At 41.8% G+C, this 144,179-nt stretch overlaps 1 protein-coding gene across 2 annotated transcripts; it reads right to left on the bottom strand.

Annotated features, from left to right (window-relative positions):
- Positions 1-5,627: 5,627 nt before the first annotated feature.
- Positions 5,628-120,356, bottom strand: LOC126478991 (toll-like receptor 2). Of its 2 annotated transcripts, XM_050103746.1 has the most exons (12): positions 120,168-120,356; positions 116,971-117,134; positions 102,513-102,674; positions 85,851-86,194; positions 79,977-80,152; positions 72,031-72,198; positions 67,731-67,961; positions 53,320-53,513; positions 32,794-33,006; positions 26,341-26,448; positions 16,001-16,205; positions 5,628-6,494 (listed from the first exon to the last, which is right to left on the bottom strand). In XM_050103746.1, exons 1-12 carry the CDS (start codon positions 120,336-120,338, stop codon positions 6,183-6,185), a joined length of 2,448 nt encoding a protein of 815 aa, XP_049959703.1. In that variant the 5' UTR covers positions 120,339-120,356; the 3' UTR covers positions 5,628-6,182. The 2 variants fall into 2 exon arrangements, with proteins under 2 accessions (XP_049959703.1, XP_049959704.1); XM_050103747.1 differs by lacking the exon at positions 116,971-117,134 and having other exon boundaries at positions 5,630-6,494; positions 120,168-120,297.
- Between the last annotated feature and the right edge of the window lie 23,823 nt (positions 120,357-144,179).

Consider the following 144,179-nt stretch of genomic DNA (forward strand, 5'->3'; position numbering starts at 1 on the left):
TGGACAGTAGTTGACATTTGTCGAGAAGCCAGCCCTATTGTATAGGGGAACTATTCTATGGGCACCTAACGTGCCAAATTTTACAGAAGGAGCGCCAAACTGATGGCAAAATCCTGGATGTATCGAGAAATTGGTTCTTCTGTCCCAGTAAGTTGTTTGCAGTTATGCTCCTGACTTATATTGTCAAAAACAAGTTTTGAAACGCACTAATCACTTGTACGAGGGATGTCCAAAAACTAACGCAACACTTTTCTTTCTGGAGACATGCTGGTTTTATTCAGAATTCAAATAATCCATGTTATTCCGCATGTTTCCGGCTACAAAACTCAGTTTTCAATAAAATCTCGGTTCATTGCGGCGGTCTTATGCCAACTTACTGGAAGGGCCCGAACACCCGTATGGTTCGATGTCAGAGCCAACGTCTTTCTGCATCAGAAATTTATCCGTCATCCACGCACCGCTTCCCGCGGAGTGCATCGTTCATTGGGCCAAACAGATGAAACTCGGAATGTGCGAGGAAGAAATGTGTTGCATTACTTATTGAGCGCCCATCGTTTTTTGACCACGGAGTAATACAGAGGCTTATTCTGGAGATAGTGATTGTCAATGAAGTGAAATGGGAAGAAGATAAGGATTTACTGTCACCTGAAAATAGAGTCATACCAATAGCAACAGAAATTCGTGAAACGTGAGTAGAATCCGGCATGAATAGGAAGGTAGGTCAAAGACTGAGTTACATACTATAAATACTTGAGTGATAGGAGAGTTCGAGTCAGAATCGATAACAATAGTTCAGGTATTCATGCCATTGCAGATGTCATAAGCATAAGATGAAAGAAAGGAAAGTACGCAACGGCATTGAGTGGATAATGCAGTATGTAATGGGGATGAGAAGCTCATACATATGGGAATTGGAACGTCTTAGTAAGCAAGGGAACTAATGACACTGAATGGATAATACAGTATGTAACGAGGATGAAAAACTCATAAATTTGGGGAATTGGAACGCCTTTGTAAGGGAGGGAACAGGGGAAAGAGTTACGGGACAATATGCCCGGAGATGCAGGAAAATTTGAGCATACGCAGCGGCTAATGTAGACTCAGACCACATTTAGTACTGGTGAACAGTAGACAAGTTTAAGAGAATTTTCCGGAGGAATTAATGTTGAAGAAGAATGATGCGACTCGCTTGAAGTTATCTAAGGTTGTAGATACTACGATAACGATTAAGAACATAGCCAGTTCACCTAAAGAAGAATGGAAAGCTCTAAGAAGGGCAACCATAGAAATTGAACGGCCAAACGTAGGTACTGGAATGTAACTCCGAAGAAAGCTTACATAAAACAAGATGTAATCGAGGAACGATAAAAGCACAAAAATGACGAGAACACCGGAATACAGCAATATAAGACACAGAAATTAAAATATAGGGAAGCTAAAGCGAATTCATTGATGGAAAATTGTTAAGAAATCGAGAAAGAAATAAACCTCGGGGGTAAAGATTCAGCATATAGAAAAATCAACCCCCCTTCGGTGAAATTAAAGCAAATGTCTCCATATTAAAAGAGGAATTTCACTATCAATGACAGAGGGATGAGGGCATACGGATGAAAAGAGTACCCTGAAGACCTCCACGAGGGGCAGAAACTGTCTCACGACGCGATAAAACAAGAAATAAGATTCGATGTGGATGGGGTAATGAATCCAGTATTAGAGTCCGAGTTTGGCAGAAGTTCAGAAGGCTGGCGATCAAATAAAGCTGAACGCATAAAAAACATTCCTTCGGAATTCCTGATATCGTTGGTGGAAGTAGTAAGCATTGACTGTTCAGTTTGGTGCTCAGTACCTATGAAACTGGAGAAACACCACCACGGATTTGTTTCCAAGAAGCGGGAACTACAAAATTTCGCTCGCATTTCTCTTTGACTAGCAACATAGCACTGATTTCCTAATACAGCTCCCCATTGTATCGTATACAAACATGCTTAATGGTTTTTTTTAAGATGTTCGTCTTTTTCACACATTTAATAAGAAAAATGGTTTCAGAACAGGAGAAGTTAATCTCCCTCAGGGATTAGTTACAAGTGTAGCTATGTTTGCTACTTTAAGTAACGGTATTACTAAGCCTTCGAACTACCATCCAATGTTGAAAATTCCTGGCAGATTAAAACTTAGTATTGGAGCCTTACTCGAAACCAGGACGTTTGCCTTTGGCAAACAAATGCTCAACCAAGTGAGAACCTGAGTACGACTCACGACCCATCCTCACATCTTTACTTGATCTCCTGTCATCGAACTTCACAGAAAATCTCATGCTTAACTTGCAGGACTAGCACTCCTAAAAAAAATATTTTTTTCTTAAGTCTAACTTTCGGTTAGGCTCTTTCATTAACGTGACACCTCAAGCACTTAAAGTTTGTATCCTTCAGTTTGTGTCACCCGTTACGGGGAGAGGATGAAAACAGTTATACTGTTTACGTTTTAGCTGGCAATACATTTTGAAATAATTTCTATCGATTGTTGTGAGGGTATCAGGTTAATAATAGGGCTGTGTAATGCTAGTCTGATTCAGAAGCGCTTTGTAGAGCCTGGCAGAGCCGTAACCAACCATCTGAAGACAGCTGCGCGCTTGTCATATTACAGTGAAATATCAACTCTATATGTTATCCATGGCTTACGTTTCCTCGTCTCCCCCCCCCCCCCCCCCTTCGAAGTGCAGGTCATAGAATTATGTTAAGTGACCAAGAGTAAAGAGCCATTTGATATTCATGCTAAGCAACTACTTGAGAAAGTCTTTTGGAGAACAAAATCCAGGATGGAGCCATGCAGAACACTGGCTAATAAGGAGAATCATTTTAGGTTTATCAGGCTACACAAATAGTTGTGACAAAACCAAGTACGCAGGTCCATGTTTTTTATTTGTTGGAATATTTCTCTAATAGATCGAAGCTCGAAAACATTTGGATGGAAAGTAAGAGCAATTAGGGTTTAACGTCCCCTTGACAACGAGTTCATAAGAGACGCGGCAAAAGCTCGATCTGAGAAAGGATGAAGGAAATAGGTCCTATCGTTTCCAGAGCATTCATCGCAGGATTTCGTTAAGCGATTTAGAGGAGCAATCGAAAACCTGAATTGCAATAGCCAGACAGAGATTTCAACTGCCGTGCCCCCGAAACCAACTGATACCACTGAGTCGAGACTCGACTACAAAATATAATCATTGATGCAAGGTTATTTTCGATTCTGGGCTCTTGAAGCAGACGAGACGATATCACACACTTTAATTTTCTTTTTCCTGCAACGGTATGTATCCAGTAGACAGACAATTTCTTTTTAATTAGTAGAATCTGCAGCACAACGTTTCATCCGCTTACATGAAGCCCCCTGGCTCTTGTGCAACAGAACCATCTGACAACAGAAGAAATAGCAGGGCTGAGGGAAAATACCAGTCGATGTAGCCTCCTTGAACTGGGGCAGAAGGGCAGAAGAGGAGGCTATTCTAGCGTGCATCCAGACAGAATGCAATCCAGTGACAAACAGGTTTCTTTTCTGGCAAAAGAAGAAACCAGTGTGTAGAGCATGTGGCATAGAGAGTTAAGTGTTCCATATTTCAATGTAAGGTGATTAACTTGCTCATCCACTGATCAATTTGTATGTCACATGTAGACAGATACTGGGATATATTCTCGTCCTCTGTTTTATTATGATCAACGAAGTACAATCCCATAGGAAGTGTGTTCTTGTAGCATTGACTTCTCAGCTGCGGAAGTGGACCTTATATTTGATTAAAGTTTGCATATTCAGTGGTTGTGTACACATTTCATCCAAATCTCTTATAAATAGTGTAGAGAACCTGCAACAAAGGGTTGCTTAGAGAATGTCTAGTGTCTTCCCATTAAACAAGAAACCAATAAATCGAGGCGTAGTGAAAGCCTACCGCAAATATGCCGCCAATGATGAAGTAGAAACGAGGAAAAAAATGTTTTCCTAAAATGTCTAAATGTTGTGTGAGTCTGAGCAATGGCATAAACATTTTTCAATAACCACATTGTAAACATCGTAACTATTAAAACGCAAGCACCATTACTGTAATTGTGCTGCTTCGTAAGTATAGGTGTAAGATACAACGTCGCAACGTCATATATGAAATAAAAACCTTGTCGATATTGTAACTTAATGTTGTTTTACTCGGTCTGTTCTGGATCTCATTAAGTGGCAATTAGCCACTTTTATAAAACTAATTTAGTATCTGTGACCTATCTGCCTCACCAAACTGTACATTTTTACCTCATGTACCATGTCAACTTGTTCCTATTGTTCTTATACATTTGAGTCTCCAGCGTGCTTGACTTTCGTTTTAGTATTACCCATTAAAATTTTCAGACGAATGAAATCTAATCTACTGTTTAAAGTTCCACTGATTGGAAGCTTCTATGTTTTTCTACTTTCTTTCACATACATACTCTTACGAAACAGCACAATTACAGTAATGGTGCTTGCGTTTTAATAGTTACGATGTTTACAGTGTGGTTATTGAAAAAGTTTTATGCCATTGCACAGACTCACACAACATTTAGGCTTTTTAGGAAAACATTTTTTTCCTCGTTTCTACTTCATCATTCGCGGCATATTTGCATTTATTGCTTTCTTGTTTAATGGGAAGACTCTTTAGTTAAGTACAATAAATTTATGGGTATTATTAACGTGACATGTTACTGTAACGAGACAGCACGGACGAATATATTGTAAATTACTTGATTACTGCTGCTGCCGCAAAGCAAGAAAAGTAAGAAACCCATATCTTAAGTTCATCCGTTCCTTAGCTTAGCAGTGCCGAATACTCGTACTTATTTCTCAATGGACGAGATTTTATTAGCTAATGGCTATTTGTGTAAGTACAATGTTGTAAGAGATGATATAGAACCGTCAGCATTCGATATGTATTATGGATTTTTCTGTGACATGTACCGCGTACCTTTCGGTACATTATATCTTTGGAATAGCTTATTCTTTCTTTGAGTGGTTATCACAGACAGTTTTATGTGGGATTATGATACAAATATACAAATGACATGCGGTACGTGTATTTTACATCCATTACAGTACGATTTACTTGGGGCATGTATTTTGACAGATACGTTACGTGTTAACTGTATGAGGGATGCTGTTGTACAAAATATCGTTTTGCACATGCGGATAGTCCTGTGTATACGATGTTACTGTGTACGCTGTTGCTTTAGTTCTCAGTTTCTCAACGAATGGAAAAAACATCTGTCTGGAGGATTCTAAATAATTAAAGAAGACGTGGCTTTACGCATTTGGCTTTATAGTGCTTACGTTTCCGTGAAGCTACCGAATATTTTGCTGCTTCATATTGCAACAACTGGTAGAAAAATTATTCTCTGGATTGGTTATTGGACAGTATGTCCTAACATGTCCAAATGTTAAGTAAATAAAAACTTTCGTGAAGATACGATGTCTCAGATATTTCAAAAGTGGTTAATTATAATTGAAACCAGTCAATTATGGAAGCTCAAGTATGCCACCCAGTATCGAAGATATACATTATAATCTGTGATAAGCTGTATGAAAATTAATTGTGGTTGAGATGTTGGTATTAAGAAAAAGAGCAATTTCTTTCCCTTCAAAATATCTTTCTTAGCGTTCGCAAGTAATATTTTATTTAGGTTTTCTAGAACACATGTTATATTTCGTTCAATAGAAATAGATATTGAAACATTTTAGACAATAGGTCGCATATGTGCACTTGCTTGCCTGATATTCATGAATTCTATCCTTTCACACCATTCCTCTGAACGCTTATAACATACTTATCATTTAGATTACGTGCATAGGTGTTAATGTTCTTGTTTTGTGCGCCCAAAACAGAAATCATCATCAAACGCAAACACGAGATTTTCATCCATCGTCGCGTCTATACGTGGCAAGGTAATTAAGAGGAGTATTTGTACTAACGTCGTGGAGTCATAAAACTGACTACTACCACAGGCATGTAAATCAGAGGAACGGTCCAGATGTTTCGAATCAGGACCCTTATCGTAATCAGTATCAACCACACTTAATGGAGTGCTATTCGGAAAACACGCAGACCCACTCAATTTCAAAGGTACAGTATGTCTGTTGCAAAGAAGAGTATAGATGCGACTCTTCCTCGGCCGAAGTCACACAGTGAAGGTAGTGGCCTTCACCATCCGCAGCTGCTGCTGCTCGTTGTCAGGAGTGTGGTCGTCGACGTCTGCACCGTCAGTGTCAGTGTCCGCAGCGGGAGACCCCGCCGGCGCGGTGAGGACGGCTCGCAGCCGCCTCCACATGGAGTGCTGGGCGGATGGCTGCGACGGCCACGTCAGGTAGGTGCGCGTGTCCATCAGGAAGCGCAGGTGCCGCTCCAGCTGGTGCCGCTCCAGCCGTTCCAGCTCCAACAGCACCAAGTGGTGCACCTTCTGCGACGCCAGATCCAGCTCCCAGCGGCACCACTGCAACATATCATTCACCTTCAAGAAAATCCAACAGCTCAGATGATGCTTCCGGTCAAAGTAGTACAAGGTAGAAATCGTTTGTCTTTGAAAAATAGGCTAACGAATCTGCCTCTACTTATGAACTTCGGAAGCCACCGTGCGATGTATGGCGGAGTGTACTATACATCCCCACTAATCACTTCCTCTCCTCTACACTCACAAATACTCAAAAACAATTACCTATACGCTTTTTTTCTTGAGTCGTCGATCTTATGATTGGTTTGAGAGGCCCTCCACGAATTCCTAACCTGTACGAACCTCTTCACCTCAGAGTGGCACTTGCAACCTACACTATGTGATCAAAAGTATCCGTACGTACGTTTTTCTTATTATCAGGTTACCCTCCATTCAGAGGCTGTTGCACGCAGCGACCGTTATTTTGATTTGTAAATAACAGATTTTATCTGTCAGTCGTCTTTTGGAATTTTTAGTGGCAGATCTAGATTTCAGATAGAAACTAGCCTTCTCAATGCACTATCATTTTGGTCAATGCATGTAATGCCTGTTGGTCGAGCTTTGTCCACAGTTAATTGATAACGGCTAGTTTCTATCTGAAATCTAGATCTGCCAATAAAAATTCCAAAGGACGACTGATAGCTGAAATCTATTATTTACAATTTTTTCTTATTAGGTGCATTGTACTGCCACCTACTGCCTGGTATTCCGTATCAGTGACCTCAGTAGTCATTAGAGATCGGGAGAGAGCAGAATGGAACACTCCGCGGAACTCACGGACTTCGAACGTGGTCAGGTGATTGGATGTGACTTGTGTCATACGTCTGTACGCGAGATTTCCACACTCCTAAACATCCCTAGGTCCACTGTTTCCGATGTGATAGTGAAGGGGAAACGTGAAGGGGACACGTACAGCACAAAAGCGTACAGGCCGACCTCGTCTGTTGGCTGACAGAGACCGCCGACAGTTGAACAGGGTCGTAATATGTAATAGGCAGCCATATATCCAGACCATCACGTATGAATTCCAAACCCCATCAAGGAGCCACTGCAAGTACTACGACAATTAGGTGCGAGGTCAGAAAACTTGGATTTCTTGGCCCCACACATCGGGCCGGTAAATGTCAAACGCCGCCTGGCTTGGTGCAAGGAGCGTAAACATTGTACGATTGAACGGTGTAAAAACGTTGTGTGCAGTAACGAATCACTGTGCACAATGTGGCGATCCGATGGCAAGGCGTGATTATAGCGAAGGCCCGGTGAACGTCATCCGTCAGCGTGTGTAGTGCCAACAGTAAAATTCGGAGGCGGTGGTTTTATGACGTGCTCGTGTTTTTCATGGAGGGGGCTTCCATCCCTTATTGTTTTCCGTGGCACTATCACAGCACAGGCCTACATTGATGTTTTAAGCACCTTCTTGCTTCCCACTATTGAAGAACAATTCGTGGATGGGGACTGCATCTATCAACACGATCGAGCACGTTTTCATAATGCACGGCCTGTGGCGGAGTGGTTACACGACAACAACATCCCTGTAATGGACTGGCCTCCACAGTGTCCTGACCTGAACCATATAGAACATCTTTGGGATGTTTTGGAACGCCGAGTTCGTGCCACGCCTCACCGACTGACACCGATACCTCTCCTCAGTGCAGCACTCCTTGAAGAAAGGGATGCCATTCCCCTAGAGACCTTCCAGCACCAGATTGAACATATGCCTGCGAGAGTGGAAGCTGTCAACAAGGCTAAGGGTGGGCCAACACCACATTGAATTCTAGCATTATCGATGGAGGGCGCCACGAACTTTTAAGTCATTTTCAGCCAGGTGTCCGGATGCTTTTGATCACATAGTGTACATCATCGTTATTCAAATGGCTCTGATCACTATGGGACTTAACATCTGAGGTCTCAATCTCCTATAACTTAGAACTACTTAAGCCTAACTAACCTAAGGACATCACACACATCCATGCCCGAGGCACGATTCGAACCTGCGACCGTAGCAGTCGCGTAGCTCCAGACTGAAGCGCCTAGTACTGCTCGGCCACAGCGGCCGACCATCATCGTTATTATACCAAATCTACAATCAAACATACCGGAACGGATGTAACCTTATCAGTTACAAGAATAGCCCGTCCAACTTATCAGCAAAACTTCACGTGTTACGCCACAGGGTACGTTTGGTAGAAACCATTACATTAAATGTTTCAGTGACTTTGAAATGAGTTCCAGTTCAAGATGAATTACGTGTAATTCGACATTCAGTTCCTGCTTGTTGGTATCCAGGTATCGAATTTCCTATTTCAGCCAGTTAGTTTTGTCAGGAACAGTACGTGAAGAAGTAAAAACATCCAGAACACACCGCCAGCGACCTAAAAATTATCAAATGCAGCCACAACCCCCAACAGAATCTAATAAGTGAAGAATGCCACCAAATACAGAAAGCCACAGTTGAAAATAAATAAACTGATGCTACAAATTCATCAAGCATGTCTAGGTAAGAATAAGAACCAATTCAAAATTAAACTGCATATTTCAGAACATATGTTGATTAATTATTTTATTTTTGTCTACACATCTGACGATAGTTCAGGTGTACCGAAACCGACCACTGTAATAAAAAATTGAAGCAATCTAGAAAAACAACAAAATTTGTGTAACGACAAGTGATAACGCAATTTCTCCCACGACAGTACGTTAATTTATGCAAATATAGATGGTAACTGACCTAAAATTGTCGATATTATGAACTAATGACCGGTAATGAGTACTTAGTTTCTCACTGACGTAAACTTCTCTATTAACAGCTTAAGCTCACGTGAAACGTTCGAACTGCCTACCGGCCGGTGCATAAATACTACCGCTCTCTTCCAGAAAGAGTTGTACAGTACAGCACGGATCCAGTTCCAACCATTTTGTCTCCATTTTGTACTGGCTTTTCGTACAACAACGACTAGACGTAGCCCCATAGTAAAATGACCATACGAGCTACATCCTTGGATAGCTCCAGCCATGGGATATTCCAAACAGACGATCAGGGTATCTGTCGTTTAGCTGCTCACAGATGTTACTATCAAAGTGGAATCGTGTTCCGTCATATTGAAACACGATAACGAGAACTGTATGCTCCAACGACTGTGGCAGTATATCCAGCCCCGGACCTACGATATTTCCGAACCGGGCAAATACCTGACAGGGGCGCCCTCCCGCCTCCCGCTCGAGCGCTTGGCATAGGACGTCCAAAATTTAAAAAAATGGTTCAAATGGCCCAGAGCACTATGGGACTTTACATCTATGGTCATCAGTCCCCTAGAACTTAGAACTACTTAAACCTAACTAACCTAAGGACATCACACAACACCCAGTCATCACGAGGCAGAGAAAATCCCTGACCCCGCCGGGAATCGAACCTGGGAACCCGGGCGCGGGAAGCGAGAACGCTACCGCACGACCACGAGCTGCGCACAAAAATTAAAAAAAAAGCGATTTTTCAAATATGTGTTCATTTTGTAGTGCACATCTTTCTGATGGGTTTGATATATTAAACGTGTATGTCCGAGAATGTTTAAAATGTGTTATTTGGTCTTAGGTGGGCCAAAGTGCGGTGCCACACCTCATCACACAGCATTCTTCTATCGCACGTTACTTTATTTCGAACTGTGGAATTCAAACTTGTATATTTTGTAATAGAGGCCATCAAGCATATATTCTTGACAATGGAAATTAAAATGTCCTGTGGTGCCTCTCCTGCTTCCAGTCGGCCGGTTTGATATCGTACCTACCTTAAAAAAATTCGCAATTAATACTGCGTATGACTATTCGTAACAGGGAAAATAAGAACTCTTCAGAAAATTTGCCCTCTTCATCAGCTATTAGATAATAACGTTCTCTTCTGTGTGACATACAATTAGATGTGGGAAACAAAAAGCTAGGAAACGCAAGAGACAAGGAAGATAGTACACATTTCTTCAATCCTTAGGTCCAGCATTTTTTTCCTCTCTAATCTTGCTACAGCTGTACATGCAGTGCTTTACTTTCTGCTAAGGAAACTATTACATCATCGAAGTTCATCAAAGGTTTTGCTACGTGAAAAATCAAAATGTCCTTGTCTAATACTGAAAAAGTTGTTAATACGAGTAGTATCCAAGACTGGAGTGGTTTTTCGATTTGATTACGTCTGTTCTTCCACTGTCTGCTACATAAAACGAGAAGGTATTTCTAATATTGCAGCAATTGTAACACACGCCAAATAAGCGAGTCTGTTTTAACACAAATAGTCCTTTTTTCCTACATCGTTTACATAAATAACACAACAGAATATAATTCACGACATACCAACACCAAATGCCAACAGGGCCTACTACAAGCAAAAAGGTGTTCATGCATACGTTCCAGTTTCCCAAACATGAGATTGAAAAGTAGTAGTAACAAACTTTTATGTAAAATTTAGAATCGTCATATTCTTCCATATAATCCGTGTGATGTCCCCATTTCTTCTGTTTCCTAGTTCTAATAAGCTACCTTCTCATTCTGTAACTATTCCTGCTATTGTAAAAATTTATTCTCCGGTTAACTTTATTAACCTTGCCAGAATCAACGGTTTAGTTACCCCGCCTTTATTGTCCGATTAGGCGTTATTACGTGTTCGTACAACGCGTTTTCGGCGCTTTTCCGATAACAGAACTTAAACGCCTGCTAACCGGTGACTTTAAAATTGGGCCTTCGTAGTGTAGCGATCTGCCAAAATTTTTCGGTCAGACTTCAATTTTATTGGATACTCCTAGAAGATAATACGTAATCTTTCTTACCTATTATTTCTGTTAGTCGTTTGCTTCCACACTGGTAGACTGAATCTACGGATTTCGCTAATGATTATAACAACGCCCATCATTCGCACACCCAATCAACCGCATAAACAAACAGCGATTGCTGCCGAGAATTCTTCCGGGTTGTACGTCCGTGCTCCATGGAACTCTTCTATCCCTGACGTTTCGTCCAAAGCCACGTTCGACATTTTCGGAGGTGCTCCTGGTTGTGCTGAATCTTGCCGACTGACGAGTCGGACGTCGAAGACCGTGTTTAGGCCGCCCTTCGACGTCCTACTTGTCAGTCGGCAAGACTGCAAGACTTAGCACAACAGGAGCACCTCAGAAAATGTCCAACGTAGCTTTGGACGAAACGTCAGGGATAGAAGACTTCCATGGACCGCGGCCATACAACCCGGAATAATTCTCGGCAGCTGAAACATGCGGTCGTGAAAGCCTTCATTGCATGATTAGACAGCGATCGGAATTCACCCGATTATTCGGCTTAGCTCGTATAGCCTCACCCCTTTTGTCTGCAGTAAAGTTTTTTTTGTTGTTTTTCTTTTTATTTCCAGACGCGACGGCTATTCCCCTTGCAGAGACAACGCGTACACTATGCACACATTCAAAAACCATCTTATGATTCGATCAGAAATCAACTTAGAATGCTTTCAAAAATGTTCAGAAACCAACAGAGATGGGTTTCAAAATAAAATGAATAATCTATAAACCAACCTTCGCTCGATTCCAGGCGCTTTGTGAAACAAGGTTTTCCTCAAGAATATGAATTAGGTGAACCCTGAAATTACCACCAGTGGCAGATACCCAAACTCATCCTCATCTAACATCCCCAATTTTCTTTTCCATTATCTGTATGTTATTCTCATCAGCAACTTCGATGCATGAGCTGTTAAGCTGATAATGCCATAATTCTCCCACTTTTCAGTTCTTGCAGTCTTAGAAACAGTGTGTATGATATTTTTCCGAAAGTCAGATGGTATATCGCCAGACTCAAATGTTTTACACACTAATGTGAACAGACGTTTTGTCGCCACTTCTTCCAATGATTTTAGAAATTCTGATGGAGTGTTATCTATCCCCATCTGCCTCATTCGATCTTAAGTCCTTCAAAACTCATTTAAATTCTGATTCTAATACTGGAATTCCTATCTCTTCTATATCGACTCATGTTTCTACTTCTATTACGTCATCAGACACGTTTACCCCATCATGCCTTCAATTTACTCTTTCCACGTATGCGCTCTCTCTTCTGCATTTAACAGTGGCAGTCCAGCTGCCCTCTTAGAATTACCTCCCTTGCTTTTAATTTCACCGAAAGTTAATTTGACCTTCATCTACGCTGAATCAGTCCTTCCGACAGTCATTTCTTTTTTGATTTCTTCAGATTTTTCCTGCAGCCATTTCGCCTTAGCTTCCCTGCAGTTTCTATTTATTTCATTTATAAGTGACTTGTATTTATGTATTTACTGAATTTCCCGCAACATCTTTGTACTTCTTTTTTTCATCGATCCACTGAAGTATTTCTTCTATTACCCATCGTTCCTTCGCAGTTACCTTCTTTGTACCTATGTATTTCTGTCCAACTTCAGTTATTGACCTTTTTAAAGAACGTCCTTTCCTCTTCAACTGAACTGCCTATTGAGCTATTCCTTTTCACAGTATCTGCAGCCGTAGAGAAATTCAAGTGCATCTCTTCATTCCTTATTACTTCCCTATCCCACTTCTTTGCGCATTCATTGTTCCTAATTATTGTCTTAAGCTTTTTGCCTACTGTTCATCACTACTGGAATGTGACCTGAGTCGGTATCTGCTCTTGGGTACGCCTTACAATACAGTATCAGACTTCGGAACCTCTGCCGGACCATTCTGTAATCTAACTGAAGTCTTCCTGTATATCCCCGTCTTCCTCAAGCATACCTTCTCTGCTTGCGATTCTTGATCAGGGTATTCGCTATGAAATGTATTGCAGAACTCAATTAGTCTTTCTCCTCTCTCATTCCTAGTACCAAACCCTTTCTTCCCCTCCTTCCCCTACAACCATATTCCATTCCCCCTTGACTATTAAGTTTTAAATTCCTTTACGTACTATTCAGCTTACGACGTCAGCATGTATACCTGAACTATAGTTATCGGTGTTGATTTGCTATCGATTCTGATGAGAACAACCCTGTCACTGAACTGTTCACAGTAACACATTCTGTCCCCTACCTTCCTATCATAACGAATCCTACTCCCGTTAAACCATTTCCTGCTGCTGTTGACGTTACCCTATACCCAAATCCCATTGTGTCACAAAAAGCTTTCAAGCAAGTGCGGTCGATCACATCTGGAGGACGAGATAGCCTAGTTACTGTATATGGTGCTGTTTCTGCTACTGAGAACAGTATTTCGCCGGTCTTCATCTTTCCCCGGGTGCATTTCGAAGAGCATTTTATTCGTGATGGGCCACTAGGTTCCCGTGGAGTGAGTAACCCTTCTGGATGAATGATGGAAGAACATTTCTACGAATGTTTGAAACACGTTGTTTCTAAGGCAAAGTGCTCTAAACGTAGAGCTGGCCGGGGAGGCCGAGCGGTTCTAGGCGCTACAGTCTGGAACCGCGCGACTGCTACGGTCGCAGGTTCGAATCCTGCCTCGGGCATGGATGTGTGTGATGTTCTTAGGTTGGTTGGGTTCAAGTAGTTCTAAGTTCTAGGGGACTGATAACCTCAGATGTTAAGTCCCATAGTCCTCAGAGTCATTTGAACCATTTCTAAACATAGTCTGTCTCGTCTTCTCCTTGATAATCGTACTTCTCTACTGTAGTTAAAGGACTCAACTGTGAGAAAAATAACAGCATTGCTTTGCTGTCACTTCCTCCTTACTGCTCCCCCCGATTTCAACCACTAGATCGGTCACTGTACGGACTATGGAAGAAGTACGCGAATACTGAAAGTGATTCGTGGATGTAAATCACCACGATGACAATATATGACATTCCAGGAATAGTGAGTTCTACATATACTGTTAGGGTTACGCCATTAAATATCCAAGTGGACTTGTGGCATTTAGCCCTTAATAGAGACTTTTCGGCGACCATGAATTTCCTCCTGGTTCGTGACAGATCTACCAAATCCTTATAGGCCTACTGCTCTAAGTGCTGTCACGACAGAAGAACGACGCAAATTCAATCATTGAAGGTCTACACGAAGCAAATTAACGATACAGGAAAACCTCAGTCGCAGCCTTCTTGCGGTGGCTTAGAGAATGTTCAGTCTATGCCTACTGCTGTTTCTCCGAAAGAAAAGTTCAGTGGATGTCAAGAAGCGCTTTTTCCCAGCCGAAAAAAATAAAACTAAGAAAAGTAGAAACAACAAAAGAAAGCTCAATTCAGAGACAGTGATAGCTCTATTTGTACTGCAGGTTTTGATTCATTCACCAATAGCAGATCAAGGGAAGTGTTGGTACAATGTATAGACCGCAAGAAGTGGGCACCTGATAAATGTAAGCAGAAGCTCCCCATTTTGTTTGTCAAAATTTTCAGATTAATTTCGTAAAGTCCTAACGATTTTTATTTCAGGGCTGTTATCAGCTGACAGTTTTCACCGTAGGATATTGTTGAAGGCCTACGATTTCCTTTTTCTTGTATATGTTGAATTTGCCGAACTTCTTGTGTAGAATCATCAGAATTATTTTGCTTGTCTATATATTATTAGTATTAGGTAGGGTAGTTCTATTTTAATCTTGAATGTTCCTTTGGCTTGAATTAATTTACATGAATACAGGAAGTGATTTGTTACTTTAAACACCTACATTTTTCATGTAATATTAACACGTGACAAGGAACTCCATCCGTGTTACTACCTTCCCAGTCTCGGAGACGGCAGTCGCAAACAGCGCATAATAGAAAAGGCAATGCTAATTTTATCATAATAATTATGAAGCCATATATAATTTTACAAACATTCTTAAAAATATAGACTACAAGTTAGTGAAATTAAAGTGAGAAAATTTATGTTGACGATCACCTAAAAAATTTAAAATAAAAGATGAGAATACCATACCCGGCATCCCCTATACATTACAGATGACTGTGTGCTATTTTACAAGACATCGCCTCCAAATTCAGATCAGCACCAGTTGATAATTATGAAACATAATCAGTTTACACACAGGATCAACACCTAATCTCACATGAAGTACTTTTTTTTTTTTGTACTTGTAGATATTAATTTTCCAAAAGCGTAAACATGGCTGCAACTCCAGCAACTATGTTACAGTAAACGTGAAGAGGTTGAAAAATTCAACCAGTCCGTTGCAAATAAAGATTTATTGGTACCCTTGACCTTGGTATCTACAATTTTAAAATTGTCTTCTTCAGAAGGTGTAATTGAGCTTGTTACATCGATGCCGATTAAGTACACTGAATAAAGCCAAACAGCTCTATCCATCTTACGAACACAAATTATCACAAGCCATGACTTAGGATTGCAGCACTACTGTGTTTCAGGCATCCAGACAAAATACCAGGTGCAGTGGCCAATGAACAAAAAGGTTTCGTCGACGTAAAATTCGACTTGTATACAATAGATTACAATGGAGCACAGCACTGCCACCTGGCTTGCAGCAGTATGTGTATAGCAAACAGTCAAATCTTGACGGGCCTTTTAGTCCCTAGATTGTTACGTTCTTCCTACAACTCACCCGGCTGTCGACGAAAGCTTGAGACAGGACAATGACTGTTGAGCGGCTGGTTTTCATGGAGGTGACAATGTTGTCAGCAATGTAGGATCCCAGCGGGAAGTCCCTCTCGTGCAGGCAGAGACGCAGCGCCACTTCATCGGGGGAATCCCCCGCAGTCTCCAGGTGCGGTACTAGTTGGTCCACAACCCACTCCCGGTCCGCACTGCTGCTCTCCCAGAAATGATAATGTCACATGTAATGCAATATTGACACATGAAATAGTCAGATTTTTATTTCTCCTTTTAAACTTGATGGAAATTTGAGCTATTATACTGAAATCCAAACATGTATAAACGGATGTACGAACGAATGTTGCATCGCAGGATAGCACAAAGGAACTGGATGATAGCTACCATGCAGCAGTCCAGAGTCCGACTGTAGCAGAGCCTATCATCTTTCATGTGCAGTGCAGTCAAGAGAACAAACGAATGGATACGATTTCCTTGCGTTACGAGTGAACATGCAAATGGTGTATAGACACATTGGTGACGTTGAAATACCTTCATTCGTGACCACAGGCGTTAACGTAGTGTTCTTGAGGGAAAATATTGTCAATGCACCGAAAATAGCAATATTCCAAGACCCAGATTTTGCACAAGAGTATCGTGCACTTAGATTTGAAGCTATATGACGTATCAAATTCCTGTGTTGGACTGAAATTTACAGAAGTTGATCATAAAGTTTTAACCAACTGAAGTTAAAAAATTATTTTTTTCTTTGTTTGCAGTTACACGACTGTAGGCGTGATACTAAAATTCCTGCATCCATTAACAATTTTGTCTTAGCTTCTCTAGAATTCCTGATTGGCCGCAACAAATCAGACAAAAGACTGAAGACGCAAAGAAAGTAATGCCCAGAATAGAACAGTCATTCATGACTTGTCACCAGTGATCAACACTGAAGTGGGCACATCACAGGCGACGGTGTACTGTTTTAAAGCTTCACCTGCAAATCGCTTAGTGGTTACAAGGCGAAATATCGTAGCAAAATGTTTACGTCATCTGACAAAAATACCGAGACAGTGTGGAACTACCAGTTTTAACTGAAGATATTAATACATGCTGCGTATCTAACGTTTGGGTAAGACATACCGTAACTTTTTGCAATAGTAACGGTATAAATACAGACTGCATACTGCATACACGGTAAGTGAGTAGTGTAACACACTTTACCTGTTCCGATTTACTGTTTCCTTAGGCGATTACATTGCTCGATTTCGGAATTTTGGGGTGGAATTATAAATAAATGAATAATCAATGCTGGTAACATAAGAAACATTAATCCTACGTAAAAATTTGCGTAAATACCTGTTTTCCAATGAGTAGAGGAGATAGTTACACAATAAACTTAGTGCAATCACATCACAATACTGACAAGCTCTGAGCTTATGTTGTCGTGTAGACAACGTACGAATAAGGTGTGGTAGGAATGATAAACGTTGCAGGCTGCGTACCTAACGAAAATTAGATTAAAAGTAAAGCAGTATTTTCTTAAGTTGGTTAATCCGAGGAAACACTGGTAATTTTTAAACAGTTGTTAACATGAGATGGTTGCATTGTATAAGATTTATGGTATTGTATCACACATTATTACCGAAGGGTAAAATGCTGATGGGATCAAATTGATGTAAAAATTTGCACGGTTTGAAAGACACTCTACGTGTGTATGTTAGTGTGTGTGCGTGTGTGTGTGTGTGTGTGTGTGTGTGTGTGTGTGTGTGTGTGTGTTTTGGTAGTTACATATCTTCAGGAGGCGATAGACACATTTCAAAGTACACGACGGAACCATCCTAACTTTAGGAATGAGTAGATCCTTCCTCGGGTAAGAGGAAGAAATAGATTGGGGAAGGTAAAAGGGAGGGGCTGCTCAGTATTAGAGAGACCCAGCTGCTGTGAGGGCGAGGTGAGACAAACAAGAACGGGAAACGCCGGAAATAGTAGCCGAACATAGATGGTTCACGGATAAGCAGTGTGCCAGTATCAGTCCAGAGACGATGAGAACGAAACAAACAAAGATGAATCACGAGGAATAGGAATGAAATGGGTAGTGGAATTAAGAACTAGAGGAAAATGAGATCGGAGAAAACATCAAGAGAAATGGGATGTATGCGAGTGAGAAGAATCAAGATGAAAAAATAAAGAAAAAGAGAATGAAATAAGACATAGCACATAAAAAAACACGTGAAATGCAAATAATAATGAAGAAACAGAGTGGTAGCCAATAAGACAACGAAATCCAGGTGTGTGCTGGAATGCTATGGTATGTTGCAGGGAAAATACTCATCCCTGAGGTTCAAGGTTAGATTTAAAGAGCCCATGTGTAGTAGTAGCCACTCAGCTCCCTTAAGTAATACTGTGGAACAAGATTGGCAACTGATTTCTGTTCCAAAGGTTAGGAGTTCTTCTATGTCTATACGCGCTCATCCAGTTTAGTGCGGAAATTCGTTCATAAAACGTTATGCAGTGGAAACATGTTAGCTGTAAAACAACGTGCGTGGTTTCTCAAGTTGCTCTGTCGCCGATATTGTGTGACTTACTAGTGGTGGGCTGCAATAGATGGCGAAGAATTCGTGCTCTGAGTTCATAATGCTATTTCTTCCTTGCACAGTAACAATAAATAAGTGACTGTAACAAAATTTCGCTCTATGCATATTTTGTAGTAGTAAAGAGATCAACGATTGGCACTTTGATTAGACTGTATTCACAAGTACGCCGCATACATTCATTTTCTCGTATTGGGGTCTGGATTCGAATGTAGTAGATGAAATGTGTAGCGAAATGTTAGTCATAAAATACATTTGTGGTTTCAAAGAGACATCTGCGTGAAACGTACAACACATACAGCAAATTGACACTAATCAGCAGGTGGAACACCTATCCAAGTTCTTAAGTGACGTTACAGGTGCTCAACATACACACCGTTTGTGATGTGGTAAACGTTAACAAGGTAGTCAAATTCTGGCTCCATATGTCCCAACACATCATAGTCGATATCAGCGATTGCGTTTATTATTTTTCCTTTCAATTCTTCCATATTAAGTGGCACTGGAGGTAAAAAACGCAAGATGTGAGACATAACCCCTCACTAAGATCTCACATGGTGCTAGGTGGCAGTGGGGGCCATTGAAGAAGAGTCGCGTTGCGACGCACGTCCAATCCAGTTCTGCGGCAGTTCGAACGTCTGAAAGAAAGTGTGGTGGCACACTTCCCCATTGCATGCTGAAGTTTCCTCTGCCTTGCTGTAATTGTACAGCAGTACGTCCGCGTACACGAAATCAGTCACCGTTTTCTCTGCAAAGAAAAAACATCCATAAACTTTGGAAGAAGATATTAATTCTAGGTGAATTTCGAACGTGTGGACGTTCTGTGCTCAAAAAAGCAATCGTCTTTCTACACACACGAAACTTGGTTCCGTCACTGAAAACCAACTTCTGCGAAACGCCTCCCTCCTCCAGTAGCCGCTGCAAAACTCAGAAGGAAATTCACCGCCCCAAGTATTCAGCGCACGTAACAACTGCAATCAGTATCGTTTCACACCCATGGTACATCCTAAGAAATGAAATAATAAAGTTGATAGTACTTCATTTCTGTGTCACTATTTAGTTATTGCACTGTTTTGTACAAGACCTGCAGTAATTGCTGCATACTGAGTAATCAGCTTAATACTACACCACGCATACTAAAAATTAGAAAATGAAAACAGAAACATTTACTCTTGTAGTCGAAACCTCCACCTCTAGCTATATATTCTACACTCTAGAACTCGCTTGTAGATTGCTAGTGAATAAGTTATGAGCAAAGTGTGCAGCGTTTGCGTAATTATATGAATTGTGGAAAGAGGTAGGAAAAAGACAAGGAAAACGAAGGGGTTGTTGATACCAGTTGCATCAGGACTTCGTGCGGCACAAGCGGCGACGAGTGAAAATATGTGCCACGCCTTCTCTCGTCGCCGCTGATGATGTAATTGACAATGGAGGTATTTATGTTGCAGTTCGTTACGCTGCCAAAGGGGTATTATCAGTCATGCAATTTTTTATGGAGTTATGCAAAAGACGGACTCTTGTTGTAGGCATTTTCGTTGACAGTAGTTTAGTAATCACACTGTGGACTACAAATGCACTGTACAAAGGATAAGCCGGCTGAAGGAGGCTAGCACAATGCCGTTTCATTTTCTTTTTTCTATGAGACTGGAAAGAGCCATCCCAGAGGACCACAATGACATTGGAGCAGAAACAGCCTGCTTTGTATGGCGGCGTTACATTAAGGCAAATAAACGATTTTCAAGCCCCTGATGTGTAGCCTGCCCTGCATCGCATATCTGTTGTAGTAATAATAGTACTGATCTCCTTTATTGAACTCTACTGCAGAGGCTACACGTGTCTATGAGCGTGTCTGGGGCAGCTTGAGATGCGTAGAGGCTTGGATGAAGAGAGCGAGGGGGGAAGGAAATGGACAGAGGCGAGGAGGGGGAAGTGACTGAGGCCGCTGGAAGGTGTAGATGTGGCTTGGGCACGCGGAAAAGGAAGAGGGGGAGTCATAGATTGAAAGAGAGATGGGGGCAGTAACATCTTATGAAGGGAAGAGAAGGAAAGGAAAATATAGTCAGAGAGAGGGATGGAGAAAATGGACAAAGAGAGGGGAGGAGAAGATGAAAATATGGAGAAAGTGGGAGGGAGGCGATAGACAAGAGGTGGGAGGATCAGATGGACAGACAGAGCAAGGAAAATGTGGACACAGAGAGAGCGAGGAAGTGGTGTGTCCAATATATGAGTCGGATGCATAAGTGGTCAGAGCCATGGGGAAAAGGCTAGTGATCCATAAGCAACATTAGTTGTGTATGAAATATATAATAAGACTTGAGTCGTCTTTCCATCCCTTTAAAAGTAAGAATCGCCTTTACTCTCATGCTCACCACAAATAATAATTATTTCTTATCTTGTTGCCTTGAAAACAAGTTTCCTTTTAAACTGAAAGAATACGCTGGAAGAACTAGTATCATGTAAATATTGTAACGCATTGTCGATTATTATTTCCAAGACTGTACGAAAATTTTAGTGGAAGACTGAGTTCCTAGATTTTACCTGGCTATGTTTTTTTCTCTTTTTATTCGAGCTGAAACTACTGGAGAATTTTGCCTCTTCTGAGCCGAGAAAAGCGACTTTTATGTGAAATAAGAGAGACCACGGGTGTGAAAAATATATATGACAGAACTCCAGTTCTATAATTCAAACTAAAGGGAAACAAAGTAGCGGAAGCCTTGACTGATATGAGGTACCAACTGTTGTTCCATTGTCTCAGTGGAAGTATGCCACAACGTAGTAAGAGAGTGTGTAATATTGTATATAAAATGTGGTAAGAATCGATGGCATGCACCTTATATAGTGAGTGTTATAAGTATCTCAAGTACGATCGACCCCTAAAATGATGCGATATCGCATTGCGTGTGTTATTCCGATTTACAAGAATCCTTCGGACATGCATGATTGTTTGCCGGAACAGACCCTGCGGCAACTACAGCCATTATGAAATACATGCAAAACGGAATGACGACAACAAAAAATTTGTGCCGAATTGTGACACGAACATAGATTATCCACTTATCGCTTTACCATTTTTTTCGTAAGGAACCTTCCTGGAGACCAAAGGGAGAGGTGGGCGCAAAGTGGGCAGGGGTCGCAACCCGAGGGCTCGCCACTATGTACAGACCCCTCCTCAGGAACCAAGGAAAGTTTAGGCAATGTGGAGTAGAAGTACATAGAACATTAATGACTTATTTATTTATATACAGCAGTAATTTCCTTTGTTTTTTAACTGATTTTGTGTGTGTGTGAACATTCCGATGAGCAGAGAATAATCACTTCTAAGAGTGGGAATGGTTTCTATCAACTACTCACTGCAGCAACACCCCAAATCAACGGGTGGGGTAAGAAAGACACTACGAAAGAAATTCGAGAAAAATTGTCTGTATTTGGGATTGCGGACAACTGCACGACGGCGTTCATTAAAGAAGTGGCAAAAATCAAGGGTATTTTTCTCGCCTTCAGCAAACAAGAGAAAACTGCGTGTCCACAAATCCGCTTCACGGAGCTGCTCATGGCTTGCGGAAAGGTCCGGAAAGAGGAGCAGGCGATGATTTATCTGGTGAGGAGTCGTACCGGTAATTATGGCCAGCATCTGTCACACCAAGAACACGTATTCGCCAATCGGCACATCAAGGGATGCTCGTCATAACATAACAGGTGGCATACAACGGGGTGTCCATGAAGACGAGACTGGCATTATATCATCCCACTGACCGCAAGGTACCTTGCAGACTATATATCACTGGCAAGGTAAAGAGCGCACACCGATCACCACACCGCACGCCAGTCGACGTGGGGATGCTTCCCCTTAACCACATACAGTGACCTGTGCTGCTGAAGTAAACCGTACATCGCCTCTGTGGATGTCAAGCGCGTTAACAGTACCTCAGGATGGACGTAGATCAGTTCGAAGGGAAATTGACGGAAGTAAAGGACGGGTGTTGCGACGTCTGAAAGCTGGATAGGTGGTGAGAGAGTGTGGTGCAAAGGCCACCAGCAACAGGCTGGTAAGGATCGTAGGACAACGGTTCCACAGCGCCGTGTGAGAGCCGAAGAAAAGGACTATCGCTCCATAAGGGGCATGATAGAGACCTAAACCGACCCTGCGCCGCGGAAGGGTGAGTGTCTCGTATCTTTTCTGGAATAGCAAGCCTTGGCAAACATACAAACTCAATGCCGCTAGCATGCAGCAGGCAACGGACGGAGGAATAGGACGTTTCTGTGCCCTGTGGGGGGATACGTGACGCCAAATATACATTTGCATATTGTGTCCGTTTTAGAAGATGGAGGGGGCGTAAATGATGCTCTAAGAACACAGTTCGAAGTTGGGACAGTATGCGCCGGCAGTTGAGGGCGAACGTGCGCCGCATATCACTTGCGGAATCGAGTCCTAAGCACTGCATAGCTGCAGCTACAGCCAAAGAAGCAGCTCTGTCTGCAGGAAGCACCGCACCTATAGCCATAGCGCTCGGTTTGTGGACCTTAAGCCTCGCCATTAGGTGGTAAACCATGCCAGTGACTCCTTGACCTCAGCACCGCTATGAAGAACGACGACGAAATCGTCTGCATACGCAGTGCAGCTGAATACATGGTCACCGAGAGACATCCCAGAGAGGCGTCTAGGAGGACGCAGAGCAACAGTTCCATGGCGAAAGCCCAGTGCAGAGAGCGGCAGCCTTCATGAACTGATCGACGGATCGAGATGGTAGGAGTGAGGCGGTCATTGTACCTCCACGAAGGAGACGCATTACGACATCGACGGTAGTATCAGGGTATCTCATAATGCGAAGTGATTGACCCGATCACTTTAAACACATAGTTCCATTAGAGCAGTTCAATAATTGGTACTTGTGAACAATAGTTTTAGAACAAACTATTTTCAAGGTGCAGGGTGAGTAACAGAGGTCGTATTATCGTTTCTATGGCTGCGTACGCCATTTTACCCGTGGAAATGTAAAGTTGGTAGTCGCTATACATCGAGTTTTGTAAATACCATACTACATATCGTCGCGAAGTATCACTTATGTCAACTGATGAATTTATTTACGAGCAGAATAGGATTACTTCGTCCTATTGAATGGAATTGTTTTTATATTCGTGACATGTGAATAATCTTGTTAAAAGCAAGGTGAGATTTCTTTTGCTTGTATGTTAGTCTCTGGAATGACCAGTGATTTTATAAAGGATTACAGTATAATTCAAAGAATAAAATTAAATCGCAAACAGACCTCTATGAATTTAACTCTGCGAACAAACGAAACTTCGAAAATATTGAATTCTTTCATCGATTAGTAAAAATTTAAACTAATTACGAACGCAGTTGCAACTATACAGTCAGTATACTAGGGCTATTCGGAAAGTAAGTTCCGATTGATCGCGAAATGGAAACCACTGCGACAAGTAGAAATATTTTACCTGAAACAGTTAGCCACAGCTTCCAGCCACTGCTCTACATAGTCACCACTCCGACTTAGACATTTGTCGTAGCGTTGTACCATCTTTCCAATATCCTCAGCATAGAAAGCAGCCGCCTCTGCTTCCCGCCAATTATGTACGCTCATCTGTAGCTCGTTGTCTGTGCGAAAATGTTGTCTTCACAGCCAGTAATTAATGTGAGCAGAGATGAAACACAGAGGGAGCCAATTACCGGTTGTAGTGCGGGTGATCAAATACTTTCTATCTAAAACGCTGCAGGAGCATTTTCATTGCCCCTGCAAACTGCGACCAAGAACTGCCACGAAGTAGGAACCGTATGACAGTTCTGTAATGTGGGCTGCATAACATCAGGCGAATTCTCTCACCAGGACCTCATACTTGGCGGGAGACACTATTTTCTACGCATCTTTATGTGCTCACCATGCACTCAGAACTAAAAAGAGCGAAGTTATGCAACCGACAGGCATACTAGAGACAATTTCGAACACACATGTGCAAAACTTTATGAGATTTTCACAGTGGTTTCCATTTCTTGACTGATCGGAACTTACTTTCCGAATATCCCTCGTACATACAATTAAATGCGAAAATATTTTTGTATATAACAGTGAAATTTGGAGAGTTGATGTATTGTTTAGGTGTTGTTTGAATGTCTAAATCTGCTGGAGGCAACAAGTGAGTGTCCTTCGCATATGCCTATAGTGTCATTTAAGGTGTTGGTACTGCGAATACAAATTGAAATAACTTTTTATTTAATTAATGTTTAACTAGCCAATAAAACAGCACATGACATTGTTATCATTGACAGAATAATATCAGTCAGTGTAGAAAACGAAGCACATACTGTTGCGAGAAGTACAGCTTGTTATATAGTGATGAGCCAAAACATTATGACCTCCAGCTTAATAGGTTCTATATCCGTGTTGGGGACAAAATACATCACTGGTTCTGCGTATCAGGGATCCGACTGTTTGCTGGTAGGATTGTGGAGGTATGTGGCATTACATGTCTACGAACAGATCATTTTACTCGCATAAATAACGGGTCGCTGATTTGAGTACGCGGTGATGGCGCCCGATAGCGACCCAGATGGGTTCCACAGGATTTACATCAGGCGAATTTGGTCACCTATAAATCAACGTGAATTCGCTATAATACTCCTCAAACCACTTTAGCACGGTTATGGCTCCGAAATACGGAAAACTATACTGCTGAAAGATGACGTCGCCGTCGGGGAAGTCATCAAGCATGAATGGGTGCAGGCGGTTCGCAGCTGTCAGCGTGTTTTCGATTACTACCATAGGTCCCATGCAAGTGCAGGGGAATGTCTCCCATAACATAATACTGCGTCCGTGGCGCGGAGCACGTTTCGAACCGCCCTTCACCTTGATGACGGCGTTCGTGGGGATGACCATCGACCTAGTGTAGCAAACATGTGATTGACCCGAAGAACTGACATGTTTCCATTGATCTCCGGTCGAATCTCGATAGTCCCTTGCCCGCTGAAATCGTAACTGACGGTGTCGTTAGGTCAACGTGTGATCACATAGGGTAGTCTGCTGCGGAGCACCATGTGCAACAATGTCGATGAACGATGTGCTCTAAAACACTCATGTGTGCACCAGCATTGTGGTCTTTCGTAAGAGATGCCTTAGACACCATCTATCCTACGTTACAGAGCAGACAAGCCTCTGAACCCCCTCCTAACTCCACGTTCTGTGAAGAGTTGTGTACGCCCAACCATTCAGCGCCTAGTGGTCGTTTCGCTGTCCTGCTTCTCTCCGTAGCTGCTCGTGACAGTAGCCCGTGAACATTCGACCAGCTTCGCCGAATAGTCTGCCCTTTGCCAAAGTCGCTCATATCAATGTATTTCCCCAGTTGCAGCCCTTATCTTCGCTAGGCTGATACCCGTCCATGTCTGTTCCGCTTACACACTTATGCTATCACGTCACGTGCCCGCAACGCCACCATGCTGCATCCAACGCCACGGTGGGCTGTGGTCATAATGTTTTGGCTGATCAGTGTATTTTATTTGATATTATAATGCCAAGATAAACTTGATCAGATCATCGCTAGATGGAAATACGAGTGTAGCAGTCTATAAAGATAGCTCCGGAAAGTAAAAATCTCACAATAGAGTTTCTTGTACAGCGGAATGTTTGAGAGTGGGACCCAAGCACAGTGCTACAAGTAACTAGAGATCACCATTGTCGACATAACGGGAGAGCAGTACGTCTTCCAGAGCCGTTTCGCGGAATTGGCGAGTGCTGAATGCGTTACTCACCTGTAGCAGACGAAAGCGTCGTATTTGTAGCTGCCTGAATTACGCCTCTCGGCGGCCACTCTCTCACGTCGCATCTCCATCAGGTGCATCATGTAAGTTATCTCATATCTGGACGGACAAATGTTCAAAAATTAAACACTCTTTTGTTATTTAATGGAACTCTTGCTGAACTGTATTAACGACAACTATACAGAAAAGACAGACAAAAGCTGAGAAATTTGTCACGGAAATTCTCATTGCCAGGAATGTCTATTTCCGTTTTGAAAGTCCACGTGGAAGATGCAATTCCAAAATGTGGGAAATACGTCCCTAGACGTATTGTTAATGACTCTGTAAGCAGAGAAATTCGGGCAGATTTGTATATGCATTAGTTACTATTGCACACTACCTGCAATTGTAACAGCGAGAAAAATATATTCTCTCGTCATATCGTACAATTGTTTGCGTAGTATAGCTATAGATGCATGTATGGCATGATGTATACTGAGAACTAGCGGTGCAAGAATTCGCGTCTTTGGCTCGTCTGAAACATAGGCTGCTTAACGTGGTAGTATAATTTCGTACTCTCGTATACTACTGGTAAGAGATTCACATATAAAACGGTTACTGATTCGTTACAAACCAACCATTGGTCAAAATTTTCGATGAATACGTTGCTGCCGTTCTTCGCCTAGGCCAGTACTGAGTTTCACATGGATCGTGTTGATGACAGATATACTGTAGTCGGAGCGGCATTAAGACTGATAGTTTGAAGTATAGAATATTCTACCGCACAGCTGGAGTTGCATTTATTTAAATAATGATGAACATGTAATAGTGCTTTGCGTAAGAGCAATTGATAAACGTTTCTGTAAGATATATGAAGAATTTATGTTCATTTCAAGCGCTCTCAAATAACTTAGACCAAATTGATTCCCCTCCTGTTAATTGTACATACCATTTAGAGACCAGAAAGATTTTCAGCTTACCATACCACTGCGAAATGGCTTCACAAGGTATGTGTTCAGAGGGCGCCTCCTTCGATTTTTTTTATATAGCATTTCAGGGTCCATGATCGGACGTAAATTTCTTTACGAACTATGAAGCATTTCCCGAAAGCACTCCAAAAATCGAATTTGAAAATTTTCGAAAGTTACTAAGTATAAAACATTCAGAGATAAGGTGTGTTAAACTGATTTACCCTAATTATGGATTTAACCAAAGACGATCTCAAATAACATTCCCCATATGTTTTACAGATTAATAATTAATATGAAATATTTGTGTGTAATTTTTAACAAAATAGAACAAGATGAGGTTATGACTTGTTGACTTGTCTTTTATTAGTAAGATACATAAAAAGGGAAACAAGGGGCGTTGTCCAAATTGCATGGAATTTGTGTAGTACATGGAATAACAAAACTTTCCTCTAATATCTTTAAGGAAGAAGATTGAAAAATTTCTCCGAGGTACAAAGTGGCGCTAGAACAGGTAGATTATGTTTAGATATTATCCACTATAAGACTGAAGAATGTAGCTAGTAACAGGAAAAGGCACGTGACTTCTGTTGAACAAGCATGTTAAGCATACGAAGATTGCATGTGGCATGAAGAGACTAAAAGTACGAGATGAACGGATTTATAGAATTACGAGATTCCACAAAGAGACAGAAGCAAAAGTAAAGCTGGGAAACATGATAACAGAAACTGTTAAAGCCATGAAAATCCTTAAGGAAAGTTACAGTCTGTCTACTTCTTAACATAGGGATGAGCCAAGCACTGAAGGTATAGACCAAACACGTTGAAGTATGAGTATGTTAAATGGACGGGGCAGAATGTTGCAAACGATCAAATAACCATCGAAAGTAGCATATACGCTATGGAACACATTCTAGAAAGTTGCAGCTAAGGTCTAAAACTAAATTTTGAAAAGAAAGAGTAGGCGTACACGTATATTGGTAACGAAAGAACGGATTTTCTATTGCGTGATAAGAAAATAAAAAATATAAAATTTTTAAATATTTAGGCATTGTCATAACGTAGTGAAAGTGCCCGCAAAAAAGCCATGGGCGACAAAATAGAGACGAAGTCTCCACATGGACTGATTTGGAACGATAGTAATAGTCGGCAGAACACAGCAAAATATTCCATAGTGATACTGAATATATGTAACTTCTTACGATGCATAAAGGTGACCGCTTACCAACATAAGAAGGGGCAAGATCAGAACAGTGGACTTAGGTTATATGAGGAGATTAAGGGATTCATATACAGAGGGTTGACAAAAATATGGAAAAACCAAAAACACAACACATCACTGTGCCTAAAACGGTGCAGAAAAACCGATGGATTTTATAATAGCTTCCAGTGGTCTTGGAGTGGATAAATACAGGTGCTGTCTCGGTTTCTATCTGCACAATAGTGCCACATTCAGGTAACGATGGTGGAGGTGGATAGCTATCAGGCACCCTTCTCTCCAAAGTAGACTTCAAAGGCTCAATAATATTGTAATGGCCAGGAGAGGTGCGATAATTCATCATCGTGCTCACAAAACGTGTCCTTAACGATGCGAGCTGTGTGAACAGGGGCCCTGACATCTTGAAGCACAACATCACCGTTGAGGAACGAATACTGTACCATGGAATGAAATAGATCAGCCAAATTGGTCACATAAACCGTGGCCATAATGCGACGTTGTAAACAATGGGGCGCATGGAATTCCGCGATATGACCGCCAAAACTATAATCTTGGAAGTAAACTCGGAGTTGGAAGCAATATGGAACAAGACTCATCCGACGAAATGACTTTCTGGTATTGCTCTATAGGCCAGGTTTTACGGCCATGGCACCGGGTTTTCCTTATTACGGGGATTGTATCACGGATGATGTGGTTTGGGAATTCTAGCTCGCCCTGCAATTTCCAGTTTATGGATACCTCTTCGTGTTACTTTTGGTGCTGACAGGGTTCACATGTGCAACATTCGCTTCGACTCTTGTCCTCTTATTTTTTCGTCATAATCCTCTTCAATCATCGTCTGTCACGAGCACTTTGTCCACGTTGTGCCTTTCTCCCTTTTCCCTGTATGCGGTATACAGTGAGGTGACACAAGTTATGTGTATTGTGTCGGTGTGCCTTTGGCCCAGCGTCGTGCAGCATTTCGACGTGGCATCGACTTAACGAGTAGTTGGAATTCCCGTGCAGAAATATTGAGCCGTGCTGCATTTATAGTCATCCACAACTGCGAAAGTGTAGCCGGTGCAGAAGTTTGTGTACGAAATTATCTCTAGATCATGTCCCATAAATGTTCGATGGGATTAATGCTGGGCGATCTGAATGGCCAGTTCTTTCACTAGACCTGTCCAGAATGTTCTTCAAACCAATCGCGAACAATTGCGGCCCAGTGACATGGTGCACTGGTGCACTACCATCCATAAAAATTCTACCGTTCCTTGGTAACATGAAGTCTATGAATTGCTGAAAACGATGTACAAGTAGCCGAATAAAATCATATCCTGTCTACGTTCCGTTCAGTTGGACCAGAGGCTCAGCCCACACCATTATGGAGCCACTACCAGCATGTACATTGACCTGTTGACAACATGGGTCCATGGCTTCCGTGGGGCCTGCACCACACTCGAAGGCTACCATCAGCTCTTACCATCTGAAATGGGGACTCATCTGACCAGGCCACTAGGCCACTGTTTTCCAGTCGTCATGGGTCCAACCGATATGGCCACGAGGCCAGGAGAGACAATGGAGGCAATGTGCTGTTAGCAAAGGCACTCACGTCGGTCATCTGCTGCCATAGCCTATTAACGCCAAATTTTGACATTCTGTGCTAACGGATATGTTCGTCTAAGTCCTAAATTTATTTCTGTGGTTATTTCACGCAGTGTTTCATGTTTGTTAGCAATGACAACTCAGTGCAAACGAAGCTGTTCTCTGTCACTAAGTGAAGGCCGTTGGCCACTGCGATCTCCGTGGTGAGAGCTAGTGCTTGAAATTTGGTATTTGCGGCTCATTCTTGACACTGTGGATCACGTAGCATTGAATTCCAAATGGAATGTTCCATGCGTATAGCTCCAACTACCATTCCATGCTCAAGGTCCATTAATTCCCGTCATGCGGCTGTAATCACATCGGAAACCTTCTCACACAAATCACCTGAGTACAAATTACTGTTCCGCACAAGTACTGCCTTTTTATACCGTGTGTATGCGATGATACTGTCATTTGTATATATGCATATCGCTACCTCATGCCTTCTGCCACCTAAGAGTAAATCTTCAATATGGAGCCTCTAGAATCACCAAACACTTTTGATACCTCGGCTATAGAAGCACCCACCACACGAACACCAACCATTCGCTTAGCTTTGAGAAAATGCAAGGACAACACAAAACTCTACGGCTAACACTTGCAACGTTTTGAGAACATACGTTGCCGTTGGCAGTCACATAAAACAGCGGAACCTGCTGCCTCATATAGCCTCTGAATTTATTTTCAAGCATGCATTTTTCGTGGTGTCTGCATATTTTTGTCCAGTGCCTGTATTAATGAGAATGTAGAAAGAGACTGATGCAGAATGGATGGGCTAGCTTTGGTTTTGTGATTATATATTGGTCGAGTAATGAATGGGAGGGGTTAACATCTTTCGATTACAGTAATCTAGACTACTAGAAGGCGTAAACAACTGAACTCTAGTGGGAAAAATCAAAGAAGGAAGTTACCATGCGCTGACCTTCGAAACTTCTAAGAAATCTTCTAAGGATGAAGAAATTCGAAGACGACAAATGCATAAGGTCATCTCGGTGGATGTGTTCCACCGAACTCAGGTAAATATAGAAGAAGAAAAAAAGCTGCATGCGCAAAGTAATCACCCGAATGGGACGGAAATCCATAAATGTGATGTACATGTACAGACAATCGATATTAATTTCAGAAAACTTGCTTGACTTAATCACGAGAAAAAGTTTCACGAATTGAGCAAGTCAGTAACACCACCTCCGGTCACTATGCTGGCATTGAGTGACAGAGTTGTTGGATGTCCTCCAAAGGGATATCGCGCCAGATTCTATCCAATTGGTGCCTGATATGGTCAAAATCCCTAGCCTGCTGGAGGGCCATGCCAATAATTCTCCAAACATTCTCAATTGGGGCGAGATCAGATGACCTCGCTGGCCAAGGGAGGAGTTGCAAAGCACGAAGAGAATCAGCAGAAATCGTTGCCGTTTGTGCCACCCATGAAGGTGAACAAAACGAGGCATAGAATATTGTCTGTACTGTGCAGGTGCCACGGATAACGACGAAAGATGTCGCGCCATGAAATAAAATGGCATCACAGATCGTCACTCCTGGCTGTCGGGTCTTATGGCGGCCGACATTTAGGTTTTATCCCACAGCAACAGGCGGGTTGGTATCTCACCACTGTTTGGAGTGCCTCAAGACACGTCTTTGCTGGAATTCAGGGCTCAAGAGAAGTGGGACTCCCACCCACTGAAGCAGAATAGTGTTCAGTGATGAATCCCGGTTCGAAGTGGCCCCTATGACCAGCGAAGATGCGTCTGGAGGTGCCCCAGACAGCGGTGGGACACCAGCCTGACCATCACCGGCTCGACAACCAGGATTGACGCTCTGGTGTGCCGCTTCGTTTAATAGCGGGGTGCCTTTGGTTGTCATCTGTAACACGCTTACAACATAGAGTTACGTCGACGATATTCTACACCCCGTTTTGTTGCCCTCCGTGGCAACCCAATCACGGGTTTACTTTTCAGCAAGATATGGACGCCTTCACACAGGGAGAGTTTCTACTGCTTGTCTTCGTGTCCTACCTTGGACAACAAGGTCACCTATCTCTCCCCGGTTGATCACATTTGGAACATTAAGGGCAGGGCTCTCCAACCAGCTCGGAAGTTTGACGATCTCGCGTGTCAGTTGGACAAAATCTCTCACGATGTCCGTTAGTATGATATCCAACAGCTTTGTCAATGAACGCCAAGCCGGAATTGTGTTTGGACAAGGGCCAGAGGTGGACCACCACGTTATTGACTTCCTGAAAAAAAAAAAAAAAAACCCTGTTCAAATGGCTCTGAGCACTACGGGACTTAACATCTGAGGCCATCTGTCCCCTAGCTTTAGAACTACTTAAACCTAACTAACCTAAGGACTTCACGCACATCCATGATGCCCGAGGCAGGATTCAAACCTGCGACCGTAGCAGCAGCAGGGTTCCGGACTGAAGTGCCTAGAACCGCTGGGCCACAGCGGCCGGCTGACTTCCTCAATTTGTGAAAGTCTTCCTCTCAAATAGTTCATCCAAGTATTCTGAAATTTTAATCAACGGTTTATCTGTACATGTACATCACATCTACCGATTTCGGTCCCTTTCGGATAACTGCTTAGAGGTGCAAGTTTTTTGTGCTGGAGTGTACCTGAATCAAATTTTCAAACAATGTTTGAAGAAGTGGACCTGACCTGCGGCAGTAGCAGACAGCACAGACGACGGCGACGACCGCCAGCAGCAAGACGCCGAGCAGTGCGGACTGCGCCACGTGGCGGGCGGAGCCGGGGCAGCGAGGCGAGTCCTCCAGGGAGGGCGCCTCCAGCAGCGGCGTGCCGGCAGCTGGCCACGGGCCGGAGCACACCGGCCGCAGCGGCCGCACCACGCGAGGGCCCGCGGCCGATGCGCTACGGCAGCATCAGCACACTACAGCCACTACGAAATTTCAGCATTTTACTGATGAAGGACCACCAACTCATTTCCTCACGAAGAATTTGTTACAATCATGTTGCAATTCAAGTACATACACAGTAACGGAAAAAAATATCGCAACACAAAAAATTAATAATTTAGAGTAGTGAAATTTCGGGAACACATTTGTCTAGGTAACATACGTAACTGATTATCACTGCAAGATCAAAGATTAAAGTAAGCGCGAGGTAAGTCATTGCAAGTGCGAAATGCAGATACATTAATAATAGGTATTACCTCCATGTGGCCGTCCGGAATCCGGTCTGCTTGCGACCGTGCATTCTCGTGACCGCCGCTGCCAGCAGCCATGTACAGTTGCTACATTCCTCCCAAGTCTTACCTGACTGGCGCGAAATTTTAATAGACATCACCTTTCAGATATGGAAACACTCCTAACAACTTTCTTTTACGTCGCAAAACTTCTTTTTGGTGCCGTAATTTGTTTTTCGCGATCAGTTTATTTTGGCGACTAGTTACCAACCGACTGATTCATTCTCAAACCTGATCTGACGTTTTATAGTGAGAATATGTATATTGTGATGTATATCTATCGTTACTGTGTGATAAATGTATTTAGATGTCATCAAATTCACGCACTTTCAGTGCATCCCCAGTAGCTCGGACTTGCAGCCGTGACGTATTTGTAACAAACGCTTTTCTGTACAAGGCATCAGCAGCGTGAGTCAGTGTGGCGTTCTAGGCAGCGTGGCCACACGAGTGGTTTAATAGTCCGAGAGTGTATCCCATTTTTTATTTTTTACTCGCAAAGCTGTGTGGTTCTTGCCGTGCGCTCAAAGACGGCACAGACGCACCTCGTGTTGGTATAAAAACTTCCAGGCAGATTTAAACCTTGTACCAGTAAGAGATTCGAACTCGGTGCCTTTTGCGGGCAAGTGCTCCACTGACTGAACTACCCAAGCCCAAGTCACGAAGACCCATCCTCATAGCTTTAGCTACGCCAGTACCTCATCTCCTGTCTCCATGTTGGTGTGTCTCTCAGCACACACACTACTGGGAATCAGGACCGTGCCAGTTTGCGTTCGGCCTACCACTGCATGGAGTGGATATTTTTATTCTTACCACACCGTCTGGTACGGTAAGATTCAGTGATGACATCGCTATCCTCAGCGAAACTGAGAGAGAATTACAGAGACCTATCTAATGAGCACAGAATATGAATCCTTTATAAACCAAAGAAAGGGGATATTAATTAGTAGCAGAAAAAAAGAGATTAGCTATAAACTTGACACCGAAATTGGTAACCAATAAATAGCCGAAGTGCAGGAATTCCGCTAATTTGGTATTAAAATAAAGCATGGTGGACGAAGGATGGGGAAAAAGAAGTGAGCTATGTATTTTTGGAGCAAAGCGTTGCAACGTAGTGAATGAAGGACAGTGAGAAAACCAGAACAAAAGAAAATCGAAGTGATTGAGCTGCCGAGTTATCGAAGGATATTGCAAACTAGTTGAACCGAGAAGGTACAAAGTGAGGGCATTGTGCGCAGAGTCGGCGAATGAAGGAATATGTGGAAAACACCGAACAAAAGAAGAGGCAGGATAGTAACAGACGTGTTGAGGCAGCAAGGAATAATTTTCGCGGTAGCAGAGAGAGCTGTGAAGTGTAAAAGTTGTTGGACAAGACGGATATTGGAACATATCAAACAAATAACTGAGGACAGTGGGTAAAGCAAAAGATTGTGATAACCGAAGCTCACAATATTATAATACAAAAAGCAATATGCGTTGGTTTAGATGCAACGTAACGGAACACGTATCACGAGATTTTAATTCATTGACGCAGGCAAGGACACCATAGGAGGAATGGGGAAGTAGGGAAATCGATGATGAAAAGGATGTTGTCAGGCCGTCTAATTCACCATATTGAATCCCTATATATCTAGTAGCCAAGTCCGATGGACAGTATAGACCTAGCCTGCGGTGGACTACCGTGAACTGAATAAAAAGATCATAATTAGGTCAGTGCCTTTATTGGATACACATTCCAGTTTAGTGTGGTTCAAGAGAGAGACACGATTTTCAGAAAGTTAGTTCTTAACCAAGCATATAACCAGATTCCGTTGGCCAATGAGTCGAAGACGGTAACGGCACTTTCTACCGACTGAAATATCTATGGGTACCAACATGTACCGTTTGGGCTAGCCACAGGGGCGGTCGTTCTATTCCAATTAATGAGTCAATTTTTTGGAGCCCTAAAGTTCAGATATCTGTACCACTACCTAGCAGATCCTTGGGGAACATGTACAGTATTTGATGGAAGTTTGTACAAGGTTGAGGAAAGGCGAATTAACTATGAATCCTAAGAAATTGAAGCAGGCATACAGTAGCACGCAATTCTTGGGTCACATTGTGACAGCTGATGGCGTGGCTATTGATACCCAGAGAGCGCAACTCATACTGGAATTTCCGACATCCACTGACGTAAAGGCCATTGCTCGCTTCGTCGGCATGGTGAATTTTTTTTTTGAAAATGTATCTACAACTTCGCTCAAAAGGCCGCTCCGCTAAATAGTGTAAGGTGCAAAGATGGTAAATTTAAGTGGAGGGAACCACAACAACCGGCATTCGAAAGTATTATGCAAACACTAAATACAGCTTTGACTTCGGCAAGAACAGATTTTAATAGCCAATTTATTCTTCAAACTGATACATTCATGCAGGGTGTGGGAGCGGATTTGCTCGAGGAAAGTGCTGAATGGAGGCAACCCATAGGTTATGCATCGAGGGTGCTTAATGAATTGGAAAAAAACATGTTCCGTTTACGAAGTGGGAGCGCTAGCAGCACTGAATGGATTAGAGAAGTTCATATACTACCAAGAACACGCCCGTTTTAAACCGGATACGGACAACCAGGCTCTTAGTTGTGTGCTGCTCAAACAGCGTAAAACAGCGCACATAGAGCGATGGACACCAAGTAGGCTTGAATTTTTCTTTGCTATAGTAAATATAAGAGGAAGTGACAAAAATTATTGTGGATACCTTAAGTAGAATGTGTGATTCACAAAACTCCCATGAAGAGCCGCAGTTAGTTAATTTTATGTTAAATGATACACCACACTTATTTAGGAATATTGTGGAATTTCAGACACAAGATCAGGAATTGGTTGATATCATAAATATGGTTAAGAAGGAAGAAATTCAGAAGCCATACACTATGAAATAGGGAGTCTTATGCTGTTACGCTCAAAATAATAAAAGGCCTATGGTGGTAGTCCCTCAGGCTCTGGTTCCACACATGTTTAAATATTTCGATGAGTCACCAGAGGGGAACATGGGAGTATATAAAACTCGTAGAAAAATTTGGGAAAGGTTATCTGGGAAAATATGGATACCAATATAAGGAACCGTGCTGCAACCTGCCAGATTTGCGTGGAGAGCAAGCCGGCTCAGAATACGAAATAGGGTCATGCCGGAAGACACGATATTCCACGCGATGTTCGTCGACTTTGGCAGACATCTCAAGAAAAAAAAGGAAGGGAATATCTTTGTTCACGATGAGGCATTTTGTAGATTTACCTCCTCTATCCCGACGAATGAGGCAACCTCTCGCGCAGTTCTCTGTGGTTTGAAGGATGATTTTGCAGTGTTTGGTCCAGTCAATATTTGCAGTGGATAATGCGTTGTCATTTACATCATATGATTTTAAATATTTTTGTATGGATATGAAGATCAAGCATCTTACCACTACACCTTATTGTCCAAATCCTTCGTATGTGGAACGTGTAAATCGGAACCTCACAGTTTGCGGCAGTTACGTACTACAGCAAAGGCCAGGACTGCCCGTAGTCTTTGTTCATGTTGGCATTTAATACCGCCAAGCGTGGGAATATTCCCGCAGAATTAATGTTAGATGGACAATGGAAGAACGCCAGATGGAACATCCAGCAAGCGCATGTGGTTGAAACTAAGGGAGATAATGATGTTTGGAAGAATTCCGCTAACAGCTTGTAAAACTGTTGTTTATCAAAACAACCGGTTTCGCTGGCTAAAGCTGCATCAACACGTGCAAAAAAGCAATGTACATTGTTATCACATTTTATGGAATTTTTAAAATATACTCGCAATGTTAAAATATCATAGGCTTACCCATCGATTTCAGTCAAAATTTACTATTCAGTGAATATCGTTAATACTATGGCGAGCGAAAGGTAATGAAGACGTGCTCCATTCTTTAAAATTTGCCTGCATCTAAAAAGAAAATAGAAAATATTTCATTGCGAGTGGAAGCTAAAAGTTTTTAAAACGGAGCCAGATTGGCGATACAAAATTCGTCACTGCTAACATGATTAGTCGCGGCACATGCAAATTACTACGTGGAGTGTATCAGGTGTCGGTGTCTTATGGTTGTGACAGCAGGGCAACGAGGTGTTGGGCAAAGTAAAAGCAGCCCTCACGAAACACAAAGAGAAGCTTGCTGGCTGGCTTAATGAAAGCTCTCCATGTGTGCAGTGTGACGTCCTATACTCATGACTAGGAGCCCTGGGTCCCAACCTTTACAAGCGAGAATAATACAGAATTTTGTTCGTACTAACACCTAATCATACAAACAACCAAAATCAGCTAGAATGCTATGGTGTTGTAAGTCCAGTCGACTATTCAATGTGGACTGTGCTTTTTGGTTCTTACGCCTGAAAATTTTCTGAAGGTTCCCTCTTTCAGTACTGCGTTGTTAATGCTGATCGTGGATTATTTAAGTTAAGGTGTTCCTGAGAACTTATTCGAAATGACGTAACGGCTTGCCCTAAATATTTCTAGGAGCAATCATTACATGTAATCCAGTGTACAACCGCTCCATTATATTTATCTACCATAGCTTTTTCCTTGTATCTGAATTTTCTGCCCAGATTCTAACATGCAAAATACACTGAAAAAATTTTTCTAGGTGTCATAAGTCGGCCAACTGTTTCGGATACTGTATTCTACAAGAAATAATGTATTCGTTTCTCTGCCCGGCTGGTCTGAGCGTTATAAATTCTGCCTCTGATCCGCTATGTGAAGGAACATTATTCCAGCGTATTTCACATTGTTCACAACATTAGGTATTAATGCGTAGTAAAATTCTGTTTTATTCTCGCTTGTAAATCAGTGACCTAGCGCTGCTAGTCATGAGCGAGGCCCACGAGAAAGACAAGCCGCGACTCGTACGTCACGAAGGTAGGCCTCAACTCGCTCGCTCGTTCGCTTAATTCGGCGGACAAACAACGTTTCTACACTTGTTAACACGCAACTGGGCGTGTACGTACTAACAAGAACAGCATCTTCTACTGGAATCTGCTTTTATCAAGTCTTAGAGCTTAACAATACTTCAACAACATTTCATTTAAAATCAACACTCGACATAAATGGTACAACAGCTTGTTTATAGCATTTAGCGCCTTCTGCTTAACAGACCTCATTTCATACAAGAAGTGGTAACTTATGCAACTGAAAATCATTTTGGTATGATTTCAATTTTATTGTACCCCAGTACAGCCGCAACAAATTATTAGTACTCCTATGGACTTCCGATCATCGAAGGGCTAATAACAGTAAGACCCCTAATTGCGGATTCCAGTAGAAGAAGCAATTCTCGTGTGTACGTACACATCCAGTTACGAGTTATCAAGTGTAGAAACGTATTTTTCTGCTGAGGCCTACCTTCGCGCCGTACTATTCGTCGCCGGCGAGGGAAGGGACATGCGTTCTCGGTTTTCCCAGGCGAAGAAAGGAGCCCCTGATAACCCCAAAGCTCTGGCACGGTAATATTATAGTGTGCTCTCTCGGAAGCGTGGAACAGAGAACGTGTTGGAATAGGAGGGAATTTCTGTCGATTCGCACGTCTTTGCCCAATTACAAGTCTATGGCGGTCGATGGGCTCCGTGCCGTACATCGCCTGGAGGGCGGCGCCGAGGGCTGGGACGGTTGTTACATGGGGGACCGCGTAGTGATAACAAGCAAGTGCAGGCTGTGTGTGGGACAGGACGTGACAGAATGGGCGTGTACCAAGTTCAGCTATGGCAGTCGGTGTTCAGTAAATGAAATGGAAGTTTGTATTGGTCACTTTGATTAAGTCTGTGGAGATTTTGAGTCATTTCCTTCAGAGACGAAGAAAGCCTATGTAGCATGGACATTATGATGGGTTGCTTTATGGGATGTGGTAGACTTGAGCAGCTTCCTGTTCTATAATCCGAATGGACCGAGTCGTGGGGGGCTCTTATGTGGCTGACCGTCTGAGTAATTCCGTACTGAAGGTAACTTGCTGCTCTGAACTGACGGCTTGTTGTCACTGTGTTTTGCCACACACTTATTGGCGGTAATAGCTGGCCTTCGCCTTGTGGCCCTGTAACCATTACAGAACTCTTATAACGGAAGATATGGCACGGGCGATTTTTGACAATCGGGTTACAGCGTACACTGTGACGCGGGTAGAGAGTCCACAGCACGGTGATGTGGCGACTGTGTTATAGTGAAATTTTGGTATTAAATGGCATTCACCTGCCGGCCGGTGTGGCCGAGTGGTTCTAGGTGCTACAGTTAGGATCCGCGCGACCGCTCTGGTCGCAGGTTCGAATCCTGCTTCGGGTATGGATGTGTGTGGTGTCCTTAGGTTAGTTAGGTTTAAGTAGTTCTAAGTTCTAGGCGACTGATGACCTCAGATGTGAAGTCCCATAATGCTCAGTGCCATTTGAACCATTTTTGGGCATTCACCTAACTGTGGTGCTAACCGTGTCATCGGACCTCACGAGGATTTTTCTGTATCTTGCTGGCCATCAGGAGCTGTATGTTATAGTGTCTCTGTCTCAGATGAACTTTAGATTTGGTAAGTAGCAGTTACCTGTCTAGACAGTAAACAGAAAAGCCTAACCACGTAATGGCAGTTAGATGAGTGGAAATGTACCACGCTGGTGACAAAAAATGCAAATGCATGGGCCAGTTTGCCGATGTTCACAGGTTATGTAAATGTTTGTTTTGTATCTTTATGCCGGCCGGAGTGGCCGAGTGGTTCTAGGCGCTGCAGTCTGGAACCGCGCGACCGCTACGGTCGCAGGTTAGAATCCTGCCTCGGGCATGGAAGTGTGTGATGTCCTTAGGTTAGTTAGGTTTAAGTAGTTCTAAGTTCTATGGGACTGATGACCTCAGATGTTAAGTCCCATAGTGCTCAGAGCCATTTGAACCATTTGTATCTTTATGTCCTAAAATAATCTGCTTTTAAATTTATTAATGAGCGATTATATCGGAGTTTTGGAATTTAGTAATGTTGTTGTTGGTTGTTGATTGGTTGGATGGTTGGCTGGTTGGTTGATTTTGGGGAGGGGACCAAACAACGGGGTCACCGGTCCCATCAAATTAGGGAAGGATTGGGAAGGAAGTCAGGGTTGTCCTTTCAAAGGAACCATCATGGCATTTTCCTGAAGCGATTTAGAGAATTCACATGCAACCTAAAACAGGATGGCTGCACGTGGGTTTGAACTATCGCCCTCCCAAAGGCGAGTCCTGTGTGCTAACTACTGCGCCACCTCATTGGGTAATGATATTGCTGATTTCAGGTTTAGTAATGCTGTTACTGGTATTAAGTGAAAATTTTCAATTAAGAGTGCAGGTGGCCCTCTGTAAAACTTACAATATACAGACGTGTGAGTTTTGCAGAGGGCCACCTGCATATGGAGATGTCTGAACATAGAACGACTGGGAGTACGTAAAACCTTCTCACTAAAATCTTTGTTGAAATAATTTCGAGATGGGGTCCTTTCAGAGTCATATATGTCCTGGTAGCATTATCATTATGAAATGTGGGATAACTTATATGTTGGGAAATAAGTGTTAGAGAACGCCATGTGGTCTTGCTTTCAGATTTAAGTGGAGTTGAAACATCATCGACTCTAATGTCTTTCTATAATGGCTTGTCGCCCATAAACTGTTCCTGCTCTGGAACCTAATCATATTGTATTTTGTAGATCTGATGTAACTGAAGTTTGCTTGAGACATTTGAGTCTCAACTTTATCTATGATAATGATAGAAACTGAAGAAACGAATTAAAATATTTGCCACTTCTAGGACTCGTACCCTGGTCTCATGCTTACGTGACAGATGTGTTAGGCAATATATCACTGGAGCAATATAGGGGACACAGCTGCTATCGTGGTGTAATGGCTAACATAGAGTTTAGTAAGCCAGCGACTTCGGTTCAAGTCATGACTGTGACACAAATTTTAATTCATTTCTTTATCTTCTGTCCTTATTGTATTATGTTTTCTATGAGGGTTTCATTATGGGGGTAACATACCAGATAAATGGAATATTAATGTCTTAATAAATGTCATTTGTACTTATTTTCCGAGTTTTATTTGAGTAGTTGAAGTTCCATGGCACATGGGGAAAGGTTACTCTGAGATGAAGAGTTTGGCGGAGGAATGGAAGTCGTGGCATGCCACATCAAACCAGCCAGTAGCCTAAAGGCAACAAAACATTGAAGTAACTGTGGTTTTTGGTGAGTCGCTGGTAGAGGCCAGGTGCCATCCAATCCAAATGATTTCTTTGGTGCCACATTCTTGCTATGGTTTCTGTTAAGCAGCTACGTGCTACACCTCGGCAGTTTTGTTGTATGGCTTGGACGGAAAGAGCCATACATGATTTACGTCGGTCGCATGGGCATGTGGCACGCTGAGTATTAGCTGGCATTACCTCTGCCCCTCCCCCTCCTCCTCACTACTGTCTGTTAATCACGACATTAATTCATTCAGCTTCAGTGAGCACTGGAAAATTTCACACCTCAGGTACTAGCCGCCATTATGAAGCGCACCATTATGTATAGTGCAACATTGTCTTCGTGCCGTTGACAGTTGTAGTGGAACAGAGAAACGAAATGCACCGTATTTAGCAAACTGACATGCTCATTCGATGGTCTGACAATGCACTTTAAAAGTAATCTGCGAAATAATTCAAAATTTAATCTAGAACACTGGTGTACGGTTGAGCGTACACGGTACGAGTATTGTCGAAGGGGAAGAGATAGGAAGTGCATTTCAAGAGGGAGCTAATAAAGATGAAATGGCAATTTACAAAGTGTGATGAACTGAGTAATATGGGATCTTTGCAGAGAAAAGACTGCGAATACAAGAAAACTTTATAGCTTCAGTGAAATCTGAACTGGAAACTATGCTTGATATAATTGTCTGCAGCGTGAATTCCAAGAACTCCAAGTTTTCTAGACAAAAGGTGTAGCACGTAGCTGCGGAACAGAAAACATAGCAAGAATGTGGCACCAAAGAAATCATTTGGATTGTTCAAGTAACAATCGAATGGCATACAGACCTATCATACTGTAATTCAACGCTACTTCAACCCTGTGCCAAAATTCATCAGTCGTATCATCAGCAGCTGCCAAGCGGTGGTGTGCAACTCTCTCAGCAAGCCATGACTAGGTGTTGTCAGCGGGTTAGATGTCTGGAGATCGTCCTCGCCATTGCAACCGTCGAACACCCTCTGAATTGCGCATGTGTTCTTGCGTTTCCTTAATGAAATATAAAGTCACGGAGACCACATGCCTTGTCTGGGGAATATTTTAGTTTAATATCGCAGTATAACTTGAACACTTCCGATGAAGCTTCCTGGTAGACGTCCACGTGTGTCCCACCTCGTGACACAAAAGCAAGGCAAACCGAAATGCCGGTGACTACCAGTTATCACATGATTTGCCTTCCAAGGCTACAGCGCTTGGTTAACACTTGTCAAAGATGCCAAAGAGGTGTCAGGATAAGGCCTAACTCAGCAATAACACACTTCCGAATCTTGACCAGTAGATGGAAAATTAAGACCACCACGTGGGAACTCAATTTTCCAGAAGCAAGTCATGTGTAAACAGATCCGAATGAACAAAAGCTCTTGAAAAGAGTATAAAGAGACAACCATGGAAAGTAATCAGTAATGGAGTAACATAGTTACAAGCAGTAGAGGAGAGCAATAGGGCAGCGGAGTGGTGGAATATCGAAGAACAATCCAGAAGGAGCGAACAATAGGAGGTCACGTAGAAGTAGGTGTAATTAAATGAATGACGAGCACTGACTTCACTTGACTAAGGTTTATTCAGCACTTGCACAGACAATACCACGGAGCGAACTGCCACCTGCCAGAACACATACGGTATATATACAGCTACAGAAATTCCAGTACAATAATTCTTGCCATTTTTGGATATTTCTAGAATGTACTCGAAGCGAAAATAGAAATTAAATTTTTTTTTAGTTCAGACGAGTACCGAACTCACGACCATCCACGCAAATATCTAGTATCATAACCATACACTATGTCGACTGTGCTACTTAGCTTCTTCTGCAACATTGTGCCCTTCTTAAGTGCCCATGGTGTCGGTGTTACGTCGTCCTAGACCGGTTAACGAGCCATCGGTGCTGATTACTCCGACTTCCGATGGTTGACGTTCGCCGTGGCGGCTATCTTAGAATTTCGTTTGCCGCTGCGTTCTTCGTCACCTTTCCGCTTATTGCCTGTCGCTGGAGCTACGAATTTACCCTAGGTTGCAGGATCCTTACAGGGCTTCATTCGAAGGACGTGGACCGTATCTCCGATCCTTCGTCGTCTTGTGTCGGGGTCGAAGTCTTCAACTTCATAAGTAACATCAGACGACTGTCTTCCAACCTTATAAGGTAGAAAGTAGCGCCTGAGGAGCTTCTCAGACAGACCAACCTTCCGAACAGGAGTGACGATCAAGACGACGTCAGCAGGCTGGTAAACAACAGGGCGTTGGCTCGCGTCATACCTTCAGCGATCGTTGTCTTGAGCCTGCAGCGCGCGGAGTCGAGCTAACTGCCGAGCTTCCTCAGCTCTGGTTAACACCTGGCCGATGTAGTCGTCGTCCACGTCACCAGGATGTAATGGATACACAGTGTCCATCGTCGTCGTCGCTTCACGCCCTTGTACCAGGAAAAATGGCGTAAATCCTGTGGTATCTTGTTTGGCGGTGTTGTAGACAAACGTCACGAGAGGTAGCACCTCATCCCAGTTGCTCTGCTCAACATTGACGAACACTGATTGCATGTCGGCCAAGGTCTTATTAAGGAGTTCAGTAGGCCCTTTAGTTTGCGGATGGTAGTCAGTCGTCTTGTGATGAGTAGCATTGCACAGACGGTTTATCTCTGTTACAAGATTCGATTGAAAAACTTTCCCTCGATCCGTAATTAACGACCTTGGGGCACCGTGTTTTAATACAATGTCTTCTACGATGAATTTGGCTACCTCGAATGCTTCGGCTGTTTTCACGGCTTTTGTAATGGCATAGCGTGTCACATAATAAGTGCAAACAATAATCCATCTATTACCACTAGCAGACGTTGGAAATCGTCCGAGGAGTTCAATCCCAACACGCTGGAAAGGTGTTTCGGTTGGTGGAATCGATATGAGTCGGCCAGGTGGCTTCTGAGGAACTGCCTTTCTCCTCTGGCACTCTCGACAGTGCGACACGTAGTGACGGACACTCCTAAATAAACCTGGCCGGAAAAATCTCTTGCAGATCCTATCGTATGCCTTAATAAATCCTAACTGTACGGCCTCAGGTGTGTCATGGAATTTCTGTAGAACATCTATGCGCATGTGTTTAGGAATCACTGGTAGCCACCTCTTTCCAAACGGATCAAAATTTATCTTGCAAAGTAATCCATTAACTACCTTAAATTGTCCTTTCACATCCTCTGACCGATTTAAGGCAAGCATAATTTGAGATTTCTTGGCGTCCTTCTTCTGCTCAGCAGAGAGATTCTGGTGTGCAGCGAGAGAGTCACTATCTACTTCAAAGTCTTGATGGTCTTGCACAGGGCTTTGGTGTTTTCTTACACTTCTGCACGCTATGGTAAAGTCATACTCTTCAAGACATAGTGCCCACCTGGGGAGCCGTTCTGTTGGATCCTTAAGACCTGTCAACCAACAAAGTGAATGATGTTCCGTAACAACTGCGAATGGCCTTCTATAGAGATACTGTCAAAATTTGCACATGGCCCAGATCACAGCAAGACATTCTCTTTCTGTAGTTGAGTAGTTTCTCTCGGCTTTTGTAAGTGTCCTAGAAGCATAGGCTATAACCTTCTCTTTTCCATCTGCAAACTGCACCAGAACAGCACCGACTCCATACCCACTGGCATTTGTGTGTAGTTCTGCAGGTGCTCTCTCATCATACACACCAAGTAGAGGATCAGTCCTCAGAGCTTATCGCAGCACATTGAAAGAATCTTGTTGAGCGCCACCCCATATAAATTTAGCATCGGCTTTTAACAAGTCTCGGAGTGGCCTGGTTTTGATACAAAAGTCTTTGATAAAACGACGGTAATAAGAACATAATCCGAGGAAGCTTCTCACATTATAATACTTTTAGGAACAGGAATTTCCGTTATAGACCCCAGCTTTTCTGGGTCTCTCCGTAGACCTTCGTTTGACACAAGGTGTACAAGTACACTCCTGGAAATTTAAATAAGAACACCGTGAATTCATTGTCCCAGGAAGGGGAAACTTTATTGACACATTCCTGGGGTCAGATACATCACATGATCACACTGACAGAACCACAGGCACATAGACACAGGCAACAGAGCATGCACAATGTCGGCACTAGTACAGTGTATATCCACCTTTCGCAGCAATGCAGGATGCTATTCTCCCATGGAGACGATCGTAGAGATGCTGGATGTAGTCCTGTGGAACGGCTTGCCATGCCATTTCCACCTGGCGCCTCAGTTGGACCAGCGTTCGTGCTGGACGTGCAGACCGCGTGAGACGACGCTTCATCCAGTCCCAAACATGCTCAATGGGGGACAGATCCGGAGATCTTGCTGGCCAGGGTAGTTGACTTAACACCTTCTAGAGCACGTTGGTTTGCACGGGATACATGCGGACGTGCATTGTCCTGTTGGAACAGCAAGTTCCCTTGCCGGTCTAGGAATGGTAGAACGATGGGTTCGATGACGGTTTGGATGTACCGTGCACTATTCAGTGTCCCCTCGACGATCACCAGTGGTGTACGGCCAGTGTAGGAGATCGCTCCCCACACCATGATGCCGGGTGTTGGCCCTGTGTGCCTCGGTCGTATGCAGTCCTGATTGTGGCGCTCACCTGCACGGCGCCAAACACGCATACGACCATCATTGGCACCAAGGCAGAAGCGACTCTCATCGCTGAAGACGACACGTCTCCATTCGTCCCTCCATTCACGCCTGTCGCGACACCACTGGAGGCGGGCTGCACGATGTTGGGGCGTGAGCGGAAGACGGCCTAACGGTGTGCGGGACCGTAGCCCAGCTTCATGGAGACGGTTGCGAATGGTCCTCGCCGATACCCCAGGAGCAACAGTGTCCCTAATTTGCTGGGAAGTGGCGGTGCGGTCCCCTACGGCACTGCGTAGGATCCTACGGTCTTGGCGTGCATCCGTGCGTCGCTGCGGTCCGGTCCCAGGTCGACGGGCACGTGCACCTTCCGCCGACCACTGGCGACAACATCGATGTACTGTGGAGACCTCACGCCCCACGTGTTGAGCAATTCGGCGGTACGTCCACCCGGCCTCCCGCATGCCCACTATACGCCCTCGCTCAAAGTCCGTCAACTGCACATACGGTTCACGTCCACGCTGTCGCGGCATGCTACCAGTGTTAAAGACTGCGATGGAGCTCCGTATGCCACGGCAAACTGGCTGACACTGACGGCGGCGGTGCACAAATTCTGCGCAGCTAGCGCCATTCGACGGCCAACACCGCGGTTCCTTGTGTGTCCGCTGTGCCGTGCGTGTGATCATTGCTTGTACAACCCTCTCGCAGTGTCCGGAGCAAGTATGGTGGGTCTGACACACCGGTGTCAATGTGTTCTTTTTTCCATTTCCAGGAGTGTATTTTTGATTTCTTTTGCTCCAAAGAGACACTTTCTTGGATTAAGTTTCTGTCCGGCATGTTGGAGACACTTAAGAACGCCCTCAGTCTTTTTATGTGTTCATGTAATGTCTCTGAGAACATTATAATGTCATCTAAATAACAAAGACGCATCGTCCTCTTTAGGTGACTTAGAAGATTATCCATCACCCGTTCAAAAGTTGCTGGTGCATTACACAAATTAAACGGCATTACCTTAACCTCATACCGACCCTCAAGGGTGATGAACGCAGTTTTCTCACAATCAGTGTCATCCACTTCGATTTGCCAGTATCCTGAGTACATGTCCATGGTTGAGAAAAACTTAGCCCCCTTCAGACAATCTAGTGTATCATGAATTCGTGGAAGAGGGTAAACGTCTTTTTAGTTACCTTATTAAGCTTCCTGTCCACAGTATCTCATCTCGTCTAGCATAATCTTCGAGTGACAACAATCTATAATTCCCAGAGAAGCTTTAAAAAAGTCCCACCCGAGAATGGCGTCATGACTACACCCTTGTAAGGCGATGAATTCTAAGGGCTGTGTATGGCCACTTATACCCACACGAATGACACCTCTTCCTGTAGGTTTTACATATTTCCCATTAGCCACCTTCAGCAGATATGTTTTGTTGTCGACGAATATGGTTTTCTGCAACTGGCGAAGGTACTTCTCCGAAATGACTGAATATGACGCTCCAGAGTCCACAAGAGCTTGGGCTGGTCGGCCATGCATGAAGATATCCACGTAGTTTCCTATCATTTTTGTAGTGATCGACGCCGGAGCATTTTTTTCTTCGGCGGCCTCACCTCCAAGTTTTCCAGATTGCGGCAGCTAGGTGATCGGCTGGAGCTTATAAACAGCGATGGAGACCTTGATCGGCTTGTTGGGGAGCGTCCTCTCCAGAGGCTAGCTTGCGGAGATGGTCACCCTCGTCGTCCTGCACCCACATCTTCTTGTTCATCTTCGTCGTCCCTGAGTTGGCGTCGGCTAAGACTGGTCTGCTGTCTTCTGGATGGGCGTCATCAAATATCCGCCGCCTTTCTCGATAATTGCGCACCACATGTTCCGGTCGTCCGCAGTGGAAACATATTGATCGGTTATCCTGGGTCCTCCAGACATTAGTCTTCCTTTGTGCCCAAACAGGTTCATCATGCGGCATTGTAGGAACGTAACTCCGCCTGGGTCTGGAAGTTTTTACTGTTTTAAAGGGAAATGAAGGACGAGAGATTGGGTTCAATGCCTGTTCCAAATCCTCCCTTATGACCTCTTGAAGCGTCTCTGTTTTGTGCTCGCCGTGCAATCCATGTGCCTTCTGAACTTCCTCTCTCACTATCTGACGAAGAACAATTGTGAAATCAGTTTTGAACTTCCTCTCACACTATCTGACGAAGAACAACTGTGAAATCAGTTTTTTCCTCCATCAAAGACATCGATACGACGTTTAGAAGCCTTTCAAACTTCTTTCGTGTAATTCTTCTTTTATGCATTGTCTCGATATACTGGCAACCTTTAAGAAGTCGTTTGCTGTCGAAATCTTCTTCAGGAGTAAGGCTTGATACATGTCCTCAACAACACCCTTCATGAGATGTGCAACCTTATCTTCCTCCTTCATTCTAGGATCCACTATTTTACACAGCTGCAAGACGTCTTAAATGTAGGATGCTGCCGTTTCTCCTGGGCGCTGTGTCCTGCATTTTAATTTTTATCTTCAGCCTTTTATCTTCGTCGTGTGTCGCTGAAATACTTGCGCAGTTCCGCCTGGAATACTTCCCAGCTTGTGAACTTCTTTTTTTTTGTTCTCATACTATTGCTTAGCAGTGCCCACAAAGTAGAAAAATACGTCAGCCAAACACGCGGTGTCATCCTATTTGTTAAATTTGGCTATATGCTCATATACCTTCATCCACTTGTTTGGATCTTGGCCATCGTCACCAGAGACCCTGGAAGGATGTCTCATGGTGTCACAGTTGCTGTCATCGTAAGTTCTCTTCTTCTTCTGTCTCCGGGAGGTTGCGATCTGTTGAATGTGGCTCGAATTCGGGTTTCTCGCCACGCAAACGATGGCTCTGTCATGGCCTGATGGGAGCCACTGTGTCGTCGTTATGTGCGCTATCACAAGTTCCAATACCCAGCGTCTCCACCAGAATAATGTCACGTAGAAGAAGGTGTAATTAGATGAATAACGAACACTAACTTTACGAAGGGTTATTCAGCACTTGCACAGACAAGAGCGCGGAGCGATCTGCCTCCAGCCAGAACACATACAGAATATTCCAGTACAATGATTCTTGCCATTTGTGTGTACTTCTAGAATGTACTCGAACAGAATAGAGAAATTTTACAGTTCAGGTGAGTTTTGAACTCACTACCCCCCGTGCAACAGTCTAGTATCATAACCACTACACTACGGCGGCTGTGCTACTCAGCTTTTTCTGCGACAATATATATGTAACTTATTGTTTTACTCATATTTATTTTATATTACTCAGAAATCTTTCGTTATTCGACTTTCATTTATCAACGCTGCAGACCCAAATGTCTAGGAAAAATGTAGCTTACAAACGTGACACAGACGTCATCTCATTGAGTAGTTAATTTCTATTTTTTATATTACTGGTTTCGATCTTCTACGAGATATCATCAGATCAACATTCCTTGATGACAGCAGGAATCGCAGGTGTGGAGCAGATCCGACCGTGCAGACGTGAACACTGCAGTACTCGTGCCTTTTGTTTATTAAGTAAGGCATAACATTAATAGATCACTGTGTTTCTTAGAGCTATGTTGCCAAGGATTTCGTTTTTGTTACCGTCGATTTACATGATGCTTTCTTGTTGGTAAATACCACTATTATGAATTATGCTAATTTTGTTAAATTAAATAATCTATTTTTTGCTTTCATTTTCTGGGGAAATCAAATTTGTGCACGTATCTATCATTTCATGGATAAATTATTTCGTCTTTTTTAAATGATCCGCTTTACACACTACGTACCGTATATGGGGTCTACCATTTGGAGTAGGCCTATCAGCGATGAGAAGGATAAACGGAATGATACTCACGTGGTGCTCCTTTTCCCTTAGTAAAGTCGAAGACTAGATGACCTTAGCTTCACTGTGCAAAAAATAACTATGTACGAAACTTATATTAATGTTACCGTTAATTTTAGTTACAGTGCCACTAAAGTGCTGCGTTACGTTTTGGTTTAAGAATGGGTTTCCCGTTGCAGTGACAAAGTACAGTTGTAATTGTTCGTACACAGGAGGGGAAAAAATAATATTTTTCTACTTCTAGTAAAAGACGTAGAACATGATTTGTAACTCAGTTTTAAATGTTGTAGTGAATAATTTACGTTGAATTTCGCAGATTGGTGAATATTACTTCTAACTCAACAAAGTGAATTCCTACCGTGAACATGAGCATTAGTCAAAGAAACAAGTGTTCCACTGTCGGACGCTACGACCTTCACTGAGAATCTGATGAGCGGGAACTGTATGCCCTCACCACACTTCCATTTTCCGGTTGAGTTACATCAGAATTACTTTTTTTCTCTCGCAGAGTCGCAATGTCACAGCTGTAGCTGCCTCGTCTTTGCCACAAAGCACTTTCGCATTTGCAGACGTAACGTTACATAAGGGAGACTCGGTATGGTCCACCACAGTGTGGATCCGGAAAGGGCGTGAGATAAGTCGCTAATTGCTTCCCGTACTATTCATTGGATATGCACTTTAGCTACCATGTCACAGGCACCCATTTGCACATTTACTGTTAGCAAATACAACAGGAGGGCGACGCTGCTACGCATATCCGTGTACTGAATTTGCATATGTTAGACCTTCGCAGATTTCTGTCTGCCAAGCACATACCAAGAAAAAGGAATCCTTCTAAAAGGTTAAACTATCGAACTGTAGTCTGTTGAATACAAAAATATAACATGCTTTTCAGTCGGGAGAGTATCGCCTACACCAGCCTTGAAACGCCTTATTCTTGAGTACTGCTCGAGCGTTTGGGATCCCTATCAGGTCGGATTGAGGAAGGACAAAGAAGCAATTCAGAGGCGGGCTGCTAGATTTGTTACTGGTAGGTTTGATCATCACGCGAGTGTTACGGAAATGCTTCAGGAACTCGGGTGGGAGTCTCTGGAGGAAAGGAGGCGCTCTTTTCGTGAATCGCTACTGAGGAAATTTAGAGAACCAGCATTTGAGGCTGACTGCAGTACAATTTTACTTCCGCCAACTTATATTTCGCTGAAAGACCACAAAGATAAGATAAGAGAGATTAGGGCTCTTACAGAGACATATAGGCAGTCATTTTTCCCTCGTTCTGTTTGGGAGTGGGACAGAGAGAGAAGATCCTAGTTGTGGTACGAGGTACCATCCGTCACGCACCGTATGGGGATTGCGGAGTATGTATGTAGATGTAAATGCAAATGAAACAGTTGGTTACTCAAGAGAGCAGGTGTTGGGGAGGAGTGAAGCAATGCGGGGCACTGCATCATGCGGCATGCCAGCGAGTAGTGTCACACCGGTTGGACAAAAAAACGGATACGCCGCGACAAATGTACGCTTCAACACAAATTCAGATGCTAGCTGAGCCTGCAGGTTGCGCTGTCGTATTTGACCACGAACGGCACATGGGCAATGTCCTAAATGCGTTGGAAATGTCAGTCGTTTTCACAACGTAGTTTTGTGAAGTCGGGAGTCCATTAGGTCGCAGACAAGTGAATAAGAATGCGGTAAAATTGTGGGTGCTTTCGAGAGGCGTCGTGTCGCAGATTTATATCACGTGCGGAGAAACCGGAAAAACATTGTCTGCTAAGTCACAATGTGGTCGAAACAGTGTGTTGAGTGATCGTGACGGTCTCAGAAGAGGATTGTAACGAAGAATAAGAGGACAATAGACGAAGATCCCTGCGAGCCCTTGCAGCACCAAAACAACACGAAGGGAACTCCATAAGCAGGAAATTACAGGGGAAGCTGGAACTCAAAAACACAAAACTGTGAAAGAAAATCATGTTGCCAGTCCTAAAACGTGGGCTCTGGAGCGACGGAAGAAAGTTATTTGGTCGGATGAGTCTTTTTTCACAGTGTTCACATATTTTGGCCAAGTTTACTTCCAAAACATGATAGATGGCGGGGATTCGGTGATGATTTGGACAATTATATCGTGTTATTCCAAGAGGCCCATAGTTACTCTGCAAGGACGCAATTTTGCCAAGGTTTATACGACCATTTAGCTGATCAGGTGCATCCCAGGGTGCAACATCAGTTCCCCAGTACTAACAGTGTGTTCTAAGATGATAGGCCCCTGTCCACATAGCTTTTATCATCCACGACTGTTTTGTGAATACGAGAGTGAATTGTCGTATCCCTTCTGGCCAGCACAATCACATCTCAATATTGTTGAGCCCTAGTTTCTACTTTGGAGAGTAATGATCGCTATCCACCTCCGACATCGCTGACTGAACGTGTCGTTATTTTGCAAGAAGAATGGTGTAAGATTCCCTTGAAAACCAGACAGTAACTGTACTTGTCCTTTCCGAGACAAATGGAAACAGGATTGGAATCCAATCGTTTTCCTACACCGTATTAACCGAGGTAATGTGTTTCGCTGTTAGCAAATACAGAGGTAGGGTGACGCTGCTACGCATATCCATGTACTGAATTTGCCTGTGGTATACCTTCGCAGATATCTGTCTGCCAAGCACATACCAAGAAGAAGGAATCCTTCTCAAAGGTTAAACTATCGAACTGTAGTCTGTTGAATACAAAAATATAACATGCTCTTCAGTCTGGAGACCAAGAAATGACGTATGCCAAAAGTAAAATTTTATCTGAAGTACAAACTGTTATCAAAGGCTTTGTAGTGAAGCCATCGTAACATATAGTCATATATAATATTTTCCTCCACCCGCTGTAGCGCATCTGTCAGTAGTCAGTGCTCAGCAGAGCACTTTCAATAATTATGGTTGAATTTTGGTTTAGTTAGTGTTTCCTACACCTTATTAGTTAAGTAGCGTGCTGTGTTTGTGATGCTACCATATTTTTATCCACCCTCTGTAGCGCATCTGTCTGTAGCCTGCGCTTTGTGAAACCCTCTTGCATAAGTAGTCTTGATTTTTGTTTTGGTGTAGATCTGCAGTGGGACACAGTGTACACACTGAAGCTGCCGGAAAGTACTCTCCGTCTCCATCTCCACCGAATGCATCACGCTCTCGATTTCTAACTTGCACACCACTCCAGTAGTAGCTGTCTTGTAGCTCGGTGCCCGAAAGGAAACACTGCTCGCGGCAGCGTACTACACAAGCCGCACACTGAATGAGGTCCCAAGACTGGGAGGGGCTGACTCACTTGGACATCTGGCGGAGCAGCCAGCAGCGCAGCTGCAGGGCGACGCGGCTGGCCGGGGAGCAGGGGTCGCAGTCCAGCAGCAGGTCCTCCCCCAGGTCCACCAGCAGGGGCGGGCTGGGGTACGAGCCGCCGGACCACTCCAGGCCCAGCGCCGCCCCAGGGTTCCCCACCAGGGCGATCTCGTGGCCTCGAACCTGTTGCAAACCCAGGAATTACTGCTCTCTGCTGCATTGCCAAAGCTAATGGTAGTAAAACTAACAGTGGCACGAAACCCGGCGATCCCAAAGAAACATGTCACTGCTTCAAGAAACTTCAGATCTGCTTTTACACAATAACAAAGAATATTAATAACAATTGAGATCAACTTAAGTACATCCATACCGAAAACTCACAAAGCGAATACAGCTGTCGAACCAGTGATAAAATGTAAATTTGCACCAGAAGAAGCAATTATGTTCAATAAAATACGTACGGGTGTGCATACAGAACGATGCGAAGTGGAACGACCACATATAATTTAGTGAAGGCAGGTAGATGCCAGACAGATTCATTGGAAGGAAATTTAGTTCTTCAGTGAAGAAGCTTGTAAAGCACTCGTTGGACCAACACATGGATATTTCTTGTCAGCCTGGAGTCTGCACCAAATAGATGAAATAGAGATAAATCGAAATAAGAGCAGCACATTTCAGTTAGTTTTATATATATATATATATATATATATATATATATATATATATATATATACCTGGAACAACAACAGCTATTGGAAAACGACTTTCACCGGTATCAATGTAGGGCTGGGGCCCATGAATGTACATATTTGGAAACATTCTAAAACGAAAGCATATGTGTTTTTTAACACAAACTTATGTTTTTTTTAAATGGACCTCCTATATTTTTTCTTCAGCAATCCATAGCATGACAAAGCACATACACAATGGCGTTGATTGCATCGCAATATTCCCATTACATCCCGAGATAATGAGACGCGAAGTTGACGCTTGAAACACCCGACATGTGCTGCTAGCGCACGTCCTGAGGCTCAGGCGTGAACCCCATGCTGCCCGTAATCGCGATGTGATTGACATGTGTAATCACACCTCCATACTTATCAAGAGGTCCGAATCGAATAATACGGTCTGCTGCCATCAACTCTCATAAGCACATAATGGTTTCCCTCTTGCACGTTTTACGTATCTATGTACACAACATGAACCAGTACAGATCGGTGTACACCCGTCAGGTTGTCTTATTTATCCTGCACACCCAAAATAAGTTTTATCTAATGCGTTATATGACCCATTGTGCCAGTCGCGCAGGGCCTGGCTCTACCTAGTCAAGTCTCCAACGTAGTTCCCACTACTGCCACAGTTACCACTTCACCTTGTTTATGATTTGCGACCCATGCAAACTCCTGTACTCCACCACCCTCCGAGCATCCCATTTGTTGTTGCTTTGGCGTGCAGTACACCGCTTGCCAGTGTAGTCGTGTATCAGAGTAATCTAGTGACGGTACGGAGGTAGTACACATTGTGAATAAACGTTGTGTTGTGGAACTTATACTGTACAGTATGATGTACACACATGAAGAAATGGTAGAAATGCTGCTGATCTATGGAGAATGTACGTTGTCGGGAAATACCTTATGAGATTGCTTGTTTGTTGATAGTACTGTTAGCGAACATTATGATTATTAAGTTAATATGTCTGTTTTCTACCCTACTCTACATACCTGTACTGTACCCTGTTGTAGGTGGACGAAATGCTGTTCAGGCAGAACGACTCTACAGAAGACGATTCCCTGACAAGCCATCGCCTTCGCGCCGGATGTTTGGTCGTCTCACATCTCGTCTACGTGAAATGGGAAGCTTAAATCCAAGACCTCGACATCGTCCTAGAACACGCACAGATGAACGTGCTGAAGTTTCTGCGCTCGCTACCATAGCTGTGAATCCTCAAATCAGCACACGTGAAATTGAACGTGAAGTTGATGTGTCGAAATCAAGTGCACAGCGTATTCTTAAACGTCATAAATTTCATCCTTACCATGTTCATTTACACCAGGATCTTCATGGAAATGACTTTCGCAATAGGGTAACATTTTGTCGGTGGGCTCAGCAAAAACTTCTGACTAATCCAAATTTTTTTGCAGATGTTCTCTTTACCGACGAGGCATCATTCTCCAACAAAGGAATTGTCAATATGAGAAATATGCATTATTGGTCCGCAGACAATCCAAAATGGCTCGGTCAGGTAGAGCATCAACGTCCGTGGAAAGTTAATGTTTGGTGTGGGATTATTGGAGATACCATTATCGGACCTTTCTTTATAAGTGGCATCCAAAATGGCAGACAATACTCCAGATTTATACGACACAATCTTCCTGTTCTCTTGGACACCGTACCTCTGAACCGGAGAATGGTCATGTGGTATCAGCATGACGGATGCCCTGCACATAAAGCCTTACGAGCACGACGACTTCTGAACCGTAAGTTCCCTGGTAGGTGGATTGAACGAGGTGGCCGAGTTAGGTGGCCTGCCCGATCTCCGGACCTTACACCGCTGGATTATTTTCTTTGGGGAGAAGTGAAGGATGCTGTTTACCAACATGAACCAACAACACCAGAGGACATGAAGCAACGCATTATTGATGCTTGTACAGCCATCAAAGAGGAAACAGTAGCACGAAGTAGGGCATCCTTCATCCGCAGAGTGATCCTATGTATGAAAGCCAATGGGCATCACTTTGAGCATGAGATGTGAACGCTATGTTTAGTATATAGTGCTGGTATCACAGTGGAATTTTCTACAAAGGGCCATTTTACCCACAGTGATGTTAAGAAACATTTGTTTACACCAACTTGTCATTTAACGCATTAGATAAACATAACATTGATAATTACGTGATAATATATCTAATTGGTTAAACATGTTTACATTCATCATCTATGTCCTACCTGAACTTCCCAAATCAAAACTTTTTGACCTAAACAACGGTAAAACTTTTAGTCCACTTGCTCGTTTCACTAAAACCATCAACATGAATTTTACCATTACGAGTGAATGATTAACTGTCACTTGCGCTAGATCTACAGTAAAGTAAAGTTTTAACGTTGAACGGCATTACCTTTTTAGTAACGGATTAACGATAAGCGAAGTTAACTTTGTGACTAACGTTGCGGTACACAGATATGTTACAGAACCGCATCACCCCTAGCCTATGGGATAACTACCTGCTGGAATGTACGACGTTAATGCAGGATGGCAGCAGACCGTATTATTCGTTTCGGACCTCTTGATAACTGTGGAAGTGTGATTACACATGTCAATCACATCGCAATTACGGGCAGCCTGCGGTTGACGCCTGAGCCTCAGGACGTGCACTAGCAGCGCATGTCGGGTGTTTCAAGCGTCAGCTTCGCGTCTCAATATCTCGGGATGTAATAGGAATATTGCGATGCAATTAACGCCATTCTGTATGTGCTTTGTCATGGTATGGATTGCTGAAGAAAAAATATAGGAGGTCCATTTAAAAAAACATAAGTTTGTGTTAAAAAACACATATGCTTTCGTTTAAGAATGTTTCCAAATATGTACATTCATGGGCCCCAGCCCTACATTGATACCGGTTAAAGTCGTTTTCCAATAGCTGTTATTGTTCCAGAGATATTTTGGGTGGACAAGATAGCTGGGACACCCTATATATATATATATATATATATATATGGTGAAGTTCTATGGGAACAAACCGTTGAGGCCTTCGGTCCCTAGGTTTACACACAAATTAAACTAACTTAAACTAACTTACGCTAATGACATCACACACACCCATGCCCGCGGGAGGACTCGAACCTCCGACGGGGTGAGACGCGTGACCCGTGAGAAGGCGCCCAAGACCGTGCGGCTACTTCGTGCGGCACAGCACATTTCACTACAAGTTCATGCAGTAAGTTCGAAAGTGTCAGATGCTGCAAGAGAGACATTCTGCAGTCTGATATTTAAGTTCCAAGAGCATACATTCTATAAGAGTCAGTCAAGATGTTGTCTCCCCCGACGTATATCTCCCAAGAAGAACATGAAGATAATATCAGAGTTATTGGAGCCCACTCGCAGCAATCATTTTTCCTGCAAACATTACATGACTGGAACAGGAAAATAAAAATGGGGAAGTGACAGTACACAAAGCATACTCTGTTGCTTGCAGAATATAAATGTAGATGCAGATGTAGATGTAGATTTAGGTATAGAAGGTTCCATACGCTTTTGAAATATTGCACGTGGTTCAGCTCCAAGGAGAGCGCTGCTGTTTTCGGTACAAGTTCTTCTAACAATGCACACTTCTATCTGTTAGAGCAACTGGAGATATACCTCCACAAAATCAAAAAACCAGAATATATATGAAATGAAGAAACAGATTTCGCAAGCCTCAGTTATTTCAGTAATTTAAAAGACGTATTCTAAAGTTATTTCTTACATATGTCAATTGTCTAATAATTATATCTTTAGCACTACGAATAAATTCATCTTTGACCACACCATGTACAAAAACATCGGTGAAGTGTTTGCGAACATGTGTATGCAAATATGCCTCTTGAATGAAGTGACATGTACGAAAACGATGCATAAAAGCATGTATGATGGTGCTAAAACGATAAAAACACTTTTCTTGGATTTTGTGTTCATCTTTTCCACTATGTCGCACATATTTTCCGCGTTTGACTTACGAAATTCATAACCTAACATCAAACATTTTCGTGACAGGAATATGCATTTCACCTCATTCAAGAGAAAATATAAAGCATTTATTAAGACAAATTACACCTGATCCCACAGGGTCCGAAATGCATCGTGCACTTAATAAAAAACGAAAAGTTGTGACTGAGGACGTTTTTTAATTCGTACCTCCAGTACACTTCCAAATATCTTTCTTCAAGAGCTGAAGCGTTGTTCCTTGTCAATATACACCTATTGCATAGGGTCCTATACGAGGGCTATTTAGAAAGTAAGGTCCGATAGGTCGCCAAAGGGAAACAGCAGTAAAAATCCGATAACGCTTTGCACAGATGTGTTGTATATAGTATGTTTTATGCCCTTCGATAGCGTCACTTGACTCTTTTCAGATCTGAGCAGACAGTGAGTATGTGCAGATGCCTGGAACAATAGTGCCTCCTGCCAGCTATGGGTGACCACTGCGACATTTCGCCTAATTTCATGCAACAACACATAACGTGCCTGTATTGCATTTTCTTCTTGATGGCAATTCACAGCCCTACCCCGGGGGGACAACGAGCTTGCGCCTGCAGTGTTTTCTATGGAAGTGTTTGATCACCATGTGCAGCCTGGACTTAGCTCCCTCTGAGGTTCATTTCTGTTCACTTGGAGTCTATGTTGGTACAAACAACAAACTGCAGACAAACGTAAAGAAGTGAAGTAAAGCACAGGCGGCTGTCTTCTACAACGAGGATGTTTGGAAGTTGGTACAGTGCTATGACAGTGTCTAAGTCGGAGCGGCGACTGTGTAGAGAAGCAGGTGGACAACTGGCCACAGTAATGTAATGACGGCTATTGCACGCAAACTGCTTCGCAATTTTTCTCAAAGGAATGTATAATACTCTTTTTTTCATAATGGTCATAGCTATTGTGATATCTCGAAATTAAGTAATCCACTGCACAAAATTCACATATTTTGCATAGGAGTAAATGAGTCGTTATGATTTTATATTTCGTGCTCTGTGTAAATTAGATCGTTTATTGCTGCATGCAAAATGTAATTAAGGTACTGAATTTTTTTAAACTGGAGGCATCTATATCCGTCTCCAATCTAGAAAAAATGAATTGTGTGTAGCGCACACACTTCCACCGCCATGCACAAACAGCGTGGTCAGACTACCTGTTCATGACATCCACATATCTCATAAACAGTTTAAGATTTCTAAACGGAATTTCGGGGAATGATTGCACCAAGAATGGAGAGTATTTTGTCGTGTCGTTAATACACAAAATTCTGCATCTACTGTGATACAAAGCAACTTCAAAATATTTTTAATGGGTTACTGTATTATTTTAAAGGTCATCAATAGCTCGTGAAATGAGGGATATTATGGGTTTGCAACAAGTGAAGAAATTATGTTTATTTTTTATTATTTTTTACCACCAATGGGCTTTTCTAGAAGTGACAGGCAATTACATCTGCAGGTGCACTACATTCTACGCGTACTGCTCTACCTGTCTGGCCAGGCAGAGTCCACACAGGATACAGTGGCCTATGTGCAAAAACGAATTCTCGTCCAAAGTGCTTGGTGAGTTGATTTGTTTGTACAGAAGTGGAGGCGGCCATTGTTTGCCAGCTTTCTGCCAGCTGACGACGCACTGCGTTGACGGAATCAAGGCGCACGCCCTGAAATCTTCCGCATGCATTTTTACAGAAAATAAAAAAAAATTGATTTTTCATTAATTATAGCTTTGTATGTCAGCTTCATGATGAAGTTCCCATCATTACGTTAATGGTAATAGTTCTGATATTTGCATTCAAATAAGAAACTGCCGCCGTGCGTGGTAGCCGCACGGTGTAGGGCGTCTTCTTACGGCCCGCGCGGCTCCCCGTGTCGGAGGTTCGAGTCCTCCCTGGGGCATGAGTGTGTGTGTCGTCCTTAGCGTAAGTTAATGACCTCAGCAGTTTGGTCCCATAAAAGCTTACCACAAAATAAAACAAAATAAAAAAAGATACTGCCCAAAATTCGTTAAGGTTTGCAATGAAAACTAGGGGCAACAACGATTTTGCGTTTGGTGCATATTAGATCACATTATGTAACATGCAACAAAAGCAGAATTAGCTAACATATTGAATTTTTTTTCTTTAGATTTCGGTGGAGGTCACCATTCTTGAAAAAATTGATTTTATGTACCATACTCATTTGCAATCATGTACATCGTGACAAAGCCAGAATGAATTATCCATTCCACATATCTCATAAACGGTTTCAGACGTCGAAACAAGATTTTCGCATACAAAGGGGAGATTGTTTTGCCATACTGAAAACATGCAAAATTTCAACTTCTTCCCTAGTATTCCACTAACAGCTGACTTCTTCTGTGAACTAATGTAATCCTTAAGGACCATAGTTAGCTAGTGAATCGAGAAGTGCTGTGGGTTTTGGTAAAACGTAAGTGAAGACCTTACGCTATTATTACGGTACCGAGGATGAGCTTTTTCATGTTACTCACCTCACTTGTTCTCATTTCCTCACTTGATAAACTTGATGAACCACTCTTTCAGGATTCTCACGCATTTGCGCCTGCACCATATGTTAGTCAGGTGACATTGCGTAAACTCCACTGTTGTTTGGCAAAAGAAGAAAATTTTAACAGGGCAGCAGTAGACTTATAGATCACAATCAACGGTCACTCGTGGCACTTTCGTGAAAGTGTTTAACAAGTCGGGTGAAAACAAATCGCTGCTTTTGTTGCATTTTCGGTGGAATTCTTTTTAGATACTAACCACAGCGGAGATGACAACAGGTCTTTTCGGATGGCCACCATGCAATTGTAGGCGGGACTCCACTTAATATTTACAAAAAATGTTAACCGTGGTTTACAACGGCATTTCCTCTGCAGTGCTCGGAATTTCCCTTCCAGCGCGATGACGGCGCTCCTGTAGTCCCTCTCCACTACCCCTTTCCCCATGCTTGGCCACCCAACTGCGCATCTACCGGCCATGTTATTCTGGTACACTCTAACCAAGTTTTCTGTGTGTCTCTGCCGGCCGCTGTGGCCGAGCGGTTCTAGGCGCATCAGTCCGGAACTGCGCTGCTGCTACGGTCGCAGGTTCGAATCCTGCCTCGGGCATGGATGTGTGTGATGTCCTTAGGTTAGTTAGGTTTAAGTAGTTCTAAGTTCTAGGGGACTGATGACCTCAGATGTTAAGTTCCATAGTGCTTAGAGCCATTTGAACCATTTGTGTGCCTTTGCAGGCTTATGTAATTGCGCTAAGGCGCAGGGGAGGGGGCTATTTGTACCTTCCGCCAGCTTCCTTTGTTTCCCTACATTTAGACGACACGTCACACGAGAGGCCACGGCGTTGGACTCCCAGCGTCACCCACCTCCAGCGGAGAAAGCGGAAATCACTGGCTCCGAGTAGGAGACAGCGCAGGGAGAGCCGACACCAGCTCCTTTCAAAAAATTTCCACACATCTTCTCGAAGCAGCCATTGCTAAACATGACGTTTGTGCCTGCATTTTTTCATTACCTTAATGCCAGACTGTACCTTTAACCTCCATCATACCGTCGGGCGACCGCTGTCTGCGCATCGCCACTGTGTTTGCTTTCTTGGGTCGAGTAGACTTCACACTACTTTTTGCAGTCGTGACGCCACTAGTGCGCTTCCAACTATAGACTTTTGCGAGCGTGTGTGAAGCGTGTGCATTTGGATCAACTGAAGATGTGCACAGACAAGCCACCCGTATCCTTAAATATCAGTTAATAAAGCATGGAAGATATAAGGCTTCATCAGATATTACATTAATCGCTACGAGAAACAGAACTCGTACGATTAATCTGTAGCGTAATAAATAACGTCATGGTATTCAGAGGTGATAGGTTCGTGTATTGCTACAAATTGACATTTTTTCCCATATTAGCGTTGTTAACACGTTCTGGGACTTTTTTTATGGATGTAATACCAGTACGTTCAGCAATATCCAATCTTATTTAACATTTTCGTCTGATTATAGAACAAAGAATGACATAAGTATTTAGCTGTCCATTTCCGAATATGTGATGATTTCCGAGTGTGTGGTTAGGTAGGAATTTTAGAGGACAGCTTAGATCGTTGCAAGTGAAACGATTAGCAATAACATTCATATTCATCCTTGTCACAAATATTTCGCACGTTACACAACCACAAAAACATTCCCGTAATGAGTTTCGCTACAACCGGGATTCTTCTGCCATTATCACATCCGTAAACCTCAGCGCTACAGCGATCGACAAATCGATAGCCTCGTTTATGGTCTCCTTCACAGCACCACTGTGTAACGATTACATCAGTTCCTGCAAAAAGTAGTGTGGAACGCACTCGATCCTGCTTACTCTGGCACGTATTCGAAGGGTTCGCTCACAAGTCGCCCCGTGAACAGTGAGCTCCTACCTAAACCAAGGCCACCGTAACACACCAGTGGCTCACCGCGCTTACCCTACTTATACATTCTCGCATTGCCTACTGCGTGGTCTGCTACTTGTATAGCACTTAACGAAACGAACAACGTGCGAGTTCTCTTGTTCAATTCTGCGTAGCAGCTTTTCTCGAGACGGACCTGTCCATCGTTTTAATTGTGAGATCATGCGACCTCGTGCCACGTTGCTGTACCTAAGCTCCAATTGATAATGGGATCGAAGGCTTTGTGACTGGTTTCCGTCTTCTGAGGTTCAATAAACCACTTACCTGCAGTGCTGGTCACTGAGAGATTGTCCTCGATGCGGAATGTAGCCTCAGGCATTAGCGCCTACTTGCCAAACTACACATCGAAATTGCAGTGACGGAAATAAAAGAAAGTTTCAAAAGTGAGAATAAAATTCAAGGTGAAACGATATCAGTCATAAGATTCGCTAATGGCATTGCTATCCATATTGAAAGTGAAGAATTAAAGGACGTGTTCAATTTAATGTACAGTATGCTGAGAATATGCATTGAGAGAAAACCGAAGAAAAACGAAAGTAATAGAGAGGCAGAAATTAAATTATAGGAAAAACTTCAGATCGACATTTGGGATCAAGAAGTTGACGCAGTTAACGCATTTTGCTACCTTGTAAGCAAAATAAATCTGATGGACGAAGCAAGCAGGCCGTAAAAAGCAGATAAGCTTAAGCATAGAGGGCACACTCCGCCAAAAGAAACATAAAAAATCGGCCTTTAAGAGAGTAATAAATTTCTGAGACCGTGCATTAGAAGCATAGCATGGTGTGGTAGTGAGTTACGGACTGCGGGATATCAGGAAAAGAAGAGAACCGAAACGTTTGAGATGTGGCGCTACAGAACGTTGTAGAAAGTTATGCGGGTTGATAAGATGAGGAATGAAGAGGTTCTCCACAGAGTCGACGAGGGTAGAAACATTTCAAAGTGGATCAAACTTGGCCGTTAGATGATTTTACAGGCCCCCTTCGTCAGCAGCAGTCGTGTCGGAATATCTGAGGGGAAACTTGGAGAATGTTTCGAGTAAATTCCCTTGTCATGTTGTTATTTTGTCAGGTATAGACTCACTCTAGGGATTGGGAGGGTAGCAGGGATAGAAAATGAAGTGAAATTGTTCTAAATGCTGTATCCGCAATTTTTTTTTTCAGCAGTTAATCGGAGAACCGGCTCCCAAAGATAATGTTTTAGACCTGCTGGTGACAAACAGACCCGAAGTTTTCGACTCAGTCAACGTGGACCAAAGAACAGTGATCATAAGTCATTATAGCATCACTGAATACGGCTGGAAATAGGAATACAAAGAAAGGGAGGGAGATCTTTCCGTTTATCAAGAGGCGACATGCAATGGATTTCAGAATACCTGACAGGCTTAACACGAAAATCTCCTGCACTGAAAATACTGAGCATCAACGGGCGAAGTTTAAAATCATCGTACAATACGCTTTAGACAGCTATGTGCCGAGCAAATTTGTGAAGGATGGAAAAGACCCATCGTGGCTCGTCAACTGTGTTAGAAATCTGCAAGGAAATCAAAGAGAGCTTCACTGAAAATTTAAATGTAGCCAAAACATCACAGACAGAAAACACTAAGAGCAACCAAAATTAGCGTAAGAAGCGTTACATGTGAAGCGTTCAACGAATTTGAAAGTGAAATTTGACCTACCGACCTCAAAATATGTCCTAATAAGTTTTGGTCATAATATTAAACCAGTAAACGGGTCGAAGCCGTCTACCCAGACCCTTTGCGATCGTAATGGCGTTGAAAAAGAGGACGAAAAAATACCCAATAGTAAACCTCTTCCTACAAAAATGTTTCAAAAAGAAAGATCGCACCGTAGTTCTTGCCTTGAATCGCCGTTCGAACGTCAAAATAAAATATATCGCAATAAGTGACCAAAGGATAGAAAGACAACTGAAATTGCTCTACAGAGGAAAGGCAACTGGACCAAATTGGATATCGATTTCATTCTACACTGAATAGCCTAACGATTGGAGTAAAGCACAGCTCATTCTAGTTTTGAAGAATAGTCGTCGAACTGATTTGTAAAACTATAGATCTATATCTCTGACGTCGCTCTGTTGTAGAATTTTGGAACATGTTTTACATTCGCGTATTATGACATTTCTGGAGACTGAAAACCTCCTCTGTACGTTTCCAAAAATAATGATCATGTAAAACCCAGCTCGCTCTGTTTGTTCACGAGACCCAGTAGATACAGGCTACTACGTAGATTCCGTGACTTTCGGAATGTGTTCGATAGAGTTCCACGTCTCCGCTCAATGACTCAAATAGAAGCGTACGGAATATGAGGACAACTGTGTGGACTGAAGACTTTCTAGCAGACAGAACACAGCATGTCAGTCTGAATGGAGGCAAGTCTTCAGACGAAAAAGTAACCGACGGCGTGCTCAAAGGAGTATTATGGGATCTCTGCTTTCCATAATATAAATAAATGACTTAGTCAGTAACATAGAAAGTTCCATGAAGCTTTCCGCGGATGATGCTATTGTGAACAGAGAGCTCGCAACGCCAGAAAATTGTAGCGAAACAGAAAAACCTGCAGTGGATCGTTGCTTGGTCCAGAGACATGCAATTGGTCCCTAACATAAACAAAAAGAATGTTTTGCGAGTACATAGACAGAAAGATTCTTTACTGCATTACTAAACGACTACAGAACAATCACTGGAAGCAGTCACTTGCATAAAATACCTAGGAGTATGGTTATGGAGCGATCTGAAGTGGATCGACCACACTAAATTAATCGCGGGAAAGACAGATGCCAGACTGAGAGTTATTGGAAGAAACCTCAAGAAATGTAGTCCAACAGCAAAGGGAGTAGCTAATAAAACGCTGGCTTGACCACTGCTTAATACGTACGAGATAGAACTGATAGAAGAAATACAAATTGGAAAGTTTCAAAGAAGAACAGCACGTTTCGTTACAGGTTCATTTAGCTACTGCAAAAGTGTCACAGAGACGCTCAGCTAAATCCATTGGCCGCCAGTGCAAGAGAAGTGTTTCTGTTAAAGTCCAGAGAGCGTACTTTCTAGACAGAGTCAGCCAGTAATTTGCTTTCTCCTACGTACGTCTTGCAAAAACATTGACAGGAAGATATAAGAAAATAACTTCCATGGTCATGAGAGAGAGCTGTAGGTTGCAAAAACTGGTGGGGAAGATTGAGAGTGGAATACATCCAACAAATAATTGAGAATTTAGTGTTCAAATGCTACTCTGAGGTTAACAGTTTATCGCAAGAGACGAATGCGTCGTGGATCGCACCGAACCAGTCAGATGACTCAAAAATAAATATATGTTTGTATCTGAAAATCCTCTGGCCAGGTCAAATGACTGCCTCTTGGGTGTCTGCCAGCTAGCCTCCAATTAGCCCACAATTACCTGCGGTTGTACCGGAGACACCAGGAAGGGTGTCTATGCTTAGAAACTCTGACTTCAGTTAACTGTCTCCTCTGAGCAGGTCTACTGACGAACACTCAATGATCGTATTGCTATTGAGGACTTTTATCGTTTCACAGTCCACCATTTGTAGACAATGACGAATGTTGCACTGCAAGATCTCTCTTGAAATCTCAGAGCTCATAAATGCTTATAGCTCGACGTGGTATCCCTTCGCGTTCTTCTACGAAAGTAAGGCGTCGTAAGTCACGCGAAATCTTCGGCAGAGCCAGCTGCTTGCGCATGCAAATCATTACACAAATAAACAGACATCAGCAGAAAATCCCAAGAGCAATGTACGGTCCTGCCACCCAGGTTAACAGTAAATTATACTTAATTATTTCTGAACAGAACTGCAACAAAATTGAAGTCTACAGTTCCATCTACACGTATATCTCTATCCACACGATGCAAACCACTGTGAAGCGCATGGCAGAAGGCAATTCCCGTTGTACCAGTAATAATACCTGTCTCCCCGTTTCATTCAGGTAAGGAGCGCGGATAGAAATTTAATCCTCACGAACCCTACTGGAACGATATGCACGAGACTGTAGTATATTCCTGCAATCATCATTTAAAGCTTGTTGACAGCAGCATTAGACTGTTTGCCGTTGATGCTGTAGTCTACAGGAAAGTAGTATCACACGAAAGTTGTGAACAAATCAATGAGGATTTGCAGAAAATGAATGCGTGGTGTAATGACTGGCAGTTATCTCACAATATTAGTAAGTGTAACCCACTGCTTATAACAAGGCGAAAATCCCTATTAATGTACGAGTACAAAATAAATGCCCAGTCTTTGGAAGCGGTAACATCCGTCAAGTATCTGGGAGTGACTATTCGAAATGATCTCATATGGATTGATCAGATTAAACAAGTAATGGGCAAGGCGAACTCTAGATTGCGGTTTATTGGTAGAATCCTGAAGCGATGCAGTCCTTCATCAAAGGAAATTGCTTACAATACGTTAGTTCGTCCAGTCTTAGAGTATTGTTCGTCTGTATGGGACCCTTACCAGTTGAGTCTGATTCAAGAGATTGAGAAGGTCCAAATCTCATTGAAAGTTGGAAGTGGGACACACTTGCAGATAGACGACGCGCTGAACGGAAGGGGCTGCTCACTAAATTCCAAAATCCGATCTTCGCCGAGGATGTAGAGCATATATCATTACCATCAACTTTCAAATCGCTCACCGATGACCATTCAAAGATAAGAGTAATTAGGGCTCGATCTGAGGCGTTCAGACAGTCGTTTTTCTCTCGCGCGATCCGCGAGTGGAACAGAGGGGGGGAATTATGGCTTTGGCGCGAATTGTTCCCTCCGCCACACACCGTTTGGTGGCTAGTGGAGTATAAATGTAGATGTAGATGTTCTAGGAACTTTGTAAGTAGGTTTTCTCGGGATAGTTTGCGTCTATCTTCGTCTGCTAGTTTAGTTTCTTCAGCATCTCTGTGACACTCTCCCACAGGTCAAACAAATCTGTGACCATTTGCATTACCATCCTCTGTTTGCACTCAATATCCCCTGTTATTCCTATTCTGTACGGATCGTTCAGACTTGAGCAACATTCTGCACTAGATCGCACATGTCTTTTGTAAGCAATACGCTGGCCCAATGATTACGGTTCTCCAGATATCGAAGTCTGCTGCCTACTTTACCTATGACTTGTTATTCCAATAGAATAGTGAAACTCACGTGACACTGAGAAAAATGCACTGCGATGCTACTGTCACTACTGTGAGATATGCCCCACGCGGCAAGTTTCTCACCTTCCAGGACTGGATGTCGTTGTACGATGCGTCTATGTATGACACATATCCCGGTCCCAAAAGGTTGAGTCGCCGCAGCTGGTTGTGGGAGACGTTGAGCAGCTCCATCTGGTGGGACAGCCACAGGTCCTCCACGGCAGACAGCCCGTTGTGCGACGCGTCCAGCAGCCTCAATGTCTGCAGTGGTACCAGCAACTGAGGGCACAACGTCCGCAGCCTGTTGTGGGACACCTGCACACGGAGGGAAAGTCGGTGAGTGTCAAACGCTGACATCGGTTAATACGTAAATTAAAACGATAGCTGAAGACGTGCTTTGAAAAATCTGTTACTAAACAAGAACAAAATGTGACACTTTACCTGATGGTCAACGGTTTTTAATAATGTTTTACTCTAACTGGAGATACATTAGGAAGTATCTACCAGATGGAGCTATCAAGAAAACTTACCGAACTCTAGCTTAGGTACCAACACTCGCAGAAACCGTCATTGTCTGCGCTGAACATTCTCGATGAAAAGTGCTTTCGCCGAAGCTGCTGCCGTTTTCTTGATGCTAACAACAGCAACGAAACGACGAGCGTTGAAATAGTTTTACAGTTTAGCCAAAATCTGGACACAGCTCAGAAGTGAACAGTAAACAATGAAACGCAATTACCAGTGAGAGCTCCGAAAGATGTCGAAATAGACTTGCGGAAAATAATAAAAGGGTCACTGTTTCTAAATCCTGTAATTTTGCCCCATTGTCGCGATGGCTGAAATGTGGTTACGTCCTCCCTTGTAGTTGTGCAAAAGCGCGGTACTCTTCGACGTCGTTCTTGGGCTTGGAGACGCTTCCAACAGCACCATACCGATACGTGGGAAAAAAAGGCCAGAGCTCAAAAGTTGATGAGGGGTGTAATCACGTCAAACTGGCACTAAATTTCACCACAATTTTGCTCAACGCCACCATGGACCAGTCACATGACGGTGAGCTCGTCACCTCTTGACTGCGATAGAGAACAGAATCGGGAAACCCAATGTTGAAATCTCGTGGTTTCCTTGCGAATGGCAGAGGAAAACATTCCAGACTCACCGACGCGCAGAATAGACACGAAAAGGCATCAGGAGGTGGCATAAAGAGTGTTATTATATCGCATCTTCTCGTGGAGCTAACATTGAACACATTTTGTAGTCTAAAACGACAGTTTTCAGTGCATTTTGCATCAGAACGATATTGTCGGTAACATTTGACTCTGCTTACTCTTCCAAGACGATTCATCCCCTCTGTAACGCCTTCCTGGCGTTTGAGCCATACTGAACACGATATGACCCATTTGAGGCGTAGCACAATCACAAGTTTGCTATAGTGTATACGGTGGAACGACTAGTGACTATTGAAAACCATTCGATTAAATCTGAATGTGATAGAAAGGAGCAAATGGGGTTTAGCTTTTCCAGGCCTCCAGCTTGAAGCCCTCAACTATGGCGTGATTACGGAAGTGGTGGGGTGACATTGACACATTCATGCAAAAGATCACTCTAAGGCCCTCAGTTCCCCAACACCCTTGGTGCCACCAGCATACTTTTGTTGAGCACTTTAAAAAGATACCTGTACAAAGGCAACCCTTGACCAATTCCTAGGCCCCTGCAGCAAGCAACCTTTTCGACAGACAACAACTAAGTGGCGTTAGAGTGCTTCTCTAGTTCAAGGTTGTGCTCATGCTGAACCTAGCTGTGCAGTGGTGTTCTTCAGTCTATGGACGCATCGACTTATCTCATTGCACTTCTTCTTCTTACTAATCGAATTATTTGCTAAAACTTTTGTTGTTTACTTTCATACTATCTTTGCCCTTCCTAAAAGGCACACACGCAGCAAGATGATTCCTCCTGAAACCATTCCAGTCTTACCTTCGCAGCAAACTCCCCGTTCAGGTGTACTGTCCATTTGTCAGCTCCATTCTGTAAGGGCTTTTATTGTTCAGTTATCGCTTTTGCTGCAGTTCAGCAACATGCACTGGGTCCACAACAGGACCTCGTTCGTGGATACCACAGTATAACTGAAGAGTGACTTCCACAGCCTCTGTGGCTGTAGGTAGACAAAGACAGTTCACATATACATGCCGACGTCGACCCAGGAGCAGATACAGACTCATATCACAACGTAGTAGTGATTAAGAGAGGGCTGGAGATTAAGAAATTAATCAGGAAGAATCAATATGCAAAGAAGTGGAATACGGAGGTATTAATGAATGATGAGACACGCTTGATAAGGCAATAAGGAATAGCTTAGTAGGCAGTACAGTTGAAGAGGAATGGGCATCTCTAGAAAGGACAATCACAGAATTCGGAAACAAAAACATAGGTACAAAGAAGCTAACTGCGAAGAAACCGTGATTGAGAGAAGAAATACTTCAGTTGGCCGATGAAGGAACGAAGTACAAAATTTCCAGGTAAATTCAGTTATACAGAAATCAGGTCGCTGAGGAATGAAGTAAACAGGATGTGCTGGGAAACTAAGACGAAATGGTTACATGAAAAATGAGAAGAAATCGACAAAGAAATTATTGTCGTAAGGACTGACTCAGTATACAGGAAAATCGAAACGAACTTCGGTGAAATTAAAAGTAAGGATGGTAACATTAAGAATGCAACGGGAATTCCACTATTAAATGCAGAGCTGATAGCGAACAGGTAGGAAGAGTACATTGAACGGCTCTATGAAGGGGAAGATTTGTCTGATGTGATAGAACAAGAAACAGGAGTAGATTTAGAAGAGATAGAATCGGAATTTAAGAGAACTTTGGAGGACTTACGAACAGATAAGGCAATAAAGTAGAAAAGATAGACAATATTATATCAGATTTCTAAAATGATTGGGGGAAGTAGCAACAAAACGACTATTTACGTTGGTGTGCAGAACGTATGAGTCTGGAGACATGCCATCAGACTTTCGGCAAAACATCATTCATACAATTCCGAAGACTGCAAGAACTGACAAATGTGAGAATTATTGCACAATCAGCTTAACAGCTCGTGCATCCAAATTGCTGACAAGGATAATATGCAGTAAAATGGAAAAGAAAAATTAAGATGTGTTATATGATAATGAGTATGGCTTTAGGAAAAAGCAAGAGACGTTCATAGGATTTGTCGACCTGGAAAAAGCGTTGGAAAATGTAAAATGGTGCAGGATGTTCGAAATTCTGAAATAATAAGGGTAAGATTTAGGAACAGACAAGTAATATACAACATGTGCAAGAGCCAAGAGGGAATAATAAGAGTGGACAACCAAGAACGAAGCGGTCAGACTATATATGGTGTAAGACAGGAATGAAGCTTTTCGTTCCTACTGTTGAATCTGTACACCGAAGAAGCCATGATGGAATTAAAAGAAAGGTTCTGGAGGGGAATTGAAATTCTAGGTGAAAAGATATCAATGATACGATTCGCTGATTACATTGCTATCCTGAGTGAAAATGAAGAAGAATTTCAGGCTGTGCTAAATGGAATGAACAGTCTAATGAGCACAGCATATGGAATGAGAGTAAATCGAAGAAAAGCGAAAATAATGAGAAATAGCAGAAATGAGAACAGAGAGAAACTTAACATTAGGACTGATGGTCACGAAGTAGATGAAGGTAAGGAATTCTACTATAAGCAGTGATACACAGAGCAAGGAGGGCTTCAAAAACAGGCTAGGTTTGGCAAAAAGGGCATTCCTGGTGAAGAGAAGTCTACCATTACCAAACACAAGCCTTAATTAGAGGAAGAAATTACTGAGAATGTATGTTTGGAGCGCAGCCTAGGTAACGAAACATGGAGTGTTGGAACCCGGAACAGAAGATAATCGAAGCATTTGAGCTCTGGTGCTACAGGTGAATGTTGAAAATTAGATGGACTGATAAGGTAAGTAGGAGGTTCTGCCCCGAATCGGAGAGGATAAGAATGTGAGGAAACACTGACAAGGAGAAGGGACAGGATGACAGGACATCTGTTAGGACATTAGGGAAAGACTCGAGCGATCTGTAGAGGGAAAAAACTGTAGAGGAAGACAGAGATTGGAATACATCCAGCAAGTAATTGAACACGTAGGTTACAAGTGCTACTCTGAGATGAAGAGGTTGGCACAGGATAGGAACTCGTGGCGGGTCGCATCAAAGCAGTCAAAATGTAAAAGGCAACAAGTGTTTTGGGTTTCAAGGTTTTAAGCTAAATCAATTTACTTTTTTATATCTTTTAATAACTTCTGATAGCAGTCATTAGATCAGCTGGGCGTCCCATTTACCTACCGCCGCAGCGAACGCGTCCTCCTTTACCGCATTACCTGCAGTACTTGCAGTGCTGGAGGCAGGTGCTGGGGCAGCTCCAGCAGCAGGTTGTGGGAGACGGCGAGCAGCCACAGTCCTGCTGGTAGCCTCTGGGGTAGCCTCCTCAGCCTATTGTTGGACGCATCCAGCTTCTGTAGGCCGCCAGGTAGCGGCTCCGGCAGCGTCTGTAACGACGCCATGTCACCTCACCGTCGGGTAGGTCAGCTGCAGACGAGACTAAAAGCTAAGATTAACTAACATTTTCAAAAGACCAATTTCGATTTAGGGAAGGAAAAGGAACCACGGAACCTATAACAACAAACACTTAAGCATTCCAGAACAGTAGACCCGCCAGTGTTCTACTGAACTAAAAGGCAACCCTGAGATTTTCATTAATGTAATGGATACGTTATTACTTTCCTATTCTAAATGAAGTGATGAAAATGTATAATTTTTCAGAATGGTAACTGAAACGAACTACCTTTGAATGTTATCTGTTCCATATGTACACTACTGGCCATTAAAATTGCTACACAACGAAGATGACGTGCTACAGACCCGAAATTTAACCGACAGAAAGAAGATGCTGTGACATGCAAATGATTAGCGTTTCAGAGCATTCACACAAGGTTGGCGCCGGTGGCGACACCTACAACGTGCTGACATGAGGGAAGTTTCCAACCGATTTCTCATTCACAAACAGCAGTTGACCGGCGTTACCTGGTAACCGGCCTCGTGTAAGGAGGAGAAATGCATACCATCACGTTTTCGACTTTGATAAAGATCGGATTGTAGCCTATCGCGATTGCGGTTTATCGTATGGCGAAATTGCTGCTACCGTTGGTCGAAATCCAATGGCTGTTAGCAGAATATGGAATCGGTGGGTTCGGGAGGGTAATACGGAAAGCCGTGCTGGATCCCAACGACCTCATATCACTAGCAGTCGACATGACAGGCATCTTATCCGCATCGCTGTAACGGATCGTGCAGCCACGTCTCGATCCCTGAATCTACAGATGGGGACGTTTGCAAGACAACAACCATCTGCACGAACAGTTCGACGACGTTGGCAGCAGCATGGACTATCAGCTCGGAGACCATGGCTGCGGTTACCCTTGACGCTGCTTCACAGACAGGAGCGCCTGCGATGGTGTACTCAACGACGAACCTGGGTGCACGAATGGCAAGACGTCATTTTTCGGATGAATCCGGGTTCTGTTTACAGCATCATGATAGTCGCAGCCGTGTTTGGTGACATCGCGGAGAACGCACATTGGAAGCGTGTATTCGTCATCGCCATACTGGCGTATCACCCGGCGAGATGGTATGGGGTGCCATTGGTTACACGTCTCGGTCACCTCTTATTCACATTGACGGCACTTTGAACAGCGGACGTTACATTTCAGATGTGTTACGACCCGTGGCTCTACCCTTAATTCGATCCCTGCGAAACCCTACATTTCAGCAGGATATTGCAAGACCGGATGTTGCAAGTCCTGTACGGGCCTTTCTGGATACAGAAAATGTTCGACAGGTGCGCTGGCCAGCACATTCTCCAGATCTCTTACCAATTGAAAACTTCTGGTCAATGGTGGCTGAGCAACTGGCTCGTCACAATACGCCAGCCAATACTCGGGTGTTGAACTGTGGTGTCATGTTGAAGCTGCATGGGCAGCTGTACCTGTACACACCATCCAAGCTTTGTTTGACTCAATGCCCAAGCGTATCAAGGCCGTTATTACGGCCAGAGGTGGTTGTTCTTGGAACTGATTTCTCGGGATGTATGTACCCAAACTGCGTGAAAATGTAATCACATGTCATTTATAGTATAATATATTTGTCCAATGAATACCCGTTTATCACCTGCATTTCTTCTAGGTGTAGCAATTTTAATGGCCAGTAGTGTTATTTACTTTGAGAAGGACATTCCGTACGTGCCGACCAGCCGATTCCAGCCCCTGCCTGGCACGAGCTACATTTTCTGTGTGTCCTTTACCTACACATATTTAAAGGTAACATCGCTACAAAGTAGCTATTGCCATGCAGCATCGTACAAGGCAACGTCTGTCATCAAACATTGGTGTTAAATTCCCTCGACTATACAAAATCAGTACTAAACACCTTCTGCCATTCAACATTTGTACAAAGCACCCTCTGTGATGCAACACTAAAACGGAACACGTCTGCCACACAACATTGCTATGAAACGCCCTCTGCAGCACAACATCCCTACGAATCATCCGTCACCATATGATATTGGTATAGTGCTCCCCAGCCGCATAACATTGGTACGAATCACCCTCCGTCATGTAGAACGGTACAAAGCACCCATTTTTTCATCCATCATTGGTACGAAGCACACTCCGCCACGCAAACAGGGGAACGGAGCACCGTCATCCATGCAACAAAGGTACAGAACACACACTGCCACGCAAGCATGGGTACGAAGCGTCCTTCACCACGTAACATTGAGACAATGCACCCTCTAGTGCGTAACATTGGTACAAAGCACCTTCTGATACATAAAACTGGTAAGAAGTACCCTCCACCCCTCAGTGTTCGTTTGGAGCCTTGCGCCAGCTACCGCAAATCCAGAGTTCTGCCACTCACTTACACCTACAATCACCGTATGATTCATGGAGCTGGATATGTTGTATCACTACTTCTCATTCTACTCTATGTTCCACTCTCAAAAAGGAACGTTGGAGAAACAACTATCTATATGCCTCCGTCCGAACCCTAATTTTTCTTATCTTGTCTTCACTCGGATTGCGGGACTGTACGTTGGACACAGTAGAATCATCCTGCTGTCAGAGACAAATGCGTGTTCTCTAAATTTTTTCAGTAATCTTTCGCGAAAAGAACAGTGTCTTCCCTCCAGGTATTCCTGTTCCAGTTCACGAAGGATCTCCGGAAATCTCGCGTGTTGATTGTACCCGCAAATGGGTTACACTTTCCCAGAATTCCCCCAATACAGCATTCGCCTTCCCTAACACTGTCCTTACGTCCATTTCCTATCGCTTTTCAATGTTACGCCTAGATATTTAATTGAAGTAAATGCGTCAAGCGGTACAAAACTGTACTTGGGCGAAACAGGATTGTTTTTCCTATTCATCTTCATTAACTTCTACGTTTAGAGCAACCTGCCCATCCATTGCACCAAATACAAATTCTGTCTTAGTCATCCTTAACCAACTGTAGTCACTCAACTACGTTACTTTCCCGGATACTGAAGCGTCATCAGCAAACCGTCTCAGCTTGCTGATCACCCTAGCCTCAGATGATTTATGCGATATAGAGTACAAAAACGGTCCTATCACACTCTCGTGGGGCAGAGCTGAAGAAACCCTTGCCACTAATGGACAGACCCCCGTCCAGGCCAATGTACTGGGTGGGTTCGAGCCACTCACATACCTGGAAAACTATTCGGTATGCTGGGACCTTCGTTAACACTCTGCAGTGAGGTACCGTGACTAATACTTTTCGGAAAACCAGAAATAAGTTTGGTGCCTGTTGCTCTTCATCCATGGTCCGCAAGATATCATGTGAGAAAGAGGCAAGTTGAGTTTCGAACAATCTATGCTTTCGAAATTCGTGCTGATTTGGAGGACAGAAGCTTCCCTGTCTCAAGAGAATTTATTCTGCTCGATCTCAGAACATGTTCGAGTATTCAGCATCAAACCTGCGTTAAGGACAGTGGTCCGTATTTCTGCGGGTTCGCTCTTTTATCCTTCTTATGCGCAGGAGAGACCTGCGCTTTTTTCCAATCGCTTGGGACTCCTTTGGCCGAGAGATTGGCGATAAATGTAAGCTGAATAAGGAGTCAATGTCGTTCATGTGTATTTGTATGTACAGTCAGGCAAAGATTCTTCATTGTGTTAGTAGTTACCAGGTATAGTGAACTCTTAATGAGAAATTTCTTGCGTTAATATTTAGATGGTAGCATCTTGTTCATGTCTTTGTTGATATCTTTTTAATAACGCTGTTGCACTACGTTGCATTCTGCATAAGGTTATTTTGCTGTCATGAAACATTAGCAATTACAGAAGGTACTTTCACTGTCCCGTGGTTAACCTATCTTTGGCACAGAAAGGTTAAAATACACTGCTGGTAAACTTTTCGATAAATTACCAGACGAAATAAGAAGTCTGACATACAGCAGTAATAGTTTCAAAAATAAACTGAAATCGTATCTGCTTGACAACTCCTTCTATATCAGAGATGAATTCTTGAAAAAGAGCAACAAATCTGTAGGTATAACACAGTGTGTTTCAAAATGAACATACGGCTTTTAAGGTTTTGTAGCATTTACTACGTTCACCTTACAAATATAAATAATACATCAAATAAAAGAGCAACTCAAACAGTTTTGTTTATGTACCTGTACGCAAAGGGAAGAGACTGAAACCACCAAGAGTGACTGAAGAACGTGCTGAACGAGTGAGAGCCTTTCACGCGAAGCAGCAAGAAATCCGGATGGCTAGTCGTGATTTAACATTCCCAGTGATGTCTCTGTGGAGTCGATTGAGGAGACGCTTACAACTACTTCCTTATCGTCTGCAGTTGTTACAAACTGTAAAAAGACTACCACGTACGGTTTATGTGTCAATTTCGCAAACGAAACGTTGCTGCTTGACGATGAAGATATTCTGGATCGTGTCGTCTTCGGTGGTGACTTGACATTTCACCTAAGTGAACACTTGTAAGAACAACTGTTTCAGCTGGCCTTTCATTTGATGTATTATTTACACCTTTAAGTTGAATGTAATAAATGCTACAAAGCCATAGAACCCGCACATTCATTTTGAAACGCCCTGTATATGCATTTTGTGCCATTTAAGGGAATGGAGTAGGTAATAAAAATTCTATGCTTTTTCTTTTTTATTAAAAAAAAAGAATCTTGGTTTATGTGTTCATTTCTTATGCACTTGACACATTCCACATTACAACAGTTACGGTGATATTGACCAACGGAGCACGCAACTAACTAACTAACTACACTGCCGTTTGCGAAAAGTGCAACACCGAGAAGGAATTGCCCGAACAGCACCACACTTGGTTTAAGTGGCGATGGGTGTACAAGCAATACGTGATACGTTTTTCAGCGAGATGGGGTACACGTAGGCCGAGCAGAGCCCTCTCGTGTTTGTCCGACAGGGTCGGTGTTGCGCCTAGTGTAGTCGGTGCAGAGCTGTCACACAAGGTGTAAACAATACACTGAGTGCCAGTATGCCTCGTCGACGTCAAAGGGAGCCATATCGGCATGTGGCCGAGTTCTAACGGGGAAGAACGATCGGTCTCCGGGAAACGGGGTTGTCATACGCGACATTTCGGCTCGCATAGGGAATGGTGCTACGACAGCGCGTGTGTGGAAGCAGTGGATAGAGGAAAGTCGTACGCAGCGGCAAGCAGGAACTGGACCACGAAACATGACTAGAGCACGGGATGACCGTCGCCTGCCCGCATGGTCAATACGGACCGTACAGCGTCATCCACAGTGTTGGCTCGTCGCTGGACCACTGCAACAGGTGTGAATATATCTGCATCGACGGTTCGTCGCCGTCTGCCGCAGGTTGGACTGGTTGCACGAATGCTTTTACTTCGGTTCCCATTGTCCAGAATCCACAAGTTCCCCCAACTGCAATGGGCACTTGAACACCGTCACTGGGGTGCTGAGTGGCAACATGTAATCTTTTCGGATGAGTCCCGCTTCAACGCGTCCTACAGTGACGGCCGCATACTTATTCGGCGGTACCGTGGTGAGTGCAACCTGGAGGGCTGCATTTTGGAGCAGCATAGTGGACACCAGGTGTGACTGTTTGGGGCGCCATTCGTTACAACAACCATCTCGCCTCGTACGTATTGAGGGAAGTTTGAACAGCAACCGGTACCTAACGAAGGTTGTGGATCCTGAGGCACTCCCCCTGCTTCAGGCATCTCCACAGCGCACATTTCCACAGGACGATGCCCGGCCACATATTGCGACGAAAGTACAAAGAACGACGGGTACCATTGCTTCCCTGGCCTGCACGTTCGCCAGACATGTCGCCCATCGAACATGTCTGGGATATGGTTGGTCAAAACCGGGTGCGTCATGGTCCTCCAGTAACTGGTGTTACGGATTTGTGGACTCGGATACAAACTGCGCGGAGGGAAATCCCTCAGGATCGTATTCAGAACTTTATTGATTCAATGCCACGCCGTATGACAACTGTAATTGCAGAGCATGGTGGCCACACGACATGCTGAATAGTAGGGCTCAAAGGACATGTACAGATTTGAAAAGGTAATCATCTGTTACTTGTCATGTACCTAACCTGTGGCATTAAATTAATTGAATTCATGCGTTTTATTCTTGATGTTGCAATTTCCACAAACGGTAGTGCAGTTAGTGGGGCAAGTCGTCTTCAAGGAAGCGGTGTAATTTTATATTTTCAACTTTGCATAATAAATGTTTCATTTTCAAAATAGTTATAAAATCACAGGGTTCATAGTTGTTAAATGAAATTCGTAGTTCTCTCAGAATTACGTATTCTGATTTGTTTACAGGTTGAACTCCCAATTCAGAGCAAACAAGGCTGGCCAGCATCAATATTTTAACTATATTTTGTTATGTTTAATATTTAACAGGCCAGTTGTGAATTATTGTAAAATATATCGCACGCAATCAGACCAATTCTCCTACTCCCGTTGTGCTCGTTATCAATAACTGTTGACAGAATATACTTAATTTCAATTTTGCGTGAAGAAGTCCTCAAGTAGTTAATGTATCCTAATTTACAGTATATTTTAGGTTGCGTTCGTTTCTCACAAGGGAACCTCCCCATCGCACCCCCCTCAGATTTAGTTATAAGTTGGCATAGTGGATAGGCCTTGAAAAATTGAACACAGATCAGTCGAGAAAACAGGAAGAAGTTGTGTGGAACTATGAAAAAAATAAGCAAAATATAGAAACTGAGTAGTCCATGGACAATATAAGTAACATCAAGGAGAGAAGGGGCATAGGAGCGCCGTGGTCTCGTGGTTAGCGCGAGCAGCTGCGGAACGTGAGGTTCTAGGTTCAAGTCTTCCCTCAGGTAATACATCTTTTTCTTTATTTTCGCAAAGTTATTATTTGTCCGTTTGTTCATTGACGTCTCTGTTCACTGTAATAAGTTTAGTGTCTGTGTTTTACGACCGCACCGCAAAACCGTGCGATTAGTAGACGGAAGGACGTGCCTCTCCAATGGGAACCGAAAACATTTGATCGCAAGGTCATAGGTCAACCGATTCCTCATCAAGAAAACACGTCTGATACATTCTATACGACACTGGCGACGCCATGTGCGTCACATGACAGTAATACGTTGTCAACCCACCTAACTTGTACACTTGGCGAATGGTAAAAAGATTCTTCTACCTTGCCCGATACTACGGCGCAGTTTACCTCGCATCGTACGGACGGACGGACAGATAATAACTGTCTGAAAATAAAAAATTTAACTTTTCCCTCGGAGGAAGACTAGAACCAAGGACCTCTCACTCCGCAGTTACTCACGCTAACCACGGGACCACGGCGCTCCTCAGCTCGTACTATCCTTGATGTTGTCTATGATGCACATGGACTACTCAGTTTCTATATTATGCTTATTTTTTTCATAGTTCCACACAACTTCTTCCTGTTTTCTCGATTGATTTGTGTTCAGTTTTTCAAGGCCTCTCCACTGTGCCAACTTATAACTAAATCTGAGGGGGGTGCGATGGGGAGGTTCCCTTGTCAGAGCAGTTAACTGCAAATATAATTAAACGACCGCATTGAACTACCGCAGATGATCAGCCTAATTTAAAAGTGGTGTTTATCATTACAATGTTTTGTGGTTTATGCACGTTCCCCATCATGAGTGCTGATAAACTGAGCTGACACTAGTTTGTGTTTACAAAGTGTTCTGATACTGCGAGTATGTCAGACAAGGACTGTACTTGCCTCTAGATTGTTGAAGGAAACGTTGAGGATGATGAGTGACTGAGGCAGTCTGGCAATCATCCTATTGCGGGAGACATTGAGGTTCTCTAGTCTTGCAGGCAACAGCTGTGGCAGGTCCTCCAACTCGTTGCCAGAGAGGTCCAGCTTCAGCAACCAGGGTACGCCCTCGAGCGCAGCTGTGGTCCAATGAAGCACCGTGTGCTGTGTTACTAAAACCTCCTAATCAAACATAACACAACATCTCTCATTCTAGACAAATGTCCCCTTTCAGTTGCTTCTGTAGCCCCAACATTCATCTTCAAAAATGACATTGTAATTGCGGTCTTCCACAACGCTTTCTACAGAATTAGATGAATGACGTTATTCTTTGTCACATTTAATGCATTATTTAAATTTATCCGCATTAGAATGGAACCGATTTAAGTGAGAGATTATCTTGTAAGATTTATAAAATGTTATACGTATATGGCCTCACAACCTTCTTTTACTTTCCAGTGTTAGTTCATGTCTAATTCACTTTCAGAAGTATATTTTATTGCTATGCTCTGTGTTGATAACAGGACGTGATTTATTACGTTAGTATGTCATTCGTAGTGTAATATTTTAGTGCTTTTTATTTGCTTTCTGTTCTCAGAACCTAACATAGAGAACGGGTTTCTAGGGGTAATGACCCATTGTAGAGTCAGAGACTTCCCAGCCATATACCAGGCGAGCTGGTAGCGGGACAGAGATGATCACAATTGGAAGTATTTGAGAGAATATTTCCAATGATGAAATCTGAACTACAGCCAAGGTACGTCCACCAAAACTTAAGGTGGATCTGTATTAATTTAAACATGCTCCTTTTTTACTCACTAAAATAATCAACAATGAGTCGCACAAAAGATGGATAAAATATTATACTTTTTTAACTTTCTGTTCTCAGCTTGAAGAGCGGGCTGTTGCAGATCCATTCCAGTACAGAACCTTGTTTGTTTTAGTCATATACCAGGCCAGCTCTTAGTGCAACAGAAGGGGAGAGGATAAGCAGTTCTATCATTTGCTTACAACAAAGGAAAAACCATCGAAAACGTTTTGCAGAAGCGAGGGAACTATTTTTGTTTTTGGGACCATGTTGCCCTTTACCCTGTACCGTGATTACGCGACTCAGAATTATTTCCACCTCTACCCAGCAGGTGACGTCAAGGTGACAGCATTTCACTCTGATGACCAGAGGGAGGAGGGTGGGAAAAGGGTGGACAGAGGGCCGCCTGTATCAAGAACAGAGTTTCTGCAAACGTCACTCGAAATCAACAAGCTGGAGGCCAGAATGACGAAAAGTCAGTCTGTCGCGGATCAGCGGGGTCGCCTAGTCTGGAAACATGCGCCGGCGAAACTCGTTGGCAGCTGCGGTTGTCAACATAGAGGGGGCGGTACGAACACATGAAGAGTGGGCCGGACGGTGTTCTGCTGGTTCCTGGGCAGACCGTGCCTGCAGTGCATAGACGTGGCCGTGATTAGTACAGTGTGTCCGGCACACAGGATTGCTTAAGGAAACTGTCAAACTTTTCAGTTGGAAGTTAGCCATCTTTGAAACTTCTTATGCATTTCATGGTTTAACGCGGGGAATGGCTTAACACAACAGATGTATTTAGTTGTGTGCTTGTTGTCTTTTGAAACGGTGTTGCTGATTGCTCACTACGTACTACAGCCGATTGCAAAGACAATATTGTTACCATAGGAGCCTCTCCTGCCTTGTTAAGTCTCATTGTTACACTTGGAAGCCCTTCAGGCAGATTCGTGTCTGCACTGATGAAACATTGTTCTCGCATTCTTAGTTTTTTAATATGGTATCACGATACCTTCCAGGATCGAGGTTTAGTTATGTTAAGAGTTTCTCATGGTCTTTTGATCTCATGTTATTCATGTTGTGGAATGACGTGTGTGTATGCAAGGAAGGTTTTCAATTAGCATCATATTTTGGCTTCAGCCAGTATTACGGTGTCTCTAGTTGATTGTGATTCATCTATTTTGTACAATATCAGTTTTAATGGCAACATTATGTTATGGCTTTTAGATTAGTGATATAGTGTTACCTTGCTGATTATTCTCTGACTGAGTATTTAGTGTTAACTATTAGATTATTCTTTGTTTTTTCTTTCTTTCTTGCATTTCAATTCCCCTTCCAGATTGGAGGGGGGGGGGGGCTGGCAGCAGCGTAATATGCTGCTCTACAGCCTACTGAAAAGTTAAAAAACATAATGAGAACAGAAACAAACAAGGAAAACAGGCCATAAAACGGTGACTTCTCTTTGGTCCAATGAAGGATGCACTCCGCAGGAAGCAGTACTTGGATGACTGAGAGGTTACTGATGCAGCAAGACGTTGGTTCCGCCGTCGACAAGTAAAGTTGTACCATGCGAGCCTAGAGGCCCTCCCAGTAAGGTGGTGTGAGGTCGTCGCATTTTGATGAGAAGTAGGGTTTTGTAGTTAAAAGAGTGGGGAATACTATGACGTATTGGAATCCTGAATAAAACCAACTTGCTTTAAGAAAAAATGCATTGCATTCCTTATTGAAGGTCTCTCGTAATCATTTTAGGGCAGTTTAACTTGAATTATAGCGCGAATTCTTTACAGAAGAATGGAAAAACTAGTAGAAACCGACCTCGGGGAAGATCAGTTTGGATTCCGTAGAAATATTGGAACACGTGAGGCAATACTGACCCTACGACTTATCTTAGAAGCTAGATTAAGGAAAGGCAAACCTACATTTATAGCATTTGTAGACTTAGAGAAAGCTTTTGACAATGTTCACTGGAATACTCTCTTTCAAATTCTGAGGGTGACACTGGTAAAATACAGGGAGCGAAAGGCTATTTACAATTTGTACAGAAACCAGATGGCAGTTATAAGAGTCGAGGGGCAAGAAAGGGAAGCAGTGGTGAGGAAGGGAGTGAGACAGGGTTGTAGCCTCTCCCCGATGTTATTCAATCTGTATATTGAGCAAGCAGTGAAGGAAACAAAAGAAAAATTTGGAGTAGGTATTAAAATCCATGGAGAAGAAATAAAAACTTTGAGGTTTGCCGATGACATTGTAATTCTGTCAGAGACAGGAAAGGACTTGGAAGAGCAGTTGAACGGAATGGATAGTGTCTTGAAAGGAGGATATAAGATGAACATCAACATCAAGTCGAATTAAATCGGGTGATGCTGAGGGAATTAGATTAGGAAATGAGACGCTTAAAGTAGTAAATGAGTTTTGCAATTTGGGTAGCAAAATAACTGATGATGGTCGAAGTAGAGAGGATATAAAATGTAGACTGGCAATGGCAAGGAAAGCGTTTCTGAAGAAGAGAAGTTTATTAACATCGAGTGTAGATTTAAGTGTCAGGAAGTCGTTTCTGAAAGCATTTCTAGGGAGCGTGAAACATGAACGATAAATAGTTTGGACAAGAAGAGAATAGAAGCTTTTGAAATGTGGTGCTACAGAAGAATGCTGAAGATTAGATGGGTAGGTCACATAACTAATGAGGAGGTACTGAATAGGATTGGGGAGAAGAGAAGTTTGTGGCACAACGTGACTAGAAGAAGGAATCGGTTAGTGGGACATGTTCTGAGGCATCAAGGGATCACCAATTTAGTATTTGATGGTAGCGTGGAGGGTAAAAATCGTAGAGGGAAACCAAGAGATGAATACACTACGCAGATTCAGAAGGATGTAGGTTGCAGTAGTTACTAGGAGATGAAGAAGCTTGCACAGTACAGAGTAGCATGGAGAACTGCATCAAACCAGTCTCAGGACTGAAGACCACAACAACAACAACAACTTGATAGTGCAGTGATTTTGCAGTAGTAGTGTTGTTATAAATGGTATCCCTGCTAAATTATCATTACCCGTTCACAACCCCTTGCCCCTTCCACTCCACAGCCTTTGTTGCTGGTAATTGCAGTTATTCCTCAGTAACTACATTTGTGTGTGTGTGTGTGTGTGTGTGTGTGTGTGTGTGTGAGTTTGTTAAATATATTTTTCATTTGCTAGGTAGAGCGAAGGACTGTTCAAGTAATAATCCTTTGTAGACCAGCCAAATACAAAGTGAATTGGTACTGGTGCTGAAGGATTATTTGAGAGGGGTTTCCAGTTCTGCTATTTACGTTATAACCAAGGATTATCTCCCAGAAAACAGGTTTGGTAGACAGTAGCTATTTCTGATTTAATTCTGAGTCAATATGTTCCTGAAGAAAACTGAAAACCTTCTGTATATGAAATGTCTACGAGTGCACAGAGTAAATTCAGTGGCTTAGTTGTGACAAAACGTTTCGTTTTCTTTGTTCTAAAGAGTGGAATGAGACCCACCCCATTACTCCGAAGCGGCTCTGTCTAACCATTTGCTAGGCAATGTGGTATTAGTGTAGAGAAATTCCCAATTAGATGTGTATGGAAGCGTACTATTAGCTCCTGCATTCACAGAACTTGATCGGAACCGAGGAATTCCGAATACGCAAAACCAGTTCTACAAAATGTTGCCCATTGTCCTATTCACAAACCAAAATTTGTGTGCACATCTTTCTTTCCGAACTAGTGAGAGCAGGGCAGGCTGCTGTAGCACTTCTACGTTTTTAGCCAGATATCCGAACAGGCTGGAAGTGAGGCAACGCGTGCGTGTTTCTCATACAGTACCTTTTATTCCATGCCCCTAAAGGCAGAGTAATGACTCAAGACAGTCAACCACCTTTCAGACAAATATCAAACGATCTGGTAGTGGGGCAGATGTAGTCCCAAATGAGAATATGTGTGAGTGAATTTCCAGGCAGAAAATTTGCCTTGCAACCAAAGGAAACCTCGAGAAAATCTTAGTCACAAGTCTTGGGTGCGAACTGTTTTCAATTTCAGGGACAATATGTCTCAGTGAAATGATGTGGATAGGTGTAACTGGTTTTGTGTATACCGACTGAAGCCAAGGACTTGTTTGATGTGTGTGCCGGTAGTGTTTCTTTAAGTGAACGAGTGTGTAGAGTAGCTTTCCTGTCTATTCTAGAGCATCAAGGAAACAGATCCGTGAGATGTTAACACCAGAGAGCATTTCCTTGATGATTGCTGTGGCATTACATACCACCAGAATGTGGTACAGAAAATTTAAAGCTTGAAAATAATACCTCACTCTCATTACAACCGTCACATTCGTCGCGAGAGAATAGAAACTGTGCTGATATTTAAAACAATTCTAGTATATCATTTATTTTTCAGTTCCAGTTGCACATTTTTTTAATATCTTAGTTCCGATCTCTCTGTATCATCTTCGGATCTAATAATCGCATCAGCATCCCGTCTTGTCTACATCAGAAATATTTCAAAGTTTTAATAGCATTAAAATCAAATGTAGAGCTAGATTTCATAGTACATATGTAATTTTAACTCCACAGGAAATAGCTACATGAAATTTAGTCCTTTTCTTGCTTGCCAAATTCAGCACGTCTTACGTTATCTATTGAGAAATAAATCATAATATGACAAATAAATTTTAATGATTCTCTTACACTGATTCATAGTTTGGGAAATGGACGACACCACGTCCACTACGCTTACCGGTAAAGTTCTTCCACCTCCAGGTTTCAACTGGCTACCTAACGTACAAGAGCCACTGCGTCATTCCTATGTAGATGACCCTGGGCACGAGCAGGTAGTGAAGGTCTGAAAAAAGCAGCCGAGTTCGACCGTTGACACCGCACCTTCAAGGCTCCAGAGGTGTTTCAGCCACAGCAATAGAGCGTCTTGTTGGAATAACTGCTTATTTCTTCACGCCATAATGTTTGCTACGCCTGCACAGGCATACCAGCTACGTGTACATGATGATTTACATGCCTTTATAAAGTTACACAAATGAAGAAGCGCCTTACCTTCGCTGACGCGACTAATGTTGTCGTCCGGAAGACTCAGTTCATGCAGTGTGGGCATTATAAGGAGAGGTTTCTCCAGCTGGCCAATCGTCATATCCGCCAGCTTCAGCACTCTCATGTGCAGATCAGGGGAGAGATGTTGTGTTAGAAAACTGACTGGGATGGCGGTCAGTAAATCTGAAGAGCCCAACGACAGATGCGTCAACTCAGCTCCCAGTTCGCCCACAAAGCGCCGCAACAGGAACGGCCAGAAGTCGTCGTTGGTGAACGTCCAGTTGTAGGCTGCATGGATGATATCCGTCAAGAAGATGACCTTCTCAATACAGTCTTCTTTTAGTTGTTGCCTGCAACACCAGTAAGCGCAGCTAACTTTCCACAAACAATCATTTTAATGGCTGACGGGAGGGAGGGGGAAGTCTTTAGTACGGAATCTGAAAGGACAGAAATGCTATCAATAAAATGACTACTTGTGTGACGTCGTTTCCTGTTTGTGAATTTACCAGTTCTGGTCAGGAGGACACTGCTAATCGACCTTGAAGTTGCGTGTGTGTTCCATATTTTGTGTTATTTATCTACTTAATGAACCAATACTATATAACTTTAGGCCTACAATAATAAACGTCTCGTTTCTTTCTCTTACCTTAGGAAGCGGCTGTAGTTTTTCAATGACTTCCTCTAACAGGTAACTGATAGGTGTTGTTGTTGTGCTCCTTAGATGCAAGACTGCAGTAATGCTTTTCTCTGCGCTAGTCTATACTGCGCAAGTCTCTTTACCTCTGAATAATTACTGCAGCCTTCATTCGTTTGAACCTGCTTATTGTGAACAACCCTTGGTCTCCCCCAACAACTTTTGCCTCTTGTACTTCTCTCCACTCCCAAATTCACGATCTCGAGACCGCTTTTTTTAATCAGGTTGTGCCAATAGAGTCAATATATTTTTAGCTGCACGACATATTCATGTAATTTAAGTATTCTTGGGTGGTCAACTTCAAAAGCTTCTATTCTCTTATTGCCGTAACTGTTTGCCATCCAAATTTCCCTTCCTTAGAGCACACCTTGATAAAAATACAGCTTAACAATGTGTGATAGATGAAACATTGAATACCAATTTAATTTTACATCGTTTATACAGAATGTTTAAAAAAAGTGTCATATTTTCCCCCACCGGCTCGGATTAAAGCAAGACATCAAAGCAGTTCAGAGGTGTGATGCTCGATTTGTTCCTGGTAGTTTCGAACAGCGATATGGAATGTCTTCGTGAATTCAAGTAGTTGTCCCGGAAGGATACGCGACGTCTTTTTCGCAATGCACTCTTGAAGAAATTTAGAGAACTGTCACTTGTGGCCAGCTGAAGAACGATTCTACTGCCACAACATACCTTTAGCGTATGGACCATGAAGATAAACTAAGAAATTAGGTCTTGTACAGTGGCATATACAGAGTCGTTTTGTCCCTCGCTCTATCTGGGAGTGGAACAGGAGAGGATATGACTGCTAGTGGCAGTACCTTGCGGAGAATGTATATAGATGTAGGTAAACAAATACCTACTGAAATATGGGCCGTTTTACATTTGAGGACTATACAGTTGCATTTAACATTCCATGGCACACTGAGTCATATGCGAGGTTTTTTTTTTTTTTTTCCTCCGATCGGTCGCGAAATCGAAACAACAGTGCAACTCAAACATATTTTATTTGCAACATTTAGCTACACCTTCCAGCTACTTCTCTACGTAGTCACTGGTCCGATATAGACATTTGGTATCAATGCTCCAATACCATTGTTATTGAAGGCAACCGCCTGTGATTTCCGCCAGTCCTCTACACTGGATCCCATCTTGTATTTTGTATCAAAATGCTATGACGATATACCAGTGGTTCTTGCGAACGAAGAGGTGAAAAGCACAGGGAGCCAAGTCTGAGCTTTATGGTTCGTATCAAACACTTCCAATCCGAAACGCTGCACCTGCAGTATGCACCCGAAAATTGTCAAGAATGGGGAAACACGTGACAGTTATTATATGTGGGCTGCATGAAATCAGGCAAAATTTCTCAGCTGGGCATCTTTTCGTGCTCACTGTGCACTCAGAATTGAGAAGTGCGACATAATGTGACAGACGGTCGTACTAGAGACAATGGACAACATACCTGTATAAAGCTTCACTAGACTTTCACTGTGGTTATAATTTTGCGAGCGATCCGAGGCTGTAAGAAAAGAAAGCCGTCTTGTAACATAGCATTTCGTTATATCACTGCTTTACTTGGCATCCAAGTCGCAGATAACGTAATGAGTTTGATTCTGGTATGCTGAGCCAAGTATAATATAATTACTGATTGATTGGGCTCTAGCAGTTATAACAATGTTTATTTTTTACCATGTTACACCGGCATGTCTCGACAAGTAAAATGAGACAACTGTTAGTCTGAAACTTCCTGGCCGATTAAAACTGTGTGCCGGACCGAGATTCGAGCTCGGGACCTTTGCCTTTCGCGGGAAAGTGCTCTAACATCATTATTAGTCTATTAAATGTTAATATTTGGACGTAAAATTTATATTTATGTCTTTCTAAATTTTTTGATCCGGCCGCGTTTAGTACTGTGTCTGGTGGAATTTTACTTTGAGGACATTTATTTCTCTAAGATTGGAAATTGCCGTAAAAAAGTAATTGTATGCGCAAATCAGTACGTCTTCTATATCGTCATCTTCGTCTGCTTAAACGTTCAAGACACATACAGGATTTTCCAGGTCTTTGTTACCTGGAGATGTGGTGTAACTGCGATGTGTTATGTCAGTCCTTTGATGATTTACGTTTGTTGTTAACGGATTTTTTCTTAAATAACGGAGATCTGCTCTCGTTTGTTTCTTATCACAAATTGCTGTTTTCATGGCAGTCTCTTTCGACACCAACTGTCGCGTTGCAATTTACTTATCTCTTACCCAGCCTGTATTCTCTGTTTGAATTAAACTGTTTCGGACACGTCTCTATCCAATATTCAGCCCTTCTTCAACACGGTTAACTATGTCATTCTTTCTACACACATTCAATATCGCTCCTTTCGCCTCTCCTCTGCCGCTGCCTCCACTCTCACTCTACCTTCTGCCTATTTGCGCGTCACGGGCGCTTGACTACCCAGTCTGCCGCCCGATCCTGAGTGTCTGTGCACCGAAGAAAAACAAAGATGGTGATTTATCTAAGAAGAGGAACTACTTTATTTTCTGCGGATCGTACCACAGTAGCTCACTGCAACTTTTCATAGGCGATAGGTGATTGATTGGTGGAGGAGATCCGGTAGCATGGCGGCCCCGTTCATCGGATCTGAATCCGTTGGATACCTGGTTTTGGAGACATTTCAAGGCATTGGTATATGCCTAAGCCACTGACAACGTGCAAACGCTACAGGAGCGCTTGACAGATGAATATGACGCAATTCTTATGTAGTCAGGTGTGTTTGAAAAAGTGCGCGATTCACAGCGAAAAAAGCTGAAAAATGTGTAAGGATGCATGGTGACTGCATGCATCGCTGCCTATGGTGTCTATTTCTTCACAACAGGCTGACAGCAATGAGACGACAGGGTGGTACGTATCTGAACAGGTACTGACTTCCGGACAATCTATGGGAACTTTTCGTATACTTTTGATCTGTACTACCTCCTATAGGAATATCTGACACTCGTTTAAAAAAAAATAAAAAAAAAAAGAGAGAGAGAGAGAGTTTGCTTTGCGATGTTGTATGTCTACATTTATTAAATTTAACGTCGTGATCATTAGGTCAGATGTGGCCCCAAATTGTAATTTTAACGATGAACCCTTACATGTTGCATGATTTCACCTGAGCACTGCCGGCAACTGAGCTTATAGAGTATTTTTGCTCCGCTTTCGCTCTACGTAAACAGAACAGTGGCAAATCTATTAACTCTTCCTTCAATCTTTTCAACCTATTCCGTTAATTGAGCTGAGTAGATGTCCCAGACTAACGAACAGTACTCGAAAGTTCATCGAGACAACGTTTCGAAAGCAATCCCCTTTTTGAAATAATTACAGTCATAGTGTTGTTACAAAAAGCAAAGTGCTACCTCTGTACAAATGTTTCACGGAATTTTGGTAGGATAGTCACACACGCATTCACTATTGGCTTCCTCAAATTCTTCTTTTTGTGTCAGCTTACATAACAATTCTCCACGAATATCGAGAGCTTCGCATGTATATTCTTCTTTTTCTGTCAGCTTACATCATTATTAGCCACAATTTTACACCTAGTTAATAATTCCGAACAATGTTGTAAATTTCAAGGAGTTTCCGTTCACTTTAGCTGCCACAGATCCGTGGTCGTTTTGCAATATCGTTAAACATTCTATGCTCATTCCGGTCTTCAAATTTTTATTCTTCAGAATTTTCCATCGGCAATCCATCCATTTTCTGCTGTATCCCGACAAAATTTGACACTCAGCGGCACTTTTTTTTCTTTTTTTTTTTTTTTTTGGGTCATCAGTCTACTGACTGGTTTGATGCGGCCCGCCACGAATTCCTTTCCTGTGATAACCTCTTCATCTCAGAGTAGCACTTGCAACCTACGTCCTCAATTATTTGCTTGACATATTCCAATCTGTGTCTTCCCATACAGTTTTTGCCCTCTACAGCTCCCTCTAGTACCATGGAAGTCATTCCCTCATGTCTTAGCAGATGTCTTATCATCCTGTCCCTTCTCCTTATCAGTGTTTTCCACTTATTCCTTTCCTCTCCGATTCTGCGTAGAACCTCCTCATTCCTTACCTTATCAGTCCACCTAATTTTCAACATTCGTCTATAGCACCACATCTCAAATGCTTCGATTCTCTTCTGTTCCGGTTCTCCCACAGTCCATGATTCACTACCATACAATGCTGTACTCCAGACGTACATCCTCAGAAATTTCTTCCTCAAATTAAGGCCGGTATTTGATATTAGTAGACTTCTCTTGGCCAGAAATGCCTTTTTTTTCCCATAGCGAGTCTGCTTTTGATGTCCTCCTTGCTCCGTCCGTCATTGGCTATTTTACTGCCTAGGTAGCAGAATTCCTTAACTTCATTGACTCCGTAACCATGAATCCTGATGTTAAGTTTCTCGCTGTTCTCATTTCTACTACTTCTCATTACCTTCTTCTTCCTCCGATTTACTCTCAAACCATACTGTGTACTCATTAGACTGTTCATTCCGTTCAGCAGATCATTTAATTCTTCTTCACTTTCACTCAGGATAGCAATGTCATCAGCGAATCGTATCATTGATATCCTTTCACCTTGTATTTTAATTCCACTCCTGAACCTTTCTTTTATTTCCATCATTGCTTCCTCGATGTACAGATTGAAGAGTAGGGGCGAAAGGCTACAGCCTTATCTTACACTCTTCTTAATACGAGCACTTCGTTCTTTGTAAGTCTCATATTGTACTTTTCTCGCCGTCTTCTATCCAGATTGCTGCACCACTATATGTACGGGTTCGACTGGTTCTCAGCGGCTTTTGAGACCGACAGGGCATACGTTTTCGGTATGAAACGTATCTTCATTTGGCTTTACTGACATAATTACGTTCCAATATAGTCTCGTAGATTACTTTTCTGCAGGTAAAGCCGTATCAACGACGATTTCTCCGTCCGCCTCCTCCCCCCCCCCCCCCCCCCCCCAGCTTCCCTCCCACCGCTCTGTTCCTCGAGTTCAGGGAGGAGTTAATAGCCCCAAGCGAAAGGCTGAGAAGACTGGTTTCCCTGACGTTTCTGTGCGAAGGTCTCGACCTTTTTGCCACATAATGTATACCTTCCGAGGCCGTGCCCAGTCGTGACGAAAAACGTTTCGCCGTTGGCGTACCCCTCACCAGTGTACCAGCGTACTTCTTCGAACTCATCTGCCATCCACGAAAATTGTAACCGTTTCCTTTCAATTCACAATCTAAATTCGACCTTTACTCGGAAGTGCATTTATTGGTCTCTTTCCTGTCGTAGCAATTATGTAACACTAGAGAATTCTCTCTGTTTTTTTGTTCTTATGTTGTTTCGTTTTTAACAGTACAAGTGAAGTTCTTTTGTTCTCAATCCACACAACAGTCAGCTCGCCATACGTTGTTACTTTAGCTCGTATCTCGTCTGTTTGAAGTAGTGAAACTGTGAACTTCCTCGTACATATTTTCTGTCTTCAGTACGACCGACCAACGTTTGTGCAGGGGATCAGGTGCGCTTCCACTTCTTAACAGTCCTTCAAAACGACATTTTCCTCCTGTGATATTAAAGACTTCTTCATCGGTCATTCTGCACATCCATAAGATCCTTTGGACTCTTGTTTATCACCCTACCTCAGACTATGTAGCCGTTTTTGGTGTAACTCCCCTTCCGTCGATTTCACTGTACCATAGACTGCAAAATTTTAAACCAAAAATTTACGTAGTGTTTCCTGGTGTTTAAATTAATTGGTTAAAGTGTTGAATCCTGCTTCATCTTCTATACTTCTACGTTTAATCTCCTGGTAGAATCTGCCTTCCTCAGTTATTCAGCTACATAAGTACTTAAAAAAAGTTGCTTTTTTCAGATACTCTGCAACCAAATTTATTTTTGCTACTATTGACTCCAAGAGGCTGTTAAAATCAGCTGTGAATAAACACCAATTAATAAAGTAAACAGCCATCAGCTGATTGGTTGTTTCCTTTATTAATCGATTCGTCTTAATTATTACATGTTACATGTTTGCGAAAAGAAGTAACTCATTACTTCCTTAACCTCTTGAGAAATATGATCAGATTTTGGATGAGAGTGCTAGAATGTCTTGAGATCCAAACTTTTTATGTTTCCCCCCATGTACAATAATTCCATCAACACAGGTGTGTTTACGTTTGAAGTTTTCATCAATAGAGTATTAGTTAAAGAAAAACGTGTGTACTCTCACAGTCCTGTAAAACTGCTGTTTTCCTGTCTCGGCAACACAACTCCATAAGCTCTTATACCAATCTACATTGTCCAAAAATTTTTAGATCAATAAATTCTACAAATAATTATTTCTCAATGCTAAGCATTTTTTCACATGTATTAATAAGCTAATTATAGATTTTCTAGTCACTCTGTATTTACTACATCCCCAGTAATATTATTATTCAGTAGAGTTTTGATTAATCTTGTTGATTAAAATCTTCGTCGGAACGCCCGAATCGGCAAGGTTAGTGTACGATAGTTTCCATACCAGTCCGATGAGGCCATTTTGGGTGTCGTATGAGGACAGTTTTGTTTTTTTAAAATCTTATAACTCTTTTGTCATGGATATCACGTATGAGTTCACAAGGAGCAGCTTATTGTTTCATCACTTAATGGTTGGAGCATGTCTCCCGTTAGTGCATGTCAACCGGTTTTTTGTGAGTTTGGTTTTTTAATTACTTTATTAGTTTCTTCACTAAGCATTTTCGTTCCAAGTTCATGATGTGATGCAGATCTTTCGTCATGCATTAAGCCATCCTTTATTCCAAGCCCTGCATATAATGTCTGATGGTATCTGTTCCGCCTAGTGAGGCTGCCCATTGTTAAGCGATAGGAGCTACATTCTGGGAGACGGCTGTCTGTATCCCTGTCTGTCTATCGTCATTAGGTCTGCTTGAATCACTTCACGCAAATGGTGGTGGTGGTTCCATTGAAACTGAGACTGCGGATTGCCTTCACCAGTCTTCCGCAATCTGAGCTCTAGCTGCCTCACTAATGAGTTTGTTGTCCACAGGACAGTAAATTCTGATCTTCCTTTTACTATTCTTTCTATTGTTGTGCCTTTCGTTCTTAGAACGGTGTATTGTACAGCTGATAGACTCTCTGTGTCTTTCTCCTCATCACATTTCACACTTTAAACCTAGTTTCTTCTAATATTCTGCTGTATCTTAAGATAAAGTCTCTTCACATATTTGTCACAAATTCAAGTTTCTCTTATGTTTTCAAATCAACAAATCATGTTAATATTTGCACAATGGATCAGTGGAGCTATTAATTTGCGATTTGCACCATTATTTTCTTCTTAACACATGTGTGGTATCTTCACTAGGATCTTATGTTGCCTTGTGGAAATTTAGTTCATTCTCTCAAGAGATGTTGGTAAGTATAATCACTGTATCCTGAAAACTCTTCTGATGGACCATGTTTGCATAAAAACAATATATGATTGTGGATCCACTTTGAAGCAAAAGACTTTTGTTTTATTTTCTTCCCCAAACTAGTTTCAGCGACAATATCACCATCGACAGTAGGGTTTTATTTCTTCTAGAACATTTAACGTTGCCATCGTTGCAGGCATTACAAAACGTTATTACCGGTGAAATGTTTGTTTCCGGATACTATATTGTCTGAATTGTCTCATAGTACATACTTTTAACTTGCAGCATGGCTTCTACTTTTGTTGCCATGTTTTAGGCATATTCTGAGTGTTTTGGTACCGTTTTTTCGGCGTACAGCATATCATCTGCAACTGTGTGAGAGGTTGTTATTAACCGATATGAATATGTGAACTTACATAAGTCCGAGTTATACTGTTGGGAACTGCGGTAGTTTTTTGGATGCAGTTTTGGTGGGCACTGGGCTATCACATAATATGTCATCCACCCACGTTCGTTAGTCGACTTGTAGCGGCTTTAAAATCATAGAAAAACATAACTTTTACACCTTGGCCGTAATTCAAAATTCTACGCCATCTTGTTGTTCGCGTGTGTTGCGAGGTGTAAAGCCTATCGCGAGGTTTTGAAAATTGTAGCGGGAGTTCTGACGAACTCTGTTCCATATATATGCCCCATTGTGTGATGGAGATGTGATTTGGTGTGTGTGTGTGTGTGTGTGTGTGTGTGTGTGTGTGTGTGTGTGTGTGAGTGTGTGTGTGTGTGTGCGTGCGTGTATGTGCATGTGTCCTGTGTTGAATCTCTTAAAATCGTAAGTAGTTTGTTCTTCTAAAGTGTCGTGTTTCCTGTTACTAGGTTTCTGCCATCCAATACAGCCTTGCGTAAGTAAAAAAAAATTTCTATTCTTTGTTTCCGGTGTAAATTATTGGTGTGTTTCGGAATGAGTAGATGGATTTCGATATTAGTAGGGTGGTAGCTTTTATTTATTGCCCTTCGAAAGTGGTATTTTGTGCTGTCGCTCTTCTGAGCTCTCATGTGCTCTCTTTCTTGTGCATCGTGTACCTAGTTTGGAAGTTTCTGGTTGTTTGTATGACGTTTTGTGATTAACAGGATCTGCATGTAAGTTGTTATATCCTAGCCAGTAATGCCACCCGAGCCCGCTGCCAAAAAGGTTGGCAGCATCAAAGTCCGGACGCCGTCCGCATAAGCAGGGCCAGCGAGACAGGAAATCGCCGCAAGTCTGCGCGCGCCACCGCTGGCTTCTGGTTTCTTAAGCGCTGGAGTCGCGAGCGCTAGGACAGTTCTGTATTCGCCGCTCAGTTGTATACTCGCCACCGAATTGTGTACTTGCTAGTCAGTTGTGTGTTCATCGCAGCAGAGTTGTTGTTTGCCGTCAGCCGACGCTGACCTAGCCGCTCCGACTCGAACTAGACAGATTTCTGTAGACACGGAGTTCACTACTGTGTTTCTGTATCTTCGTTAATAAAGATAAGTACCCACTTTTATTTAATCAGAGTGTTTGGGTTTTCATCTTTCTGTTCACTGTTCCAGCGGACCGGTCGGCCCGCTATTAAAAGTGTGGCGGTGACTTCGTAAGCCGTTTCTACAGCGAATTGTTTGTCGCTACGAACGCCGCCACAAAATAAGTTAGTAAAGTTCTACATTGCTAATTCTTCTGAGGTTCTAATGTCTGATTTTAGCCTTTGTTGAAATATGTTGTTTATTTTGAATGATAGTGGAATCCCCCGCTTCTTCAGCATGTTTCCAATTGTATGTGCTATTTTATTATTGAATGGTAGTGTTTACCATTTGTTCCTTTTTCTGATGTGATATGATGTGCTGTGTTGTTTCTGTATTCTGCCTCTGTATTTTCAGCCACATTTGTTGTGTTCTTGAGTGGACGGTCACTGTCATTATTTTCCATATCTGTCTTGTTGCTGAATTTGGTTATTGTATCAGTTTTGTAATAATTTCAACAGCACTTGATCTGATTATTTAATTCGTGTGTGTGTGTAGTTTTCAGGTTTAAGAGGTGTTCGGTTTATCCTCACAGCACGTGTCTGAAACTGGTATACATATGATCTGTTAGGTGGTTGGATCAGCTATGGATAACATTACTTGTGGCTGTAGGTTTTCTGTAGATGGAAAACTGAGTTAAACAGGAGAACTGGGAGATATTCATCTTAGAAGTAGAAAATGGTAGTCATGGACGACAATAATTGGCATATAAAATGATAAAGTACTTGAATAAAGAGACAAAAATTATATGAACATTGAAATGATAAGTAACTTAGAGTAGTTAGACTACTATAAGAAGCTTTGAACAAATCAGTATGGAGCAAATAGAAACTTTGAAGAACAAGTTGTAACACCTGAAGAGAACAAGAATGTAAGTGTATAGAATAGCAATGACTACAGTTGCGCTCCACCAAAACTGTGTTCGGTAGTTTTGGAACAGTACATAAATGACAGAGTAAATGGTAGTTTTACTGGAGTATTAGTCGCATTGGTAGAAAAGAAACATTAACGAATGTATCAGAGAGAAACTGGGAGCCAACGACTTCTCTTTGTTTTCCGTTTGTGTATTTTACAAGTAATTAGAACCGCACGTTGTTTAGTGTGTATCTTATGTCCTTACGAAATAAAAATTGCGTTTAATAAGTAATAAAAGTAACTGCATGCATAACGTCTGCGCTTTTATAAAACCAAAGCATTACAGTTGATGCAAGTTGAGCTCACATAAACAAACACAACAAAATCTCTATAATTATTGTTGATATTTAGTACTCAAAAGAACGTTCTATATCATTATGAAAAGCAAGAGTTTCCTAGTATTATTGATAAGTGTGAAAGCCGTTTAGCAGTAAGAGATACATGTTTTAATTGCACTTGGCCAAGTACTCATGTGATGTTTGATATGTTTTTGTTATGCGTTTTTTTAATTTTACTTTTTCTGAAGAAATTGCGTTTCCTACTTCAATATGATAAATCTGTATTTCTTTATTTTTATTACATCACTCTGTTTCACGTTACAAATCAACTATTTTTTAATAAAACATCAATCAAATATTTCCAATTTCAGTTTTGCTACAAATACTGTTGATTTTTAAGTGACAGACCAGTGGATAACTATGTAGAAAACAGTTCTGCAGGTTACGCCGCCATTTATGTACCTTCACTCAGTTTGTAGATGGTTCACTCCTTCCAGTTCCTAGTGGATTATAGTAAGATACTGAACGCATACGCAAGCAAAGCCTTCACAATGAAGTAACGCTCAATAGATGTGTAACACACCTGTTGTTGTTGTTGTGGTCTTCAGTCCTGAGACTGGTTTGATGCAGCTCTCCATGCTACTCTATCCTGTGCAAGCTTTTTCATCTCCCAGTACCTACTGCAACCTACATCCTTCTGAATCTGCTTAGTGTATTCGTCTCTTGGTCTCCCTCTACGATTTTTACCCTCCACGCTGCCCTCCAATACTAAATTGGTGATCCCTTGATGCCTCAGAACATGTCCTACCAACCGATCCCTTCTTCTGGTCAAGTTGTGCCACAAACTTCTCTTCTCCCCAATCCTATTCAATACTTCCTCATTAGTTATGTGATCTACCCATCTAATCTTCAGCATTCTTCTGTAGCACCACATTTCGAAAGCTTCTATTCTCTTCTTGTCCAAACTATTTATCGTCCATGTTTCACTTCCATACATGGCTACACTCCATACGAATACTTTCAGAAATGACTTCCTGACACTTAAATCAATACTGGATGTTAACAAATTTCTCTTCTTCAGAAACGCTTTCCTTGCCATTGCCAGCCTACATTTTATATCCTCTCTACTTCGACCATCATCAGTTATTTTGCTCCCCAAATAGCAAAACTCCTTTACTACTTTAAGTGCCTCATTTCCTAATCTAATTCCCTCAGCATCACCCGACTTAATTAGACTACATTCCATTATCCTTGTTTTGCTTTTGTTGATGTTCATCTTATATCCTCCTTTCAAGACACTGTCCATTCCATTCAACTGCTCTTGCAAGTCCTTTGCTGTCTCTGACAGAATTACAATGTCATCGGCGAACCTCAAAGTTTTTATTTCTTCTCCATGAATTTTAATACCTACTCCGAATTTTTCTTTTGTTTCCTTTACTGCTTGCTCAATATACAGATTGAACAACATCGGGGAGAGGCTACAACCCTGTCTTACTCCCTTCCCAACCACTGCTTCCCTTTCATGTCCCTCGACTCTTATAACTGCCATCTGGTTTCTGTACAAATTGTAAATAGCCTTTCGCTCCCTGTATTTTACCCCTGCCACCTTTAGAATTTGAAAGAGAGTATTCCAGTCAACATTGTCAAAAGCTTTCTCTAAGTCTACAAATGCTAGAAACGTAGGTTTGCCTTTCCTTAATCTTTCTTCTAAGATAAGTCGTAAGGTCAGTATTGCCTCACGTGTTCCAGTGTTTCTACGGAATCCAAACTGATCTTCCCCGAGGTTGGCTTCTACTAGGTTTTCCATTCGTCTGTAAAGAATTCGTGTTAGTATTTTGCAGCTGTGACTTATTAAACTGATAGTTCGGTAATTTTCACATCTGTCAACCCCTGCTTTCTTTGGGATTGGAATTATTATATTCTTCTTGAAGTCTGAGGGAATTTCACCTGTCTCATACATCTTGCTCACCAGATGGTAGAGTTTTGTCAGGACTGGCTCTCCCACGGCCGTCAGTAGTTCCAATGGAATATTGTCTACTCCGGGGGCCTTGTTTCGACTCAGGTCTTTCAGTGCTCTGTCAAACTCTTCACGCAGTATCATATCTCCCATTTCATCTTCATCTACATCCTCTTCCATTTCCATAATATTGTCCTCAAGTACATCGCCCTTGTATAGACCCTCTATATACTCCTTCCATCTTTCTGCTTTCCCTTCTTTGCTTAGAACTGGGTTGCCATCTGAGCTCTTGATATTCATACAACTGGTTCTCTTATCTCCAAAGGTCTCTCTAGTTTTCCTGTAGGCGGTATCTATCTTACCCCTAGTGAGATAGGCCTCTACATCCTTACATTTGTCCTCTAGCCATCCCTGCTTAGCCATTTTGCACTTCCTGTCGATCTCATTTTTGAGACGTTTGTATTCTTTTTTGCCTGCTTCATTTACTGCATTTTTATATTTTCTCCTTTCATCAATTAAATTCAATATTTCTTCTGTTACCCAAGGATTTCTACTAGCCCTTGTCTTTTTACCTACTTGATCCTCTGCTGCCTTCACTACTTCATCCCTCAGAGCTACCCATTCTTCTTCTACTGTATTTATTTCCCCCATTCCTGTCAATTGCTCCCTTATGCTCTCCCTGAATCTCTGTACAACCTCTGGTTCTTTTAGTTTATCCAGGTCCCATCTCCTTAAATTCCCACCTTTTTGCAGTTTCTTCAGTTTTAATCTACAGGTCATAACCAATAGATTGTGGTCAGAGTCCACATCTGCCCCTGGAAATGTCTTACAATTTAAAACCTGGTTCCTAAATCTCTGTCTTACCATTATATAATCTATCTGAAACCTTTTAGTATCTCCAGGGTTCTTCCATGTATACAACCTTCTTTCATGATTCTTAAACCAAGTGTTAGTTATGATTATGTTGTGCTCTGTGCAAAATTCGACCAGGCGGCTTCCTCTTTCATTTCTGTCCCCCAATCCATATTCACCTACTATGTTTCCTTCTCTCCCTTTTCCTACACTCGAATTCCAGTCACCCATGACTATTAAATTTTCGTCTCCCTTCACAATCTGAATAATTTCTTTTATTTCATCATACATTTCTTCAATTTCTTCGTCATCTGCAGAGCTAGTTGGCATATAAACTTGTAGTACTGTAGTAGGCGTGGGCTTCGTATCTATCTTGGCCACAATAATGCGTTCACTATGCTGTTTGTAGTAGCTAACCCGCATTCCTATTTTCCTATTCATTATTAAACCTACTCCTGCATTACCCCTATTTGATTTTGTGTTTATAACCCTGTAGTCACCTGACCAGAAGTCTTGTTCCTCCTGCCACCGAACTTCACTAATTCCCACTATATCTAACTTCAACCTATCCATTTCCCTTTTTAAATTTTCTAACCTACCTGCCCGATTAAGGGATCTGACATTCCACGCTCCGATCCGTAGAACGCCAGTTTTCTTTCTCCTGATAACGACATCCTCTTGAGTAGTCCCCGCCCGGAGATCCGAATGGGGGACTATTTTACCTCCGGAATATTTTACCCAAGAGGACGCCATCATCATGTAATCATACAGTAAAGCTGCATGCCCTCGGGAAAAATTACGGCTGTAGTTTCCCCTTGCTTTCAGCCGTTCGCAGTACCAGCACAGCAAGGCCGTTTTGGTTATTGTTACAAGGCCAGATCAGTCAATCATCCAGACTGTTGCCCTTGCAACTACTGAAAAGGCTGCTGCCCCTCTTCAGGAACCACACGTTTGTCTGGCCTCTCAACAGATACCCCTCCGTTGTGGTTGCACCTACGGTACGGCTATCTGTATCGCTGAGGCACGCAAGCCTCCCCACCAACGGCAAGGTCCATGGTTCATGGGGGGGGTAACACACCTAACGCACAAGTAACGGATTAAGATCTTAGCTGACCAAACATGATGGGAAAACTAACTTTGTGTACGCTTACATATAATAGTCTACAGTAGCTTTTGGTAGTCTCACAACACTAGAAATGATAGAATTAGCGGATGCATTAAGAAAAATGAAAAACCTGGACGTAACAACACGAACACCCAATTGATTGAGTTGGCATTTGCTTTTATTAAATCTTGGTTCATTCCCTTCATGATCATATGCTGGACAACGATAGAAATTCTAAACATCTGGAAATTAATCATAGTAAAACTTACATTTAAGAAGAGAGATAGAAAATAATGAGAATTATATGGGAATTCCTTTACACAAAACTATAAATAGAATATTTTCGTAGATAAAAACATAAAGAGCCGCAGTAATATTATAAAAAATTTTGTTGAAGGAGAAAATTGGTTTCAGAAAGAGTAATTCTTGCTCAGATGACACGTTTGTCATGAGATGAGTAATGGGAAATTTGTAATATTTAACAGAGAAACACCTCTGATGTCTGTTTATTGTTTGAAAGTTCCTAACAATGCCGATAGAAAAATACTGCGAGGAATATTAGTCAGGAGAGAGATACCACACCACTACGAATAATACAACACGCTAAAGCTGCTATTTATGCAAAAGAGAGTGTTAGAAGAACAACAAATTCAGGATTATGACAAGGATGCAGTTTGTGTCCCATACATTGTAGTATCTATGTTGATGAAATTTTGAGACAATAACTAAAAGAAATGGAGTTTTATTTCTATAATCTTAAATAATTAACTCATCTTATTATAATAATCTTTGCTGATAACCAGTTTCTAATAGCTGACAGTCAGGACACCTATCAAAAAGACAATTATAAATTAAATGTCACTGTCAAAGCTATAACTTAACAATTGTGGCCCTAAAAACAAAATTTTTAAAGGTCAATAGCCCGTCCCGAGCGAAAGATGTCAAGAAGGAAGAGAGAGCGAATGAATTTAGCGTCTTTGGAAATACCATCTCCTTCACAAATGAAAGGGACATAATGGAAAAAATTGGAAAATATTGTTATGTTAATAAGGTCACATTCAAATTCTCAATAAAAAGGTGGAGAAAGAAACTCTGATGAAGTTCTATAAAACAATGGCAATATCGTCTGTACTTTTTGATAGTGAGACTTGGTCAATATTAGCTGTAAACGCGTGAGTACAGCTAAGTACAGTACAAGGAATATAACAATCAGACAAGAACTAGGACTAAAAGCGTAAACAAACAGATCAAATTATGTACAAATAAAAGCAATGACTTTTGTGTTTTGATCACAACAGTTAATGAAAACAGAATACCAAAGTAATAATGAATTATTGACCAACAGAGAAAAGATCAATAGGTAGACCAAGAAAGAAAAAGAAAAATCTGATAGAATCTAACCACAGAAACAGAGGCACTGAGTAAGACTACGTAACAGGCAAATGCCTAACACTGGTAAAAAATGGAAGAAAATTGTTACCCATTTCATGGAAAGAAATTAAACAGCATCTAATGTGGTGCAAGAGGCAACAGCGAATCCAGAGACTTTTACCACTGAAGACAAATGCATATTTAAGTTTCCCGTTAATACAAAAGTGGTATGTGAAAGATCAGTCTACTCAATATAACTGAAGGGATGTAAAGTTTTGTTGACTTTTCGTTTTTATGTAAGGTAAACTTCTGTTACCGTGTACCATCGTAAGAATTCACAATGAAGTATATCCTCGGTGAGCCAACGCGTATAAGCAGGTGGAAGAATTAATTCTCTGCAAGACAATGTGGACGACCCGGTTGCACGCAGAGTGTCGTAAAAATCGTACGCTACAACAAAATATCACAACTAAAGCACAGTTTCCCAAAGAAATAGAATTAAAAAATACCGCATAATGTTTCTACAGAAGTGATTGTGATAACAAACTATCTGACACTGTACCTGAATAAACCACGGCAGTGGGAATGAACGTAGATCTTAGCAACGGGAAACTGCTTTGTGAAGTTGATGTGTCCATAACTATCGTCCGAGAATAAGGAGATGAAGCTAAGGAAACCAGCTGCCAGTACCCCAACCGTGTGGCCATCTGGTATGTCCTTGGACCTGCAAGAAAATAGGAATAGCTTCTGAAAAAGACTGAAGCTTGCTAAATTACATCTACAGTTACAAACTAACTGCTGTCAGCAAACTACGTCATATTTCCATGTGGGGACAGAATTTGAATATATTTGTCAACCTAAAGAATTAGACTAATGGGCAACGAAACATAAACGATTTCTCAAGTTCTATGCATTTTCCAGTGACAGAGACACAAATGATCCCATTTGATCGACAACATATGTATCATCTCCGTATGTCCCAAAATTGCATCGTGATCTGCCTATTAGCAAACGATATCTGTGCTGTAATATGGCAGTAAGTGCCTGCTATACACATACTGTTAAAAATACGAGGCCCAAATCATCTGCAATACTGAGGAATTCCTCCTAAACCCCTTACATTACAGTCAAAATGGAATTACCACAGAGTCACAAAAGCGGTAGCTCATTAAAACAAAGTAACTACTAATACATCGTTTACCATAGCTTTAAGTGATTTGGCGCTGAGCTACTTCGTCCTGTAATCATGTAGATGTAAGTTATGGCACATGCCCTTCAATACATACTAATCTTGCATAAATGACGACATTTTTATAAACTGTATATCTAAATATCCAAAAATTTTCTTAATGATATAATAAGTGTACAAAAAATGCGAATTACTAAAATGAAAAATACATGTGAACTAGCATGAAACAAAACGCGTTAGAATGAATAGATATATTGATACATGAATTAGTAGACTAGTTTTAATTTAATTTAATTTCAATTCAACTTAATGTAATTTATGGCAACGAATATTTGACCTGTCATCTGGAAACTGTAAACAGGTTATATGTATTCAATAATCATGTTGACACAAATTGATTTATATTTGTGCATAGCAGTAAATTATGTTAACAGCAACCAATTATAATATCAAAGTAAAAAAGCAAAATTGAAAATCAGAATGACTTAAAAAAACACAAAATAAATTAACTCAAGGTCCAAGTGAATAGTTACCAGCTAATGTTCCTACATATTTAACTGACAGTTTCAGAATAACTCGAGGTTTATCTACCAACTACAACATTACTTAATCTAAACGTGTTGGTGCCATACTATTCTACATAGCCCCTACTGGTATGTGTGTGCCTCAGCGATCCTCGTGTCTAAGAATACCTATGGGAGTGGTGTTAGCACTCCTTCTTTCTTTCTCTCTTTCTTTCGTTTTCTTTTTTTAAATGTTCATATATACATATAATACATATATTTTTTTAAGTTTCTGTTAATTGAATTTATGTGTGCCTATCATTATCTGTAATAGAAGAAACACTTTTTGTGAATTGTTGACGTTATTTTGATATTCAGAGCTTCTACTTTATCTTATAGACCGAAAGTTACGCAGTTGCCTTTTAGATATTCTATGTCCAATCGTAGTAACTGAAGTTCATAAGTTTTGGTCAGTTTCAGTTGTTTACATTTCGCAGTCACACTGTCTGCCGTCGCTCTCTATCTGGAAAACGGGGGCATCTGAGAACGACATGAACGGCGGGCCCTTCTTCTTCACATTCACATACTGGTGTGTTACTACGTCCCACCCGCTGCAAATGTTTGAGATGTGGACCGTGACCTGCTAGTAGTTTGCACCATAGCTCGAGTAGGGATGATGTCACACAGTCTGAGCCTGCAGCTGGTGCTTGGAAATATTTTGTAAGCCCGGTCTGCAATGCTTCCAGTATCCCAGTCAGATTGCCATTCATCTAACTTCCAAGCTTATACTTGTCTTTTATCAATAATATTATTTCCTGTGATATCGTACACACGATCGTATTGTCAACGCCCCAATCAATACAGCGCTGCCCTGTAACGCACCACAATATCCATCGGACATACCCCGATAGTCACTCGTAATCCCTGGACCGGTGCAGTGCGAAAGGCACACGTGTTCCTCAGAAGTACGCTCCGCAGAATTCGTTGCAGTATTGTTTTGTAGCTGCCTAGTCGAAGGCAGAGGTTCAGGGCACTCTCTTGTCCTTGGGCTGTGAAACTGCCCCTAAATCAGCAATGATCAACGGCATGAGGATACAGAAATCAATGGAAACCACTGCATTGTAGATACATAACGTATATCCACAGGACATGTGGCCTGTAATTGAAAAGTGTCTTAATGATCTCTCCATTGGCAAAAGATTCCGGAATAGATCCTCATTCAGATCTTTGGGAGAGGATTGCCAAGGGGAATGTAACCATCAGAAAAATATCGAATGACTAACGACAGGATAAAGTTCTACGAGTCGGGGAGTGGAATATCAGAAGCTTGAACGTGGTAGGGAAGCTATAAAATCTCAAAAGCAAAATGTAAAAACTCAATCTGGATATAATAGGGGTCAGTGAATTGGAATGGAAAGAAGACAAGGATTTCTGGTCGTATGAGTATAGGATAATATCAGTAGCAGCACAAAACAGGATAACAGGAGTAGGATTACTTATGAATAGGAAGGTAGGGAAGAGAGTGCCTTACTGTGAACAGTTCAGTGAATGTGTTGTTATTACCAGGATCGACAGCAAACCAACACCGACAACGGTAGTTCAGGTATGCATGCCGACGTCTCAAGTTGAAGATGAAGAAATGGAGAATATATACGAGCATATTGAAAAGGTAATACAGTAAGCAAAGGGAGATGAAAATCTAATATTTATGGAGGACTGTAATATAGCTGTAGAAGGAGTAGAAGAAGCGGTTACAGGAGAATACTGGCTTGGGACAAGTAATGAAAGAGGAGAAAGACGAACTGTGATATGAAATATATTTCAGGTAGTAATAGCTAATAATCTGTTCATGAATCATAAGAGGAGGACGTATATTTGGAAAAGGCTGGGTAATACGGAAATATTTCAGTTAGGTTACATCATGGTCAGAAAGAAGTTCCAACATTAGATAATAGATTGTAGGGCGTATCCAGCAACAGATACAGACTCAGATCACAATGTAGTAGTGATAAACAATTGGCTGAAGTTTAAAAGATTAGTCAGGAAGAATATGTACGCAGTAGGATAGGGAAATACCAAGGATTGACGAGATACGTTTGAAGTTCTCTAAGGCTATAAATACAATAAAAATGGACAGTTTAGTAGGCAGTACAGTTAAAGAGGAATGCACATCCCTAAAAAGGGCAATTACAAGAACTGGAAACAAAAACATACGTACAAAGAAGGTAACTGCGACCAACCACGAGCAACAGCTGAATTACTTCAGTTGATCGATGAAAGAAGAAAGTACAAAAATGTTCAGAGAAACTCAGGAATACGTAATTTCAAGTCACTGATGAATGAAATAAATAGGAAGTGCAGGGAAGCTAGGACGTAATGGCTGCATGAAAAATGTGAAGAAATAGAAAAAGAAATGAATGTCGGAAGGACTGACATAGCATATAGGAAAGCAAAACAACCTTTGATGAAACTGAAAGCACGGCTGGTAACACTAAGAGTGCAACGGGAATTCCACTATTAAATGCGTGCACTAAGAGAGAGTGGACCAGTGGAAAGAGTACACTGAAGGCCTCTGTGGGGGGTAAGATTGGTCTGATGTGATAGAAGAAAAAACGAGAGTCGATTTAGAAGAGAAAGGGTATCCAGTATTAGAATCATAATTTAACAGAGCTTTGGAGGACTTAAGATCAAATAGGGCAGAAGGGACAGATACATCCTTCAGAATTTCTAAACTTATTGTCGCAAGTGACAACAAAACGACTTTTAACATTGGTGTGTAGAATGTATGAGTCTGGTGACATACCACCTGTATTCCGGAAAAATATCATCCATACAATTCCGAAGACTGCAAGAGCTGACAAGCATGAGAATTATCACACAATCAGCTTAACAGCACATGCACCTACGTTACTGACAATAATGATATACAGAAGAATCGAAAAGAAAACTGGGAATCCGATAGATGACGATTAGTTTGGCTTTAGGAAAGGGAAAGGCACCACAGAGGCAATCCTGACTTTGCTATTAATAACGGAAGCCTAAAGAAAAATCAAGACACAGTAGTAGGATTTGTCGACCTGGAAGAAGCTTTCGATAATGTTAAATGTGCAAGATGTTTGAAATTCTGAGGAATACAGAGGTAAGCAATAGAGAGAGAAACGAGTAATATATAACATGTACAAGAGCCAAGAGAGATCGTAAGAGCGGACGACCTAGAACGAAGTGCTCGGATTAAAAAGGGTTCAGTCTGTACATCGAAGAAGCAAGGATGGAAATAAAAGAAAGGCTCAGGAGTGGAATTAAAATTCAAGGTGAATGGATATCAATGACACAATTCACTTATGACATTGTTATCCTGAGTGAAAGTTCAAAAATGGCTCTGAGCGCTATGGGACTTAACTTCTGTGGTCATCAGTCCCCTAGAACTTAGAACTACTTAAACCTAACTAACCTAAGGACATCACACACATCCATGCCCGAGGCTGGATTCGAACCTGCGACCGTAGCGGTCGCGCGGTTCCAGACTGTAGCGCCTAGAACCGCTCGGCCACTCCGACCGGCTGAGTGAAAGTGAAGAAGAATTACATAAGCTGTTGAATGGAATGAACAGTCTAATGAGTAAGTAATGAGAAGTAGCAGAAATGAGAACATCGAAAAACTCAGCATCAGGACTGATGGTCACTGATGTAGATGAAGTTAAGGAATTCTGCTACCTAGGCAGCAAAATAACCAATGATGTATGGAGCAAGGAGTATATCAAAAGGAGACTAGTAATAGGAAGAAGGGCATTCCTGGACAAGAGAAGTCTTCTAGTATCAAACATAGACCTTAATTTGAGGAAGAAGTTTCTGAGAATGTACTTCTGGAGTAAAGCATTGCATGGAAGTGAAACATGGACTGTGAGAAAAGCTGACAGAAGAGAATCGAAGCATTTGAGATGTGGTGCTACAGACGAATGTTGAAAATTAGGTGGACTGGTAAGGTAAGGAAAGAGGAGATCCTGCGCAGAATCGAAGAGGTAAGGTATATGTGGAAAACACTGATAAGGAGAAGGGACAGTTTATGGGAGTTGGGAATACATCGAGCAAATAGTTTGAGGACGTGGGTTGCAAGTGCTGCCTTGAGATGATGAGGTTGGCACAGAAGAGTAATTCGTGATGGGTAGCACCAAACCAGTCTGATGACAAAAAAAAAAAAAGGCGATGCGCGCAAATGCTGGCAGCGAAGCCCACTATGGCGCTGAAGATAGCTTCGTCATATGACCGTACAACACGCAGCGGTAATTTACCGTCAGCAGTGCCAGCACGAGCAATCTTATGCATAATTTGAGCTGTTTTCTGATTAATAAATTGTACGTTTTCTAGAAAGTTTGTTTCCTCGTCAAGAAGAATACCTAAACATCTAAAAACAGTGCTGCGTTTTACAGGGATTCCGTCAAGCCTCAGGGACGGGTTTCTGGCAAGACAAAATCTTTGCGTCAGAAGTATGTTTGCTGTTTTATGAACTGTTATAGTCACTTTGTTGCCCTTGCACCAATGCTGCATCTGAGCTAACACGTCTAGACTTCACCTCAAGTCTCGCATTAGAGTCTGCCGACACAACTGCTAATATATCATGTGCTTGTGCATCGGCAGCTTCAGTGGTATGTGTCCCATCTAATAGATGTAATATGAGCTCAGTAATAAAATTCGAGTACAATAGACCACTCATGGAGCCTTGGGGACCACTCTTGGTAATTTTTTTGATTACCTTTCTTTGCTCCGCAATCCACTGGACGCTACGTCCGCTACAATAATCTACAGAGCTGTTATACAGACATCTGGGGACACCCAGATCTCGGAGGCATGCAAATATTGTAGGCCACCAAAGATTATCAAATGCGGTTGCGATGTCAATCTTGAGCGCCACTGCATCCTTCGCTGTCGAATTTTCTGCAACATGAAAGCTCTGTTAACTGCTTCATCTATACACTTTCCTGTTATGAATCCATATTGACAGTGGTTTAGACCCATGAGCTGAGTGTGAGCCTACAACCGGATACAGAGCAGACGCTCCTGAACTTTGACCAAAACATTCACTTAGGAAATAGATCTACAGCTTTTCGGTAATACCGAGTCATTATCCTTGTTAACATCGAGTATTGATTTAAGTGCCAGGAAGTCGTTTCTGAAAGTATTTGTATGGAGTGTAGCCATGTATGGAAGTGAAACATGGACGATAAATAGTTTAGACAAGAAGGGAATAGAAGCTTCCGAAAAGTGGTGCAACAGAAGAATGCTGAAGATTAGATGGGTAGATCACACAACTAATGAGGAGGTATTGAATAGAATTGGGGAGGAGTTTGTGGCACAATTTGACTAGAAGAAGGGATCGGTTGGTAGGACATGTTCTGAGGCATCAAGGGATCACCAATTTGGTACTGAAGGGCAACGTGGAGGGTAAAAATCGTAGAGGGAGACCAAGAGATGAATACACTAAGCAGATTCAGAAGGATGTAGGCTGCAGTAGGTACTGGGAGATGAAGAAGCTTGCACAGGATAGAGTAGCATGGAGAGCTGCATCAAACTAGTCTCAGGACTGAAGACCACAACAACAACAACATCCTTCACTTCTTAATCACTACTGCTCTAGTTGTTTTTCATATTGCCGGAATCCTGCCTATACGCAACGCGTCGTTTAGTAATGCTGCCAAATATGGCACTATCAGTGGACCTATTATCTGCACGACTTGAGGGCACAGGCCATCCGGACGAGGTGCCTTTCCAGTTTTGTGTTTGGAAATTGCTACAGAAACTTCTTCTTGGGCGAAAGGTGTAGCCAGCATCTGATCATCGTGTTGTTTATCTTGTTCTCTTCTAAGTTTTGTGTGTATTTCAGTTTCTGTGTTGGTGCTATCACCAGGAAATAGGGCGGTTAGCAGATATTCTGCTGACTCCCTCCATCCAGCCGTCATTGAGTCATTCTCTTTAGGAATTGTAGAAATGATAGTAGATTCCTTAATCTTTTCAGTCATTAGTTTATATGGTATTCCTCATATGTGAGATTGCAGTTACTTTCGGAGGAACTTCTCCTAATATGTTCTTTTGATTTTCTGAAGCATTGAACAAAGAGTAGACTGGAAAGAGCAAACGACTTATCTTCTGAGAAAAGCACGATTGAAGAACTGTTTTGACACAATAACCTATAAGCAAAATATGTGAAACAGAGCAATCTAGAAGTAATGTTGATTTGTACTAATGTACAAGTATAAGGATACTGTCATAGTAATGATGAAGGAAGTTAATTAAAACAATTTAAAATGTCGAAATGTGTAGTAATTGATACATCCAGTTTAGTCAGTAAGAACAAAGTGCAAATTGAGGACAAAATTGGCAGAAAGAAAGAAATAACATTCCCTCAGTTGCTCAGTATGCGAACGTAATGTGCTGCAAGAGCCACGTCTTGATTATTGTTAGGACTAACGCTAATACCACGAAGGGCACTTATCTACAGTTCATAAAAAGCAGCCAATGCGCAAAACAGATATTCATTTTCTAATCTACTTGGTGATTTTGCATAGCATAGATGGATTCTTACCAAGTGTTAAATTACTTATGTCTAAACAATGTAGAGTTTTTGAGAATGGTATAATTGTCACTTGAAGAGCAACATATGCAGAAGCAAGCGTTACAGAAGCAAGCAGTCCATACACAACGTTGCTATGACAGCTAAAAGCTTCAGGTGATGCTCTTAATGGTGCCTGCTACTCTATGATTTCCTTCAATCGTTTCAGCAGTTTTCAGTACTAATTATAATACTATTAAACTCATACTTGAATGTGTAAGCACGAAGAGTAACCCAGTACAGATCCCCTGACTTCAACTTCACCAGTGCATCTGGTCGTGGTACCGCTTATACACTTCATGCTTTTTTTCGTTCTAAATGCTACTGATAATGATTCAGAATTTTTATGACATGATCAGGGATTTAGAATGAGATGAGGCTTGGTTTCACTAACCGGAAGAAAAGCGTGTCTCACAACAAAGTAATACTTTTACTAGACTTTGATGTGTCTACCAGAAGACTTTTTGTGCAGAATATTGAACTTTTGCCGGCCGAAGTGGCCGAGCGGTTCTAGGCGCTACAGTCTGGAACCGCGTGACCGCTACGGTCGCAGGTTAGAATCCTGCCTCGGGCATGGATTTGTGTGATCTCCTTAGGTTAGTTAGGTTTAAGTAGTTCTAAGTTCTAGGGGACTGATGACCTCAGAAGTTAAGTCCCATAGTGCTCAGAGCCATTTGAACCAATATTGAACTTTTCACACATGGTGCAAATTGTTCGATCGATTCTTGAAGATAAGTAAATAACGTAGGTAACGGTGGTTTCCAACTTGAGGGTAATTTCCCCCGGAGGACTAAAATGAAATTTCCCGAGGGGTAACTCAAAATAGTTCTACTGTAGTTCGGTCATGAAGCTGAAGTTTTGTAAAAGATCACTATTGTTACCACTTTTTTCTAAGACTGTAATACTGACTACGTAAGTTGCCAGGAAAATGTAATTTTTAAACACTTGTATTAAGGCGTGACACATTGTGATGCAGATTAGAGTTTCTTAAACAAATGTATGAATAATATCCATCTTGTTCTTTACATGTGTACCTACTACACGTATACTTTTTACCATGCATATATGACAATAGAAATGAGACTATATACTTAAATATCTCATGAAAATGCCTTCTCCGAGTAGTAGGTACTTCTCGCAATGGACCATAAATTGCTTCATTATTCATTTCATAAGTGATAAATGAACTAACTGACAGCAAAATACAACGTAACTGTGGAGTGATTATTACGTTGGTGAAGAGGCTGCACGTTATCATCACCATTACTACTTTCATTATTATTATTATTATTATTATTATTAGTGGCTTGGGTCAGATAATACCATTGGCTGCTTGATGTCTTCCAGTTCCCGCTAGTTCAGGCGTAAGCAGCCCTGCAATAAAGTGACTTACAACAGTAAGTATAGTGCACGCATTTTAACTTGGTATATTTTACATGGAGGCGCAGGGTGTCGGTGAAGCTAGTGTCGCAAGAGGGAGGACAGGTGCAGGAGAAATAAGTTTTGTATGAAGTGTCTGCCGTCACTGTGGTTAGTGAACTTTCATTTTCACGAAGCAGTTGTAGGTATAACTTTCGGAGCCCTGAGAATTGTTTCATCGTTCTATAAAACAAAGCAGTACCAATTGTCTCCTTGACTCATTATTGATGGTTTGATGAAACACCTACAAAAACTGAATATCGTTAACCTTTTGTCATTTTAAAAATGCAATTTTTAAGGAAAATTATTTTTCATTCTAAAATTCAGTTAGGTGCTAATTTTGATGCCGTACTAGTTACAATCTGATTGCTTTCACTGGTAACGGTCTCGGAAAGGTTGGAAGCCATTGGATTAGACGGATCACAGAAATTGCTGCGTATGATTGTGATGGCACAGGCATGGACGCCGTAGTCACCTCAGTACGTTTTCCACTACTGAATAAAATTGTTCTTTTTCCTTGAATTTCATTTTCAAAGTTAGCCTGATTTGCAATATACTGGTAATATTTTCACTAGAAGATCGATCTTATTCTTTGTATATGTAACAACCACCTTAGTTCATCAAAAATATCCATGATTTATCTTTATCGAAGGAATTTTACCTTCTGACTTTTCTTAATAAGATAAATATTAATCTAATGACACATTAGCATTAACACAATCCTCGACAGTGTAAATGTCTTTAGTTGCTTCATAGCCAGTGGATTTGCAGTATGTAATGTGCAGAGCTCCAGTTGCTTCTGGCCATATTTTTGCACTATTTAAATATTCATCTGAAAGTTCGGCCACCACTTTGCACATGTTATAAGTTTCATGTGTTTTCTGTTGATGGCTCAAACTGGTGAATGTTATATACCTCGACAACATGCAGAGAAACATTCACATGGTTCCCATAACCTAAAAGTCGGGATTATTCCTACAGGATATATTTTGCCTTTCAAAATATGGTTAGAGCTATGTGTTTCCAAATGTTTACCTCGAATTAAACTGATGTACTGCATTAGCAAGAATTAACATAGCTCCGGAGTGCAATCGTTCCGTAAGAAGAGCTCGCAATATCCTGGGGTATCCTCCCTTCTCTGTAGGCAACAAGCCAGAAAATACCAACTTTCACTATTTTTATGCAACTTCCCAGTTGTGAAGTCATTCCGCAGCCACTTTATTCACGTGATCTTTCGCTTTGAGGATTTCACGTTTTCCGCTCTCTATCTAACCACCTTCAACGAACTTCCTTTCCGGATGAAAAATGCGCCCCGAACATGGCTCTTGTCGTGTTTAAGATTTTGAAGGTGACTATATTATTTATGACTAAAGTATCTGTTGTGTGTACCTGTTGTGTTTCTTAAACTTATGGAAAAGTACTACAGGCTTATGCACCAATCCAATATATATAAATCCTCATTCTTTCTTCTATGTTATGACGTTGTATCCTTGCTGAGTTCAGAGAGTAGGACTGAATGAATTCAGAAAATGTTGTACAACATTAGAAGACAATATCTTCCAGTGATCCGATAAGTCGATTGGGCTTTTCTGAAAATATATTCTGCTCCACACAATGGTAAAGAATGCGCCCCAGACAAATTAAATAATACGTTCCTTATGTATGTTTTATGTACGCAATACATTACATTTACCGCAACAGAGATGGTGCAACCAATTCATTGAGGTGCCCAATATTAAGAGAAAAGAGAGTCATCGTCTAATAATGAAATACTGATAACATTAACAACGAAGTGCGACGTGATTGCAACATTCACTACAATGATCAGATGCTTGGCGGTTTAGGTCCACGTGTTTTCAACGATCTGCTATCGAACCTGGAAAAATGTATCGTCCACAGAGAAAATACTTCACTAGGTATAAGGTTTCGTTCAGACGCAATCCATCTCGTGAAGTTCTTCTGAAAAATCTTCAGTACCGTTCTGCACTGTCATCTAATATAATCGAAATACATTCATGTGGAATAGCTGAGACCGTTATGCGATTTACGACTTTCAAGAAAAGAGAACGCAGTACATCTTCAGAAGCTGGACTAGCGTCCAGTGTACCCCAAGCGAGTGCGATAGGACCGTTACTGTTCACTATCATACATACGAAATATCTGCCTTGCATTGTTATTAGCTCTAAGCACCTGTTCGAAGTTACGCCATTAGGAAAATGTTACGAAATGCAGGAAGACTTCAAGACCATCAATGCCAGGTGTATGGAATGTAGATGAGGCTAACATACATATGTATAATGTAGCGTGTGTACATATACCATACTGTCTGAATGCAGCATCAGAAGTCACTCATCTCTCCCACATTACTAAACGAATATATCGATCATCCAATCCCAGTTGTAGGTTGTCTTTCTAGTGCCTTACAGAGGCAACAAAAATTTGATTTTCATATTTCATATTATTATTGACCAAACTTAAAAATCTAAAATGCTGTTATGATCTATTCACTAAATGATATAATCTTACGTTAAAGTTTAAACACGGTAAGTTAAGTATTGAAGTTAGGAACTCAAGCAGCGTAACTCAGGGCTCACAAATTACCCAGACTATACTCTTTATGTGATTCGTATATGTCATTGGCATAGTACTTTGGACATTTGATTCTGTACCTGTATTTTGCTTGTCATTTCTTACACTATACACTCTTTAAATTATCTGTTTGATCCAAGCTCTGTATCATCATACTATAATTAAAAAATAAATAAATGTGATTGATAATGAGAACACTTGGCCACATTCAAGAAACTTTACACATGAACCTCCCCTAAACCTGTTCACGCTTATAGCTACGCACAATAATGTTTGGAAAAGAATCAATCGCTTACTAAATGTTCGTTGCTCTTGCGGTAAAACTTCAGAATTGAGCATGACGTTTTAATTCATCATTACTATTAACTCTGTTCACTTCCCATTTTGCAGACAGAATTCAGTTGTACCAGTAAAGATGGCTACAAAATTATTTCACAGAATGACACATAGTTTAGGATCAGACGTCGCAGCTGCTTTGTACATAAGAGTTCTATTCTTTTCAGAATAGGGCATGAGGGGCTTCTGGTTGTAATCTATGGCAATTGTCAAGTACTTGGGAGTATCTACCCTACGGGATTAGAGGTGAGGCGACCACATAATTCTATACATGGGCCAGTCAGTGCACGTTCATAGACGGACAATGTAATACACTCACGACGCAAGTTGTTGACAAATCCTTCATTCGACCCACTCCATTCATCGTCAATCTGCGGTTCTTATAAAGACAGATTTACGAATGAGGGAAAGATTATTTATATCAGAACCAGACAATTAGTCATGGGTTTATTCTTCCATTGCTAAAGCATCAGAAAAAACTTTCAATGGCTTCAATGGGGATACTGCAAGAAAGACATTCTACATCCCTAGGGACCTTACTGTCAAAGATCAGAGAGCCCACGAGGCAATACGAGCCAAGAAACACATAGAAACTTATTATTTCATCTTGCATGCTGAATACGGTGGTAAAAATCAAACGACATTGGGCTTCAACAGAGAGGAAATTCCCATGCGCAAGATACAATAAGGTGACTTTGACAGTACAAATAGATTCGTACGTGTAAATTTTAACACTTATTGAACGGCATCAATACAAATGCAATACAACTGTGTAATCTTTAATATGATCAGACGGAAAACGTTTTGTAGCATGTAAATATCCCCCCCCCCTTGGCATCGTACATTCAAGAAGTGATATATGCTCGCTGATAATTGGTAAGGAATGCAGACGTCGTGGAATAATCACAGACAGTGACAGACGACATGGAACACAATACATACATAATATACGCTGAGAAACATCTGCAATGAAAAATGGTGCACATTTCTCCTTGCGGAAAAACAGGATAACAGACATGAATGCATGTTTGATCCACGCAGGCTCCCAACATCAAGTTCGATATCGGACCCTCAGTAAGGAATTTGCCCTCCTCGGCCACTAATGCACATTTTACTCCTGTCACTAATGTTGGCTATCAAACTGTTGAGCAGTCCTTGGTTGATATCGGCCCACTCCTCTATCAAAGAGGTTTCCGTTTCATACACAGTTCAGGGAGGAGGTGACGATGAGAAACACTTCTACCAAGAATATCCCTTTCATACTCTATAGCGTTTAGGTCCAGAGTAAACAGACCACTCCACACGTTCAATATCTTCAGTTTTCAGTGTGTAAAAGACGGACATGATCCAGAGTGATCTCCGCACAATAACGCTATGCCGTAAAGGGACCTCGCACAGAGATACACAGCGGTATTCGCTCATTGTTCATAACGCCTACCCATACCATAACGCTTAGGCCATACTGATGACATCAATATTCAGTGGTCTATAACGTGTTCCCCTCTCTCTCCACACTAACTAATGGCCAGAATCACGTGCCACAACGAAGCTGTACTCGTTCGAGAACATCACTTTGAACCACTGTCGCTAACCCAACCAACATACTCCCTGCACCTACGAACTCTTCCTCGATGATGAAGTGGTTCACGTGGGATGAGTTTAACAGGCTTCCAAGAATACAAAGCATACTGATTTAATCGCTGCGAAATGGCTGTGGCAGAGAGACGTATACGGATAGCGATCTGCCTAGGAGTGAGATATCTGTTTCTTCTAGCCATAAAGGCTATGTATCGGTCCTCTTGCGGTATGGTGGTCCGTCTTATACCAACGTCATGCTTTTGCAAACCATTTGCACTTTCAGTGTCCTTTCTTAAGCGCGAGATGACGCTTTTGGACTCAGCAAATTACTTTGGCCACAGTAGTGACACTTTGACCGGCTTCGAACCGTTCAACTGCTATTCCACGATCCTAAGTACTTCAATCATTTCTTGTAAATGTGTTGCCGTACGACATGATATCGCAGTAATCGGTTCCACAACAGCCTTCGTCAGACAACGTACTGCATGAACTGTCGAATGCATACACAGCGCTCGTGCGGAGGATTCTTTGAAGTTAATAAGCCCCCACGCCCACTGCATTTCCGTTTACTATAATTGATGGGGAGTACCGTAGCAATTGTTGGCTGCTCCACAGAACCTGGCAGTTGTTCCTCAGAAGTGTCAGTTGCTCCTTAGCAACTGTTAAGCAGTGCATAAATTCGGAAGGTACTTTGTTGGTACCAAGTAAGTCGTGTGTAAATAGCTTTCATTATAGTTTACAACCAGAGTTACAGTTTTTCACTCACAGTCAACATATTAATCTTAATACTGTCTAGAACGTACCACTTACGGAGATGCACGGACTGGAGATAGGCACAGTATACTCCTTGTTGCTCCATATGTGTTGGAGGCAGAATGCGGAACGTCAGTGTGTCTAACAGTTTCGTCCTATACGCACTCACGAGGTCACTTGACCCAGTGTGTACGGAAAGTATGATGCAGGTGACCTGAAATGAAAACAAAAATGCTCACAATCTCGTTTCCATTTTGGCTTCTGAAAGATTTACCTAATAGCCTCGTACGTCCTAACGAAATATGCGTTTGTACCCGTACCCTGAAGACGGCAAAGCATCATCAACATAAGTGCTTATGTTCATTTGTTGTGACGAAATGACAGGTTCAACTTCGCTTACTGTCAAAAATGATCTCAGTCCTACACTTTCTTTACCAGCAGTTTCTCGTATTATCGTCGTGATCAATGGAAGACATTTCGGTGACACGAAGAATTATAATTCTTGGTTCGTACGTGAATTGTGTAAATGGTTCTTCCTGTAGCATCTCACATTTACGATTATAGATAATTTTGTGTAAATCTGTCACGTTGACCACATGGAAATATCTCGAAAAACCATTGTGCGTCTTCTGTTGACGCAACTGTCAAACATAGTGTATGATGATACGAACAATACAGAGCAGTCTGTTGTTGTCCCTGAACCATTGTCTCACAAATACTGCAGTATGACAGGATGTATTCTCATGCTGATACAATCAGTTATCGTCTGAGAACAGTTCCTCTACCGTATACAGTACACAGTGCTGCGTTTGTGTCCTTCCACATGTAACGTATTCATAGTAGGCGCATTAAGGGGAGCAGTCACTACCTAAGAAAAACACCGCCATGACGTATCACCACCTCCTCTCTACTTCACTTTTGGCTCTGCATACGATGGCAGTTAATACTCTCCAAGCATTCGCCAGACCTAAGCCCTTTTATTGGATTGTCAGAGCGTATAGCATGATGCATCACTCCAAATCACTCTTACCGTTCATCCACTACCAGTGCTGTCGTTCTTTGCACAGCCACAGGTGTAGCTTAACGTTGAGTACTGAAATCTGTGGCTTATAAGGAGCTGCTCGACCACTGTACTTCCTACTTACTTTGTGCTAACTGGGCTGTTGATAGCACTTTGAAACTCAAGAATAATTTTTTCGGAAGGTTACGTGCGATATTTTAAAACCAAGCTCCACAATGCCCGATGGTCCACGTCCCTAAGTGCATGACATGTGCTTGATCTTGGATTAGCTGGGATTGTTCCTTAACGTTTGCACTTCACACTGACGTCATCGACTGCCCCCTTGGGCAGCGTTGTAAGTGTTCGTTAATCAGGTGACATCCAATAACTTGTTCGTCGTAGAGGCCCCCTGACCGACACCGCTTCTCTAGTGATCACAAAGAACACCCCGCATCCTTTTATAATGGCCTCGCTATATCCAGTGGTCAATTTCGCTTTGCATATGAACAGTCTTATTACTTGTCAAAAACTGAACACCTGATGTGGTGTACACATTTGTTCTTATAACAAGATCATAATGTCTTTGCGTATTATTACGAAAGCTCGTATTAAAAGAATGTGAAACACAGTGAAACGTACTCATATAAATGTAATTAACTTCATATTTTCACTCACACAGTGGTAATTCATTCCCTTTAGCCTTGTTCTTCGCATACCTTGTCCAGAAATTAAACATAAAGCATTAGAAACATTACAATGTATATGACGCAAAAACAAATAAACACTAATCAAGAATCTGTCGTGTCAGTGTTTGCTATGCAATTTCTCTCGTAGAATACCCTAACGTTCTAACAGCATTTGCCTTCGCTACAAGTAGATTTATACAGTCATCGCTCTGCACGGGTAGCACTGGATTTCACCGAGACAACTCGTCAAGTATAATCGTCTGCGAATTAGGGTTCCGCAAATGAGCGGAACAGGAAGCCCAGTACATTTACGCAGACGTTCCCCGGCGCACGTAGCGTACGCCAAGGTGAACGTGTTATTTTATGTTAAGCCACGAACGAATAAACGCTGACTCTCGAGTGACAGGCTCATGTTTGAAACTACGTAAATCAATCTTGCGGGCCCCTATTGCGTATCCGCTTTGCAGTTGCTACACCCAAAATAGGAGTGAAGGAAGGAAGGTTAGGGTTTAACGTCCCGTCGACATCGAGGTCATCATACATGGAGCGCAAGCTCGGAATGTTTCAAGGAGGAAGAACGAAACAGGCCATGCCCTTTCAAAGTAAACATTTCAGCAGCAGCCTGTAGACGGAAAACCAAACTCTGGATGACTGTACGCGGATCTGAACCGTCCTATTCCCGACTGCGAGTCCAGTGTGCTAGCCACTTCGTCAACTCGCACGGTGCACCCAAAATAAACGTAATAATCTTTGTCTACTTATCGATATAGCATCTCAGTTTTCTTATCTTGAGGGCCAGCTAACAATATTTGCCACAAGAAAGAAACGTGCTGTCGTAATTGCCGTGTACATCTCGTTGGCTAGACCTGTCCAGTACAATCTAACATTTGCCTACGTAGCCAAGGTGGCTAAGGTGCTGTGGCGTTGGACGCGGAGAAATCTGGTTTGGATCCTGATTGCGGAAAAAATTTTCAACGCCAGTCCTTACTCAGCAAGTAGAGGAGTAGCAGTGGTTTAAAGTTATTGGCCAAAATATATCGTACCATGTTGCGAATTAAACTTTAACTCTCTGCAATTTCTTATGGAATGAGGACACATGGCACAGTAAGTAATGGTCCTTCTGCCGAGTCGTGATTTTAATTCGGCAACTCTCTTGGTGCTCGTTCACCCTCTTCCTTCTCTCATCATGATTCAACACAAACATGACATCGCGTTATGTACGTACCTGCAGCCAGCAGATATATAGAAGACGCACCTATCACACAACGCAAGGACAGCGACCATCACATGCACAGGAAGAACATTGCTTCATGTTAGGCAGCTGACCATATCCCCGTCGGTCTCTTAGCCAACAACACCAGACGACACATCTACTTCCACTGCACCGACCATCACCAACCCACTCAAAAAATATATCCGTTTGATATGGAATGAGCCTCTCTGACGAGAATGATGCACCTAACTGAGTTTAATTGACACACTCACACTCACTATCACTTTCACTTCAAATTGCAGAGGCAGTATTGCAGCAGTGCCTTGTAATTGGGAACTGGTGAAATACCTGTAGGTCATCTCTGGAGATGACGCTAAAACGACAGCCTTGGAGCACATCAGTATTGTTGTCGTGTACGTTGTCACACGTCAGCTGAGCAAAGTTGATGCGTTTAGCACCCAGGCCACCTGCCGATGAGTGAAACATGAGCAGCAGAAGCAGCAGCAGCGGCCACCACATGCTGCCGCAGTGGCGCCCGTCGTTACACGGATTCGACTGAACGCCAAAGGACGCCAAATGCGTCACACGTTATGCCAACGTCCCCTCCTTCCCCCCTTTCCTTCCCCTCTCCCTCCGCTAGCACAGATTAGTCCGAGATCTCGGGCCAAACCTGTTCCGCACGTAAACGCCAACCTGTCTGACTCGGGCTCGTCATACTGCCCCAACATTATGTTTTTTGCACTCATCGTTCACTCCAATGTGGTACACTTTCTACAGCCTAACAGTTTACTCTGTTATGTGTATCTACTTATCCGCGATCTAGAGAGTAAGAACAGCTATGTTTACCAACATTTACTATTTTGCATTTGTATATAAAACGAAAACTCTGCTACTTGCGGAATATTAGAGCAACATTAAATCAGTAGCAAAGATAAAAAAAAATCAATTATCAAGAGTTGCAATCATGAGTGCTTGTGTAATGTAACAAACGACCTAGAACTTCTGTAACTAAATGTGCACACGTAAAAAAAATTAATCACAACCAGAGGACATCATGCTAATATCGTGTAACACTGTCTCTAGCCTTGATAACGGTCTCAGTTCAGCGAGGCAGCGAGTTTACAAGTTCCTTCAGCTACGCCATATCCAGCAGCTGCCACGCGTAATGGATTACAACCCGTAGACCCCCCCTCTCCCAACCCTCCCCCCCCCCCCCCCCCAACACACACACACACACCGGACTTCGGGGATAGTTGCTGCATTTCACTCTCTGTTCTCAGTTGCCTTCATACATTTTCTGTGGGATTAAGATCGGTTGAAATTCGGAGATTCGTGGTAAGCTCCTATGGGATCAACATCGGTCCCCAGGCTTACACACTACTTAATCTAACTTAAGAGGACCACACCGTGGTTCAGGTTAAAAAAAACGAGTTTTTGGATTTCATCATATTTCGATAGATTAAGGTTTTATTTAAGTACTCTGAAAAGGATTTTGCTGAAAAATTTTTTTCGAGCATTTAAAGAGCATTTTCCTACCACGTGTGTTTATGTGGCATGCCCACTTTTCTGTCACCCACTTTTCTGCATATATTTTAGATTTTTATATGCCCTACACATTGCAGGTTAGGGATGTCCTTTTAGTCCCGAGTGTGTTGGCTATCCTTGGAATGCAACGGTCGGTATTCTTTTGTTTCTGCTGTTTGTGAACAACATGCTTCCCAACACGCGGTTAGTTTTGTTCAAGTGTGATTGCGAGTAGTTGTTACACTTACGTTTGCAGTGCTTCTTTACGTGTGTTTTTTTTTGTGTTTATTGAAAATGACGAGACGTAAAGGCATTTTCAAGAAACGACAATTTAGAGGAAACAAGTTTAGTAAGCTTTCTGTTCAAGAGGTTATGTCGCCTCGCAACGATGTTTCTAATTGTAATTCTTCAACAAGTGCATCATCAAAGAAGATTTCACCATTTCAAGAGAGTTACAACGAATTTACTGTAAGTGACAAGGGGTCAGTAACATTATTATAAATTTGAGAATATTGTTGTTGCTGTTGTAGTCTTCAGTCCTGAGACTGATTTGATGCAGCTCTCGATGCTACCATTGAAAGGTCTCTGTTGGATTCCTTTCATGTTAATTTCTTAAATATGTTGTCATTTACGGCATAAATTCCTCTTCTAAATTTACTGTGGTGTTTCTGACTATCTGGTGGGAGACTGAGCAGTAAAACGTTTTACTCTTACACATAAACAAGAACTATCTGTCACACTACTACACTTTAAAACGCAGTTTATATGTAATTCATGTCACACAGTCTCTTACAGAACCTACATCCGCTTTCTATTATATACTGTATATGATAAGAAACTGTCATCCCCCTTCCCTTCTGTGTGAGAGAATGAATGAGCAAATGTATTTCTAGTTGCATGCTTGATGGTAGCAGACAAGCCTGTCTACTAGAGAACAGTAGGACCAATGTCGGAATAGGTAGCTACGCTTCTAAAAGCAGAGAGGTTTCTATTCTTAGTATGGTCCTGTCCGTCCCTTGTTATGTTGGTATAGGAAGCTGCCTCTCTGGTCACTTCCGTTTGTATTGGTTAAGCACACTCGGTAGGAGCTCAGGTCAGTATGTCCACGGCGAGTGTCTGAAGTGGTAAGATCTCCGGCTAAGCACGTCTCTGCTAAGTCCGTAGGACAATGGATTTCTTAAGTTCAGCCTAACTGAAAATTTAATCACCTTTATTTCAGGTTTAGCTCTACAATATCTAATGTTATCTTAAATTTCAACGCAGTGTAATTCGAGTGTGAAGTTCAGAATATCTTCCGGTAGTTGCTTTGTCACTACTTTGTGAGTAAAGTGGAACCACGTGTTGATCAGTAACTCTAACTAAGATCACCAATCTTAAATGCGAATGTGCGTGAGATTATAACGTCTCGTCTTGACAATATTTTTCAATATAGCAACTTTTCTTTATGTTCAAACCACATGGGGTGTATTTTGTGAGACCAGTACCAAGTGCTTATACAATTGTTTGACCCATCAGGTTAATAGTAAGACGATAGTAACCAGTTCGAGAAATTTCTTTTGTAAATTGCGTTTCGATGTAATTTATTTTCATTATCAAAATTATTTTGGAGTTACACTCTTTGTGTAAACCAAGTTGACCACGTGAAGCATGTGGTGTAAACATCAATGTAGACCTCAGCTATTCTTTTCGGGAAGATTTCACAGAGAGTTAGTATGAATTTAGTATACCAGTGTGTGGTAATTTCATGACGAACAGGATTACACTATGAACATAACTTCTTTGGGTGAAAATTGAATCGGTTGGTTGTGGTTAATTTCCTCTTGCATATGTTTCAACGTTCTTCGTGTGTTATTTTATGAATGCAGTGTTGTATTTAGTCTCCGAATCTTGGCTCCCTATTTGATGTGTTCTGTAAGATTACAAACTCACATTTACACAATCCTAAATAAGGCACCAGTTTAGTTATGAATCAAGTTTGATATGCTGAAATTTTAACGGAACAATGATCCATATTTAAATAAATGTCCAAATATAAACTGATTTATTACTTTTTATTTAAGTTCTCTTTATATATATATATATATATCACCGGTTATCATAAGATGGGTACTAAAAGATTATAATTAATGTTAGTCTGGTTGAGAATTTGGTAAGCTAGACTGGATACCTGGTGAAACAGTTGCGCAGTAATGCAAGGTTAACTTCCTCAGATAGCTCACAGCTTTTAACCCTCTTTTATTGTCTATCAGTACAGCTTTCAGAACAAATTAAAGCAACAACTTTAACCATGGCGACCCTCTTCTGTGATTCCGCTAGAGTCTGGAATCTCTGAAACGTTAGATTGTGAGTGTTGTATAATCTTAATTTTTTTTCCCTGCAGCGCTTAAACAACTTCTGCGTTGTTTCTGAGCAGACTTTCGAAAGATTCACTGCGTTGTTGAGTGGCATTGTGTAGTTTGTCTTGTTTGTTTTCTATATTTGTGTGTTTTATATGTATGTGTTTTTTTTCTCGCTTGTAAATTGCACTGACTTCGATCAAAGATATAAATTTGTTTTGCATGTGAAAAAGTGCGTACTATGTTGGGTGCGTTTCGTGTGACTGTCGTAATTTTTGGGGGATACATTTATTTTGATTAGTGTGTTGCATACCGGGTATAAATTGAACTAATGCAGACACGTAATCAAGCTAAAAGTAGGCGGTCCAACTACTTGAGCAACATGGACCAAGGCGATAATTTGATTTCGAATATTAACGCCTCGGACGGTTCCGCAAATACATTGGGGAATACTTTAGAGGAAATGCAAAACAGGACAAATGAGCTCACATCAGAGCCAGAAATTAATTTGCCTCCAACTAACCAAATTGATTTGGCAGAACTCATGAAAGTCTTATAGTAACAAAATAAAGAAAACGCAGAGAAATCTGAAAAATCGATCAAAGAGCTAGGCGGTCAAATGACGCAAAAATCTGAAAAATCGATCCGAGAGCTAGGCGAACAAATGAAGCAGAAATCTGAAAAATCAATCCGAGAGCTAGATGAACAAATGATGCAGAAATCTGAAAAATCGATTTGCGGGCTAGGCGAACAAATAGACGAAAAAGCTAATCCAGTAGACAAATAAAGTCGACAAGTCGATGCAGAGAGTGTCCGATGATATCTCACAAAGAATAAACAATCTGGCAAGTGAAATAAAAAGTGATATTATGAAAGGATTAGGCTGTACATTTGAACAAATCGATGATAGTCTGCAAGCCTTAGAACAGGGCAAGCGGAGTCACGATGCAGAATCGAAAGAGAGCGAGGAACAGCAACTTAGGAATTTCCAAGCTTGGAGAGAAGAATGCCAAAGGGAATACCAGCAGGTACTCGCCAGGGTCCAGGAGGCGGAAACGCATTGTCCCGCGTCCGTTAGCAACACAGTACCAGACAACAGTCAAGCGATTCACGCACTCAAACAGCAAGTAGAACAATTGAAGCAGACTGGGGCGGAGGACAAAAGACAAATACATGATAAGATTGTGGCATTAGTGGACATCGTAGGCACGATGAAGGTGACGGAGAGCGATAACAATACTACACCGGTAGCGGTCGTAGAGACCAAAGAAGTGCGTTCACTTCTTAGATTTCAGAAGGGACAGTTCGAAGTGAACAGGCGGCACAAAGCTGTAACAGGCTAATTACATGAACGCCTGGCGCATCTGGAAAGCCGCATGGGGTATGATTGCGAACTCGCCAATAGCACTAAAAATAGCTGTATGAACAGTGCAGAGAGGGACTCCGGCCACGAGGGAGATTTTGACGACAGGGAAGAAAGTATTTTGAGGGGCAGACATGAGAAAAATAGAAACATTCAAGGGCCTCGCCGGGAGGAAATGCGCGGAATTGATTTCAAACATTTCCTTATGGTGAGAAAGTTTGAGATATTTCGAAATTCGCAAAAAGAAATACATCCACAAGCACGGCTCGAGCAATTTGAGTTCTGTCTTCCCCCCCGACTGGGCAAGTTCACATAAGATAGGATATATGTATGGCTATTTGGAAGGCGAACCGGCGATTCGCATGAGGTCGGCAGCGCATCACTTCAACTTCACTCGGGAGTTTCGACAAGCCTTTCTGTCCGCCTATTGGTCGGAAGCAGCACAAGATAGGGTCAAGCATGGCATAATTATGCTGCCAAATTTGAACCAGTCTGGTTTCGGCAGCCCAGCACGTCTATTCGACCACATGCTGCAGGCAAATCAATTTCTATACAACCCATACGGGCCTGCGGAACTAATTAGGATATGCATCACCAAATTGCCGATGCACTTGCGCCACGTCATTCTTGCGGGACGATGCAAAGAGGACGTGGAAACGTTTATGACACTTCTCCAAGAGTTGGAATACAATACAGGAGAATGCCCGCCTAATCAGGCACAAAGTTACTATGGGGCACAGCAGCGCGATCGCAGTCGTGGCCCTAGTACTAATCAACGGCGTGACTGGTCGTCGCGACGCGAACGGAACAATAATCGGGACTGGCCGTATAGAAACTGGTGTAACAGTCGCGAACACAGGTGGAACAACGGAAATGATCGAGGACGTGGACAGGATCGTGAACGCAACAGTTACAGCAACCAGAATCGATACTACGGTGAGACACGGTGGGTGTAGGACTGTAGGCGGAGCACCTCATGATGCTGAAATTTGGACGGCTAACCCAAGACATAACCCAGCAAACGGAAGTGAACAAAACCGGCATTGACGTATGATCAGCGCAGAAGGCGCCCAATCGGAACAAATGAGTGACATGGCAAATGAGTACATAGGGTGTATAGAGAGGAGAATGAATTGATTGGTTTACATTTGTGACATATGCATTTTGAATAATATGTTGGTAAAAATAATGATAAAGATGTTTCTATGTGATTGATTGAAGTGTTGTTTTTATTTTTTTTTCCTTTCCTTGTGCAATTGGGATTTAGGTTGGTTCAAATGTGAAGATAAAAGGTTTCTTTGTGAACGAGTGAAATGCTGTTTATGGTTTTTTTGTGTAAATTGAAAAGAGTCGCTCCTGAGAGAAGCAAGATCTGTGTTGAATTAATGAAAAACTCAAGGGAACATCCGATCTGTGGGTATTATGGGTCTGGCAAACCCAGGTACCCAGCTGTTAGTAGCCTTGTTTCCGATTTTCTGCTTTCAGTGCTACTATCTATCTATTACTGTTCTATATCTGTCAGTATAAATGAGGATCTCTTACTATAGTATGTGTGCTGTATGAATATTTTAAGATAGGAGAACTCTGAGAAAGGAATGAGTACGTTTGGAATCTTGAAAACAGGATGCGATAATACGATTGTTTAACCAATGGCTTCCCAATATACGCTAATATGTTAATATTGATTATATATGTCTTTTTTGTTCTTTATAGCTGAGTACGTAAAGTGCTGTCTGTGGATTTCGTAAGTAGATTGGTTCCCGTCAAGGTGAAAGAAGAGTTGTGGTTTGTGTAATTTACGCGACCCTGAAATAGTATTATGGCAGTCAAATACGAGCAGTTTTCCAGCAAATGGAGAATGGAACGGAGATATGGATCCTTTTTGTAGTCTTGATTGATGTTGAGCCAGAGCCTGAAAAATCATTCTGCGTTAATACTTGCCCTAGAGAAGCGACGTTTATGTGTTTTGCTGATGCTGTGAGCATTACAGCTTACTGTTTTCGCTGGTGCGGGATGCACTGCAGCCTACATGAGTTGAACTGAAGAAATGTCCCTCTTGAAGGTAGAGGAAGATTAAATAATTTTGATTATGGGACCGAAGGAAAGATTGGTTTAATGTAATAAGAATGAAGCAAAACATTTGTCATTTAAACTACAGGAGGATACGGATCTTTTGTGTCTGCTGTAAGTTCAATATGTTAATATGAAACTGTTTTACAGAATAAAGGAGACCACAATTTTGCCATTCATGAGAAATGAATCCAGAATAACCACCACAGGCGAAATAACTGATTTGGAAGCGAAAGGTAACTTAAAGAAGGAACGAAAGTGGAGCAAAATGGGTTGGAAAATGTAATACAACCTGTAGGATGAAAATATTTTTACCTTTCTCAGAGTCATCTGTGTGATTAATTCTTGTAATAACGTAATCTTAGATGAAATTGTCTTACTGTTTTATGTATGAACATATGAGTATGATAAATGTATAATTGCGAGTCTCTTATCAGGTGTGTCAACTGGTATAAACGTTTTGGCGTGTAAATAACCATTGTTCTTTTTACTGTGTATGTTTAAGGAAAGTTTCTCCACATTTATCATGTGACAAGACATAGGCAGCGAGCGTCAGGAAGAGGACGAATTAGAAATTAGAACAATGATGTAGTGGTATAAGCACTGTGTTGAAGTAGCACTGAAGTAGCTTGTTGGATTAACTAGTAGTGGATTGAAGTAAAATTTTGAGTAATTCATGTTTATGGGTAGTTAGTTTGTAGAATAGACAACAGGTGTGCATGTGTGTGTGTAAATAACATGTGAACCCTATGCTGCTCTGACCTATACTTGCACAAGGCATAATCCTATTCATTTTAGTGAATTAATAAGTAGCATTTGATTTATTAAAACGCAAGTGAACCACGTTAGTGATGTGGATTTAGGTATTATATTGTCAGTTTATTTAATTTTTATTTTTATACTGTCAATTCATTTCACTTTTATTTTTTATATTGTCAAGTCAGTTTACTTTTATTTTTATATTGTCGATTCATGTAACATTTTTATTTAAAAAAATAAAAGAATAAGTCTCACTTTTGTTCTTAAAAATTGTGAAAGACAATACTAAGTGGTATTATGTATGACATTTTGTAATCACATAACTGTGATGAACAATGTCTGTGAATGCAGTTGAGAACGTGAACACGAACCGGCTAAACTCTTACGAGACAGCGGGAGCAGCGAGGAGGAGGACTAGGTGTTAACAGGCAGGTTTCCCAGCAGGATACACTGTCAACCGCGCCACTTCAGGAGCGCGGTCGACAGCAAAAGAAGGGTACGCAGCAAACACTTTCCCTTGCACCCGGAGCTAATGACCGGCCGCACCAGTGCGACCCTTCGTGGAGGCGATGACCTGAGATGGCCGAGCGGTCCACCGCACGGAAATCCATCTGCTGGCAACGCACCACACGCACGCGACTGTGACGTGACGGCCGCAGTGAAACGACAGAAGACAGGGGATAAAGGGGCGTGGAGCCTTTTGACAGGTACTGTCCAGAGAAACATGTAGATGTCAACGACAACTATCAACATTTCTTGGCGGAATCCCATTGTCAAGCGACAGTAAATCATGGTTCGGTGTTCTCTGGTAGCTAAGGGTGGCACAAAGAAGAGCCACTAAGTGTCATCCTTGCCCAGGAATGTCAAACCGCCGAGCCAATTGAGGATCACTCAAGAATTTAAAAACATAAGGGGCGTGGAGCCTTTTGACACATACTGTCCAGAGAATTTGGCAGACTTCAACGACGCCTATCAACATTTCCTGGCGGATGCCCACTGTCAAGCGACAGTAAATCTTGGTTAGATGTTCTCTGGTAGCTAAGGGTGACACAAAGAAGAGCCATTAAGTGTCATCCTTGCCCAGGAATATCAACCTGGCGTGTCAAACGAGGATACCGCACGAATTTGACAACACAAACAGGGAACCAAATCGAGATGTATGTGACACGGGCCACCAAGAGAAACTCATGAGAGGGCAGAGACGGCGGGATTGCACGCAACAGATGGACAAAAATCGCTACTGACAGCTGCGGCGACAAAACCCTTCTCCCCCCCCCCCCCTCTTATATTGTGCCTTGGAACAGTGGAACTACTAAGTGTGCCAGTGAACAGTGATTATACGGTTCCTAGTCCAATACATGTATGTGTGTTCTTTCAGAGAAACTTTGATGGTGTATTTTGCAGGGGTTCGATCTATTTATTGTTTTTTTTAGACTTTGGCTCTTGTATTTTGCAGGTGATTTATTTATTGGTGTTTTCTTTTTATTTTAGACGTTGACTATTGTACTTTCAGAGCTATTTTATTGATCAATGTTTTTTCTTGTGTGATGTATTAGATTTGTGATATTTTGTTTCGTAAATTCATTCCTGTGGCATTGCTTCGTTTATCAGTCAGATAGCTATTCATTCTCATTAGACTCTGATCGATTAGCCTTTGCATGGGGCATATTTATAGTGAGGAACCCCATAAGGGTAACAATCACATAATTAATTGTAGTTTCAGGTTAATGACACAGTGACCATTATTTGCTAACCAACTGAAATATAGTAGAGTGATTAAAATAGTGCCACAAACTTATTTTAATTCTACAAATTATTAGTTTTACAAGATATAGAATTTTTTTGCGATAACCACTTTGTAAAACATGTTTTTTCTCTTATCATTTTTTTTTCTTTTGCGGCTTGTGCATTGTAATGTTCTGCTTTATAATACTGATGTTATTTTCATGTTTTTTTTTAAATTGCTGTGGCGCTTTTGCTATTTTCATAAATTTTACTTGTTAATAAACAGTCATAAATTTTCCTGTGATCAGTTGCCTCTTGCAGTGAGCAAATAGTGGTGAACTCCATAAGGGTAACAACCAGAAGTTGTTTTCATATTAATGACACAGGAACCATTGTTTTTACTTGCTGACCGAATCAGGTCTACACTATCTTTTAAATGGGTGTCACACATTGTTTCTTTTTTCTCTTTGAAATTGGTAGATTCTAAAGATGTGTTGAAATTCTTGTGTTTTAGCAAGTAGCTGGTGAGCTTTTGCCTTTTCGTTACATATTTGGTGTAAGTTGGGTGTGAGAAGCCAGCTTGGGAACGTCCTAGCATGGCCAGAAAATTCCCTACAGAGTCTTTTCCCGGAGAGTTGTGGTTATGAAAGGTCTCTGTTGGATTTATTTCATGTTAATTTCTTAAATATGTTGTCATTTACAGCATAATTTCCTCTTCTAAATTTACTGTGGTGTTTCTGACTATCTGGTGGGAGACTGAGCAGTAAAACGTTTTACTCTTACACATAAACAAGAACTATCTGTCACACTATTACACTTTAAAACGCAGTTTATATGTAATTCATGTCACACAGTCTCTTACAGAACCTACATCCGCTTTCTATTATATACTGTGTATGATAAGAAACTGTTATCCGCCTTCCCTTCTGTGTGAGAGAATGAATGAGCAAATGTATTTCTAGTTGCATCCTTGATGGTAGCAGACAAGCCTGTCTGCTAGAGAACAGTAGGACCAATGTCGGAATAGGTAGCTACGCTTTCTAAAAGCAGAGAGGTTTCTATTCTTAGTATGGCCCTGTCCGTCCCTTGTTATGTTGGTATAGGAAGCTGCCTCTCTGGTCACTTCCGTTTGTATTGGTTAAGCACACTCGGTAGGAGCCCAGGTCAGTCTGTCCGCGGCGAGTGTCTGAAGTGGTAAGATCTCCGGCTAAGCGCGTCTCTGCTAAGTCCGTAGGACAATGGATTTCTTAAGTTCAGCCTAACTGAAAGTTTAATCACCTTTATTTCAGGTTTAGCTCTACAATATCTAATGTTATCTTAAATTTCAACGCAGTGTAATTCGAGTGTGAAGTTCAGAATATCTTCCGGTAGTTGCTTTGTCACTACTTTGTGAGTAAAGTGGAACCACGTGTTGATCAGTAACTCTAACTAAGATCACCAATCTTAAATGCGAATCTGCGTGAGATTATAACGTCTCGTCTTGACAATATTTTTCAATATAGCAACTTTTCTTTATGTTCAACCCACATGGGGTGTATTTTGTGAGACCAGTACCAAGTGCTTATACAATTGTTTGACCCATCTGTTTAATAGTAAGACGATAGTAACCAGTTCGAGAAATTTCTTTTATAAATTGCGTTTCGATGTAATTTATTTTAATTATCAAAATTATTTTGGAGTTACACTCTTTGTGTAAACCAAGTTGACCATGTGAAGCATGTGGTGTAAACATCAATGTAGACCTCAGCTATTCTTTTCGGGAAGATTTCACAGAGAGTTAGTATGAATTTAGTATACCAGTGTGTGGTAATTTCATGACGGACAGGATTACAGTACAAACGTAACTTCTTTGGGTGAAAATTGAATCGGTTGGTTGTGGTTAATTTCCTCTTGCATATGTTTCAACGTTCTTCATGTGTTATTTTATGAATGCAGTGTTGTATGTAGTCTCCCAATCTTGGCTCCCTATTTGATGTGTTCCGTAAGATTACAAACTCACGTTTACACAATCCTAAATAAGGCACCAGTTTAGTTATGAATCAAGTTTGATATGCTGAAATTTTAATGGAACAATGATCCATGTTAAAATAAATGTCCAAATATAAACTGATTTATTACTTTTTATTTAAGTTTTCTTTATATATATATATATATATATATATATATATATATATATATATATCACCGGTTATCATAAGATGAGTACTAAAAGATTATAATTAATGTTAGTCTGGTTGAGAATTTGGTAAGCTAGACTGGATACCTGGTGAAACAGTTGCGCAGTAATGCAAGGTTATCTTCCTCAGATAGCTCACAGCTTTTAACCCTCTTTTATTGTCTATCAGTACAGCTTTCAGAACAAATTAAAGCAACAACTTTACACATGGCGACCCTCTTCTGTGATTCCGCTAGAGTCTGGAATCTCTGAAACGTTAGATTGTGAGCATTGTATAATCTTAATTTTTTTCCCCTGCAGCGGTTAAACAACTTCTGCGTTGTTTCTGAGCAGACTTTCGAAAGATTCACTGCGTTGTTGAGTGGCGTTGTGTAGTTTGTCTTGTTTGTTTTCTATATTTGTGTGTTTTATATGTATGTGTTTTTTTTCTCGCTTGTAAATTGCACTGACTTCGATCAAAGATATAAATTTGTTTTGCATGTGAAAAAGTGCGTACTATGTTGGGTGCGTTTCATGTGACTGTCGTAATTTTTGGGGGATACATTTATTTTGATTAGTGTGTTGCATACCGGGTATAAATTGAACTAATGCAGACACGTAATCAAGCTAAAAGTAGGCGGTCCAACTACTTGAGCAACATGGACCAAGGCGATAATTTGATTTCGAATATTAACGCCTCGGACGGTTCCGCAAATACATTGGGGAATACTTTAGAGGAAATGCAAAACAGGACAAATGGGCTCACATCAGAGCCAGAAATTAATTTGCCTCCAACTAACCAAATTGATTTGGCAGAACTCATGAAAGTCTTATAGTAACAAAATAAAGAAAACGCAGAGAAATCTGAAAAATCGATCCAAGAGCTAGGCGATCAAATGACGCAAAAATCTGAAAAATCAATCCGAGAGCTAAGCGAACAAATGACGCAGAAATCTGAAAAATCAATCCGAGAGCTAGATGAACAAATGATGCAGAAATCTGAAAAATCGATCTGCGGGCTAGGCGAACAAATAGACGAAAAAGCTAATCCAGTAGACAAATAAAGTCGACAAGTCGATGCAGAGAGTGTCCGATGATATCTCACAAAGAATAAACAATCTGGCAAGTGAAATAAAAAGTGATATTATGAAAGAATTAGGCTGTACATTTGAACAAATCGATGATCGTCTGCAAGCCTTAGAACAGGGTAAGCAGAGTCACGATGCGGAATCGAAAGAGAGCGAGGAACAGCTACTTAGGAATTTCCAAGCTCGGAGAGAAGAATGCTAAAGGGAATACCAGCAGGTACTCGCCAGGGTCCAGGAGGCGGAAACGCATTGTCCCGCGTCTGTTAGCAACACAGTACCAGACAACAGTCAAGAGATTCACGCACTCAAACAGCAAGTAGAACAATTGAAGCAGACTGGAGCGGAGGACAAAAGACAAATACATTATAAGATTGTGGCATTAGTGGACATCGTAGGCACGATGAAGGTGACGGAGAGCGATAACAATACTACACCAGTAGCGGTCGTAGAGACCAAAGAAGTGCGTTCACTTCTTAGATTTCAGAAGGGACAGTTCGAAGTGAACAGGCGGCACAAAGCTGTAACAGGCGAATTACATGAACGCGTGACGCATCTGGAAAGCCGCATGGGGTATGATTGCGAACTCGCCAATAGCACTAAAAATAGCTGTATGAACAGTGCAGAGAGGGACTCCGGCCACGAGGGAGATTTTGACGACAGGGAAGAAAGTATTTTGAGGGGCAGACATGAGAAAAATAGAAACATTCAAGGGCCTCGCCGGGAGGAAATGCGCGGATTTGATTTCAAACATTTCCTTACGGTGAGAAAGTTTGAGATATTTCGAAATTCGCAAAAAGAAATACATCCACAAGCACGGCTCGAGCAATTTGAGTTCTGTCTTCCCCCCCGACTGGGCAAGTTCACATAAGGTAGGATATATGTATGGCTATTTGGAAGGCGAACCGGCGATTCGCATGAGGTCGGCAGCGCATCACTTCAACTTCACTCGGGAGTTTCGACAAGCCTTTCTGTCCGCCTATTGGTCGGAAGCAGCACAAGATAGGGTCAAGCATGGCATAATTATGCTGCCAAATTTGAACCAGTCTGGTTTCGGCAGCCAAGCACGTCTATTCGACCACATGCTGCAGGCAAATCAATTTCTATACAACCCATACGGGCCTGCGGAACTAATTAGGATATGCATCACCAAATTGCCGATGCACTTGCGCCACGTCATTCTTGCGGGACGATGCAAAGAGGACGTGGAAACGTTTATGACACTTCTCCAAGAGTTGGAATACAATACAGGAGAATGCCCGCCTAATCAGGCACAAAGTTATTATGGGGCACAGCAGCGCGATCGCAGTCGTGGCCCTAGTACTAATCAACGGCGTGACTGGTCGTCGCGACGCGAACGGAACAATAATCGGGACTGGCCGTATAGAAACTGGTGTAACAGTCGCGAACACAGGTGGAACAACGGAAATGATCGAGGACGTGGACAGGATCGTGAACGCAACAGTTACAGCAACCAGAATCGATACTACGGTGAGACACGGTGGGTGTAGGACTGTAGGCGGAGCACCTCATGATGCTGAAATTTGGACGGCTAACCCAAGACATAACCCAGCAAACGGAAGTGAACAAAACCGGCACTGACGTATGATCAGCGCAGAAGGCGCCCAATCGGAACAAATGAGTGACATGGCAAATGAGTACATAGGGTGTATAGAGAGGAGAATGAATTGATTGGTTTACATTTGTGACATATGCATTTTGAATAATATGTTGGTAAAAATAATGATAAAGATGTTTCTATGCGATTGATTGAAGTGATGTTTTTAGTTTTTTTTCCTTTCCTTGTGCAATTAGGATTTAGGTTGGTTCAAATGTGAAGATAAAAGGTTTCTTTGTGAACGAGTGAAATGCTGTTTATGGTTTTTTTGTGTAAATTGAAAAGAGTCGCTCCTGAGAGAAGCAAGATCTGTGTTGAATTAATGAAAAACTCAAGGGAACATCCGATCTGTGGGTATTATGGGTCTGGCAAACCCAGGTACCCAGCTGTTAGTAGCCTTGTTTCCGATTTTCTGCTTTCAGTGCTACTATCTATCTATTACTGTTCTATATCTGTCAGTATAAATGAGGATCTCTTACTATAGTATGTGTGCTGTATGAATATTTTAAGATAGGAGAACTCTGAGAAAGGAATGAGTACGTTTGGAATCTTGAAAACAGGATGCGATAATACGATTGTTTAACCAATGGCTTCCCAATATACGCTAATATGTTAATATTGATTATATATGTCTTTTTTGTTCTTTATAGCTGAGTACGTAAAGTGCTGTCTGTGGATTTCGTAAGTAGGTTGGTTCCCTTCAAGGTGAAAGAAGAGTTGTGGTTTGTGTAATTTACGCGACCCTGAAATAGTATTATGGCAGTCAAATACGAGCAGTTTTCCAGCAAATGGAGAATGGAACGGAGATATGGATCCTTTTTGTAGTCTTGATTGATGTTGAGCCAGAGCCTGAAAAATCATTCTGCGTTAATACTTGCCCTAGAGAAGCGACGTTTATGTGTTTTGCTGATGCTGTGAGCATTACAGCTTACTGTTTTCGCTGGTGCGGGATGCACTGCAGCCTACATGAGTTGAACTGAAGAAATGTCCCTCTTGAAGGTAGAGGAAGATTAAATAATTTTGATTATGGGACCGAAGGAAAGATTGGTTTAATGTAATAAGAATGAAGCAAAACATTTGTCATTTAAACTACAGGAGGATACGGATCTTTTGTGTCTGCTGTAAGTTCAATATGTTAATATGAAACTGTTTTACAGAATAAAGGAGACCACAATTTTGCCATTCATGAGAAATGAATCCAGAATAACCACCACAGGCGAAATAACTGATTTGGAAGCGAAAGGTAACTTAAAGAAGGAACGAAAGTGGAGCAAAATGGGTTGGAAAATGTAATACAACCTGTAGGATGAAAATATTTTTATCTTTCTCAGAGTCATCTGTGTGATTAATTCTTGTAATAACGTAATCTTAGATGAAATTGTCTTACTGTTTTATGTATGAACATATGAGTATGATAAATGTATAATTGCGAGTCTCTTATCAGGTGTGTCAACTGGTATAAACGTTTTGGCGTGTAAATAACCATTGTTCTTTTTACTGTGTATGTTTAAGGAAAGTTTCTCCACATTTATCATGTGACAAGACATAGGCAGCGAGCGTCAGGAAGAGGACGAATTAGAAATTAGAACAATGATGTAGTGGTATAAGCACTGTGTTGAAGTAGCACTGAAGTAGCTTGTTGGATTAACTAGTAGTGGATTGAAGTAAAATTTTGAGTAATTCATGTTTATGGGTAGTTAGTTTGTAGAATAGACAACAGGTGTGCATGTGTGTGTGTAAATAACATGTGAACCCTATGCTGCTCTGACCTATACTTGCACAAGGCATAATCCTATTCATTTTAGTGAATTAATAAGTAGCATTTGATTTATTAAAACGCAAGTGAACCACGTTAGTGATGTGGATTTAGGTATTATATTGTCAGTTCATTTAATTTTTATTTTTATACTGTCAATTCATTTCACTTTTATTTTTTATATTGTCAAGTCATTTTACTTTTATTTTTATATTGTCGATTCATGTAACATTTTTATTTAAAAAAATAAAAGAATAAGTCTCACTTTTGTTCTTAAAAATTGTGAAAGACAATACTAAGTGGTATTATGTATGACATTTTGTAATCACATAACTGTGATGACCAATGTCTGTGAATGCAGTTGAGAACGTGAACACGAACCGGCTAAACTCTTACGAGACAGCGGGAGCAGCGAGGAGGAGGACTAGGTGTTAACAGGCAGGTTTCCCAGCAGGACACACTGTCAACCGCGCCACTTCAGGAGCGCGGTCGACAACAAAAGAAGGGTGCGCAGCAAACACTTTCCCTTGCACCCGGAGCTAATGACCGGCCGCACCAGTGCGACCCTTCGTGGAGGCGATGACCTGAGATGGCCGAGCGGTCCACCACACGGAAATCCATCTGCTGGCAACGCACCACACGCACGCGACCGTGACGCGACGGCCGCAGTGAAACGACAGAAGACAGGGGATAAAGGGGCGTGGAGCCTTTTGACAGGTACTGTCCAGAGAAACATGCAGATGTCAACGACAACTATCAACATTTCTTGGCGGAATCCCATTGTCAAGCGACAGTAAATCATGGTTCGGTGTTCTCTGGTTGCTAAGGGTGGCACAAAGAAGAGCCACTAAGTGTCATCCTTGCCCAGGAATGTCAAACCGCCGAGCCAATTGAGGATCACTCAAGAATTTAAAAACATAAGGGGCGTGGAGCCTTTTGACACATACTGTCCAGAGAATTTGGCAGACTTCAACGACGCCTATCAACATTTCCTGGCGGATGCCCACTGTCAAGCGACAGTAAATCTTAGTTAGATGTTCTCTGGTAGCTAAGGGTGACACAAAGAAGAGCCATTAAGTGTCATCCTTGCCCAGGAATATCAACCTGGCGTGTCAAACGAGGATACTGCACGAATTTGACAACACAAACCGGGAACCAAATCGAGATGTATGTGACACGGGCCACCAAGAGAAACTCATGAGAGGGCAGAGACGGCGGGATTGCACGCAACAGATGGACAAAAATCACTACTGACAGCTGCGGCGACGAAACCCCTCTCCCCCCCCCCCCCCCCCCTGTTATATTGTGCCTTGGAACAGTGGAACTACTGAGTGTGCCAGTGAACAGTGATTATACGGAACCTAGTCCAATACATGTATGTGTGTTCTTTCAGAGAAACTTTGATGGTGTATTTTGCAGGGGTTCGATCTATTTATTGTTTTTTTTTATACTTTGGCTCTTGTATTTTGCAGGTGATTTATTTATTGGTGTTTTCTTTTTATTTTAGACGTTGACTATTGTACTTTCAGAGCTATTTTATTGATCAATGTTTTTTCTTGTGTGATGTATTAGATTTGTGATATTTTGTTTCGTAAATTCATTCCTGTGGCATTGCTTCGTTTATCAGTCAGATAGCTATTCATTCTCATTGGACTCTGATCGATTAGCCTTTGCATGGGGCATATTTATAGTGAGGAACCCCATAAGGGTAACAATCACATAATTAATTGTAGTTTCAGTTTAATGACACAGTGATCATTATTTGCTAACCAACTGAAATATAGTAGAGTGATTAAATTAGTGCCACAAACTTATTTTAATTCTACAAATTATTAGTTTTATAAGATATAGAATTTTTTTGCGATAACCACTTTGTAAAACATGTTTTTTCTCTTATCATTTTTTTTTCTTTTGCGGCTTGTGCATTGTAATGTTCTGCTTTATAATACTGATGTTATTTTCATGTTTTTTTTTTTTTAAATTGCTGTGGCGCTTTTGCTATTTTCATAAATTTTACTTGTTAATAAACAGTCATAAATTTTCCTGTGATCAGTTGCCTCTTGCAGTGAGCAAATAGTGGTGAACTCCATAAGGGTAACAACCAGAAGTTGTTTTCATATTAATGACACAGGAACCATTGTTTTTACTTGCTGACCGAATCAGGTCTACACTATCTTTTAAATAGGTGTCACACATTGTTTCTTTTTTCTCTTTGAAATTGGTAGATTCTAAAGATGTGTTGAAATTCTTGTGTTTTAGCAAGTAGCTGGTGAGCTTTTGCCTTTTCGTTACATTTTTGGTGTAAGTTGGGTGTGAGAAGCCAGCTTGGGAACGTCCTAGCATGGCCAGAAAATTCCCTGCAGAGTCTTTTCCCGGAGAGTTGTGGTTATGAAAGGTCTCTGTTGGATTTATTTCATGTTAATTTCTTAAATATGTTGTCATTTACGGCATAATTTCCTCTTCTAAATTAAGTGTGGTGTTTCTGACTATCTGGGAGGAGACTGAGCATTAAAACGTTTTACTTTACACATAAACAACAACGATCTGTCACACTACTACACTTTAAACCACAGTTTATATGTAATTCATGTCACACAGTCTCTTATGGAATCTACATCCGCTTTCTTTTATATACTGTGTATGATAAGATACTGTCATCCCCCTTCCCTTCTGTGTGAGAGAATGAATGAGCAAATGTATTTCTAGTTGCATGCTTGATGGTAGCAGACAAGCCTGTCTGCCAGAGAACAGTAGGACCAACGTCGGAATAGGTAGCTATGCTTTCTAGAAGCAAAGAGGTTTCTATTCTTAGTATGGTTCTGTCCGTCCCTTGTCATGTTGGTATAGGAAGCTGCCTCTCTGGTCACATCCGTTTGTATCGGTTAAGCACACTCGGTAGGAGCCCAGGTCAGTCTGTCAACGGCGAGCGTCTGAAGTGGTAGGATCTCCAGCTAAGCGTGTCTCTGCTAAGTCCGTAGGACAATGGATTTCTTAAGTTCAGCCTAACTGAAAGTTTAATCACCTTTATTTCAGGTTTAGCTCTACAATATCTAATGTTATCTTAAATTTCAACGCAGTGTAATTCGAGTGTGAAGTTCAGAATATCTGCGGTAGTTGCTTTGTCACTACTTTGTGAGTAAAGTGGAACCACGTGTTGATCAGTAACTCTAACTAAGATCACCAATCTTAAATGCGAATGTGCGTGAGATTATAACGTCTCGTCTTGACAATATTTTTCAATATAGCAACTTTTCTTTATGTTCAACCCACGTGGGGTGTACTTTGTGAGACCAGTACCACGTGCGTATACAATTGTTTGGCCCATCAGGTTAATAGTAAGACGATAGTAACCAGTTCGAGAAATTTCTTTTGTAAATTGCATTTCGATGTAATTTATTTTAATTATCAAAATTACTGTGGAGTTACACTCTTTGTGTAAACCAAGTTGACCACGTGAAGCATGTGGTGTAAACATCAATGTAGACCTCAGCTATTCTTTTCGGGAAGATTTCACAGAGAGTTAGTATGAATTTAGTATACCAGTGTGTGGTAATTTCATAACGGACAGGATTACACTACGAACGTAACTTCTTTGGGTGAAAATTGAATCGGTTGGTTGTGGTTAATTTCCTCTTGCATATGTTTCAACGTTCTTCGTGTGTAATTTTATGAATGCAATATTGTATGTAGTCTCCCAATCTTGGCTCCCTATTTGATGTGTTCCGTAAGATTACAAACTCACGTTTACACAATCCTAAATAAGGCACCAGTTTAGTTATGAATCAAGTTTGATACGCTGAAATTTTAACGGAAAAATGATCAATGTTAAAATAAATGTCCAAATATAAACTGATTTATTTCTTTTTATTTAAGTTCTCTTTTTATATATATATCACCTGTTATCGTAAGATGAGTACTAAAAGATTATAATTAATGTTAGTCTGGTTGGGAATTTGGTAAGCTAGACTGGATACCTGGTGAAACAGTTGCGCAGTAATGCAAGGTTAACTTCCTCAGATAGCTCACAGCATTTAACCCTCTTTTATTGTCTATCAGCACCGCTTTCAGAAAAAATTAAAGCAACAACTTTACACCCTATCCTGTGCAAGCTTCTTCATCTCCCTGTACCTACTGCAACCTACATCCTTCTGAATCTGCTTAGTGTATTCATCTCTTGGTCTCCCTCCACGACTTTTACCATCCACGCTGCCCTCCAATGCTACATTTGTGATCCATTGATGCCTCAGAACATGTCCTACCAACCGGTACCTTCCTCTTGTCAAGTTGTGCCACAAACTCCTCTTCCTCCCAATTCTATTCAGCACCTCCACATTAGTTATGTGATGTACCCATCGAATCTTAAGCATTCTTTTACAGCACCACATTTCGAACGCTTCTATTTCCTTCTTATCCAAACTATTTATCGTCCATGTTTCACTTCCATACATGGCTACACATCATACAAATACTTTCAGAAACGACTTCCTGACACTTAAACCTATACTCGATGTTAACAAATTTCTGTTCTTCAGAAACGCTTTCCTTGCCATTGCCAGTATACATTTTATATCCTCTCTACTTCGATCATCATCAGTTATTTTGCTCCCCAAATAGCGAAATTCCTTTACTACTTTAAGTGTCTCATTTCCTAATCTAATTCCCGCAGCATCACCCGACTTAATTCGACTACTTTCCATTATCCTCGTTTTGCTTTTGTTGTTGTTCATCTTATATCCTCCTTTCAAGACACTATCCATTCCGTTTAACTGCTCTTCCAAGTCCTTTGCTGTCTCTGACACAAATACAATGTCATCGGCGAACCTTCTCCGTGGATTTTAATACCTACTCCGAATTTTTCTTTTGTTTCCTTTACTACCTGCTCAATATACAGAATGAATAACATCGGGGAGAGCCTACAACCCTGTCTAACTCCCTTCCCAACCACTGCTTCTCTTTCATGTCCCTCGACTCTTATAATTGCCATCTGATTTATGTACAAATTGAAAATAGCTTTTCGCTAGCTGTATTTTACCCCTGCCACGTTTAGAACTTGAAAGAGAGTATTCCAGTCAACATTGTCAAAGGCTTTCTCTAAGTCTACAAATGCTAGAAACGTAGGTTTGCCTTTCCTTAATCTTTCTTGTAACAAGGGGAGGCTGCCAATTGTGAAATTCAGATTCGATTCAAACTGCGCATAATAAAAACTCATGGCCAGAGATGTATTGTGGCAAAGCACCAAGATGCACTTCTCAGCCGTTGTCGAGAAAATCGACAGTTAAAAGAAACCGTTGCGGTGAAATACTCTCTACAATTAAATATTTTTCTACAGCGTCGTGGCGCAGCGGTAAGCGCTCGGGTTCGTAATTAAAAGGTTGCCGGATCGAACCTAGCGCCATGCAGTTTTTTTTATTATTAGTTTTTTGCAGTTCAAATATATATATATATATATATATATATATATATATATATATATATATATATATATATATAAACTATTAATGAATTGCTTATGCATGTTGGTGAAGGCGGGTCTCTCTCCAATTGTACCGCCTCCATTTTTCCGTTTGTTTAACAGGGTGTACCAAAGCTCTCACGTCCACACTGATTTTCGACGATGTTATAAGTTGCGCTAGGGGCCGCATCTACCTTCTTTCGAAGTTAGCAGGCAACTACGCTGTTATAAGGCGGCTCGTTTCGGTCCATTCAGCATCTGTCCTTCAAGTGTAACGAGCGAGTAACGGAGTTTATATTTCATACCTGCCACAGCAAATTTGTGTTCGTGGGGTCGCTATTCTAATTCGAACGTTTGACTTAGGCTATACTTATTCGTTTCGGAATATCGTTTCTACGTCTTCCGTTAACTATACATGGTTAACATTATGAAGACAATTAATAACGTTTGTGAAATACAACTTTGTTTGCGGAAAACATAATTATGTTCGAAGTCGCCAGTTTTTCCAAGACAAACGTCTTTCAACAACTTATATGCATAATTGTAGCAACTGATTGCCGGGAATGTAATATATATATATATATATATATATATATATATATATATATATATATATATAAGTGTGTGTGTGTGTGTGTGTGTGTGTACACATTTGAATTAGAAAAAACAAATACTAAAAAAAAAATTTGCATGGCGCGAGATTCGATCCGGCGACCTTCGCATTACGAACCCGAGCGCTTACCACTGCGCCAAGACGCTGTAGTCAATTATAAATCGTAGACAGTATTTCACCGCAACGGTTTCTTTTAACTGTCGATTTTCTCGACAACGGCTGAGAAGTGCATCTTGGTGCTTTGCCACATTACACCTCTGGCCATGAGCTTTTATTATGCACAGTATGAATCGGATCTGAATTTCACAATTGGCGGCCTCCCCTTGTAAGATAAATCGTAAGGTGAGTAATGCCTCACGTGTTCCAACATTTCTACGGAATCCAAACTGATCTCCCCGAGGTCGGCTTCTACCAGTTTTTCCATTCGTCTGTAAAGAATTCGCGTTAGTATATTGCAGCTATGACTTATTACCTCTGATAGTTCGGTAATTTTCACATCTGTCAACACCTCCTTTCTTTGGGATTGGAATTATTATATTCTTCTTGAAGTCTGAGGGTATTTCTCCTGTCTCATACATCTTGCTCACCATATGGTTGAGTTTAGTCATGAATGGCTCTCCCAAGGCCGTCGGTAGTTCTAATGGAATGTTGTCTACTCCCGGGGCCTTGTTTCGACTCAGATCTTTCAGTGCTCTGTCAAACTCTTCACGCAGTATCATCTTCATCTATATCCTCTTCCATTTCCATATTATTGTCCTCAAGTACATTGCCCTCATATAGACCCTCTATATACTCCTTCCACCTTTCTGCTTTCCCTTCTTTGCTTAGAACTGGGTTTCCATCTGAGCTCTTGATATTCATACAACTGGTTCTCTTATCTTCAAAGGTCTCTTTAATTTTCCTTTAGGCAGTATCTATCTTACCCCTAGTGAGATAAGCCTCTACATCCTTACCTTTGTCGCCATCCGTGCTTAGCCATTTTGCACTTCTTGTCGATCTCATTTTTGAGACGTTTGTATTCCTTTTTGCCTGCTTCATTTACTGCGTTTTTATATTTTCTCCTTTCATCAATTAGATTCAATATTTCTTCTGTTACCCAAGGATTTCTACTAGCCCTCGTCTTTTTACCTACTTGATCCTCTGCTGCCTTTACTACTTCATCCCTCAGAGCTACCCATTCTTCTTCTACTGTATTTCTTTCCCCCATTCCTGTCAATTGTTTCCTCACGCTTTCCCTGAAACTCTGTACAACCTCTGGTTTAGTCAGTTTATCCAGGTCCCATCTCCTTAAATTCCCATCTTTTTGCAGTTTCTTCAGCTTTAATCTACAGTTCATAACCAATAGATTGTGGCCAGAGTCGACATCTGCCCCTGGAAATGTCTTACAATTTAAAACCTGATTCCTAAATCTCTGTCTTACCATTATATAATCTATCTGATACCTTCTAGTATCTCCAGGATTCTTCCATGTATACAACCTTCTTTTATGATTCTTGAACCAAGTGTTAACTATGATTACGTTATGCTCTGTGCAAAATTCTACCAGATGGCTTCCTCTTTCATTTCTTACCCCCATCCATATTCACCTACTATGTTTCCTTCTCTCCCTTTTCCTACTCTCGAATTCCAGTCACCCATGATTATTAAATTTTCGTCTCCCTCCGATACCTGAATAATTTCTTTTATCTCATCATACATTTCTTCAATTTCTTCATCATCTGCAGAGCTAGTTGGCATATAAACTTGTACTATTGTAGTAGGCGTGGGCTTCGTGTCTACCTTGGCCACAATAATGCGTTCACTATGCTGTTTGTAGTAGCTTACGCGCAATCCTATTTTTTTATTCATTATTAAACCTACTCCTGCATAACCCCTATTTAATTTTGTATTTATAACCCTGTATT

Source organism: Schistocerca serialis, chromosome 1 (assembly GCF_023864345.2).
Source record: "Schistocerca serialis cubense isolate TAMUIC-IGC-003099 chromosome 1, iqSchSeri2.2, whole genome shotgun sequence".
NCBI classification, from domain to species: Eukaryota; Metazoa; Arthropoda; class Insecta; order Orthoptera; family Acrididae; genus Schistocerca; species Schistocerca serialis.

Bases quoted from the DNA above. Each gene is read 5' to 3' on its own strand.
- LOC126478991 (XM_050103746.1), bottom strand. From the start codon at position 120,338: ATGTGGTGGCCGCTGCTGCTGCTTCTGCTGCTCATGTTTCACTCATCG. The intron at 80,153-85,850 runs GTAAGGCGCTTC...ATTGGACCACAG, and splicing joins CATTAGTCGCGTCAGCGAAG to CTGCGCTCGAGGGCGTACCC. The intron at 72,199-79,976 runs GCAAGTACAGTC...GCGTCGTTACAG, and splicing joins TTTCCTTCAACAATCTAGAG to ACGCTGCCGGAGCCGCTACC.